This window comes from Bombina bombina, chromosome 8 (genome assembly GCF_027579735.1).
Source record: "Bombina bombina isolate aBomBom1 chromosome 8, aBomBom1.pri, whole genome shotgun sequence".
In the NCBI taxonomy this organism is placed as follows: Eukaryota; Metazoa; Chordata; class Amphibia; order Anura; family Bombinatoridae; genus Bombina; species Bombina bombina.
The window spans coordinates 245,737,160-245,881,338 of record NC_069506.1 but is presented as its reverse complement, the minus strand read 5'-3'; the positions used below and the strand labels follow the sequence as shown (position 1 = coordinate 245,881,338).

General features: G+C 36.9%; 4 protein-coding genes and 1 long non-coding RNA gene across 5 annotated transcripts; 3 read left to right on the top strand and 2 right to left on the bottom strand.

Moving 5' to 3' along the window:
• The first annotated feature begins 14,864 nt into the window (after window positions 1-14,864).
• LOC128638157 (hepcidin-2) lies at window positions 14,865-17,634 on the top strand. Its single transcript, XM_053690020.1, has 3 exons — window positions 14,865-15,006; window positions 16,225-16,287; window positions 17,232-17,634. Exons 1-3 carry the CDS (start codon window positions 14,929-14,931, stop codon window positions 17,331-17,333), a joined length of 243 nt encoding a protein of 80 aa, XP_053545995.1. The 5' UTR covers window positions 14,865-14,928; the 3' UTR covers window positions 17,334-17,634.
• Window positions 17,635-37,161: 19,527 nt separating this feature from the next.
• LOC128639085 (hepcidin-1) lies at window positions 37,162-42,065 on the top strand. The gene is made up of 3 exons (XM_053691234.1): window positions 37,162-37,674; window positions 39,101-39,163; window positions 41,409-42,065. Exons 1-3 carry the CDS (start codon window positions 37,597-37,599, stop codon window positions 41,499-41,501), a joined length of 234 nt encoding a protein of 77 aa, XP_053547209.1. The 5' UTR covers window positions 37,162-37,596; the 3' UTR covers window positions 41,502-42,065.
• Window positions 42,066-45,469: 3,404 nt separating this feature from the next.
• LOC128639086 (hyaluronan synthase 1-like) lies at window positions 45,470-64,652 on the bottom strand. Its single transcript, XM_053691235.1, has 5 exons — window positions 64,539-64,652; window positions 48,259-48,942; window positions 47,625-47,850; window positions 46,635-46,767; window positions 45,470-46,529 (listed from the first exon to the last, which is right to left on the bottom strand). Exons 2-5 carry the CDS (start codon window positions 48,934-48,936, stop codon window positions 45,800-45,802), a joined length of 1,767 nt encoding a protein of 588 aa, XP_053547210.1. The 5' UTR covers window positions 48,937-48,942; window positions 64,539-64,652; the 3' UTR covers window positions 45,470-45,799.
• A 2,813-nt stretch (window positions 64,653-67,465) lies between these two features.
• LOC128638968 (hyaluronan synthase 1-like) lies at window positions 67,466-90,044 on the bottom strand. The gene is made up of 6 exons (XM_053691111.1): window positions 90,003-90,044; window positions 74,582-75,265; window positions 73,932-74,157; window positions 72,778-72,910; window positions 71,993-72,682; window positions 67,466-68,225 (listed from the first exon to the last, which is right to left on the bottom strand). Exons 1-6 carry the CDS (start codon window positions 90,042-90,044, stop codon window positions 67,466-67,468), a joined length of 2,535 nt encoding a protein of 844 aa, XP_053547086.1.
• A 29,403-nt stretch (window positions 90,045-119,447) lies between these two features.
• LOC128638156 (uncharacterized) lies at window positions 119,448-138,737 on the top strand. The gene is made up of 3 exons (XR_008399052.1): window positions 119,448-119,500; window positions 136,804-137,134; window positions 138,653-138,737. It is a non-coding gene; the product is annotated as an uncharacterized LOC128638156 (long non-coding RNA).
• The last annotated feature ends 5,442 nt before the right edge of the window (window positions 138,738-144,179 follow it).

The following is a 144,179-nucleotide window of genomic DNA, read 5'->3' as shown; positions in this document are numbered from 1 at the left end:
GGAATCCAGTAGTTTGGTGAATAATTTGGCGAAGAATGGTTTGGGAGTGGTATTTGGTGCATATATGGTAACCAGGGTTATAGGCTGGCCATATAGGAGACCTATTAAGCCCAGGAGTCTGCCCTCCGTGTCAGATATCCTATTTAGAAGTGTAAAGGGTAGTGATTTTTTAAGCAAAATGCTTACGCCACATTTTTTGGTGGGGCCTGTGTTGTGATAGTGTTGAGTGTATGTACGGCCTAGATATTTTGGGTAGCTCTTTTTTTTAAAATGTGTCTCCTGGAGATAGATAATATTTGCCTCTCTTTGCTAAATCTGAAAGTGCCTTGGAGCGTTTGCATGGAGAGTTCAGCCCTTTTGCATTTTGGGATAGAATCAATAAAGGGTGTGGTTCCTTGTTATTTCTATGAGCCATAAATCTGGTGTATGTAAATGTGTAAGGAAACGAGTGTAATATATATTAGGTTAGTGCTGCGGTGGAGATGTTGGCAGGCCACTTTCGTACAGAGAGTACACACCTTACCATAGTCTTCATAACTTATTGAAGAAACATTACATAAATATTAAGAACATATTCTGAAAACATTAACAAAAAAAACATCAACAAGATAAACAATACAAACACGTCTCTAAGTCTAATCATAGACATAAATTAGAGTGCAAGTTCTTTGGGGGGGACAAAATCAAAGACGGGACTCTTAATATTATATTATCATTATTCCAGCACATCACCACGTTAAGGCTGGAGGGACGTCTGTCAAAACCTGGGAAGTGGTGGCTGGGTATATGAGGGTGACCTGGGGTGACTTTATACTATGGATAATCACCAAAAAGGTAAAGGGGGAGAAGGGAGGAAAAAAGATCCCCTATCAATGTCACAAGTGTCTTTAGTATTACCTTACATGGGTATCTCTCACCTTCCCAGCTCCATTCGGTCAATAGAAATGTCCACATAGGTCAACCACAAATGTGAGTGACCCTTGCCAGAGTAGGGATCAATGTTAATCTTCATCAGAGTCAGGATGGAAAGGAGGTTTCTGAGGAGATGTATCCCTGTGACCCTTTCCTTGCTTTGGGTCAGATGCTTTGCGTGGCATTTTTGTGTGCCATCGCGTCGAATTGGATTTTATCCTTTTGGGTAACGCTTGAGCAGGGGGTTGGTCAGAAGGTTCTGTCAAGGGTTGATCTATACTCAGGTCCTTGCAAAAGGATGGTATCTTCAGGTGAATGACAGGTGTATCGTTGATCGTTCTGGATCACTATACGTGGACAGGGAAACCCCATCTGTAGGGGATCTTCTTGTTCCTGAGTAAAGATGTGAGCGGGGAAAATTCTTTTCTTATCTGTAAAGTTCTTGTAGAGAGGTCTTGAAAAAATTGTATCACGTTACCTCTAAACTTGACAGGTTGGTGTCTGCGAGATTGGTTGAGCAGCATCTCCTTTTCAAGGAAATTTTTAAATCTAATAATAACATCCCTGGGAGGGGCATTATCAGGAGGTTTAGGCCTGAGGGCCCTGTGGGCTCTTACCCAAAGTATGTCATTCGGGTAAGCAGATTCTTTGATAGAGGTAAAAAGAGATTGTAAATATTCATGGAAATCTTTCGGCAGGATAGACTCTGGAATACCTCTCAGCCTTAGATTTTTCCTCCTGCTCCTATTCTCAAGGTCGACAATCTTGTCCATTAATGTGGTGATTGTTTCTTGATGTGTTGTAGTTTTATCCTCAATTCTGTGGATATCTTCTCTCACTTCCTCGGTCTCTGCTTCCAGCATGTCTACTCTTGAACCTAAATTGTGTAGGTCTTGTTTCATTTCTAGTAGTTCTTCGTGTAGACATGTTCGAAAAATCGTAGATATCTCTTGTTTCGTTGCAAATTGAGATAAGAGCGTTGCAGGAATACTATCGGGTATTTTATGAGGGTGAGGATTCCGCCCCAGGATCTTCCTGGCTTGGCGTAGAAGAGTGCTTATTTTGAGAGAGAATGGGAGATGTTGGGTGTTCTGGAGCAAAAAAGGATGATACAGTATGAGATTTTGCTGATGTGTGTTTCAAGGCTTTTTCAGATTTGGTATGTCTTTTAGCCGCCATCATTGTAATGCTGGTAGTGTGGAGCAATATAGCCTCTATAGAAGCAGGGAATATCTAGCTCTTTGAGAATAAGAGATACTGGAGAGTGTTGGTATGTTTTCCAGCAGTCTGCGTGCAGCACCTTTTGGAGATCTTGTGTGCCAATTAGGTTTTATATGTGCACTGTGTGCAACAAAGGTATATGAGCACGGGGTAAGAAATAACACTATGTCAGAGTTCATCAGCCTTGCAATTCTTACTACTGTAGCTTGAGAACGCCCTGCTTTTTGTTATTTGTTAGTTATATGTTTTAAACAGTTATAGAAGCCTATAATCAGACAGTTGGAGGGTATATCTCTTTGTCAGCAGTTTCTGTCAGAAAAGGAGCAGGTTTCCTTTGTTACAGGTGGGCCCTATATGCACTTTATATATTGCCTGTATAAACACTCTAGAAGAAATTAGGAATGCTTCCTGAGCTCTATAATTTCTTTATTCCTTTCCTGTGGTTTGTAGCATGGGAACAGAGGGGCACCTATCATATATAAAGCTATCTGTTTAGTGTGATAGGTCTTATGTGGATTGATTATTGGTAGCTCTCTTATTGTCAATTCTAATGGCAGTCCCTGTACAGGAATCTCCCCCTTATACTATAGGGCCGGCTCTTCCCTCTGAGTGACTCAGGCCGCAACTATGGCGGGCAGTGTGGTGCCGATGTTGTTTCACTGTAAGTGTGTAGCAGCCCCTGTTACAGACGGTCTGGTAGCTCTACTGCAGTGACCGGGTATTAGGGTGGATCGCCGATTGCGTGTTAGCAGCTAATGGAGAAGGGAGATCTTTACCCTTGTTGCAGAAGCAGTGCTGTTGGAATGGCGCCGTCACTCTGATAGCTCCGATAAGGGAGTTTCCGGTCACACTGAATAGCGATCTCGTTAGGCTGTCCTCAGGGACCGGGTAGTTGTGTCCGGTAAGTAGAGATCAGGAGGGTTGTACCGGTGTAGTTTGTTTAATTAATTGACGCCGGTCAGATGCATCTCAGACAGTTGTAATGGGGTGAAGAAGTGACATGGTGCCCCACGTTCTCTGCAGAATTTCCTATTTTCACAAATGAAGAGGTATAAGGTGATATTGAATGATCAGTCGATGCCTCTTGTATGGAGGCTACTTTTGATCATGTAGTGATATTATTTGGCTCAGCATAACACCTCCAGGTCAGTGGTTTAAGAGCCCTTCTTTGCAGAGCACCGGAGTTACACAGCCATGTTAGCTGCAGCCAGGCTCCGCCCCTATTTAATTGTATTTTTAGATAGATATTTGTAGTTTATTTAATTTATTGATAGTGTAGGTGTATTTGTAACTTAGGTTAGGATTTATTTTACAGGTAATTGGGTAATTATTTTAACTAGGTAGCTATTAAATAGTTAATAACTTATTATACCTAGTTAAAATAATTAACAATTTATCTGTAAAATAAATATAAACCATAACATAGCTACAATGTAATTATTAATTATATTGTAGCTATCTTAGGGTTTATTTTATAGGTAAGTATTTAGTTTTAAATAGGAATATTTTAATGAATAATATTAATATTAGATTTATTTTAATAAGAGTTTAGTTAGGATGTTAGATTTAGATAGGGTATTATACTTAATGTATATATATATATAATAACGATATTAACTATATTAACCCTAATATAATTAGGGTTAATATAGTTATATTATAATATAATAACTATATTAACTATATTAACCCTAATATAATTAGGGTTAATATAGTTAATATAGCTGGCGGCGGTGTAGGGGGATTAGATTAGGGGTTAATACATTTATTATAGGTGGCCGCGGTGTAGGGGGATGTAGATATTAGGCAAAAGAGCAGTTTACTTTGTGACAAAGCCCCGCCAAAAGCCCTTTTAAGGGCTGGCAAAAGAGCTGAATTCTTTGGGGCATGCCCCGCAAAAAGCCCTTTTAAGGGCTGGCAGAAGAGCTGTTACTTTGGGGCAATGCCACACAAAAAGCCCTTTTCAGGGCTATTTGTAGGGTTAGACTTAGGTTTAGTGGTAGGGATAGTTTAGTATTTTAGGGGTTAAATAATTTAATATAGATTGCGGCGGGGTAGGGGGATTAGATTAGGGGTTAATAATTTTAAAATAGATAGCGGCGGGGTAGGGGCTCACTTTAGGGGGTAGGTAAGGTAGATGGCGGCGGTGTTAGTTGCTCACTTTAGGGGGTTATAGATTTAATATAGCTGGCGGCGGTTTAGGGGTTAATAACTTTATTAGGTAGCGGCGGGCTCCGGGAGCGGCGGTTTAGGGGTTAATACATTTTTTATTGTTAGGATAGTGAGGGGGATAGCGGATAGAGGGTTAGACGTGTCGGGCTATGTTAGGGAGGCGTGTTAGACAGTGCGGGTGATTTAGACTTTAGTCAGGTTTTGTAGGCGCCGGCAGTTTCTAACGTGCCGTAAGTCACTGGCGACGCCAGAAATTTGTACTTGCGCAGATTTCTGGACATCGCTGGTTTATCCGACTTACGGCACTTTAGCAACTGACGGCGCCTATATGGGATAGCTCGAGTTGTGAGCTGAAACAGCGGGCGACGCGGGTTCCCTCGCTTGCACCGCAAACTACGCCGTTTATCGGATCGCGCCCCTAGTATATGTGTCTGTTTTATTTAATTAACTTTACCAAGGGGTCCCAGAAAGTATTAAATAAAATTACCCCAAATGTATTGTTCATGAATAATGGTGGCTGCATATCATAGATGTTCTTTGCAATTTCATATTTTATAGTTAATATTCTCTTGAAGGGACATTTAAAGCTTGGGGCATTAAAAAAAGGTATTTAAAAATGATCATAGGTTTCTAGCAAACATAGGATCCTGTGCTCATTAAATGTACACTTTTCCAGGCTCATTTAGGCTGTACATTTACAGCACTAGCTCAGGGAATTGTACATTTCTGCCAATAAAAATAAATACAGCAATAAGCACTATGGGCTCCATGTACTATGCCGTCAATTAATCCGACATTGTAGACACGGATAAACTCGCTGTTACTCGCCGCGGGCGAAATGGTGTCCTCTGTCACTATGTGCTAAAAATCCACCCAGAAATAGAGACATCTAGCCCACCATGAACAGTGGCGGATTATTGATAAATTTGACGCCGAGACTAAGTTAATGTACTTAAATGGCAGTAGAATTGTATGGACAATTATTAACACGTGACATGCATTTTTACATGAGTAGCTAATAGGACATAAAAAATATAAATATTAAAATAGTCAGAATGATTGATAACTAATATGATACTAATTAAAAATATACAACACATTACAGTTTAATTACAGTGGATACATTTGGCGCAATTTATGTACATGGAAATTAAAAAAGACAAATTAGAGGCCACTTATTCTTACCTAGAAGTCATCCTTCGGACATATCTCCGTCCTCGAACTTCCAGTATAAGCCAGTCTGCCTTAAGATGTAAGAATCATGACATGAGCCTGGGTAGTTTGAACGGACACTGATTATCCTCATGTTGGGGTCACAGACCATCTGAACATTCAAGGAATGGAAATGCTTTCTATTCCTATAGATCTCCTCACGAGCTTGAAGTGGTCTTACTGCAACATGGTTGCCGTTGATGGCCCCTAGGACATTGGGCATCCCAGCCATCTTATAGAAATTTGACTTTATAGATTGCCATTCTTCTGGGGTAGATGACAAGCAAACATAGGCCTAGATTTGGAGTTTGGCGGTAGCCGTGAAAACCAGCATTATAGGCTCCTAACGCTGGTTTTAGGCTACCGCCGGTATTTGGAGTCACTCAAAAAAGGGTCTAACGCTCACTTTTCAGCCGCGACTTTTCCATACCGCAGATCCCCTTACGTAATTTGCGTATCCTATCTTTTCAATGGGATCTTTCTAACTCCGGTATTTAGAGTCGTGTCTGAAGTGAGCGTTAGAATTCTAACGACAAAACTCCAGCCGCAGAAAAAAGTCAGTAGTTAAGAGCTTTCTGGGCTAACGCCGGTTCATAAAGCTCTTAACTACTGTACTCTAAAGTACACTAACACCCATAAACTACCTATGTACCCCTAAACCGAGGCCCCCCCACATCGCCGACACTCGAATACATTTTTTTAACCCCTAATCTGCCGACCGCCACCTACGTTATACTTATGTACCCCTAATCTGCTGCCCTAACACCGCCGACCCCTATATTATATTTATTAACCCCTAACCTGCCCCCCACAATGTCGCAGCCAGCTACCTACAATAATTAACCCCTAATCTGCCGACCGCAAAGAGCCGCCACCTACATTATAGCTATGTACCCCTAATCTGCTGCCCCTAACACCGCCGACCCCTATATTATATTTATTAACCCCTAATCTGCCCCCCACAACGTCGCCTCCACCTGCCTACACTTATTAACCCCTAATCTGCCGAGCGGACCGCACCGCTACTATAATAAAGTTATTAACCCCTAATCCGCCTCACTAACCCTATAATAAATAGTATTAACCCCTAATCTGCCCTCCCTAACATCGCCGACACCTAACTTCAATTATTAACCCCTAATCTGCCGACTGGAGCTCACCGCTATTCTAATAAATGTATTAACCCCTAAAGCTAAGTCTAACCCTAACACTAACACCCCCCTAAATTAAATATAATTTTAATCTAACGAAATTAATTAACTCTTATTAAATAAATTATTCCTATTTAAAGCTAAATACTTACCTGTAAAATAAATCCTAATATAGCTACAATATAAATTATAATTATATTATAGCTATTTTAGGATTAATATTTATTTTACAGGTAACTTTGTATTTATTTTAACCAGGTACAATAGCTATTAAATAGTTAAGAACTATTTAATAGCTAAAATAGTTAAAATAATTACAAATTTACCTGTAAAATAAATCCTAACCTAAGTTACAATTAAACCTAACACTACACTATCAATAAATTAATTAAATAAAATACCTACAATTATCTACAATTAAACCTAACACTACACTATCAATAAATAAATTAAATACAATTCTACAAATAAATACAATGAAATAAACTAACTAAAGTACAAAAAATAAAAAAGAACTAAGTTACAAAAAATAAAAAAATATTTACAAACATTAGAAATATATTACAACAATTTTAAACTAATTACACCTACTCTAAGCCCCCTAATAAAATAACAAAGCCCCCCAAAATAAAAAAATGCCCTACCCTATTCTAAATTACTAAAGTTCAAAGCTCTTTTACCTTACCAGCCCTGAACAGGGCCCTTTGCGGGGCATGCCCCAAGAAGTTCAGCTCTTTTGCCTGTAAAAAAAAACATACAATACCCCCCCCAACATTACAACCCACCACCCACATACCCCTAATCTAACCCAAACCCCCCTTAAATAAACCTAACACTAAGCCCCTGAAGATCTCCCTACCTTGAGTCGTCTTCACCCAGCCGAGCCAAATTCTTCATCCAAGCGGGCAGAAGAGGTCTTCCATCCGATTGAAGTCTTCATCCAAGAGGCATCTTCTATCGTCATCCATCCGATGACGATAGAAGATCCTCTTGGATGAAGACTTCAATAGAATCCTATCAGCCAATCGGAATTCGAGGGACGCCATCTTGGATGACGTCATTTAAAGGAACCGTCATTCGTCGTTCAGTCGTCGGCCAGGATGGATGTTCCGCGTCGGAGGTCTTCAGGATGCTGCCGCTCCTCCGGATGGATGACGATAGAAGATGCCTCTTGGATGAAGACTTCAATCGGATGGAAGACCTCTTCTGCCCCGCTTGGATGAAGACTTCTACCGGATGGAGGACCTCTTCTTGCTCCGCTTGGATGAAGAATTTGGCTCGGCTGGGTGAAGACGACTCAAGGTAGGGAGATCTTCAGGGGCTTAGTGTTAGGTTTATTTAAGGGGGGTTTGGGTTAGATTAGGGGTATGTGGGTGGTGGGTTGTAATGTTGGGGGGGGTATTGTATGTTTTTTTTTACAGGCAAAAGAGCTGAACTTCTTGGGGCATGCCCCGCAAAGGGCCCTGTTCAGGGCTGGTAAGGTAAAAGAGCTTTGAACTTTAGTAATTTAGAATAGGGTAGGGCATTTTTTTATTTTGGGGGGCTTTGTTATTTTATTAGGGGGCTTAGAGTAGGTGTAATTAGTTTAAAATTGTTGTAATATATTTCTAATGTTTGTAAATATTTTTTTATTTTTTGTAACTTAGTTCTTTTTTATTTTTTGTACTTTAGTTAGTTTATTTCATTGTATTTATTTGTAGAATTGTATTTAATTTATTTATTGATAGTGTAGTGTTAGGTTTAATTGTAGATAATTATAGGTATTTTATTTAATTAATTTATTGATAGTGTAGTGTTAGGTTTAATTGTAACTTAGGTTAGGATTTATTTTACAGGTAAATTTGTAATTATTTTAACTATTTTAGCTATTAAATAGTTCTTAACTATTTAATAGCTATTGTACCTGGTTAAAATAAATACAAAGTTACCTGTAAAATAAATATTAATCCTAAAATAGCTATAATATAATTATAATTTATATTGTAGCTATATTAGGATTTATTTTACAGGTAAGTATTTAGCTTTAAATAGGAATAATTTATTTAATAAGAGTTAATTAATTTCGTTAGATTAAAATTATATTTAATTTAGGGGGGTGTTAGTGTTAGGGTTAGACTTAGCTTTAGGGGTTAATACATTTATTAGAATAGCGGTGAGCTCCAGTCGGCAGATTAGGGGTTAATAATTGAAGTTAGGTGTCGGCGATGTTAGGGAGGGCAGATTAGGGGTTAATACTATTTATTATAGGGTTAGTGAGGCGGATTAGGGGTTAATAACTTTATAATAATAGCGGTGCGGTCCGCTCGGCAGATTAGGGGTTAATAAGTGTAGGCAGGTGGAGGCGACGTTGTGGGGGGCAGATTAGGGGTTAATAAATATAATATAGGGGTCGGCGGTGTTAGGGGCAGCAGATTAGGGGTACATAGGGATAATGTAAGTAGCGGCGGTTTACGGAGCGGCAGATTAGGGGTTAAAAATAATATGCAGGGGTCAGCGATAGCGGGGGCGGCAGAATAGGGGTTAATAAGTGTAAGGTTAGGGGTGTTTAGACTCGGGGTACATGTTAGAGTGTTAGGTGCAGACGTAGGAAGTGTTTCCCCATAGCAAACAATGGGGCTGCGTTAGGAGCTGAACGCGGCTTTTTTGCAGGTGTTAGGTTTTTTTTCAGCTCAAACAGCCCAATTGTTTCCTATGGGGGAATCGTGCACAAGCACGTTTTTGAGGCTGGCCGCGTCCGTAAGCAACTCTGGTATCGAGAGTTGAAGCTGCGTTAAATATGCTCTACGCTCCTTTTTTGGAGCCTAACGCAGCCATTCTGTGGACTCTCAATACCAGAGTTATTTTAAAGGTGCGGCCAGAAAAAGCCAGCGTTAGCTTTTCGGGTCGTTACCGACAAAACTCCAAATCTAGCTGATAGTGAGGAAAAATAATCATCATAGCCTCTATGACTTTTGTTAAGTGACGTGAAAATGCTGATTGACTTATTCCAATAATGACGCTAGAAACCACCTGAAAGGAGCCTGTTGCCATAAAATGCAATGCAGCTAATAGTTTCAATAGTCCCGGAATAGCTCGTGAACGCACCGTCATCGCCTCAAAATAATCTCCTATTTCTCGATACAGGTGTAATATGGATTCACGATCAAGCCGGAATCTTTGTATGATCTCTCGGTCAGAAAGGCCGTGCAAACCAACCCGTGGAAGGAATACACAGGGGAAACGAACGCTCCTTCTTTTAACTAATCGATTTGCGACATTTCTTCTAGACCGGATTTGCATCACACGGAGAAGAAACAAATAGAGAAGTGTCTCCATAGCTGCTGAAATCAACAATGTAAGTACAATGATGATATTACTGGCTTTCATATATGTCTAGACTGGCGTCTACATTGACTTTCCTATTGTTTTGTACCTTGCCTGCCACCTAAAAGGTGGCGAGACAAAAATAACGAGGTGGGAGAGGAAAATGTAGCAAGTGGATAAATAGATTTTTTAGTACATTCGTTTATTGCGAGTTGGTGGTCAAATCTGTCTATTTACAGTGAAAATTGGAGAGGTAGCAAGGTTTGGCGGATAAGTAAGTTTTTTAAAAATGCGGGTTTTGAACATAGTTGACGGCTTTGTACATATCAGTGTGCGAGTTTTGATGCGAGCCCTATGTGTAAATATGCATCTTCTTGTAGTTTTGGTGGGGAAAAATGAATCATTGGTGTGGAGCACACAACTATTTGTATATTGTTAAAATGTCTATCAGTCTAAATCTGATTTTCTCAGCAGTCAAATAAAGTCAGAAATACCAATTTGCTGAGTATTTTGGATTCATGCTTCTCTGATTCTATTGACTCTTTTTCTATCAACAAAATTGAAACAAATGTGCCAAACAGAGTCACCTGTGAGGGTAAAATTTCCGTCACACGACCTTGCTCGTTTTTCGGATACATAGCCATATGGCGACAGAAGTGAGTTCAAGAGAAGGAACTACTTCCTCCTTGGTCAGATGTGTGTACAGACTATTGGTCTGCAATATGCAATTGTATTTTGTTCATCTTTACCAAGCATAGATGTTTTGCTTTATTATACAGAGATTACGGTTACAAAAAAAGTTTGCTGGGTCAAATACATGATGACAAAACATGAATATTATGGGTGTATGGTACTGGTGGGGGTACTGGTGGTGGTACTGGTAGGGGTACTGGTGGGGGTACTGGTGCTGGTACTGGGGGGTACTGGTGGTGGCACTGGTAGGGTTACTGGTGGGGGTACTGGTAGGGGTACTGGTGGTGGTACTGGTGGGGTTACTGGTGGTGGTACTGGGGAGGTACTGGTGGGGGTACTGGTAGTGGTACTGGTGGGGGTACTGGTGGGGTTACTGGTGGTGGTACTGGGGAGGTACTGGTGGGGGTACTGGTAGTGGTACTGGTGGGGGTACTGGTGGGGTTACTGGTAGTGGTACTGGGGAGGTACTGGTGGTGGCACTGGTAGGGGTACTGGTGGGGGTACTGGTGGGGGTACTGGTGGGGGTACTGGTAGTGTTACTGGGGAGGTACTGGTGGTGGCACTGGTAGGGGTACTGGTGGGGGTACTGGTGGGGTTACTGGTGGGGTTACTGGTGGGGGTACTGGTGGGGTTACTGGTGGTGGTACTGGTGGGGGTACTGTTAGGGGTACTGGTAGTGGTACTGGTGGTGGTACTGGTGGTGGTAATGGTAGGTGTACTGGTGGTGGTACTGGTGGGGGTACTGGTGGGAGTACTGGTGGGGTTACTGGTGGGGTACTGGTGGGGGTACTGGTAGGGGTACTGGTGAGGTTACTGGTGGGGGTACTGGGGGGGTAATGGTGGGGGTACTGGTGGGGGTACTGGTGGGGGTACTGGTGGGGGTACTGGTGGGGGTACTGGTGGTGGTACTGGTAGGGGTACTGGTGGTGGTACTGGTAGGGGTACTGGTGGTGGTACTTGTAGGGGTAATGATAGGGGTACTGGTGGGGTACTGGTAGGGTTACTGGTGGGGGTACTGGTAGGGTACTGGTGGGGGTACTGGTAAGGGTACTGGTGGGTTACTGGTGGGGGTACTGTGGGGTACTGGTGGGGGTACTAGTGGTGGTACTGGCGGGGTACTGTTGGGGGTACTGGTGGTGGTACTGGTGGGGGTACTGGTGGGGGTACTGGTGGGGGTACTGGTGGGGGTACTGGTAGGGGTACTGGTGGTGGTACTGGGGGGGGTACTGGTGGGGTACTGGGGGGGGTACTGGTGGTGGTACTGGTAGGGGTACTGGTAGGGGTACTGGTGGTGGTACTGGTAGGGGTACCACCACCAGTTTTTTGTTGTTGTTTTTTTTTAATATAATTTTTATTGAGGTAATAATTTGGCATACAAACACAAAATTGCAGCAGTATACAGTAGAAATCCAAATTTGCTTATTGACAGGATACAATATGTAGGTTACAGATTAATAGACATTACATGTGATCTCCGTTGCACTAAGTAAAATGAAAAACATAATCACCTGCTGCAAGAATAAAAGAAGTACAATAACAGTTCAAGGAAATGCCAATAAAAGTTTTAAACCTTCTTATTTACCTAAGAGGCCGCTCTTGGACCTCATAACAAAAAATATTAAACAACTATAGCGGAAGGTTACCCCAAAGATAAGAGGCCTCTTATGAACCTCATAATATAAGCCTCAAATTTTAATTGTATTGCTAATAAAGATAATAATAATTGTAGTAATGGGCTGGCAGAGTTGAAACTGCTTTAGTAATAGTATATAATAATATAATATAAATCCCTTACATACTGTATTGGGCCTCTGAGGACCCCTGTATACTTTAATTGACTCTAAAGGGGATATAAGAAACAGTCTTGCTTATAAATAATATTTATAATTAATCTTGCTATACTAGGCGAGGAATGAAAATAATATCAGCAGTTACTATGTATTGCAAGGGTTACTATATAGAGAACAGTGAGGGTGCGGCTTAGGCAAGATAAGCAGCCTATTTAGCCCTCCTAGACTAGGAGGCTTATTATAGGGGGGAGGGGTTATATAATTGTGACATATAGATTGCATGCTTGATTAATGCTGTGTTTAACCTTAATAACTAAGCCTAGAAATTTGACTTTATCCATATAACCTATTTAGAGTGGTATTAGTGTGGGACCAGCCCGCCCTAAAAGCATATCGTAGACTGTAGGGTTAGGTTGCCCGGTCAAATATAGCGGTTGCCATAATAACAGATTATGAGTATTGCACACATTAAACCCTATATTCAGCCTGTCCCTCCTCTATAATGTTAGAACATTTGTAATAACAGATTAAGTTTTAGTAATACACACGCAACTGGAGTTGTTTTGTATATGCATAAACGTATACCAAACCTCATATATTGATATTCCCCGAATGTCTCTGCTGTCCCTGATCTGTATGTAGTCTAGATTATAATTATAAATAAGAGTGCGAGTAAACGCAGATGTCCCGGCCGCAGACATCCAAGCTCCCACATACATTCCTAGCATGAGCCTGGTAAGGTTTTAATGGTATACAACAGACAGGTACATATAGAAAAGTGTTAAGCGGGTGAGCCAGAGGGGATACTTCAAAACAAAAACAAAAAAATCCTTCACATAGTCAGCCAGGGTAGCGTTTGGGCAGTGAGGCTCCAAAGTGTGGTCCCACATATCCCCCTTCATAGCAGGCATAAGTTGTACCTCTGGCTGAGAAATGTGGGTATCCGTTTGTCTAGCCGGCTGAATAAGTAGCTTCTCAAAAGCGGAGTGATGTTCCATAAGCATGCAGCGCATGTCCGCAATAAAACTAATAGCTTCCGCCATACTGGTCCCGGATTTCAATCAACTAGGTTGCCATAAGAAAAATTGGTCTCAATGTTCAATACAGGCTCATGAAGTTTGCTTGCTCTCACAGTCACAGGCAAATAAAAACAAAAATGGCCACCGTACATGCGATGAGAGACCAGGTCTCCGCTGTAAGTTTGTTATTACCATTCCAATGAATAAATTTAGCACCCCCCAGTCATGGGATGAGGGTCTATAAGTACATCCAGAAATTCTGTAAGGCTAGTATAGGTTTAAATGTCCTCCAGGAGCAATCATATTATTGTTAGCATCGGAGCAGCACGAACATGCAACCGCTCCTGAATGCTGCTGGCTCCGCCCCCCCACCACCAGTTTTTTAAATCCCCCATGCTCTCCTTTAACCCTCTCCTCCTGAACAGACCGCTGGGCATGTAAAAAAAAGTGACTGCTTCAAAACTCCATGGTATAAACCAGCTGTGTGTTTTGGGGTCTACAATAATACACTACAGTGTTTTGCAATCACTCAGCACCCAATAGAACCATTACTTTTATTAAAGGGACAGTTTACTCAAAAATTTCTCCCCTTTAATTTGTTCCCAACGCACCACTTTACCTGCTGGAGTGTATTAAATTGTTTACAAGTATTTCCATTAACCTTATATTGGCATTTGAATTAGTTTATTTAGCTTGTGGTGTCCCCACCCATCCTGAAAGTTTTTGGCCACGAGGCCCAGCTGTGTTAACACAGCCAGTAAAAGAAATTACACTCCCAGGGGGTTATAGAAGAGATAAGGTTATAAAATGTTAATTTTCCATTGTTCTCTCCAAGTATTGGTGATTGGTTAATGGACAGATATAAGATAAAGGAGCAGGTATATTTACACAATGTGATAAAGTAATGAGATCTGATTATACCTACAAGCTCAACCCATTTTTTTAGGTTGTGACTTCAAAACACAAAATCAGCTAATTCTTATACACAAATAAGCCTTAAAAAAGCAAATTTCATACATTTTATACTCTGCAGCGGGTAAGAAAAGTAATTGGAAATACATTAAGGGAAAAACAATTTTATAGTATACTGTCCCTTTAAGTAGTAAAATAAATACATTTACTATGATCAATTGTTGAGATTCATGAAAGAAAATGTTCCCTTTCCATGTGTCTATAAGCATTGTATAAGCTATTTAAATGTGTTTGTATAAGTAGATTACACTAAATGATTAGACTTGTAAGTAAATGTATGTTTAAGAATTCTCATCACCAGTAAATAAAAAACAAATAAATCAGGTAATCAGGAGTCAAAGACTGATAACCCCTATCATATGGCATTACCGGAAAGGTGACACAGTGTGAGACCTGCCTATAAATACAGCTCTGTCCCTTCAAATTGTCACAGTTAGCCCAGAAGTCAGAAACTGGACACACCTGCAAGATACATAAGAGACAATGAAATCTGCAGTTCTCTGCTCACTTGTGATCCTCACAATTATCTGCCATCTAAGCTTCTCTGTCTCAGTGATGGGGGTAAGTAACTCATAGTTCCATTTACTGTTTGATTTATGTCTAAAGAAGGGAGGCTATTCAGCATATTAACTGTTGCCCTATAATTTTTCTATGTCTATGAAAACTACTTTAAATGGACATCAAAGTATTTTTTCTTAGATGTTTTTAAAATGCAGCATTTTTAAATGTATATTCATTTTGTCTTGCAATGAGAAAATAAGAATAGTGAGAGTATTGCTTATCTGCCAGTAAACAACCAGTCCTTAAGGCCCAGTTGTAGACACAACCTTCTTCTTAGCTTCAAATTCAGAATATACATATTTAACCTTTCTTTCATGCAAATATATATATATATATATATATATATATATATACAGGTGGCCCTCGTTTTACAACGGTTCAATTTACACCGTTTCAGAATAACAACCTTTTTTTCCCAGTCATGTGACTGCTATTGAAAAGCATTGAGAAGCAGTGGATTTATTACAATAGCGAGTAGGTGGAGCTGTCCGCTGGTGTTGCAGTAAAGCCAAGCAAGCTGAAATTAATCAGTTTAACCAGACCGGAGCTATAGAGCAGATTTCAAAGGAACAAGATCTTCCTGTCTATAACTCAGTCCAGATTGGAATGCATAGAAAGAACTGTTTGCAGAGAAATGCAAGTGAAGTCTGTGTTGTGTGATTATTTTATTAGGTTTATAATGCTGTTTAGCAAATGTTTTTGTTCATTTAACTTAGTTTAATTATATATTCTGAGTTGTGTGATTATTTTATTAGGTTTATAATGCTGTCTAGCATTTAAAGTCTTCATTTCAAAGCTTTTAAAATAATGTATTAGGTGTTACTTATGGCCATATTGAGAGGAGCCTGGAACCTATCTCCCTCACTTCCTATTGACTTACATTATAAACTGGGTTTCAATTTACAACGGTTTCGATTTACAACCATTCCTTCTGGAACCTAACCCCGGCGTAAACTGAGGGCTACCTGTATATATATATTTTTTATTTTTTTTTAAAGATTAAATTGTACTCTTACATGTATGATGGACATAGATACATGTATCCCTTTAATCACGAGTCAGTTTAGTGTTATTGTGGTCCTAACCCCTAGATGTAGTTGGGTATTATAGTCTTTATCAGTGATGTGTTTAGCCTATATACCTAAATCTTTGGTTATCAATAAACACTATTGATACATATAATTCCTAATAGCTTTATTTATTTATTTATTCTTACAGAATGAAATGAAATATCCTGCAGACCAACTTACAAAATCTGAGATGGATGAGTCAAATTTGCTGGTGAGATCTCCTTTCTTGTGTTGCATTTATATTCTTTAGAGTAAATAACTTAAGTAAAGGAACAGAAAAGTATATAAAGCATTTTAAAACATGGGAAGATGTCTTTATGGTGACATTTGAATAGTAGAATCAATGTGAAGGTCAAATTAATTTAAGTGTCCTGAAAGTACAAATGAAGATATCATTAAATAACAAATAAAATTTAGTCTGTCAAATGTAAAAAAAAGCAATATTTTAGATAGTCTATCATACAATAAATGTAGTAGTTTAAATAGAAAGAACAGATACAATGATCTTAATTCAACCAGGTAGAAAAAAAGTGCATTAAAGGGACATGAAACCCAAACTATTTTTTTCATGATTCAGGTAGAGAATACAATTTTAAACAACATTCCAATGTACTTCTATTATCTAGTTTGCTTCATTCTTTAGATATCCTTTGTTAAAGAAATAGCAATGCACATAAGTGAGCCAATCACATGAGGCATCTATGTGCAGCCACCAATCAGTAGCTATTGGGCATATTTAGATAATCTTTTCAACAAATGATATCAAAAGAATGAAGCAAATCATATAATAGAAGTAAAATAGAAAGTTGTTAAAAATTGCATGCTCTATCTGAATCATGAAAGAAAAAATGTGGGTGTCATGTCCCTTTAAGAAAAAATTACATTGCATTGATATTCTCTCTGGGAGCCAAGGAGTTAAACTTGAATTAACTACTATAATTGACCTCCATTGTGGAAACCTTCTAGTTCAAAGCTTGGAGAGAAAAAATCACAGAAGCCATATTATCTAGAAGTTTACTTTTGGCTCCTTTTATCTTCTTTTGTTGTGTTTAAATAATAATTATTCACATATTTATTTTAGATTTTATTTTTTAACCCCTTGACTAGAGTGGACAATGGATGTATTTTGTCTTATAATATTTCTTTTTATTTTAGACCACTCTTCTCAGAACCAAACGTCAGTCCCACTTGTCTATCTGTCGGTACTGCTGTAACTGTTGCAAGAACAAAGGCTGTGGCCTCTGCTGTCGCACATAAGTCACCAGTACATAGTTATAAACCCTTGGTGCCATCATCTCAATGAAGAATTTATAACTGACACGTAGCATCACAGAGCTCTGGACACACAAACTGCACAGTCCAAATCCAGTGACATGGATGAAGTGGGACTGTAATAAAGGAAACCAGGACTGGATTAATTAGTGCTTAATACAATCTGATCTAAGCAATCTAGTCACCCAGATAAAAATGGTTTATCTGTAAATACTGAACTTTATTTATTTCTCACACCTACATGATTTTACTGCTTCTGTCTATTTATGGTTTTTTTTCCACTTCATTGTAAAATATTTATCTTATTGTATAAATAAATAACTGTATACAAAGATGAGTAATTTGTTTCCATTTTTTATGTATAATTTATTTTAGGCATGCTGTGAAAATAATGTAGCTTTAGCTACAGAGTGTTTTACCTAATGCATAAAGTATCTTTATGTAAATACTTATTGACACACACCTGACATATTCATAAGACAACTTTGTGTATATATATATATATATATATATATATATATATATATTAATATACAGTATATATATATATATATATATATATATATATATATATATAGAGAGAGAGAGAGAGAGAGAGAGAGAGAGAGAGAGAGAGAGAGAGAGGGGGAGAGGAAGAGAGAGAGAGGGGGGGGGGACAGAGAGAGCGAGAGAGAGAGAGAGAGAGAGAGAGAGAGGGAGCGAGAGAGAGAGAGAGAGAGGGGGGAACAGAGAGAGCGAGAGAGAGAGAGAGGGGGGAAGAGAGAAGCAGAGAGAGGGAGAGAAAGATAGAGAAAGAGAGCGAGAGGAAGAGAGAGGAGAGAGAGGAGAGAGAGAGAGAGAGAGAGAGAGAGAGAGAGAGAGAGAGAGAGAGAGGAGAAAGAAAGAGAGAGGATAGAGGAAGAGGAGCGAGAGAGAGAGAGGAGGAGAGGAGAGAGAGAGAGAGGAGGGGGGGGGGAACAGAGAGAGGAGAGAGAGAGAGAGATGATCGAAAGAATAGAGGGGGGAGAGGAGGGGAGAGAGGAGAGTGAGAGAGAGAGAGAGAGAGAGAGAGAGGAGAGAGAGAGAGGGGGGAACAGGAGAGCGAGAGAGAGAGAGGGGGGGGAAGAGAGAAGCGAGAGAGGGAGAGAAAGATAGAGAAAGAGAGCGAGAGGAAGAGAGAGAGAGAGAGAGAGAGAGCAAATTATCAATAATGGATACAAAAGAAAGGTACATTTGATAATACAAATAAATAAAAAAGTATATATTTTTAATTGTGCGTGAGTCTGAAGCATAACAGTTTATTTTTCACTTCAACATCCTTTTAAAATAAATCATAATATTTAATAACGGGACAGTAACCACTTAGTAATTACAAAACATTTCTGATGTTTTTCTCTAGAATAACATATCAGCCAAGTCAAAAACATTTTTAAAACAAGTTAACACCTTGTTTGTTGCATTTGCTTTTTATCAACAGCCAAACTCCTCCCACCATTTGTCTTATTTGGAGGAGCAAATATGGGCTTGAGTTTGCAGACAACAAGCCTAGTCATGGTCATTAAAGGGCCATGATACCCAAATGTTAAAGCACATGAAAGTGATACAGCATAGCTGTAAAAAGCTGATTAGAAAATATCACCTGAACATCTCTATGTAAAAAAGAAAGATATTTTACCTAAAAATGTCCTCAGTAGCGTAGCCACATCCCATTGTAAAGGAATTTTCAGCAGCCAAAAATGATGCTAACCAGGGACTTGCAAGGGAGCGTGCATAAGGCATGTGCATGCACAGTCATGTTATTTACCTCCGCACTTTAAGGAAGTTTACTATGAAGTCTCACAATGAAATCTCATGTGATCACAGTAAAGCAAAGTAAGATTTAAGCACTGATGAAACTGATTGGCTGTTGTTTTTTTAACATGCAGCTGACAAAAGGTACAGCATATCTGTTCACTTATTATTTACTATTGTGAGTTGAAGAAATTTTGAGCTAAAATATCTTGCTTTTTTATATAGAGATGTTTAGGTGATATTTTCTCATCTTTTTACGGTTACACTGCATTACTTTCAAGTGATTTTACATTTGGGTATTATTCCCTTTAAGTTAACTGTTTTGCAGTTGTTATCTGTTAAAGCCAATTAGGAAAATATACAGTGCCCTCCACTAATGTTTGCAACCTTAGTAAATATGAGCAAAGAAGGCTGTTAAAAGTTGTCTTTATTGTTTAACCTTTTGATTTTTTGTTCAAAAAATACACAAAAATACTCTGCTCTCATGGATATCAAATATTTGTCTACACAACACAGGTTTATCCAAAAAATGTTTGGGATAAACCTGTGTGTTGTGTATACAAATATTTGATATCCATGAGAGCAGAGTATTTTTGTGTATTTTTTGAACAAAAGGTTAAACAATAAAGACAACTCTTCACAGCCTTCTTTGCTCATATTTACTAAGGGTGCCAATATTAGTGGAGGGCACTATAAGTAGCAGGGTTCGCCTTAAGGAGTAACCAGGGTGCATTTACAACTCTGATAATTAAAAAATAAATAATTAAAGTATATTACAAAGATGTTTTAAAAAGCATAACTAAACATTTCCTTATAAAATGTTTAGATTTTATACAATTGTCTCAAGGTGGTTACTGTCTCTTTAACCTTTGAGTGCTAATGACGGCTCTGAGCCGTCACAGAGTTTCCCACTCTGGTGCTAATGACGGCTCAGAGCCGTCACTAGCACTCTCCCACCTTGAGGGAGATCTGGGGGCTCCACCCGCTCCTACCCGGTGATCGTACCTGTAGAGTGACAAGCATTGCCAGGGTATCACGTTTTGCGTGGTGACATGCAATGATGAGGACGTCACCGTGCAACTTTATTAACAATTTGTCATTACAAAGTATAGGGAAAGGGGGCATGCTGCGTAGAAGCCTGTATCTAAGCTATACCGAATAACATGGGATAGATTCACTAACAGCCCTCTCCAGCTTCTCGGAATGCCAACAAGATGTCTTATTTTTTTACTTGAGAAATGTTATACAATTTTCAAATGTTTACAACATATGTGGCAACCTGACTCATCAAAAAGGTGAATTGAAATGTAAACCCCTATATTGATCTCAAAGCAAATATTTTAAATCCACTTTCTCTGTGTGAGAGGATGGTTGGGCTGGTAATATTTTGTTGCAAAAGAGGATATATGAATGGGGTACACAAATTGGATGTTTCCTGCTTCTGATAATGAGACTGCAGGAAATCTTCTGATGATTGCATCTAACCCCAGGACATCAAATAGCCCACCACTTATTAACACCACCAATATTATTAGAAAGTAAAAATTCATTTTTAAAGATTCAGATAAAGCACACAATTTTAAACAACTTTACAATTCATTTCCAATACCTAAATATTCACTATTTTTTCACATGCACACTTTCTGAGGCACCAGCTACTACTGAGCATGTGCAAGAATTCACAGACTATAAGTATATGTATTTTGTGATTGGCTGATTGCTATCACATGATGCATTGGGAAGGAAAATATAACTAACTTACATTTGTCAGAAAAATCTACTACTCATTTGAAATGCAAACTAACTGCTTTTGCGTTGTCTTTTCATTATGCGTTTACTGATTATGCAATTCTACTGTCTGTATCTAGTGGTCCTTTAAGGGTAACCCACGCTTTGTTCTTTAGAGAATATCAATTATATTCATGATATTTGTATATGTAATAAAAATAATATATTCCCTTCTAATGTGCTCATGAATAACTAATAATAAATACTTAAAAAGATTGATCATGACCTTGAAATCAATTAGTATGAGAAAGCATACTGAATTTATATACTATATGAAGGTTTTTTCATATGAAATACTAATTTTCACACTTTAAATACATGATCCTAGAATCTTTTAAGAAATAAAATTCTACTGTCTGTATCTAGTGGTCCTTTAAGGGTAACCCACGCTTTGTTCTTTAGAGAATATCAATTATATTCATGATATTTGTATATGTAATAAAAATAATATTTTCCCCCTCTAATGTGCTCATGAATAACTAATAATAAATACTTAAAAAGATTGATCATGACCTTGAAATCAATTAGCATGAGAAAGCATACTGAATTTATATACTATATGAAGGTTTTTTCATATGAAATACTAATTTTCACACTTTAAATACATGATCCTAGAATGTGTTAAGAAATAAAAATATACAAATGTGCTGCTAAAATAAAAGCATGCCATCCTAAATGAATCTGTTCACTGCAAAGCCTTTTTTACACCCCTGCGCTAAGCCAATTTTATTTTTGCTGCATATATTTTAAACACTATATTTAGAATATAACATTATTGGGTCAGATTATGTGGAGCACTATTAGTGGATTAGTGGAGCACTATTTAATGCTCTCGCTTGAGCATTTACTGCACTAAATTTAAGCTTTGTGCGCTCGTCGGGTTGTGCTCGTATTATAAATAGAAAGTAAACTATTTTCGCTCTTGCACTAACTCGATGAGTGCAAAAGCTAAAGTTAGAATATTGCGTGCGCATTCATGTATTCCCTCATAGAATTCAATGGAGCAAAAAAAAAATGAGAAAAAAACACACTACTTGTGCGTAAAACCTGATCGCATATTCACATGTGCGCTAACCAGACACATTCAAATGTTCTTCACCTAGAAGAATATGTTCTATTTATTCTTAAATACTTATTTCTACATATATTGATGGTATTTTGGCACAATATATATCTATACCTATATATATATATATACACATGATTATATATAGGTATAGATATATACAGATATATAGGAATATCTATTTCAAAATACTTAGAACATATTCTGCTATGTGCAGAACATTACAAGTAATGGAATGTGAAATATTTACAGGAACTTCACAGTATAACACTTTATTAAAAATTATTATTTTATTGTTATTATCAGTTATTTGTAGAGCGCCAACAAATTCTGCAGCTCTATAAACATAGGAGTGGGTATGCAAGGTAACATTATAGGGATCAAGTGGGTAGAGGGCCCTGCCGAGAGTTGCCCTGTTGTAGTCAGCTCTTAAGAAGGTGATCTGCGAAAAAGCTGGGCTCATAGGCTTACATTCTAAAAATGAAAATGGCATAAATATGCTTTTTCTAGACATGTGCACAGCGGAAAAAATTTGTTTCGGAACGATTCAGATTTTTTCATAATTTAATTTCGGATTTGAATCGAATTTGGATACATTTGAATGTATATGGTTTCGGATTCAAATAATTCGGATGTTTTCGTTTTCAAGATTCGATTCGTAAATTCGGAAGTTCTGTAGTGTTATTTTGTTTCTGATGGTTCCAAGTTACACAAACGGAATTATTTCCCTGTTCAATCTCACTAAATCTCACTACATTTAATTTTATACTGAATTGGTGATTAGTCCATGGCCATTTGAATATAACAAATAAATCCAAACTAATTTAGATGTATTCGTTACAAATGCATTCAGATTAGTTTAATTCCGTTGCTAGGGTAATTCGGGAATTCGAAGGTCATTGTATATCCATGCTCATAGCTTTACTAGTGTTAGTCCTGGGGATTTATCAGTGAATTATTTTGTATTGCTTTATTATACAATCACTTATATTGTATGCACTTAGCAGGTGTTCTGTCGATAACTCCAATTCATCGAGAACTCCAATATGATGTCACTTCCGGCTGCAGATTACACTAATTGCCTCCATTGCACATGCAAGCGTGCACCCGAGATTATTCATCTGTAAAGAGGCATACCCTTGGGAGAACTCATCGAATTCTCCAATAAAATCCATTGTGCATGCGTATTTTTTTATGACGCAAAAAATAACAGACCCTTGAGAAGAAGAACTTATCGAGTGCTACAAGAACTGCTGTTGCGCATGCGCGCATTACGTGTAAAAACCGGGCCCGTCTGTTGCTCAATAGCTTTACCCTCAGGCCAAGTTTTCACTTGTCACAATATTCAGCTTTGAAACTGCTGAGCACACATAAGGAGCTTAGAGAAATAAATTATAATAAATATTATGCATGCTCAGCCGCTTTCAAAGCTGAATATAGTGACAAGCAAAAACTTATCTCGGCCTGAGGGTAAAGCTATTGAGCAACAGACGGACCCAGTGTTTTACACATAATGCACACATGCGCAACAGCAGTTCTTGTAGCACTCGATAAGTTTATTCTCAAGGGTCGCATGCGCAATGGCTTTTATTGAGAATTTGATGAGTTCTCCCCAAGGATACGTCCTCTTTTCAGATGAATAATCCGGGTGCGTGTTTGCATGCACAATGGAGGCAATTTAGTGTAATCTGCAGCTGAAGGTGGCGTCATATTGGGAGTCTTCTCGATGAATTGGAGTTATCGACATAACACAGGCTCTAAACGTGAGGTGGTTACATGTGATTAGTTGAAACATATATAAACAAATGTACAGACTTTATACTCATATAGGAAATCAACTCAAGACTGAGCTAGGGTTTAATGACATCCAGATCTCTCTGCCCAATATCCATAGCTTCGTATGCATGTCACTGGCACTGCCAGGCAGCCATGACTACGGCACAGAGCTGAAAGCCACGTAAGCTTTTCAGTGGACAGAGGGACATCCTCTATTTTGTGGCATGGATTACAGTATGTGAATACTTGAATAAAAGTTAAGTTTTATCCACTTTCAGCGGTGCTCCTCATGGAGACTTTTTATTTGTTACTCTTTCAATGAGAGGTAGTGGCTAGTTAGGGAGCTGAGATCAAGGGGTTTGTACAACCTCCCCCATACAGGCTCTCATTACTACCTGCCACTTCAAGGCCCACCTAGTTTGTGATGTCACCATTGCTTGTTTTTGTGACATGACCAGCATTCCCTTGTAGCCTTAGGAGTGCCAGTTGCTATACCCACCATAGATCATGGCCTGCAGTGAGGGGGATCGCCAACAGCATTGGGTTGGGTGAAACCCTGCATGACGAGAACAGGTCATCATGAGCGCACAGGAAGAGATTTGCATGACGACCCATTCTTGTCATGCACATGGAACTAGTATGAACTACAAATTCAGTACAAAAGTTAGTTGGTCTGGTAATCAAAGGTATCTGATTTTAGCTGTTTTTCTAAAGAGAATCCACAAGTAATATCAAAATAATTGAAACATGTTTATCTTTTCATCATATAAAACTCTCTACAGAAATGTGTGTGCATATGTGTAGTATATGTGTGTAGTGTGTGTTTGTGTGTATATATGTGTAACATAGTAACATAGTAGATAAGGTTGAAAAACACTGAAGTCCATCGAGTTCAACCTATACAAATCTAAAAATACTTACAAAAAGCTCCAGTTAAGCTTAAATAACCCCACTAAAAGGTGACCCATTTAATACTAGCAATCATATCCTTGAATTTTGTTTATATACAGAAATGTATCCAGACTATTTTTAAATGTATCTAGGGTATTGGCATTCACTACCTCCTTTGGTAATGAGTTCCACAATTTATTGCTCTTGCAGTGAAAAAAACGTTTCCGTTGCAGAAGATTAAATTTCCTTTCCTCCAACCTTAAATTGTGACATCTTGTCAGAAACAATTTTCTTGAAATAAACAGAGCTTCTGCCATCTCTGTATATGGGGCCTTGAATATATTTATATAAAGTAATCATGTCACCTCACAAGTGTGCCTTTTTCTAAAGAAAACAGACCCAGTTTGGCTAGCCTCTCCTCATAGGTTACTTTCTCTAATCCCCTTATTAGCTTGTGGCCCTTCTCTGAACTTTTTCTAGTTCTGCAATATTTTTTTTTGCGATCGCGTCCTCAGAACTGCACTCCATACTCAAGGTGAGGTCTTAGCAGGGCTTTATATAGTGACAGAATTATGCTTTACCCCCTTGAATCAATGCCTCTTTTAATACATGTTAGTATCTTATTAGCCTTTGAAGCCACTGCCCTGCATTGTGCACCCCATTTTTAGCTTGTTATCTATTACTACTTCCCAAATCCTTTCCTCCTCTGTTGGCTAAGTCTTGTCCCATTTTAAAAAAATACGTTGCCTGTTTATTTTTACTTCCAAAAATGTAGAACCTTGCATTTTTCCGTATTAAATCCTCATTTTCCATTTACCTGCCCATAGCTTCTAATTTTTGCAAATCCCTTTGTAATGAAGTTCATCCTGCTCTGACCTAATGACCTTACTTAAAGGGCCACTGTATGTAAATATTTTCTATGCCTGTTACTAACTAACTACCCCAAATACGCTTTTTATCAATAGCATTTCATTAACATATCTCTACCGTATATCAGAAATCTTGTCTGCAAATTTAATTGTTTTCCAAACCCACTCGGTGGGTATCCTTTGCTCTGTACCAATCAGTTTACAATACCTAGGTTTCAAAATGGCGCCTTTAAACACAAAGTTATTGGTTTAAGTATTCGAACATTCAGTGCTGAAAATAGTGGGCAGGATAACATGACATCATCCGCGAATAAAAGATATAACTTTTACAACGTTATGAAACTTCGTTTTGGAGAAAATATAGGTCAGTAGGTTTTAATTAATGTTTATTAACTTTAATATGTTAGTTGTTTAGCTTAAAATTTATAACAGAAAGTAATCCTTTAACTTAGTATCATCTGCAAAAATAGAGATGTTGCTATTTAATCCTTGCTCCAAGTCATTTATAAAAATATTAAAAAGAACAGTACTGATCCCTGGAGGACTCCACTGATTACCTTTGTCCCAATCTGAGTATGATCCATTTACTACTACTCGTTGCTCCCTATCTTTTATCCAGTTATTTATCCAGGAGCTAACATTTTCAGATATTCCCAGTCCCTTAATTTTGTGCAATAATCTCTCATGTGGCACTGTAATCAAATGCCTTTGCAAAATCTAAGTATATCACATCAACTGATTCCCCCTTTATCTATATTTTTACTTACTTCCTCGTAGAATCTAATTAGATTAGTTTGACATGATCTATTTCTCCTAAAACCATGCTGATTAGGAACTCATAATCTTGTTTACACGAATATGCTCATCAATATAATCCTTTATAATCCCTTCAAATATCTTCCCACTATTGATGTCAGACTAACTGGTCTATAGCTTCCTGGATCATCCTGCTTCCCCCTTTGAAGAGTGGCACCACATCAGCTTTACGCCAATCCTGGGGTACCATGCCTGAGGATAATGAGTCTTGAAAAAATTAAGTGTAGAGGTTTGTCTATAACAGTGCTAAATTCCCTTAACACCCTTGGGTGTATTCCATCTGGGCCTGTGAGTTTTATTTACCTTAATAGTTATCCAGTTTTTTTCACTGATATCCTCTAAACATAACCCAGTTAATGGTATGGACTGGCATGTTCTATTTTGTTACAAAATATCACCCAATGGTTCCTCTCGTTTAGTACCTCAGCCTTCTCCCAGTCCTTGTCATTATTTATCATGATACCCTCCACGCATTTTAATGTACCTATATTATCCTTCTTAGATTTTTTGCTATTTATGTACTTAAAGAACTTGATGTATAGTGATACGTGTGTGCCTATATGTGTGTGTAGTGTGCGTGTGTTTGTGGTGTGTGCATATGTGTGTGTAGTGTGTGTTTGTGTCTATGTATGTGTGTGCATTTATGTGTGTGTGGTGTATGCAGTCTGTGTAGTGTGTGTGTGTAGTGTGTGCAATGTTTGTGTGTTCGTCCAAGAGTATATTACGCATGTGAATGTCTGGCTTTGCTACAGGAAAAACTAGGCACTGAATTGTGAACAAAATGAAGTACATTAAGTCAAACCATAAATAGGAGTGTATAGCAATTACTTTATAGACTCTCATACATTTTGGTCTGGTGCATCACTATAATATAGGGGGATGCTCCAACCAACTTATGATATAGGCTACTAGAGTAGTAAGTTAAACATTTCCAGGTAAAGTAATTATAAATGGACATATTCACTCAGGTGTTAAGAATTCTATTGATATTTGGGGATTTATTTAAAACATATGTGTGCTCTTATTAGACCACTGTGTAAATCACTATGTAAATCTAAGTTTGAATCTCTACATAACAACACACCTTTATATAAAAAAAAAAAGAATAAAACCAACACTGTTCATTTTGTTTTATCTAACAAAAAACTGTAGTATTTAGTGTTCTCCCCCACTGGTCTTACTCAAGGTAATGATAACAGAAAACAACTTGAAAACAAATATTACTACAAATTCATAGACAATGCAGAGACAGTAAGCGCATATCACATTCCCTGGGAGCTGGGGGTCAGTGACTGTCCTCACTTCTGACGCCCTTCTGGTCTGAATCTGGCCGACTAACAGGAGCCATTACCTTCTGACCTTTAGCCCAGCACACAGTGAGGGAGGGGACCCAACAACTTTTCTAGTAAACCCAACCCAGTGATACATCCTTCTTGTGCTCTGAATAAACCGTTTCTCAGTCTACACAGTGCTGTACATCTACATTGTTCAGAACTAAATGGGAATAGGTTTGTTTTTTGAAGTAAAACATTGGGGTTGTGAACAAATAAATGAACAAATATAAGGTATACAACTAAACCAATCTTTATTAAATATTATTTTTAAAAATCTATTAAAGGGACATGCCAGCAAAATGGGAATCCAAGCAGATGCATTTCAGTTTTTTGTAATATGCATGTATCAGCAAAAATGTTTTTTATAAAAGCTATAGCTGTTTCAAATGTGTATTTAAGTATGCACCGTGCACCAGCATTTTAAACACAGCAATTGCTCAAAGAGCCTAAGGTGCTTGTACCATCTGGTAATGACTCAATTTGTTAATTGATGACATGATGCAATCCCCATTGGCGCTCTGAGCAGCTGCAGTATTTAAAATGTGGTGCACTGAGAATATTTAGCTATGCTTCACATGCACTTGCAGAGAAAAATGTTAACAATTAAACAGTGATAACTTTTACTAGAAGCATTTTTTGTCAATACAAATATATTCTAAATATGTTTTTATTCAAAGATGTGCATTTCAATTTTGACCAGAAAGTCCCTTTAAGCTATATAACAACAAAAGCATTAAAGGGAGATAGAGCATGCAATTTTAAGCAACTTTTTAATTTACTCTTATTATCAATTTTGCATTAGTCTCTTGCTATCTTTATTTGAAAAGCAAGATTGTAAAGCTTAGAAGCCAGCCCATTTTTGGTTGAGAACCTGAGTTATGCATGCTTATTGGTTTGCTAAATGTAGCCACAAATAAGCAAGTGCTATCCAGGGTTAGAACCTACAATGGGATGGTTCCTAAACTTTAAATTCCTGACTTTTAAATAAAGATAGCATGAGAACAAAGAAAAATTGATAGTAGGAGTAAATTAGAAAGTTGCTTAAAATTACATGCTCTATCTGAATCATTAAAAAAAATGGGTTTAGTAACTCTTTAAGAGGAACAATTTCAGAGAAAGCATGACTGTTACCAATTCAGTATTGATACAGTCCTCTTCATGTGTCATTTTATTAAAAACCAAACATTCTGTTGCAATCATAAATTAACATTTTTCTAGTATTTTAATACAAATTTGATAACTTGTGCTTTATGCAATATTAATTTTTATTAAGCCAAAAATTATAAACATTTTATTAAATGAATATTTGAAGAATAAGAATAAAAAAAAATGCATGCTCTAATTGGTTTAGTAGTGTGTCATTTTTTATATTACTGATCCCTAGTTTATTATGGTGTTTGACCCCAGAAATGCAGTTAAACACATAGCTAAAGTACCATCCAGGAACACCAAACATTGCAGCTTCTGCGCAGAACATCGCTGGTGAGCCATTCAGAAGCACCAGTCACACAGTTGCTAATCACTGGCCATGCTCTTCTCAGCAGCTGCAATACTTGAGTTTTAGGCATCTGACTTGTTGCTTTTGTTATTTGCATTAAACACATGGTAAGATAGGGTCAGTAATGCAAACATTACATATTGTAAGGAATTGGAGCAGTGTATGTTTGCTTTAGAATGTCCAGACTTTCTTTTCTTTCTTGGATTGAACATATTTCCATATCTTCATTCGACAATGTTTGTCTAAAAACAAGTGATAAATGCTTAGAAATGCTAATACAGTACACAATCTAACACAGGTATTAAAAATCATTTTTTATTAACTATATCAGTGAAAAGGAAAATAATAAATTGGATAGGATTCTAAGGCACTTGACAAATGATGGTAGATTTGTAGAAGAATATAAGGAGATAGCAGACTGCCTATTGTATTACTTCTGTTCTGGATTAACAATAGTCCGTAGAGGTAGAAGAATACATTAAGGGGACAAGAAACCCTTTTTTATATATAATTCAGATAAAGTATACAATTTAAAACATACAAAGTTTACCATTTCACTTGTATTATCACATTTTCATTTAAAGAAATATGGAAGTAAAAGTAATCTTTTATGATTCACATAAAAGCGTAAAATAAAAAAAAATAAAAAAAAATAAATGTACCTCTTTCTCTTGGTGTCCTTTAATATGTTAGCTCCTTTTTTTAGGCACAGGAACATGGGAAGGTCTTAAGTACTATATGACAAAGTATTTAATAATGACTGTAACTATGCTAATCACACAGTGCACAAGATATGTGCACACTCACGGGCCTTTCTAGATATGCTATCATGGAAAGCAGACATATTTAAACGACGGATACCATGAAAAAGAAAAAAAACAATGTACACTCTGTCTGAATCATTGATGTTTAATTTTGTCTTCCATGTCCCTTTAAAGGGACAGTCAACCATAGAATTGTTATTGTTTTAAAAGATAGATAATCCCTTTTTCTTTCATGTAATTAGCAAGAGTCCATGAGCTAGTGACGTATGGGATATACATTCCTACCAGGAGGGCAAAGTTTTCCCAAACCTTAAAATGCCTATAAATACACCCCTCGCCACACCCACAATTCAGTTTTACAAACTTTGCCTCCTATGGAGGTGGTGAAGTAAGTTTGTGCTAGATTCTACGTTGATATGCGCTCCGCAGCAAGTTGGAGCCCGGTTTTCCTCTCAGCGTGCAGTGAATGTCAGAGGGATGTGAGGAGAGTATTGCCTATTTGAATGCAGTGATCTCCTTCTACGGGGTCTATTTCATAGGTTCTCTGTTATCGGTCGTAGAGATTCATCTCTTACCTCCCTTTTCAGATCGACCGATATACTCTTATATATACCATTACCTCTGCTGATTCTCGTTTCAGTACTGGTTTGGCTTTCTACAAACATGTAGATGAGTGTCCTGGGGTAAGTAAATCTTATTTTCTGTGACACTCTAAGCTATGGTTGGGCACTTTTGTTTATAAAGTTCTAAATATATGTATTCAAACATTTATTTGCCTTGACTCAGAATGTTCAACATTCCTTATTTTCAGACAGTCAGTTTCATATTTGGGATAATGCATTTGAATCTTTCTTTTTTTTCTTACCTTAAAAAATTTGACTCTTTTTTCCCTGTGGGCTGTTAGGCTCGCGGGGGCTGAAAATGCTTCATTTTATTGCGTCATTCTTGGCGCGGACTTTTTTGGCGCAAAAAATCTTTTCCGTTTCCGGCGTCATACGTGTCGCCGGAAGTTGCGTCATTTTTTTGACGTTCTTTTGCGCCAAAAATGGCGGCGTTCCGGATGTGGCGTCATTTTTGGCGCCAAAAGCATTTAGGCGCCAAATAATGTGGGCGTCTTATTTGGCGCTAAAAAAATATGGGCGTCGCTTTTGTCTCCACATTATTTGTCTCATTTTTCATTGCTTCTGGTTGCTAGAAGCTTGTTCACTGGCATTTTTTTCCCATTCCTGAAACTGTCATTTAAGGAATTTGATCGATTTTGCTTTATATGTTGTTTTTTCTATTACATATTGCAAGATGTTCCACGTTGCAACTGAGTCAGAAGATACTTCAGGAAAATCACTGCCCGGTGCTGGAGCTACCAAGCTAAGTGTATCTGCTATAATTTTTGGTATCTGTTTCTCCAGCTGTTGTTTGTATTGCATGTCATGACAAACTTATTAATGCAGATAAAATGTCCTTTAGTACTGTTACATTACCTGTTGCTGTTCCGTCAACATCTAATTTTCAGAGTGTTCCTGATAAACATAAGAGATTTTATTTTTTAAATCCATTAAGAAGGCTATGTCTGTTATTTCTCCTTTAGTTTATATAAAAGTATTTTAAAACTTCTCTTTTTTCAGATGAATTTTTAAATGAACATCATCATTCTGATACTGATAATGGTTCTTCTGGTTCAGAGGTTTCTGTCTCAGAGGTTGATGCTGATAAATCTTTGTATTTGTTCAAGATGGAATTTATTCATTCTTTATTTAAAGAAGTATTAATTGCATTAGAAATAGAGGATTCTGGTCCTCTTGATACTAAAATCTAAACGTTTAAATAAGGTTTTTAAATCTCCTGTAGTTATTCCAGAAGTGTTTAATCTCCCTGATGCTATTTCTGAAGTAATTTCCAGGGAATGGATTAATTTGGGTAATTCTTTTACTCCTTCTAAACGTTTAAGCAATTATATCCTGTGCCATCTGACAGATTAGAGTTTTTTGGGACAAAATCCCTAAGGTTATGGGGCTGTCTCTACTCCTGCTAAATGTACTACTATTTCTACGGCAGATAGTACTTCATTTAAGGATCCTTTTAGATAGGAAAATTGAATCCTTTCTAAGAAAAGCTTACTTATGTTAAGGTAATCTTCTTAGACCTGCTATATTTTTAGCGGATGTTGCTGCAGCTTCAACTTTTTGGTTAGAAGCTTTAGCGCAACAAGTAACAGATCATAATTTTATAGCATTATTATTATTCTATAACATGCTAATAATTTTATTGGTGATACCATCTTTTGATATCATTAGAGTTGATGTCAGGTATATGTCTCTAGCTATTTTAGCTAGAAAAGCTTTATGGATTAAACTTGGAATGCTGATATGTCTTCTAAGTCAACTTTGCTTTCCCTTTCTTTCCAGGGTAATAAATTATTATCTCAACTGTTTCTGGAAGGAAGGGGAACTTTTTTACCAAAGGATAAAAAATCTAAGGTAAATTTAGGTCTAATAATCATTTTCGTTCCTTTCCTCACAACAAGGAACAAAAGCCTGATCTTCATCCTCAGGAGCAGTATCAGTTTGGAAACTATTTCCAGTTTGGAATATATCCAAGCCTTATAGAAACCTATAGCCAGCTCCTAAGTACCCATGAAGGTGCGGCCCTTATTCCAGCTCAGCTGGTATGGGGCAGATTACGTTTTCTTCAAAGAAATTTGGATCAATTCCGTTCTCAATCTCTGGTTTTCAGAACATTGTTTCAGAAAGGTACAGAATTGGCTTCAAGTTAAGGCCTCCTGCTAAGAGATTTTTTTCTTTCCCGTGTCCCAGTTAACACAGCAAAGGCTCAGCATTTCTGAAGTGTGTTTCAGATCTAGAGTTGGCTGGAGTAATTATGCCAGTTCCAGTTCTGGAACAGGGGCTGGGGTTTTATTTTATCTCTTCATTGTACCAAAGAAGGTCAATTCCTTCAGACCAGTTCCGGATCTATCAATATTGAATCGTTATGTAAGGATACCAACATTCAAGATGGTTACTGTAGGACTATCCTGCCTTTTGTTTAGCAAGGGCATTATATGTCTACAATAGATTTTCAGGATGTGTATCTGCATATTCCGATTCATCCAGATCACTTTTAGTGTCTGAGATTCTCTTTTTAGACAAGCATTACCAGTTTTGTGGCTCTACCGTTTGGCCTAGCCTCAGTTCCAAGAATTTTTTTCAAAGGTTCTCGATGCCCTTCTTTCTGTAATCAGAGAACAGGGTTTTGGTATTTCCTTATTTGGACGATATCTTGGTACTTGCTCAGTCTTCTCATTTTCGAAGAATCTCATACGAATCGACTTGTGTTGTTTCTTCAAGTTCATGGTTGGAGGATCAATTTACCAATCAGTTCATTGATTCCTCAGACAAGGGTAACCTTTTTAGGTTTCTAGATAAATTCAGTGTCTATGACTCTGTCCTTGTCAGACAAGAGAAGTTTAACATTGATATCAGCTTGTCAAAACCTTCAGTCACAATCATTCCCTTTGGTAGCCTTATGCATGGAAATTTTAGGTCTTAGGACTGCCGCATCAGATGCAATCTCCTTTGCTCGTTTTCACATGCGACCTCTTCAGCTCTGTATGCTGAACCAATGGTGCAGGGATTACTCAAAGATATCTCAATTAATATCTTTAAATCGATTATACGACACTCTCTGACATGGTGGACAGATCACCATCGTTTAGTTCAGGGGGCTTCTTTGTTCTTCCGACCTGGACTATAATCTCAACAGATGCAAGTCTTACAGGTTGGGGAGCTGTGTGGGGGTATCTGACGGCACAAGGGGTTTGGGAATCTCAGGAGGTGAGATTTCCGATCAATATTTTGGAACTCCGTGCAATTTTCAGAGCTCTTCAGTCTTGGCCTCTTCTGAAGAGAGAGTTGTTCATTTGTTTTCAGATAGACAATGTCACAACTGTGGCATACATCAATCATTAAGGAGGGACTCACAGTCCTCTGGCTATGAAAGAAGTATCTCGAATTTTGGTTTGGGCGGAATCCAGCTCCTGTCTAATCTCTGCGGTTCATATCCCAGGTATGGACAATTGGAAAGCGGATTATCTCCGTCGCCAAACGTTGCACCTGGGCGAATGGTCTTCACCCAGAGGTATTTCCTCAGATTGTTCAAATGTGGGAACTCCCAGAAATAGATCTGATGGCTTCTCATCTAAACAAGAATCTTCCCTGGTATCTGTCCGGATCCCGGGATCCTCGGGCGGAGGCAGTGGATGCATTATCTCTTTCCTTACAAGTGTCATCCTGCCTATATCTTTCCGCCTCTAGTTCTTCTTCCAAGGGTATTCTCCAATATTCTAAAAGAAATGCTCGTTTGTCCTGCTGGTAGCTCCAGCATGGTCTCACAGGTTTTGGTATGCGGATCTTGTCCGGATGGCCTCTTGCCAGCTGTGGACTCTTCCGTTAAGACCAGTCTTTCTGTCTCAAGGTTCTTTTTTCCATCAGGATCTCAAAACCTTAATTTTAAGGTATGGAGTTTGAACGCTTGATTCAAAGAGGTTTCTCTGACTCTGCGATTGATACTATGTGACAGGCTCGTAAATCTGTATCTAGAGAGATATATTATAGAGTCTGGAAGACTTATATTTCTTCAGGATGGTTTAGATAAAGGTTTGTCCGCAAGTTCCTTGAAAGACAAATCTCTGCTCTTTCTGTTCTTTTTCACAGAAGGATTGCTAATCTTCCTGATATTCATTGTTTTGTACAACCTTTGGTTCGTATAAAACCTGTCATTAAGTCAATTTCTCCTCCTTGGAGTTTGAATTTGGTTCTGGGGGCTCTTCAAGCTCCTCCTTTTGAATCCATGCATTCTTTGGTCGTTATATTACTTTCTTGGAAAGTTTTGTTTCTTTTGGCCATCTCTTCTGCCAGAAGAGTCTCTGAATAATCTACTCTTTTTTGTGAGTCTCCTTTTCTGATTTTGCATCAGGATAAGGCGGTGCTGCGAACTTCTTTTGAATTTTTTACCTAAGGTTGTGAATTCTAACAACATTAGTAGAGAAATTGTGGTTCCTTCATTATGTCCTAATCCTATGAATTCTAAGGAGAAATCATGGCATTCTTTGGATGCTGTTAGAGCTTTGTAATATTATGTTGAAGCTACTAAGTCTTTCCGAAAGACTTCTAGTCTATTTGTCATCTTTTCCGGTTCTAGAAAGACCAGAAAGCTTCTGCCATTTCTTTGGCATCTTGGTTGAAATCTTTATTTCATCATGCCTATGTTGAGTCGGGTAACACTCCGCCTCAAAGGATTACAGCTCATTCTACTAGGTCAGTTTCTACTTCCTGGGCGTTTAGGAATGAAGCTTCGGTTGATCAGATTTGCAAAGCAGCAACTTGGTCCTCTTTGCATATTTTTACTAAATTCTACCATTTTGATGTGTTTTCTTCTTCTGAAGCAGTTTTTGGTAGAAACGTACTTCAGGCAGTGGTTTCAGTTTGAATCTTCTGCTTATGTTTTTTCATTAAAATTTTATTCTGGGTGTGGATTATTTTCAGCAGGAATTGGCTGTCTTTATTTTATCCCTCCCTCTCTAGTGACTCTTGCGTGGAAAGATCCACATCTTGGGTAATCATTATCCCATACGTCACTAGCTCATGGACTCTTGCTAATTACATGAAAGAAAACATAATTTATGTAAGAACTTACCTGATAAATTCATTTCTTTCATATTAGCAAGAGTCCATGAGGCCCGCCCTTTTTTGTGGTGGTTTTGATTTTTTTTGTATAAAGCACAATTATTCCAATTCCTTATTTTATATGCTTTCGCACTTTTTTCTTATCACCCCACTTCTTGGCTATTCGTTAAACTGAATTGTGGGTGTGGTGAGGGGTGTATTTATAGGCATTTTAAGGTTTGGGAAACTTTGCCCCTCCTGGTAGGAATGTATATCCCATACGTCACTAGCTCATGGACTCTTGCTAATATGAAAGAAATGAATTTATCAGGTAAGTTCTTACATAAATTATGTTATTAGTCATTCCCCAGTTTTGCATAACCAACACAGTTATATTAATGTACTTTTTACCTTTGTGATTACCTTGTATCTAGGAACCTTCTTCCAGCCCCCTGATCACATGACTGTGACTGTTTATTATCTATTGTCTTAAATTTAGCATTGTTTTGTGCTAGATCTTAAATAACCCCCTGTGCCTGAACACAGTGTTATCTATATGACCCACGTGTACTTTCTGTCTCTTTGTGTTGAAAAGAGATTTAAAAAGCATGTGATAAGAGGCAGCCCTCAAAGGCTTAGAAATTAGCATATGAGCCTACCTATGTTTAGTTTAAACTAAGAATACCAAGAGAAAAAAGCAAATTTGATGATAAAAGTAAATTGGAAAGTCAATTAAAATTAAAAGTCCTATCTGAATAATGAAAGTTTAATTTATACTTGACTGTCCCTTTAAGTAGGGTATATGGGCTAACCTAATGGACATTCTGGTTCTTATATTCTATGTCTCTTTAATTAGGATATTTGGACTAACCTGATGGACCTTCTAGTTCTTATCTGCTGCCACAATTTGTTTTTATGAATCATACCTCTTATACCCTTTAAAGACATACTGACAAATATACTTTATAGTCAGTAGGTAGGGGGGCCCTAGTGGAGCAAATTGTACTTACCAAGAATTTACCCCTTGTCGCTCCTCATAAAGCAAAACAACACTACACTATGCAGACACATGTAAAACCCAAATAATTTTAGTAGAATAAAAGAAAACACTCAGTATATTAACTCAAAACATTCTATCACATATAAAATAAAATACTATTAAAAAAAAACATGAAGTGTATGTTTATGCACAACTTTCTTTAGGGACATACTGCTGTCTGATTAGGATAAAACAGATCTATCTGTGGGCAGTAACGCACCCCACAAACATAAAAACTATTATTTTTTTCAGTACAAAAATAACTGCTGTTACTTTTTAAAATTCAGAGCTTTAATCCACCTGACTTTTTTCAGAATGACTTACTAATGTTCATTTTTTCATTTGCAGAATTTACAGTAATATTGGTGTAATATTCCATAATAAATAAATGAAACACATGCCAGGAACACAGATTGCAATGTAAATACAAAATAAACATAAAAGACAATCAGGAGACAAGAACTGATAACCCCTGACACATGGCATAATCTGATAGGTGTCACAATGTTTGATCATAGGCAGCCTGCCTATAAATGCAGCTCTGTGCCATCAGTCAGAGCACACCTGCAGCAAAAGCTAAAGATCAGCCCAGCAGTCAGAGCCTGAACACATCTGCAGCAGAAGCTAACGTTCAGCCCAGCACTTAGAGCCTGAATACACCTGCAGCACAAGCTAACGATCAGCCCAGCACTCAGAGCCTGAATACACCTGCAGCACAAGCTAACGATCAGCCCAGCACTCAGGTCCTTAACACACCTGCAGCACAAGCTAACGATCAGCCCAGCACTTAGAGCCTGAATACACCTGCAGCACAAGCTAACGATTAGAGCAGCACTCTGAACCTGAATACACCTGCAGCACAAGCTAACGATCAGCCCAGCACTCAGAGCCTGAATACACCTGCAGCACAAGCTAACGATCAGCGCAGCACTCTGAACCTGAATACACCTGCAGCACAAGCTAACAATCAGTCAGACACTATGAAATCTGCAGCTCTCTGTGTACTTCTCATCCTCTCACTGCTCTGCCATACAAGTTACTCTGCCTCAGTGATGGGGGTAAGTAAGCACAATATGCTTGGTTCCTGATTCATGTCCAACAGGGTTGGTCGGAGGTTCATATCCACCAATTACTAGCTAGTTTCCAGTAGTGCATTGCCACTCCTGAGCCTACCTAGGTATGCTTTACAACAACAATTTGATAACAGAAGTAAATTAAAACATTTTAAAATTGCATGTGCTATCCATTAAAGTTCAATGTTGACTTTTATTTCTCTTCAAGCTGTTGCCCAGCTGTTCCAGTGTATGTAACCCAACCCCCACCTTAGCCTTAATGACTAGTGAAGTTAACCCCATGAATGTCAGAGAGAGCAGTAATATTCTGACATTCAAGTGACTGGCCATAAATGTAACAATAAAAGCAACCATTTAGATTGTCTACAAAAAAGAAGGTGGCACCATTTCATCACCAACATTTTAAAGTTCAGTATATCATGTCATGCCTATGCTGCTGTTACAGGGATGGTGCTGGGATCATGGAACAGTTTGCCAGTTTGAGTGGTAGAAAATAATAGAATATGGATTTCAAACAGATTTGAAGTAGATATGACTACTCACAGTAGGAACTCCCAAACGTGTTTCCTTCTGAAATACCCATAATATGCCCCCAACAAATCTATTAATATGTACCCACAGAAGTACAGGCCAATATATATCAGACAATGTATACTTGTTCTACTCTTGGCTTTTTTAAATGATTATTATTTATTTTTAAAAATAAGAGAAAAAGAAAAGAAGCCATTTGGTTTCATGAACATTGCTTATATTTCAATATGGGTGTAAAGATGATTACAAATCTATAAATGACAACTTAAATATCCTTCATTCCATTTAGTATTGAAATTATTTTATTGGAAAGAACTTTATTTCCAGAGAACTCCCTTATTTACCCAAACCTTTTTGTAGTCTCCCAGACACCCTTATTTATCTGCTCTAAGAAAATTTTGCTCCCCTTTTTTTTCAGCATATAAAATCTTAATTTCAAACATTTAATATTGTATTTTCATTTAGTTAATCATTTTGATGTATCTGTCAGTTTAATGTCTTTACTACCACTGTGCCTTAAATTAGAAATAGAATTCTCGGATTTGCAGAAAGCTGTTGAATGTATTAAACTAGATTATGTAAATGAAGATGATTTGTATGAAAAAAAAAAAAAATTGTTGTACCAAACTGCATCAAATTGTAAAATAAAGTGTAGTTTTTTTGTCAGTAACTACTGTATAATTTGTCAATTTCCTACATGACATTTGTCAATTCCTTAGTCTCCTTTATTTTCTTGGGAAAATTTTTTTTTTTGGCAACTCTGGATAGAACATTCTTAAAAACGTAACTCAGATCAGAATGGTTTAAAACAAACAATGTGAATAGCAAAATCCTATCACTACTCTGTTACTCATAAAACGTGTTTATTTTTATATTACAGAAAGAAATGACTAATTCTGCAGACCATCTCATACAATCTCAGATGGAAGAATCAAATATACTGGTGAGTCAAATTGCTTTGAAAGTTCTGATTAGTCCATGAGAAGTGATTTAAATATGTTACAAGTAAAGCCAAAATCTGGGTAATCATAGGATTACCCAGTGGCTGTGGGCAAAGCCCAATCTAAGATCATACCTTGGGCTTTACCCGGGTAATCCTAGAATTACCCAATTTCTGGCTTTACCGTAACATATGCACTAATATTGACTGTACTAGTAACTTGTGCTTTCTGGGCTAGTAACTTTTAACCCCAAAGAACTTTTATCATATAAATTCCCAAAATCAATTATTGTGTTGTGTATATACACACCCAGACCTTCCTACAAAATTGCCAGCTCTAGTAAATGCCTTCATAAAAAAGCATAGGAACTGTTGAGTTGAGGAAGGCTGGAATGGCCATTATCAAATACATTCTACTATATATACATTATTTGTAAACTGTTTGTACTTGAGTGACAAATCTCACCATCCTATTAAGCATTTTACTAAGACAAAGGGGTAGATTTATCAAGCAGCGGATGCTGCAATCTTCACCCGAAGTTTCAGGTCCGCCTGAAACATAAGTTAGAAAGCAGCGGTCGTAAGATTGCTGCTCCTTAACTCATCCCCCACCTCTGAGGTTGCGGACAGCAATCATCCCGATTGGATACGATTGGAATGATTGACATCCCCTGCTTTGGCCGCAAATATGCAGGGGCGGCATTGCACAAGCATTTCAACAGAAATGCTTGTGCAATGATAAATGCTGACATTGTATACTGTTGGCATTTATCGATGTCGGAAGGACATGATCAGTTACAACGGATCATGTCCGCCCGACATTTGATAAATCTACCCCAAAGTAGGAGCACTTGTAAATTTTGAAAATTTAGTAGGGATGGGTGAATGTGGCTAAAGTGCAAATTGATTGGTAGCATGAATAGTTCTGTGGACATTCGTTATGGACAATCGAATGTTGATAAGAAGAAAAATTCATTAAAATTTGGTTATTGAATGTTGTTTTTATTTTTCGAATGTTCATCATAATTAGATCAAATATCCACATTCAAAATTTCAAATGTACCATTCGATTTAACAATTACTATTAAGAAGTTCAATAGTTCATGTGGTAGAGAATTTAGTAAATTGATACATAATCAATACAAATATATTGATTCACATTTTTCTATTTAAAATATTACATAATTTGAATATTATATTTAAAGAGTGCATTAGATATATTACAAATATATCGATTACATTTTTTCTAATTTGAATATTGCATAATTTGAATATTATATTTAAAGAGTGCATTAGATATACTATTACAAATATATTGATTACATTTTTTCTAATTTGAATATTACATAATTTGAATATTATATTTAAAGAGAGCATTAGATATATTACAAATATATTGATTACATTTTTTCTAATTCGAATATTGCATAATTTTATTCAAATTATGCAATATTTGAATTAGAAACATTTGAATTGAAGTTAATTTAAAGATGGCATTAGAAATACTATTAGAATGTTGTACAAACATTTGAAATTCTAAACGAACGAACAAATGTGTTAAAATCTGTTTAATCTTGCAAAACATTTGCCCATCCTTAAAATTAAAGGGACAGGAAAGTCAAATTTAAACTTGCATGATTCAGATAGAGCATGCTATTTTAAGAAACTTTTAAATTCACTTCCATTTTCAAATGTGCTTCGTTCTCTTGGTATCCCTTCTTGAAAATGAATATACACATATCATACACCAGTGGGAGCTAGCTGCTGATTGGTGCCTACACACATTTGTCTTGTGATTGGCTAACTAGATATGTTCAGCTAGCTTCCAGTAAGGTAATGATGTTCCTTCTGCAAAGGATAACAAGAGAATGAAGCAAATTTCATAATAGAAGTAAATTGGAAAGTTATATGTTCTACCCAAATCATGAAAGAAAATTTTGGAGTTTCCTGTCCCTTTACGGTAATGTCTAATCACTGGTAGCAAAAATGAATGCTTTGCTAGGCAAACAACAAAACCCTGTTCAGAGTACGTGGACAATGCAAAAGACAGCTCTAAAATAGTTTATAATAGTGACATTATTATTATTTATTATAATGCATACAGAACAGATTATAAATATAATTTTTGTAAATGTTTTGGGGGGATTTTTGCATATAATTTCAGGTTGTAGTATCAACTTTAAACACTGTAGGTTTTTCAAGATAGTACGATTGTTTCTTTCTATAATAAGCCTCTTTTGTGTTTTAGGCCCCACTTCTCAGGACCAAACGTCAGTCACACTTGTCCATCTGTACCTTCTGTTGCAAAAACAAAGGATGTAAGTTCTGCTGTCGAACATAGGACATTCTGAGACAAACGGTTGTCAAAAGTTCCACTATTAAAAAAAAAAAAACCTAGGAGATCCCTGTGTCTCCCAATTTTCTGCTATAACGTTTTAAAGCTGTAATGTTATTAGAACCTCTGGTATTGATTGAAGTATTGTTATACATAACAAGTGAATCTCTTTAGTTACTGGTGTAAGAATTTGCCTTTCTGATTACAGCACAGAAAAAAAAACTACACATCACAGCTTGCAAATGTTTTAAAAACTACCTAGTCTATATGCTTTCTATTGTGGAAAAGCTGATATTTATTTTTCTTATTTCTAAGACTGAGCATTGTATTTATAACACATTTTACTTTATTGTTAACATTGTTTAATGTTTGTAGACTTAATGTATATATCTAGATTTGTATATCAGAAATATTAAAAACAAAAAACAACAACTTTGGTGTAACTTAATTTGATTTAATTTAAAGTTCTCTGAAGCACAACCATCATTTCATTTTGTAATCATGGAATACTTTTGTAAAGATCTATTGGATATATACTTTATCAATAAAATGCAAATTAAAGGGACAGTATACACCAATTTCCATATAACTGCATGTAATAGACACTACTACTAAGACAAATATGCACAGATTCTGATATAAAATCCAGTATAAAACCTTTTAGGCTAGGGCAACCACTGTAATGGGCTGAGAAAGCAGGAAAAGCAGACTCTCCCTCCTCCCCCGTCCTCTGCATATGAAAAGACCCAATAGACAAACAGGAGCACACAGTTATATGTATACATCAGTATACATCTGTAACATTGGGGCTTGGGTAGGAGTCTAAAAATCAGCACAATGTTATTTAAAAATAAGCATAACTATACATTGTTATAAAAACACATGATAATGCGCCTTCATATTTGAGAGGAAGGTTGCGATGAATATTGCAGCTTTATTCTGTCTAATAAGTATATTGTTTTATCTTTGTTTTCATTGATTTCCTTGTCCTCCAATACAAAAGGACCCTTGCTCAGCAATCACATGTATATAGGATCTCAGCATGAATTGTTCTTTGCACATGTGCAGGTATAGAAACAGATTGAGGTAGCTCTGCCCTCTTTCCTTCCCTTAAAGGGATAGAAAAGTAAAAATTAAATGTGCATGATTCCGATAGAGCATGACATTTTAGGACACTTTTAAATGTACTTTGTTGTCTTGGTATCAATTGCGTAAAAATATGTACATATCTTGCACTACTGGGTGCTAGCTGGTGATTGGTGCCTACACACATTTGTCTCTTGTGATTGGCTAACTAGATGTGTTCATCCAGCTCCCCATAGTACTTTGCTGCTCCTTCTTAAAAGGATACCAAGAGAATGAAGCAAATATGATAATAGAAATAAATTGGAATGTTGTTAAAAATTATGTTCTATCTCAGTCATAAAAGAAAATATTAGGGTTTCATGTCCCTTTGAGGTGGTTTAGATCAGATTCAGCCTAGTTAATTAAACAATTTATGAAACAAGTAATTAAACAGCCATATATTTTCTAATCACAATCTAATAGCTATATATATATATATATATATATATATATATATATATATATACAAACAAAAACACTCACCTGAACTACCTATTATACTTACTACAATTGCAAAGAATGCTTTTTCTATCATGATTGTTGATGAAAATTAATTCACCTTAAAGGGACAGTGTACTGTAAAATTGGTTTTCCCCTTAATGTGTTTCCAGTTACTTGTTATACCAGCAGCAAAGTATAAGATGTATGAGGAATTGCTCATTTAGATTTATCTTGGTGTATGAAATAATTGCTTTTTATCTTTGACACCACAACCCATTAAAATGGTCAGAGCTTTCAGGGAAATCAGTCTTTGGTCACCTTAAAAACATCTCCAAAATTTGCCACTTCTTCACACAATACTCAAATAAGACCACTCTCTAATTATTTCCCACCTTGACTACTGCAACTCCATCCTATCCAGCCTCCCTAGCTGCCGTCTATCTCCCTTACAATCCATAATAAATGCTTCTTCCTTACACGTAACTCATCTGCTGCACCTCTCTGGCTTCCTCTAACCTCCAGAATAAAACAAAATCCTGACTTTAACTTTTAAAGCTCTCAATAACACTGCTCCACCCTCTATCTCCGACCTGGGGCGCGATCCGATAAAGATCGTAGTTTGCGGCACAAGCGAGGGAACCCCCGCTGCCCGTAGTTTCAGCTCGCAACTCGAGCTATCCTATATACGGCTCCGTCAGATGCTAAAGTGCCATAAGTCTGATAAACCAGTGATGTCCAGAAATCTGCTTATTATGTAAATTAAGTAAATTTCTGGAGTCGCCAGTGACAGCACTTTAGAAACTGCCGGCGCCTACAAAACCTGACTAAATTATTAAATCTCCCATACTGTAACACGCCTCCCAAACATAGCCCGACACGTCTAACCCTCTATCCCCCCTCACTATCCTAACAATAAAAAAAATGTATTAACCCCTAAACAGCCGCTCCCGGACCCCGCCACCACCTACATTATCTATATTACCCCCTAATGTGAGCTCCTACCCCGCCGCCATCTACATTAATTACCCCCTAATGAGAGCCCCTAACACCACCGCCAGCTATATTAAAACTATTAACCCCTAATTTAATCCCCCTACACCGCCACCAGCTATATTAACCCTAATTATACTAGGGTTAATATAGTTATTATATATTAACCCTAATTATATTAGGGTTAATATCGTTATTCTATTATATATAGAAAGTATAATAACTCTAACATCCCTAACTAAATTCTTATTAAAATAAATCTAATATTAATTAAAATATTCCTATTTAAATCTAAATACTTACCTATAAAATAAACCCTAAGATAGCTACAATATAATTAATAATTAAATTGTAGCTATTTTAGGGTTTTTATTTTACAGGTAACTTGGTATTTATTTTAACTAGGTACAATAGCTATTAAATAGTTAATATTGAACTTGAATCTGATTGGCTGACTGAATCAGCCAGATTTTTCTACCTTAATTCCGATTGGCTGATAGAATTTGAATCAGCTATTTCAAATGTCAAAATAAAGGTAAAGGGTTTATTTGTAAACAATTTCATATGCTCCAAAAGGTAAAATGAATAACTGAACACATTAAAGGGGAGAGTATTTTAACAGTACACTGTCACTTTAAAGGCAAAGTTTACTGTAAAAGTGGTTCCCTTAATGTGTTTCTAATGGCTTGTTATATCAGCTACAGAGTATAAAATGTATGAGAAATTACTTATTTAGGTTTATTTGTGTATATGAGATTGCCGTTTTGTTCTTTAAATCCACACCCATTAAAATGGGTTGAGCTTGCAGGGAAACCAGATTCTTAATTTATCAATCAAATCCTTATTTTATTTATGTCTACATACACACATGATTCTTTATATTGTCTCTGTATACCAAATTCAAATAATTAGGCTTGATATGCAAAATCCCTCCGCTCAGGTGAGATATTCCAAAATGATCCTCCAGCACTGAGATCCCTAGTGAAATATTCGAAATACAGATTTTGCTTTGCTTCTCCAAAGGGCGTTCCCTACATTTCTGTATGTGAAGGACGGTCATAGTCAATTTTCATATATACATACAATATTTTTTCCATACCGGACTTTATTCTTCTATCTATGCCTAGGTTCCCATTATATGTGCTAGGTCATATTTTTGCAGTTATAGCTGAAAATATTTACTGCACAAAACCACTCTTACTATACACTGTTAACACTGGGAATTTCTCCAAGTTTATAAGCTGACATTCCTCTCCGTAGATTTCTGGTACTCTCACTATGTTTAGGAAGACAATCTAGCAAATTATATAATTTACTAGTCTCTCTCTCCCCCCCCCAACTGGGATTATAGTGATAAAAATGTTTAACTCCAAGAACATGTCACGTATGAAAGTTAAATTTCCAATAACATACAAGAATTGATGTTATAAAGGACTTTAATGCTTTGCAAATTAGACAATATTGCACAATGACAAGCAATACAATAGCCCTGAAAACGGACAATACAAAATACATATATTTACAAGAAGCAATAAAATATACCACGCTCAAAACTATGACTGAGCCTGAAATTTTTGGTCACATAAAACTAGGTTACAATAATTACACAGGGAGTGTTTGCTTATTTGGATGTTTTAGGACATCCAACATTGTACACCTTAAAAATAAAACAAATTCTAAAATGCGTTAAAAAACCCTTGAGTGACTCTCAATATGAGAAGTTACCACTGTTAATATACAAGACATCCCTATACGGTCTCCTGGGTGTGCATTTGGTCAGGCATGTGCATTGGGTCAGGTATATCATAAATGAGTGTAACTTTCTGAGACCTCTTTCTGCAGCACCGTTTGACCCAGACCCAATAAATTAGAGCCATGAGAGCCCAGTAGCTTGCATATATCAGTGCACCATACATTAGGTAAAACATCTCTTCTTGCTGCTGTGGGGTGTTCCAGTCCTTAACAGAGTCTCTATAAACACTTAAGGAGACTCCACCAAGCAGAATGAGTGCCCATATTGACAGAGGTAGGAGAGGAATGTAATTACCAACAATCTTCTTACGCCCAGATGTTCCCCAGCTGGACTTGTTCATGGTCACAATGGCAAAATATTTGCTAGGGAGAAGGCCACACAAGTAAAGCATGGAGTAAAGAGACATAAGAATCATGATCATATTTCCACGGAGCCAGCAGGCATATAGGGATTTGCAGACTGCTATGAACTGGATGCAGAGAAGGAGCCACACAATATTCCACAAGCTTCCAGCATAGAAGAGTCGGATGATAGTTACAGTGACAAAGAAAGGGAAAACGCCAGTTACCACCGATTCATAGGTCATCCACAGGCTATGCTTGTGCCACCACTTAGCGTTATATAGCCATTCCCGAAAATAAGACTTGGTCCAGCGGGTCTGCTGATTCAACCACCTTAAGAACTGAGAAGGGCTCTCAGAGAATGCTCGAGATTTGGGTGTATACCTAGATTTGAGAGGGAAAATAAAAAAAAAAAAAAAAAAAAATTAGTCAACCTAAAACAATCTCGACTTTGTCTACTGGACTTAATCTACCACACACAGTACTTACTTTGTGCCATATCCCAGACTGAGCATCCTGTTAGTTAAATGTCTATCATCACCCAGTGTGCAGTAGGTTCCCAGAAACTTCTGACTGTGCCAGGCATCCAAAAAGGTTTGAAGCAAGTCATTCCGATACATACCTGGGAAAAATAATAAAATTGGTATTACTAGCAGGACTGCCAGACCCTTCCAGATTTAAGGCACAGTACATATTATATAATTGCTTTACCCATATGAAAAAGTGCACTTTTGTATATGAAATTTCTGGTTTTGTGCTTTGAAGCCACAGCCTATTACAAGGAGTTGAGCTTGCAGGTAAAAATTCTCTCATTATGTTATCAATTTCTGTACACACACTTTATTCCTTTTGTTTATAATACAAGGCCCAATACCTAGAGAGAACAATTGCACCATGAGTTATTTCTTATGCTGGCTGCATTTCCATTGCTTGTTTTTAAAAAGGGACTTGAAATCCAATTTTATACCCCTCAGGGATTTAGAAACAGCATGCAATTTTAAACATTACACATCTCTCATCTAATATGCTTAATTCCCTTAATATCCTTTATTGAAAAACTGTTCATGTAAAATATGCTGTAGATAGAAGTATGGAGAAAATGTAATAAAAGTAAACTGGAATGTTTAAAATTGTAATCTCCGATCCAAAAAAAAAAAAAAAAAAAAAAAAAGAAAAAAAAAAAAAGTGGGTTTTATGTCCCTTTAAGACCAGAAGGTTTCAGTACAGATGGGTATACCACATGCTAAATCATCTATTTTTATAGGCAAAAGGAATTACTTGTTAACAAATTACTACACTCCAGCAGCCAAAATGGATCATTTAGAACAAATTAAAGAGGAAAACATTTTTTGTAAACAGTCCCTTTAAGTTGATTATCCATGAACTGTCTCTACTGCACTTACGGATGTAGTTACAGCATACATAGGTCATAATATAGTGCTTTATAGCTAGAGCACATTTGAAACTCTCATTCCTTACCTAGAGGCCCACTGATGCAGGATACACAGTCAAAATACGATTGTGAGGCTCTTTCAACATTAAATGCCATCCAGTATCTCAGATTGCTCATGAAGCTGATAAAGGAATCATAGGGATTTAGAATCCTGACATCTCCTCCCACAGCCCCATACAGCTCATTGGACTCCAGGACCTTTACCATTTCAACAGTGGCCAATTCATCCATCTTTGTGTCAGAATCGCAAACCTAAAATAAAATATTATATGCAATACAACGTATAATGCTGAAAGCTTAACACTATTGTTTTATGCAGAATCGTGTGCGGTGCGTTTCAAAAGCAAATTATCTATAAATTGCACTAAGCGTAAATGGATGATTTTGCATTTTTCACCTAGGAATCAGTTGCCCATTTGCTGAAATTTCAGACCCTATATTCAGAGGTTTTAGAATACAACTTGAGAACATGAGTCAACAACATATTGGTTTTGTTTAAACTAAAAGAGGGTGGATAAATGTGCTGTAAAGGGAACAGGTGCAGGACTGTATATTGCCTGTATGGCTACTAGTTAGCCTATTAGAACTCGTATTATGTAGCACACAGAGGCAAATCAAAACAGATGGAGTTACCCAGTGGGGTTGATAACCTTCACTTACCTGAATATAGTCCACAGTGTCCCCAAGCGCTCTGAAAGCAGTGTACATCACCTCTCTTTTTCCACCCCACTGCTGCATGATGCACACACAGCGTTTTGTCTGGACCAGCTCTTCCACCATTTTCCCCCCAGGGTCCTCCTTCAGAAGTTCTGTTTCTTGCCCGGGTTCCTGTGGCTGTGTAGCTGTGTGATAATTCCTTTCCCAGACATAGGTTCCAACATCTTCTCCATGGAAGACATCCTTGAACATTTCCATCATGTATGCATCATCTTCTGAGTTCCCATCTATGACAAAGATGATCTTTAGTTTGTCCTTTGGATATTTGACATACCTACAGGATTCTAGACATTGTCTCAGGTACTCTGGGTCCTCCTGATAGCCAGCAATGGTTAGGGCCACGGTCTTCTGAAAGCTGCATTCCCGGTTACTTCTCTTTATTTTCCATAATTCCAGAGTGGCAAAAAAACTCTGGAGAAGAAGGTGGAGTACCATCAACACTCCATAAAGCCCAATAGAGATTAATAGGGTGTGGTCCTGGACTAGCTGGTATTCCACCACATATGCTGTAGTGATAACAGCAAGAAGTACTACAGCAAAGCAGTAGACGAATATTTGTCTGCCCAAGGAGAATTTAAGTTGTACGTTTTTGGGATTTTCAGGACCTGTAGGGTTCTCCATGGCTTCCTGCACACAAGAAATACATTTGTTATTAAATACAAACATATTGCATATTTCACTTGCAAGCCATTAGAATGTTAACCGTTTACTGGGACACTTAAGGGACATGAAACACATTTTTTCTTTCATGGCTCAGAATAAAAAAAAATAAAAATAAAAAAAAACCACCCTTTCTAATTGACTTCTATTTCTAATGTGTTTCATTCTCTTGGTATTTGTTGAAGGAGCAGCAATGTACTAATGTTTTCTAACTGAACACATTGGTGAGCCAATCACAATTGATAGATATGCAGCCACCAATTAACAGCTAGAACCTAGGTTCTCTGCTGGGCCTGCCTAGATAAACCCTTCAGCAAAGGATAAGAGAAGAAAGCAAATAAGTAATAGAAGTAAATTGGAAAGTTGTATTCTCTATCTGAATCATGAAATAATTTTTTGGAGTTTCATGTCCCTTTAATTTGTTGAGATAGACACGCAGGAAAGGCTCGTTTGAAAAGAACATAACCTTGTAACTGTCTGAACTTAAACTAATAGGGTTTTACTAAAGGGACATAAAAAAAAATATATATATTTTTCATTATCTAGAACTATCACGGGATTTTATAAAATTCCCATTGCATTAAATTTGCTGAAAGGTTTATCTAGGAAAGCTCAGAAGAAGCAAAGAACCTAGGTTCTAGCTGCGTAAAGGTGGAGATAAATATATATATATATATATATATATATATATATATATATATATATATATATATATATATATATATATATATATATATATATATATATATATATATATATATATATATATATATATATAGCCACCTTTACGCAGCTAGAACCTAGGTTCTTTGCTTCTTCTGAGCTTTCCTAGATAAACCTTTCAGCAAATTTACATACACATGTTTTATGTCCCCTTAAAGGGATACTAACATACACATGTTTTATGTCCCTTTAAAGGGATACTAACCCCACATGTTTTCTTTCATGATTCAGATAGAAAGTTGCTTAAAATTCCATGCTCTAATTTACTCCTATTATCAATTTTTCTTTGTTCTCGTGTTATCTTGATTTGAAAAAGCAGTAATAAAAGGTTAGGAGCCGGCCCATTTTTTAGTTCAGCACCTTGGTAGAGCTGCTGATTGGTTTGCTACATTTAGCCACAAATCAGCAAGTGCTACCCATGTGCTGAACAAAAAATGGTCTGGCTCTAAAGCTTACAGTACTGCTTTTTCAAATCAAGAAAGCATGAGAACAAAGAAAAATTTATAATAGGAGTAAATTAGAAAGGTGCTTAAAATCTCATGCTCTATCTGAATTATGAAAGAAAAAAAATGGGTTTAGTATCCCTTTAAGCTTGAGGGGATATAAAACTCAAGAAGTGTCACGATTCAGATATCACATACAATTTTGCGGTTTACATCTATTATCAAACTCTTAGTTTTCTTATCCTTTGTTGAAAAGCATGTGTCTTCAGTCTTACATGGCAGCAGTTTCACATTAGCAAAAGCACTAGGGCAGAACAATTTCCTGTCATGTACAGCTATCTTTAACAAAGAAGAACATGAGAATGAAGCAATTTTAGAGTAACAGTTTACTTGAATTGTTAATTACCATTCCCCAGTTTTGCTTAACGATCACCGTTATAACTGATTACTTGGTCTTATTTTACACTTTAGTTAGTCAGTGCTAACTCCACAGGAGCACACTTATCTGTATGATGCATGAACTAGCAATGTCGGTGGAAAAAAAAAAAAAAAAACCCTTTCAAAATGCACTGAGATAAGAGGCAACCTTCAACATCTTAAATCAGTTTAGGAGCCTACCTAGATTTAGCTTTCAACATTATCAAGATAAGGCAAATTGGAAAGTTGTTTAAAATAACAGGCCCTATCTGAATCATGAAAGTTTAATTTTGACCTGGCTGTCCCTTTAAATTCATAGTAACAACTTTTTAAAATATAGTTATTTTACAAAACTTTAGAACAAATGTAAGCTTCCGCAGAGATCTCAGCAATACAAATTATTTTTTTTAAATCAAAATTGAAACAACCTACCAAAATAAATATAGCAGATGCTTTTCTATAATTCCAGATATGTAGCTGGAATTAAACGGATAAGGATGGAAAACTATCAGACTAACGACCGTAATATGTAAAAAGTTAAGAGAAAGAAAGTTACCAGTCCTCTGAATTTTAAATACAGATAAATGGCTAAACCTTTACTGACCCCTATACCAATAAACAGAGCCTAGATGTAATTTCCAGCATTCAGTATTAATGTACACTCACCAAACCAGGAACCATCCTGCAAGTTCTTCAGATGCCTATGGAAGGGAATAAGGAATGGGTTTGTGTAGTTTACCTGGCCTTTTAATTATTTGTGCTCACATAAGCCACGCCCCTAATTAACTACCCCCATCTGGAGTAAAGGGGTGGCTGCCAAAGGCTGGTCCAGTCATTGAATTCAGCAATGAAAATAACCTGTGCTATACTCTATTATTATTATCATTTATTTGTATAGCACCGCCAAATTCTGTGTGTGTGTGTATATGTATATATATATATATATATATATATATATATATATATATATATATATATATATATATATATATATATATATATATATATATGTATATATATATATATATATATATATATATATATATATGTATATATATATATATATATATATATATATATATATATATATATATATATATATACACAGTATATATACACACACACACAAATGTGGTGTATGAGCAAAAAATTTCCATAGTATATATATTTATAAATATTGCTAAATCAAAGTAGATGAAACAACAAATGGACTAAAAGATAATTTGGTAATGTTTATTCACTTCCCCAATATAACATACAGTTGGTACATTACTAACAATCCCTAAAGTTAATGGGACAGTCTAGTCAAAATTAAGCTATTTCATGATTCAGATAGGGCATGCAATTTTAAACAACTTTCCAATTTTCTTTACTCATCAAATTTGCTTTGTTCTCTTGGTTTTCGTTTTTGAACGCTAAACCTATGCAGGCTCAAACTGATTTGTAAACTGTTGAAAACCGCCTCTTATCTCAGTACATTTGGACAGTTTTTGACAGTTAGACTGCGCTAGTTCATGTGTGTCATTTAGATAACATAGCTAAAATAAAAGTCTTTTTAAAAGCACTGAGATAAGGGGGCAGTCTGCAGAGGCTTATATACAAGCTAATCAGAGGTAAAAAGTAAATTAATATAACTGTTTTGGAGATGCAAAACTTGTTAAACAATAAAAATGTTCAAGTAGACTGTCCCTTTAAGCATATTACTATTACTTGTGTATGTTGTGTGAGTCTCTTGCGTTGATTACTTGTTTAACCCTTTGTTGTCAGTAATAATTGAAAAGCATTGAAAAGCACCTTTAAATAAAACACCGCACAAGATATTCTTTAATTTGAAAAGCTGCATTAAATATATATTAGTTATTAACTTTATTGCAGGTAAAATATGTTTTTAAATGTATTACATTGGTTTTGTGGGGTTGTCATTTTCAGCCAATGAGCAATCTCTCTCTAGATCATGGGGGGAGCACTTCCTGGTAGTTTAAAATAAATGTAAGCAATTTTAAAATGTTCTGTATCACAACAATAGCACATTGTATATTCATGATAATACTTTTCTGGATTTAATATCTGTGTATAGTTAAAAACAAATTATAAGAAATAAATACAAGAACGAAATAATAAACAATAATTACAAGAAACAAATTTCAAGAAGAAAATGTTACATTGAATGAATACTCAATATAAAAATAAGCTCACAATCTAGTGTGGCTATATAATATTGAGTGTAATAATCTGCACTAAGAAGAAGAATACAATTATATTTCTTATAGAAAGTTTTGTTGGCAGAGAAGCAAATAAGGTATCTTTATTCTGCCCATTGCTTGAAGTAGTTTCTAATATTTGGGTATACATCATATCTGCCCATGAGAGCTCATTAAAACTATCAGAATTGTATATTAGAATATTTTACTGTAGTCTCCTATTTCTAAACCCATCTTTTATAAACACTTTTAGATTCATTACATATATAGAAACATGTATTTAACTACATGTGAGCCATTCTATTAATATAAAATACAAGTTCATTATACTAGGAAATAGCGATCATATTAAATCAGATCCCCAAAATACTAAATTCATTATTTTTAAATTAATTTATAAAAAATAGCTATTGTGAATGTTTGCCTGTTACTAAAGTCATTTACATGACAACATCAGGAGCTTTGGGGAATACATACATATGTTGACACAAGCGTTGTTTTGCATATGAATCTCTTTATAAATGTCTTTGGTCTGGCACAGGGGGGTCCACGTAGGCAGAGAGGTGAGGCTCCAGAGCTGATGTTAATGAAGGGTGGGTGTGATGTGTCTGCTGGGAGGTGTCACTTATGGGTGCTGTAATAATGAAAGTGTATTTGTGTGGGACACAAGACAATAGAAAAACTCACTGAGACGTGCACCTGAACTTTATTTATTAGACAACAAAACTCCTGACTCCAAACCAGAACAAAAGCCTCTAATGTGATTAAATGATTTGTCCACTAGTGACAGAATTTATAGCAGACCGATTGCCAGTCAAGTTGTTTAAATAAATAGCTATTTAAAAAAAATAAAATATATATATATAGTGGTGTTTTCGCAAACAATGTAATATAATTTGATGCCTGCAACTAAATGCGATTAGCTACATTTGGAAAGAGAAGCCATTGTTTCTTGTAACAAAGTTGACAGTTTAAAGCTTTACAGGCAATGATTAAAAGACAAATATTTATAAACAACATGACACATGTAACAGTAGAGCAATGTCTCATATTTTCTTTCAAATCTGAGAAACGTTTTGATATTTTGTGTCATATGTGTAAGATCTATTTAAAGATACACTTATGTGATTAAGGTTCTCACAGGACAACTCCACTCTGTTATATATATATATATATATAAAACATAAACAGATTATGGTAAACAACTTACTTGTTTTATTGTTGCCAAATGAGCACAAACATTCTCAATTTAGCCACTGTCTGCAGCTAGATAAGGGAGCAAACTTGTCCAACTTTCTGTGGATGGGCACAGGGGCTTCTTGTTTCTCAAGCATTCTAAAAATAGTAAATCTGCTCATCTTACTCTAGAAGATTTATAACATCACGCTAGATATGTCTTCCTGTAGACTCCAGTCCCCTTGTCGAGCTGTGCCAGCAGCAGCACTGCACAAATTAATTAAAATTAAATAAATAAAAGGTAAAATCTTTAAAATTTATATTAAAAGGACACTGAACCCAATTTTTTTCTTTTGTAATTCAGAAAGAGCATGCAATTTTAACCAACTTTCTAATTTACTCCTATTATCAATTTTTCTTTGTTCTCTTGCTATCATTATTTGAATAAGAAGGCATCTATGCTTTTTTTTTGTTTCAGTACTCTGGACAGCACTTTTTAATTGGTGGATGAATTTATCCACGAATCATCAAGGACAACCCAGGTTGTTCATCAAAAATGGGCAGGCATCTAAACTTACATTCTTGCATTTCAAATAAAGATACCAAGAGAATGAAGAAAATTTGATAATAGGAGTAAATTAGAAAGTTGCTTAAAATTTCATGCTCAATCTGAATCACGAAAGAAAAATGTTGGGTACAGTGTCCCTTTAAATTTAAGCCACTGCTTAGTGTTTCTGTTTTTTTATTATTATTACAACAATGAAACAGACTATTTTATATCCCTTTAATTAAAATTGTAATTCCATGCTTACGCAAACTGCAGAATAGAATCCAGCACGTTCTGCAATTTGCACACAGCCTGCAACACATTTGGGCAGTAAAATATTCCCTTATCCTTATTTTACTCTTTACAATGACATGAAGTAGCCTATTAGACTGTTTTGATTGACTCCTGAAGCCATGGTATCCAATTACCCATCAGACTAATGCTGTGACACTTACACAAAGGAAGAATGGTATAAAGGATACCAGACTGCCCAAAGTATGCACTTGCAGCACTCTAGGTCTGAACTAAAGATTGGGATTCCGTAGCAGGATATTAATATCCTGCTACGGAATCCCAATCTTTAGTTCAGACCTAGAGTGCTGCAAGTGCATACTTTGGGCAGTCTGGTATCCTTTATAACATTCTTCCTTTGTGTATATATTTATATTTGTGCACAAGCACCATTTCCTCTAACATACTGTAGAATTAATCTAACTCTTACCTCTGATTTTGACTCATTACAAGAGGAAAAGTCTAAGTAGTGCCACTGTTCATCTTTGTGTGTTTATAATGCTGTGACACAACACCCCATTATGCCATATATTCCTAATCTGTGTCCAATTGGTTTATCAAGCAATGCTCATACAAAATTATGTGTCCATAGAAAAACATGTGCTTTAGAGTCAAAATCATCTTTCAGATCTATGATGTGAGGTATGATGTTTAGGCAGTTACAACTTAAAGGGACAGTCAACACCAGAATTGTTGTTGTTTTAAAAGATAGATAATCCCTTTATTACCCATTCCCCAGTTTTGCATAACCAACACAGTTATAATAATACACTTTTTAGCTCTGTGATTACTTTGTATCTAAGCATTTCCTGTCAGCCCCCTGATCACATGACATTTTATTTATTATCTATTGACTTGCATTTTAGCCAATTAGTGCAGTGTCTGCCACAATCCACGGGCGTGCTCACAATGTTATCTATAGGGTTTACCTGAACTAGCTCTCCCCTGTTGTGAAAAGCAAATACAAAAGCATGTGATTAGAGGCAGCCTTCAAGGGCTTAGAAATTATCATATGAGCCTTCCTAGATTTCAACTAAGAATACCAAGAGAACAAAGAAAAATTGGTGATAAAAGTAAATTGGAAAGTTGTTTAAAATTACATGCCCTATTTGAAACATGAAAGTTTTTTTGGGACTTGACTGTCCCTTTAACGCTCAGGAGAATGCTGTGACCGCACTCTTCCACATGGTAGTTAAAGTTAATTGTATATTGTCATTCTCGCTCATGCTACCTGGGGAGGAGCCTTTAAACAAACCCACACAAACAGTGAAGATTTAAAAGAGAAATATTTAGAACTGCTTTGTTATACTAATACAGCTAACATACTACTTTATCATACCATCCTATATCCCCTCTATCTTTTTCTAAGCTTCTACATTATACTTACCCTGTGTTTCTTTGTAGCTGAAAGATGATAACATTTCTGACTAAATATGAGTGACTGGAGAGATTGGCCAGTGCATTTGTACTCTGCAGTACTGTGTATGAACAAAAGTGTATGTAAAAGAAGATATGGCTAATTTGTAAGATATTAATAAGGTTGTCAAAAGTAAAACTGGCCAATATCACAGATGAAGCCTTCTTATGCCATTACTTATAAGTACTACTATTAAAGGACATGCAACTCAAATTTTTTCTTCCATGATTCAGACAGATACAGTTTTAAAATGTTGTAATTTCTATATCTAATTTGCTTTGTACTCATGGTATCCTTTGTTGAAAGGGATGCCTAGATAGGCTCAAGAGCAGCACTGTGCTAGATAGTTGCTGATTGGTGGCTGCACATATATACCTGTTATCATTGGCTCACTATGTATGGTCAGCTAGTTTCCAGTAGTGCACTGATGCTCTTTCAACAAAGAATAACAAAATAATGAAGCACAATTCATAATAGAAGTAAATTGAAAAGTTGTTTAAAAGAGTTTGATGTCCCTTTTTTGTCATCCATATGCTAATTTAGGCAGTCTGTGCTCCTCTCTTGTGTGACAAAGCCTCATTACTGTTCTGTTGTAGAAATGAGTTAGAATAGTTCTATTTATTGTTCATTTTGCACAACATTAAGATTTTACATTGAACTTTTCAATAACATATACATTGTATATATTTAAAGAGATGTTAAACTCTCGCCTTTATAAAATCAAATCTGGAACGTTAGTGATAATTTAGATGGAGTTAAATTCCTCAGTTTTATTGAAGTTGCGCTATAACCTACTTTATAATTTAGATATGAAATTCAAATACACGCTCCACCGCCCACTTCAACAGTCAATTTCTCTGTGAGTTAAAGGTATAACCCCTTAACGACCGAGGACGTGCAGGGTACGTCCTCAAAAAAAAGGCAGTTAACGCCTGAGGACGTACCCTGCACGTCCTCGGTGTGGAAAGCAGCTGGAAGCGATCCTGCTCGCTTCCAGCTGCTTTCCGGTTATTGCAGTGATGCCTCGATATGGAGGCATCCTGCAATAACGCTAGATGGCCATCCGATGCAGAGAGAGCCATTCCGTGGCCCTCTCTGCACCGGACATCGATGGCCGGTATCGTTGGTGGGTGGGAGCCGACTTTGGAGGCGGGTGGGCGGCCATCGATGGGCCGGGTAATGTAGAGGGGGGCGGGATCGGGGGCAGGGCCGATGGGGGCGCGCACGGGCGCGCGCGCGTGCACGGGGGGGGCGGCGGGCGGGCGCGTGCACGGGGCGGGAGCGGGAGGGAACGCTACACTACAGAAAATCAAAGTTTGAAAAGTTTGAGACAGGGGTATCTGAATTAAAAAATATGTAAATCGAATGTATCTAGGAGGGGGTGGGGGGTTGGTCTTTGGTGGGGCAGGGAGCTACACTACAGAAAAGGGGAAAAATGAAAAAAATATAAGCAATTTTATTCTAAACTGGGTACTGGCAGACAGCTGCCAGTACCCAAGATGGCGGCCATTAAGACAGAGGGGGAGAGTTAGAGAGCTGTTTGGTGGGGGATCAGTCAGGTTGGGGGCTAAAGGGGGGTCCTACAGAGCAGCATATGTAAATATGCCTTTTCTTTTAAAAAAAAAAAGCCCAAATATAGCTTTTATTTTAGTACTGGCAGAGTTTCTGCCAGTACTTAAGATGGCGGGGACAATTGTGGGGTGGGGGAGGGAAGAGAGCTGTTTGGGAGGGATCAGGGGGTCTGATGTTTCAGGTGGGAGGCTAAGCTCTACACTAAAGCTAAAATTAACCCTGCAAGCTCCCTACAAGCTACCTAATTTACCCCTTCACTGCTAGCCATAATACGTGTGATGCGCATTTAGCGGCCTAAGTACCAAAAAGCAACGCCAAAGCCATATGTGTCTGCTATTTCTGAACAAAGGGGATCACAGAGAAAAATTTACAACCATTTATGCCATAATTGCACAAGCTGTTTGTAAATAATTTCAGTGAGAAACAAAAAGTTTGTGAAAAAGGGAACTTTTTTTTTTATTTGATCGCATTTGGCGGTGAAATGGTGGCATGTAATATACCAAAATGGGCCTAGATCAATAATTTGGGTTGTCTGCTACACTAGACTAAAGCTAAAATTAACCCTACAAGCTCCCTACAAGCTCCCTAATTAACCCCTGCACTGCTGGGCATAATACACGTGTGGTGCGCAGCGGTATTTAGCGGCCTTCTAATTACCAAAAAGCAATGCCAAAGCCATATATGTCTGCTATTTTTGAACAAAGGGGATCCCAGAGAAAATTTTACAGCCATTTATGCCATAATTGCACAAGCTGTTTGTAAATAATTTCAGTGAGAAACCGAAAGTTTGTGAAAAAGTGAACGATTTTTTGTATTTGATCGCATTTGGCGGTGAAATGGTGGCATGAAATATACCAAAATTGGCCTAGATCAATACTTTGGGATGTCTTCTAAAAAAAAATATATACATGTCAATGGATATTCAGAGATTCCTGAAAGATATCAGTGTCCCAATGTAACTAGCGCTAATCTTGAATAAAATGGTTTGGAAATAGCAAAGTGCTACTTGTATTTATGGCCCTATAACTTGTAAAAAAAGCAAAGAACATGTAAATATTGGGTATTTCTAAACTCAGGACAAAATTTAGAAAATATTTAGCATGGGTGTTTTTTGGTGGTTGTAGATGTGTAACAGATTTTGGGGGTCAAAGTTAGAAAAAGTGTATTTTTTCCACTTTTTTCTCATATTTTATAATTTTTTTTTATAATAAATTATAAGATATGATGAAAATAATGGTATCTTTGGAAAGTCCATTTAATGGCGAGAAAAACGGTATATAATATGTGTGGGTACAGTAAATGAGCAAGAGGAAAATTACAGCTAAACACAAACACCGCAAAAATGTAAAAATAGCCTTGGTCCCAAACGGACAGAAAATGGAAAAGTGCTCTGGTCACTACGGGGTTAAAATGTTCTCCAGTCAACGTTATAGCTACAACAAATTGCCATATGTGGAAGCTCTGATTGAAGAACAACTCAAACCATTTTGAAGTAGGCAGCAGAGCACAGGGTATTTTAATTTCATATATATTAAAATGTAAGATATAGCGCATCTTCATTACAACTAATGAATTAAACGCCATCTAAATTATCACCAACATTCCAGATCTGTTTTTAAAAAGGGGAGAGTTTACCATCACTTGAAGTAACTGATGTGGCAATGTAACTAGTACATGTAAACTTGCTTACAAGTAAAATTCAGGAAGGAAACGAAGAACCACAGAACTCCATGCCAAAGTGGATTTATTCAAAGAAAAGGTATGTAGCACAATCACAGTGTGCAAGGGGTGCTAGATCTGACGCGTTTCGCGCATGCTCACATGCGCTTACAAGTAACCCTACAAAAATGAATGAAAATATGTTTTAACCTATTAAAAGGCTAGAAATTATATATATATATATATATTATATGTATATATATATATTATATGTATATATATATTATATGTATATATATATATATATATATATATATATATATATATATATATATATATATATATATATATATATATATATAGCATAGAAAACCCGACAATGTTCTTTTGTGATTCAGTTAAACCACACCATTCTAAAAAAAAATTCAATTTACTTCTATTATCAAATTTGCTTAATTCCCATGAAATTCTGTTTTGAAAATATACCTAGGTAGGCACCGGGAACACTACACATGGGGTAGGAAATAGTGCTGCAATCTAGTGCTCTTGCAAATCGATAACTGCTGCTGCCATATAGTTCTCCAGAAATGGTCAGGCTCCTAAGCATACATCCCTGCTTTTCAACAAAAGATGCCAAGAGAATGAAGACACATTTATAGACATAAAAAAAAGGGTTTCATATCCCTTTAAAGTGGGCAAATGAGAACGTTATTTTAATTATACTTTTCCACAGCTAGTATATATTAAGAAATAAGGAAACACAACACAGCTCACCAGAACAATAATAGGTTCATTAATATGCTTTTCAAGAAGAAATATATGTTTTGTTTTTTAATATTTATTTTTCAAGTTTTCAGACCACACACAAACCACAAAACAAAAAAAGACCCCAAGAAAACACCCAAAAAATAAATAAATAGCGAAATAGACATATATTGTGAAGACGCAGCTCCAATTCGTTCTATCATTTTCATGGAGACACAGCTACCGCTATAACCAGGCATAAAACATAAACATTAAAGGTAGAAGAGAGAGAGAAAAAGAAAAAAGAGGAAAAAGGACAACCCCTCTCCCCTGAACTCCCGCTCCCCAGCGACCCCTCCTGCAATACACCACTTAACAATTATGCTTCTCCCCCGTTCCCTCTCTCTTTCTCCCTCCACTGTTGCGACAATTCTCCTCCTAATAAGAGGAGCGAAAATTCTGTCGATTTCTGTAAAGGGGTTATGAATTGGATTTGAGTTACCAGCAGCCAAAATAAAATAACTTTTAGCCATTTGTGGAAATATAGTCTGAGGTATTTTTCTTGCAGTAGTTTGTTATCTTGCATTTCTAGTATCATTTGTAGTTTCATGCTCTCAACAAACTCTGCAATACTTTGGGCCCTAGTAGACTTCCATTCTCTGAATATCAGGTTGCGTGCAGCCAAAATGGCCATATTTATAAACTGTTGATATGGGATTGGAGAGTAAAAAGAATATGTAAAATGGGGTGAGCTCGAAGCTGCGCTTGGTTATGTTATTCAGCCAGAAGTTTACCTTATACCAATACTGTCTAATTTTTGGGCAGTGCCACAAGCAATGTACTATATCCACCTTAGCAGCATTACATTTATAACATCTATTTTTTTTACTATTCTGAGTCCATTTATTTAATCTATCTAGAGTATAGTAATATGTATTAATCACTTTCAGTTGTGACTCCCTCTTGTTATGGCCTTTTCCTTAAGAGTAAGACTTTTCATTAAAGGATTACTTTCTGTTATAATTTTTAAGCTAAACAACTAACATATTAAAGTTAATAAACATTAATTAAAACATACTGACCTATATTTTCTCCAAAACGAAGTTTTATAACGTTCTAAAAGTTAAATCTTTTATTCGCCGATGATGTCACGTTATCCTGCCCACTATTTTAAGCACTGAGTGTTCAAAATACTTAAACCAATAATTTTGTGTTTAAAGCGCCATTTTGAAACCTAGGTATTGTAAACGGATTGGTACAGAACAAAGGATACCCACGGAGTGGGTTTGGAAAACAATTAAATTTGCAGACAAGATTTCTGAAATACGGTAGAGATATGTTAATGAAATGCTATTGATAAAAAGTGTATTTGGGGTAGTTAGTTAGTAACAGGCATAGAAAATATTTACTTACAGTGGCCCTTTAAGTCCTGTGGGGTTAAATTCGGAAAATATTTATCGAGTCCCTGTTTCAACTTGTTCACATATTCCTGGCCCTCTTTGGTTAATAGTAGTTTGTACCAGAATGCAATAGAGCGCTTCCCCATTCTAAATATATTAATCCCAGCTTCTATATCCTTCATACTCCAATCCCATCCTTTAATCTGTACTATTTTCATGATGTAGCTCCTACTTTGTAAATATGCATAAAAAGATTTTGCTGGAAGTTGATATTCTGTGGCTAGTTCTTCGAAGGTCTGAATAGCAGATTTGTCCTCATTAATTAATTGTACGAAAGTGTTTAATCTTCTCCTGTTCCAATCACTAAAGATTGGATTATATATGCCAGGAGTAAAATCTGGTGTCCCTCTTATTGGTAAGAAGTATGAGTATTTATAATCTACCCCTATTGCTTTACAATATTTCTGCCAAGCCAAGATGATATTTGCAAATGTGCTCATGTTGCTAATATTGCTAGGTAATTGCCTATATGGACAATGGAGTAAGGCTTTTAAGTTGAAGGGCGCAATTAAATTTGATTCGGTTTCATAATAGGTGGTGTATTGGCCTTCTGTCAACCGATCTGTTGCAAATTTAACCATAGTTACCCAGTTGTAATATCTGATATTTGGTAAGGAGAATCCCCCATAAGATTGTAGTTAAGTTAATCTATTTATCGCTAGTCAGGGTTTCTTTTTATCCCATATGAATTGTGCACAGACCCTATTATACCTGCAGATGTCTTGATTTGATATAAAGATAGCTAGATTTTGTAACAAAAATAAAATGCGTGGAAAAATAATTGTTTTAATTATCATTACCCTAGCAGAGAGATATAGAAAATACATATTCCATTTATTGAATTCCTTATCTCGATTTTTAAATATTTTAACATAATTAAGCTTATACCATTCATTTGGGTTTCTTCCAAGGTTTATTCCTAGATAGTTTATATATGTCCTCACTTGGAATGGACAATTACAGCAACTATGAGGCGTCTTATGTATCCATAAAATCTCTTTTTTGTTGGGTTTATATTATATCCAGAAAATTTACTATAACCAGCAATGATTTTTAAAACCTTTGGTATACTACTACTTGTATCACTAAGAAATAGCATAATATCGTCTGCATATAATAATGTAACCATCTTTTTCCCACCTATATTGATCTCTTTAATTTCTTTCCTTAAATATACAGCTAACGGTTCTAGCGCTATATTGAACAGGAGGGGAGAAAAGGGACATCCCTGCCGTGTACCTCTTTGTAGTAGTATATATTGCAATAGTTCATCATTTACCAGCAACTGAGACCTAGGCAGGGCCGGTGCTAGGATTTTTGGCTACACAGGCAAAGACACATTTTGCCGCCCCCCCCCCCCAAAGAAAAAATTAAAATATATATATATATATATATATATATGATATACCCTGCTACTTAACATAATGTTCTAGTAATGTGTGTTTAACATAGCAGATAACAAAATTTACCTACACACAAAATACATATTCATACAATTTCACATATGCATACATACTTACACATACATATTTACACACACTCATATTTACACATACACACACACAAACACATATTTACATATACATACACATATTTACACATACACACACAAACACACATATTTACACATACACACACACACAAACACACACATATTTACACATACACACAAACACACACATTTACCTATACATATTTACACATACACACACAAACACACATATTTACCTATACATATTTATACACACAAACACACATATTTACACATACACATTTACACACACACACACAAACACACACATATTTACACATACACACACACACACACACACATATTTACACACACATATTTACACATACACACACACACACACACATATTTACACACACATATTTACACATACACACACACACACACACACACACACACACACACACACATATTTACACACATATTTACACATACACACACATATTTACACACACACACATATTTACACATACACACACATACAAACACATATTTACACATACACACACATTTACACATACACACACATTTACACATACATACTTACACATACACACACATATTTACACATACATACTTACACATACACACACATATTTACACATACACACACATATTTACACATACATATTTACACATACATACACACACAAACATATTTACACATACACACACATATTTTAATGTTTAATATCTGCCATCACCCATAGTTTTGTAATATTATTAATTTACAACATGCCACAACTCAACTGCCTAAAGCAAGTAGCATACTTCTGGTTCAGGCAAATAGGAGTTGTTGCAGATATCCAGTGCAGCATAAGTGTCTGTGTCTTGCAAGTTGTCACTCAATTAAAAGTCCCTCTTCACATCTTATATCCCCAAGTAAGTTGAGCAGCCTGAACTAGCAAAAACTTCAGTGAAAACTGAACAGACACAACACACAGCCTAGCAAAACTCTCTGCCTAACCATCCCCCTCTCCTGTCTGCCTCCCCTCTGCTTTACTGCTTACCATGAGGGGCTTGTGTTCCCAGTTGTTACATGATCGTAATCTCCCTCTGCATAAACAGCTCCCTTGGTTTAATAGTGCACAGTATCTCTCTGCACGGGGCTCGGGCTGCATTAAGCAGATACTCCCACAAATGGCACTAAGGTTAAAATGCAGCCATACATCAGAAAAAAACGAAGCCTCTTTAAATGAAAGTCTTTATTGAAGCAACAGTTGAGAACGTGCAGCATGTAAAATAGCTCAGACAGTGAAGTAAAAGTAAACTATTTTCCATGGTGCAGGTTCTGAGCTGTTTGCTTAAATAAAGATTTGCTTTTAAAGGACAGGCTTTGTTTTTTCTATAGTAACAGCTTTTTATCAATGTACAGGCTTTACCTGTGACTGTCTGCTGCCGGCATCAGGACTGAGATACACACACTGGCAATGGCAAATTCATTCCACTTCAAGCCAGGACAGCGTAGCTCCTTCATAACTGCTCCACCTTTCCCTACAGAAGCCCGCGCGCACTGAACAGAGAACTGTTACAGCCTGTGCGCGTGGGAAACATTTTCAAACAATATATTGTAATTATAAGAATTAAAGCTACATATGGAAATGCAAGAGTCAGTATTAGCACAATCTGCACCCCAATTTCCCAAGTACCCTAAAGGAAATTCAATGTTGTCTGGGGGCGGATCGCAAGTAGTACTGACTGTGACTCTGACTTAAAAAAAAAAGTTGCTGCTGCAGATTTACCACCGGCAGTTTGCGCCCTCATGCTGAGGCGCCCTTAAGCGTTTGCCTTGCTTGCCTATATGCAAGCGCCGGCCCTGGACCTAGGTTTATTATATATTAAATTAATTAGTCCTACAATATTTCAAGAAAACCCAAATTTTAACAATGCTGTATTCATATGGTCCCAAATGATGGAATCAAATGCTTTCTCTGCATCGATAGTTATCAATGCAAAATCATTTTTATGATCTCTATCTCTCTCTGCCATGCCATAACAATAATCTAGTGTGAGGAGGACCTTGTGCATATTCCTAACGGGGTTTCTTCCAGTCATAAATTCAGTCTGGTCCTCATTTATCAATACACCAATTACTTTATTAGATCTAGCTGCCATAATCAACATAAATCTCTTATCTTATAATCTACATTTAACAAGGATATGGTTCTGTATGACCCCATATTCTCTGGATCCTTGCCTTTTTTATGGATAAGGGATATTATTGAATCTGTAAAATAGCATGACTGCATTGTGTTTTCCACAAAATATCTGTTATATAATCTTCCTCATGCTTCTGCAATATCAATGTTGCTTATCTTATAAAATTCTGCTGTTATTCCATCAGGCCCTGGTGCTTTTCCGGATTTCATTTTATCTGTGGCTTTCATAATTTATTCTAGCAAAATTACTTGATTGACTTGTTTTAAATCTTGTTGCGTTATCTTGGGTAGGTTTATATTTTGGGTTGGATGAAAATTTGTTAGAGGAGAGATAAGATTTTCTGAACATGTGGAATTCATAGAGTGCCTGAAGCTGTAAAGAACATTAGCAGCGTGTGAGAAGTCTTGGAGGCAAGAAAGATGAATAAGGTCAGAAGCATTTGTAGATGAGTGAGGAAAATATATTTGAGTCAGACCATTTAGGTTAGGGTTAATATTTTTTTTTTTTTTTTTAAATAATTTTTATTGAGGTTTAAATACAGTACAACAAACAAATGATAGTCATTAAAAACAAAATAGAAGAGTTACAATAATCGCCACATTTTCATATAAAGTACAGTTTGCTGCAAATCGAAAATAGTAAATACAGATGAAAAAGAGACCTAAAATTTTCTATTTTATGTTACTAATTAACTTGAACATTATCAAATATTATTATGAGTGAAAATAATTGGAACGATATGAACTCATTGAACACGGTGCATAGTTAACATCAATATTGCTTCTGATTGTGCGTTTCGCCTACAGTCATATCATACTGCACACCTCACATATCTCTCATAATAAATTCTCCGTTTAACTTTTGAGTGAAGACTAGTGGAATAGACATATGAACTTGTAACGAGTATTATACAAGCCAAGGTTAACCACAATGCATATTTTGTAGTCTGTTTTGTGTTAAAACTTAAGAGTATAAAGTAAATTGCTAATAAATGCGGTCATTTTTGAGGGAAACCGCGAAGACTTATAAACTTGTAAAGAGTATTGTGCAAACCAAGATTGATCACAGTGCATAGTCTGCATTCTGATTTGTATTAGAATTTAAGAATATAGTATGTTATTAATAAATGCGGTTATTTTCGAGGGAAACCGCGAAATAAGTGTCTGGTCTAAATCATAACGACCAGAGCACTATATAGAGATAGGGGGGGGAAACCAACCACTATATACAACATAACCACTCTAGTAGGTTCATGAGCAAAGAGGGAACTGGCGAGATTATAATAGTATATCTTGCTAGACACTGGTACACACAAAACAATGTTTAAACAGGAGGTGATCTCTGAGATTAGTATACAGCTAAGATGGCTTCCAAATCTAGGGTGATTATCTTTAAATATACCATCTCAAGGTAAAAGTTTAAGTGTAAATCCTGCCCTCCGAGTGCGGGCCCTACACTCAGCGACAGGAAGACGTTGTATAAGTGTAATCTTATAGATGGCATCTACCCAGAGATTCAAATGTATAATAACCATGTGCATCCCAACTTATAAACAGAAAAGCTGACATATATAGCAATAAAGGGATACATGTCATAGTATGCCAAGTATAGTGTGTAGAAGGCATAATATTCACAGTGGAGGGGAAAGAAAAAAAACATTTGAAACATATATCAATAAATAGCTTTTTCATAGAATAATAGGAGTCTAGGTAACTCATGAAGGCTTGCATATATTGAAAATAAATAAAATAGCAGGGCTATCCATTTCCCCTATCACACAAAAATATTAATGGGCTAAGATTGAGTATTGACTCCCCACTAGTGGTAAGAAGTAGTAACGATATCTTCTATGTAATTATATTCATTTTACTCAGGTGATATAAAATTATAGGGCATGAAGAGGCCACTCAGCTAAGTAATTAAGAGAAATGAAATGTTAAACAGCCTCTTAGTGAATAACAGAGGCCTAGGTGGGAATTTGTCATAGAAGGGCAACAGAAAATTTTAGGCTAACACAAAGAAAAAACATAGTATACCCAATACGTCTACAGCATTATAATTGTCCCAGAGTTTATAGGCCAGCTTGAGACCAAGTTGTAATGTCATTTAAAGGGACCATAATGCGCTATGGGCATAGAGTACACTCAGCTCACCCGATTCCAAGCTTAACCAGAGTCCAATGTTGTGCAATGGAGGAGTATCCATATTGCTGGAAGTTCCTTTGGGCAGTAACAAAACTCTCAGATTGGGAATCCTTGCGGTGATGAATCTCCCAATCGTACTTCAGTCTCTCAGAAACTAAATATGTCACACCCTGAGGGCGCCTTCCCAGGGTCCGACTCGCTGTATCTTTCACTTTAGCAGAGACCAATGTATCAGGTGTTCCAGAGGGTCCCAATGTTGACCTTTCACTTTCAGCAGGGAATCGATCATATATGCAGTTGCTTCTAGTGCGGACAAACCCAGTCCGTATCTGTTGCACTCCGCTTTGCTCCGTTGCACGGAGAGCCGGTGCGAACTGCTGAGGTCCTGAATCAGTAGCATGGCTATGGGAGCTCGCATCCGGTCTGTTATAGGCATCAATAGCTGGTACTGGGCGGATTGACTCGTCTGCCGCACTCTGTAGATCATCGGGTGCGGGCTGTGAGACCCCATGTAGCTGCAGAAGTTGCTGGGTTTCCTCGGGGGGTATGCTGTGGCTTGCAGATGACAGTGCTAATGCCAGTGCCCCCTCCAATTTCCGGAAATGGTTACAAAGCAAGTGCTGTAAATTTTCCTCCCAACTAGAAGCCACAATCTTTATAACTTCAGCTTGTATTGGGGCTTTATCGTGTCTCTTGCATCCAGTATGCAAAACCCTGATCCTTATGCAATAAACACTCTCTAAATCGGCTTCTGCACCATATGGCCTCCACGTGGGAGAAAAAAAAAATGGCTACTCCTAAATGTTCTGTGTATCAGGCGGCCCACAAAACAACTACCTTCTCCTTTATGTTGCTGTTATTCAATGTCCCAATTGTTCCTAGTCGTCTCTTAAGACCCAGGGATGTTTATAAAGTGGATCTATGCTGGGCTGAACGGTCAAATATATAAAATTATAATCTGTTTCAGCAGAGCTGAAGTGAAGAGCGACCGTTCAGTTCTCAGGCTAGCTCTGCCCCCCCAGGGTTAATATTTTGATTTGTATTCTATAGTGTATGGGGAGAGTGTAGGGACTGGCAGAGCAGCTGATATATGGCAATTCAGGAGGATAAGTCTAGCTGAATCATTTATGATAAATTGAAGGGGGAGAGGCAGTGTTTGGAAAGGCCATTAAGGAGTAGGTTGCTGTAGTCAATATATGACAAAATTAGTATTTGTGTAGTTCCCTGGGTAAGGAAAGGGTAATTCTGGAAGTGTTGTGTAGGTGAGCACAGCAGGGTATGGCAAACGCTTGTATGTGTTGAGTGAATGTGATTTCAGAGTTAAAGGGACAGTCTACCATACAATTGTTATTGTTTTAAAAGATAGATAATCCCTTTATTACCCATTCCCCAGTTTTGCATAACCAACACAATTATATTAATATGTTTACCTCTGTGATTACCTTGTATCTAGGAACCTTCTTCCAGCCCCCTGATCACATGACTGACTGTTTATTAACTATTGTCTTGCAGTTAGCATTGTGTTGGTCTTATTCTTAAAGGGACAGTAAACCCCAGAATTGTTGTTAAAAAAAGGTAGATAATCCCTTTATTACCCATTCCCCAATTTTGCATAACCAACAGTTATAATAATATACTTTGTACTTCTGTGATTACCCTGTATCTATACCTCTGCAAACTGCCCCCTTATTTCAGTTCTTTTGACAGATTTGCATTTTTAGCCTATCAGTGCTGGCTCCTAGGAACTTCACGTGCCTGAGCTCAATGTTATCTATATGAAACACATGAACTAACGCCCTCTAGTGGGGAAAAACTGTCAAAATGCTTTCAAATTAGAGGCAGCCTTCAAGGTCTCAGAAATTAGCACATAAACCTCCTAAATTTAGCTTTAAACTAAGAATACCAAGAGACCAAAGCAAAATTCATAATAAAAGTAAATTGGAAAGTTGTTTAAAATTACATGCCCTATTTAAATCATGAAAGTGTTTTTTTTTTTACTTTACTGTCCCTTTAAATAACTCCCTGTGCCTGTACACAGTGTTATCTATATGGCCCATGTGTACTTTGTCTCTTTGTGTTGAAAAGGAATTTAAAAAGCATGTGATAAGAGGCAGCCCTCAAGGATTTAGAAATTAGCACACAAGTCCGCCTAGGTTTAGTTTTAACTAATACTAAGAGAAAAGCAAATTTGATGATAAAAGTAAATTAGAAAATTGATTAAAATTACATGTCATATCTGAATAATGATAGTTTAATTTTGACTAGACTGTCCCTTTAAAGGGACTGTATACACTCATTTTCATATAACTGCATGTAATAGACACTACTATAAAGAATAAGATGCAGATACTGATATAAAAATCCAGTATAAAATTGTTTAAAAACTTACTTAGAAGCTTTCAGTTTGGCTCTGTTGAAAAGGTAGCTGGAAAGCCCACTGCAAGTGGGAAATAAGACACTCCCCCCTTCCCCCTTCTTTTGCATATGAAAAGACCCTTTATACAAACAGGAGCAAGCTGGAGTAGGTATACGTCAGTATTCTCATAAAACTTTGGGGCTTGGTTAGGAGTTTGAAAATCAGAGCAATGTTATTTAAAAATAAGCAAAACTATACATTTAAAAAAAAAACACTTTATGGGCTATATAAATAGATCTACAAAACATTTATGCAAAGAAAAAATGAGTGTATAATGTCCCTTTAAGTGCGACACCAAGACAGCACACCTGGGATGAAGTGGTGAAAAAAAGTGTTTTAACTGTTAAAGAAAAGTTGTGTGTGATGTCTAAGAGACAATTGAGTTGAGGTAGTGTGACGACATCCAAGAAAAAAAGTGCAGAGATAGTTGGTAAACAGGTTGAGTAAAGAGGAAAAAGATATCGGGAGAGGACAAAAATAAGGAATAAAATATGGGTATCAGTATTTAAGTGGTACGAGAACCCAAGAGAAGGATATGTTCTCCCGTGAAAATGTAACCCAAGACAGTCATAATGTGGTATTCCTGAGACAGGCAAAGCATCAGAACTGTAAACAAATGTGTGAGAAGATAGGAAATATACCAGGAGAGGGCTGTGTCTTGGATGCCAAAATAGGCAGGTTTTTTTTAAGGGAAAAAAATTAAATATAAAGAATGGTCACCTGTGTCAAAAAGCAGCAGATAGATTCAGACTAGCTAGTAAGTAGTGGTGGTCTACATTAGAGAAGAGCAGAATGTGTGTTACTTTTATGAGAGCAGTTTGTGCTTAGGACCAAAATTTGAGGAATTCTGGTAGAGTAAATTGAGATAGGGGCTTTTTAGCATTAGTGGTATTTCAACATGTTGAGGAAATACCAGTGGTGAGACTTATTAAAGAAATCAGAAGCAGAGAAGGAAGGAATGGCATTGAATGAAAAGGTGAGATAAGATAGAATAATTATCCCTCTGTTACAGGAGAAAGTTTCACAACAACAACTGGGTAGAAGGGGTGAGGGAGAGATAGTTTCTCATTGTCAGCTATATTACAAGTGATATGCAATAATCTGATTTTTTTTTAGCAGGTGGTCATAGCCAAATTAGTCTTCTGGGTTGATTTTATTGCAACGTTATATTATGAAGCCCACATGGTCTGGGCAAGAGAAGGATGAAAGGAGGTGGTTGTTTCATCTTAGAAGTCTAGAGATCTAAGTCTTTCCAAGTTCCTTTAAAAGGTATCAGGGGGGCTAACAAGGAGCAAGAATGAATAATATTTCAAAAAGATGAAACTAATACAGTGGAAGCTACAGAAAACCTATCCCTTCCTTGTCTATCTTGTGCCTTGGGAGTGAAACGGAATTGCAGGCCACCATATGACAAGAAGCTGCAGCAGATTTGTTGGCGGAGGGCTAAGAGGCTAAACAGTCTACTCCAAAATGGTTATTTAAAAAAAAAAAAAAAAAGTTAAATTCCTTTATTACCCATCCCCCACCCAACATGTTATATTAATATACTTTTTACCTTTAAGCCTCTGCAGACAGCTCCTTCTCTCAGGGCTATTATATATCGACTTGCATTTTAGCCAATTCATGCTGTGTCCTGGAAAACTCTACAGGAGCGAGCACAATGTTATGTTAGTCTTAGCCTTTGGGCTACATTATATTGTAATCTGGGGTTATAGCAATAAAATGTGTAACTCCAAGAACACGTCACGTATTAACTTCCAATAACATACACAAGAATCGATGTTATGAAGGACTTTAATGCTTTGTCATATTTACAAGAATAAAACAGTCAATGCTTGAGCATGAAGCTAATTTACAAGAATTACACAGGGAAGGTGTGTATGTAAAATATATATAACACACCACACAATCAACTTGTTTGTTGGCTCCAACATCCTTATTTGGATGTTTTAGGACTGATTTACCAACATTGTACACCTTAAAAATAAAACTCTAAAACAAATTCTAAAATGTGTTAAAAAAAACCCTTGAGTGACTCTCAATATGAGAAGTTACCACTTAATATACAAGACATCCCTATACGGTCTCCTGTGTGTGCATTGGGTCAGGCATGTACATTGGGTCAGGTATATCATGGATGAGTGTAACTTTCTGAGACCTCTTTCTGCAGCACCGTTTGACCCAGACCCAATACATTAGAGCCATGAGAGCCCAGTAGCTTGCATATATCACTGCACCATACATTAGGTAAAACAGCTCTTCTTGCTGCTGTGGGGTGTTCCAGTCCTTAACAGAGTCTTTGTAAACACTTAAGGAGACTCCACCAAGCAGAATGAGTGCCCATATTGACAGAGGTAGGAGAGGAATGTAATTACCAACAATCTTCTTACGCCCAGATGTTCCCCAGCTGGACTTGTTCATGGTCACAATGGCAAAATATTTGCTAGGGAGAAGGCCACACAAGTAAAGCATGGAGTAAAGAGACATAAGAATCATGATCATATTTCCACGGAGCCAGCAGGCATATAGGGATTTGCAGACTGCTATGAACTGGATGCAGAGAAGGAGCCACACAATATTCCACAAACTTCCAGCATAGAAGAGTCGGATGATAGTTACAGTGACAAAGAAAGGGAAGGCACCAGTTACCACAGATTCATAGGTCATCCACAGGCTATGCTTGTGCCACCACTGAGCGTTAAATAGCCATTCCCGATAATAAGACTTGGTCCAGCGGGTCTGCTGATTCAACCACCTTAAGAACTGAGAAGGGCTCTCAGAGAATGCTCGAGATTTGGGTGTATACCTAGATTTGAGAGGAAAAAAATTGTTTTTTAAATTAGTCAACCTAAAACAATCTGGACTTTGTCTACCACACACACACACACACACAGTACTTACTTTGTGCCATATCCCAGACTGAGCATCCTGTTAGTTAAATGTCTATCATCACCCAGTGTGCAGTAGGTTCCCAGAAACTTCTGACTGTGCCAGGGATCCAAAAAGGTTTGAAGCACGTCATTCCGATACATACCTGGGGAAAGAAATTAAAAACAACTTTGTATCATTACTAGCAGAACTGCCAGACTCTTCCAGATTTAAAGGGACAGTACATAGTGTAATTGCTTTACCCTTAATATGAAACAAACTTTTTTGTATATGAAATTGCTAGGTTTGTGCTTGGAAGCCACAGTCTATTACAATGAGTTAGGCTTGCAGGTAAAATTCTGTCATTATGTTATCACTTTCTGTACACACTTTATTCCTTATGTTTATAATACAAAGCTCAATACCTAGAGAGAACAATTGGGGGGGGGGAGAAGAGATATCTATATAATTAGTTCTTATGCACCATTGCTCTGATTTTCAGACTCCTAACCAAGCCCCAAAGTTTATGTGAATACCGTCAGCTATCTTCTCCAGATTGCTCCCGTTTGTGTAAAGGGTCTTTTCATATGCAAATAAAGGGGGGGGGTGTCTTATTTCCCACTTGCAGTGTGCTTTCCAGCTGACTTTTCAACAGAGCTAAACTGAGAGCTTCTAAGTTTTTTTAAACAGTTTTATACTGGATTTTTATATCAGTATCTGTGCATCTTATTCTTTATAGTAGTGTCTATTACATGCAGTTATATGAAAATGAGTGTACACTGTCCCTTTAAAGGGGACTTCAAATCCAAATGTTATACCCCTCAAGGATTTAGAAACAGCATGCAATTTTAAACAATACACACTTCTATCATCAATATGCTTTATTCTCTTTGTATCCTTTGTTGAAAAACGTATCTAAATAGGCTGTACCTTTAGTACAGGTGGGTATACCACAGGCTAAATCATTTATTTCAAATGCCAAAATAAGGGTAAAGGAATTACTTGTAAACAATTTACAAAACTCCAGCAGACAAAATGGATCACTGGAAACAAATTAAAGGGGAGAACATTTTTTTGTAAACTGTCCATGAATGGTCTGTACTGCACTTACGAATGTAGTTACAGCATAAAGATGTCATAATATAGTGTTTTATAGCTAGAACACATTTGAAGCTTCCATGCCTTACCTAAAGGCCCACTGATGCAGGATACACAGTCAAAATACGATTGTGAGGCTCTTTCAACATTAAATGCCATCCAGTATCTCAGATTGCTCATGAAGCTGATAAAGGAATCATAGGGATTTAGAATCCTGACATCTCCTCCCACAGCCCCATACAGCTCATTGGACTCCAGGACCTTTACCATTTCAACAGTGGCCAATTCATCCATCTTTGTGTCAGAATCGCAAACCTAAAATAAAATATATTATATGCAATACAACGTATAATGCTGAAAGCTTAACACTATTGTTTTATGCAGAATCGTGTGCGGTGCGTTTCAAAAGCAAATTATTTTAAATTGCACTAAGCGTAAAAGGATGATTTTGCATTTTTCACCTAGGAATCAGTTGATTATTTGCTGAAATTGCAGACACTATATTCAGAGGTTTTAGAATACAACTTGGGAACACGAGTCAACACCGAATTGGTTTTGTTTAAACTACTGTTTGGTCTAATAAGAGGGTGGATAAATGTGCTGTAAAGGGAACTGGTGCAGGACTGTATATTGCCTGTATGGCTACTAGTTAGCCTATTAGAACTCGTGTTATGTAGCACACAGAGAGGCAAATCATAGCAGATGGAGTTACCCAGTGGGGTTGATAACCTTCACTTACCTGAATATAGTCCACAGTGTCCCCAAGGGCTCTGAAAGCAGTGTACATCACCTCTCTTTTTCCACCCCACTGCTGCATGATGCACACACAGCGTTTTGTCTGGACCAGCTCTTCCACCATTTTCCCCCCAGGGTCCTCCTTCAGAAGTTCTGTTTCTTGCCCGGGTTCCTGTGGCTGTGTAGTCGTGTGATAGTTCCTTTCCCAGACATATGTTCCAACATCTTCTCCATGGAAGACATCCTTGAACATTTCCATCATGTATGCATCATCTTCTGAGTTCCCATCTATGACAAAGATGATCTTTAGTTTGTCCTTTGGATATTTGACATTCCTACAGGATTCTAGACATTGTCTCAGGTAATCTGGGTCTTCCTGATAGCCAGCAATGGTTAGGGCCACGGTCTTCTGAAAGCTGCATTCCAGGTTACTTCTCTTTATTTTCCATAATTCCAGAGTGGCAAAAAAACTCTCGAGAAGGAGGTGGAGTACCATTAACGCTCCATAAAGCCCAATAGAGATTAATAGGGTGTGGTCCTGGACTAGCTGGTATTCCATCACATATGCTGTAGTGATAACAGCAAGAAGTACTACAGCAAAGCAGTAGACGAATATTTGTCTGCCCAAGGAGAATTTAGGTTGTATGTTTTTGGAATTCCCGGGACCTGTAGGGTTCTCCATGTCTTCCTGTGCACAAGAAATACATTTATTATTATTATTAAATACAAACATATTGCATATTTCTCTTGCAAGCAATTAGAAGTTAACTGTTTTCAGGGACACTTAATTTGTTGATTATATAGACACAGAAAAGGCTCGTTTTTAAAGCACATAACTTTAGATAAACTGTCTGAACTTAAATATTAGGGTTTTATAATTGGTTTTATTAAAGGGACAAACCCTAATTTTTTCCTTTCATGATTCAAAAAGAGCACATGATTTTATACAACTTGCCAATTTGCTTCTATTTCATGTGCTTCCTTCTCTGAAAGATTTATCTAGGAAAGCTCAAAAGCAGCAAAGAACCTAGGTTTTAGCTGCTGATTGGTGGCTGCATATATATACATATAAACCAGTTGTGCATTGCTGGTCCATCAACAAATGATACCAAGAAAATTAAGCAAGTTTGATAATAGAAGTAAACTGGAAAGTTGTATGTTCTACCAAAATTATGAAAGAGATTTTGGGTTTTATGTACCTTTAAGCTTAAATGGATATAAAACCTAAAATATTTTTCTTATCCTTTGTTGAAAAGCGGGAATGTAAGCTCAATAATGTGCAAGTGCCTGCAGCCCTACATGGCAGCAGTCTCGCTAAAGCACTTTAAGGCAGAACTATTTCCTGTCAGCTACCTACCTATGTATCTTTAACAAGGAAGAACATGAGAATGAAGCAAATTTAAGTTACAAGATAAGGCACATTGGAAAGTTATTTAAAATTCAAGGCCCCATCTGAATCATGAGAGTTTAATTTTGACCTGGCTGTCCCTTTAAATTTATAACAACAACTTGTTAAAATTCGGTTATTTTACACAACATTAGCAAATGTAGGCTTCCTGCAGAGATCTCAGCAATACAAATTATTTGTATCAAAACTGAAACAAAACAACCCACCAAAATAAATATAGCAGATGCTTTTCTATAATTCCAGATATGTAGACGGAATTAAACGGTTAAGGATGGTTAAACTATCAGACTAATGTCCTTAAAATATAAAAGTTAAGACAAAGAAAGTTATCAGTACTCTGAATTTTAAATACAGGTAAATGGCTAAACCTTTACTGACCCCTATACCAATAAACAGAGCCTAGGTGTAATATCCAGCATTCAGTATTAATGTACACTCACCAAACCAGGAACCATCCTGCAAGTTCTTCAGATGCCTATGGAAGGGAATAAGGAATGGATTTGTGTAGTTTACCTGGCCTTTTAATTATTTGTGCTCACATAAGCCACGCCCCTAATTAACTACCCCCATCTGGAGTATATGTATATATATATATATATATATATATATATATATATATATATATATATATATATATATATATATATATATATATATATATATATATATATATATATGTATATATACAAATGTGTGTGCGCAAAAAATCGTTATAGTATATATATTTATAAATATTGCTACATCAAAGTAGATGAAACAACAAATGGACACTCAAATTTAAAAATAGATTTAAAAGTAATACAAATCCCTACACCACTCCTTTAATATACATCAGTTAAAAAATCATTTATCAAGCTCTTTATAAGGAACAATCTACCCATATATATATATATATATATATATATATATATATATATATATATATATATATATATATATATATATATACACACATATATAAATACACACACATATATAAATACACACACATATATAAATACACACACTTAGGTTACTATAAATTATTAAAATCAAGACCTGACTAAAAGATAATTTAGTAATGTTTATTACATTCCCCAAAATACAGTTTGGTACATTACTAACAATCCTTAAAGTTAAAGGGACAGTCTAGTCAAAATTAAGCTATTTCGTGATTCTGATAGGGCATGCAATTTTAAACAACTTTCCAATTTACTTTACTCATCAAATTTGCTTTGTTCTCTTGGTTTTCGTTTTTGAAGGCTAATCCTATGCAGACTCAAACGGATTTCTAAACTGTTGAAAACCGCCTCTTATCTCAGTGCATTTGGACAGTTTTTGACAGTTAGACTCCGCTAGTTCATGTGTGTCATTTAGATAAGATAGCTAAAATAAAAGTCTTTTTAAAAGCACTGAGATAAGGGGGCAGTCTGCAGAGGCTTATATACAAGCTAATCAGAGGTAAAAAGTAAATTAATATAATTGTTTTGGAGATGCAAAACTTTTTAAACAATAAAAATAGTAGGCTGTCCCTTTAAGTATATTACTATTACTCTATAAAATAAAAACGTATGCCTAGAGCATGTGAGCTATTTAACAAAGGAATTGTGAAATAAAAAAAAAGTATGTTGTGTGAGTCTCTTGCGTTGATTACTTGTTTAACCCTTTGTTGTCAGTAATAATTTAAAAGCATTGAAAAGCACCTTTAAATAAAACACCGCACAAGATATTCTTTAATTTGAAAAGCTGCATTAAATATATATTAGTTATTAACTTTATCGCAGGTAAAATATGTTTTTAAATGTATTACATTGGTTTTGTGGGGTTGTCATTTTCAGCCAATGAGCAATCTCTCTCTAGATCATGGGGGGGGGCACTTCCTAGTAGTTTAAAATAAATGTAATCCATTTTAAAATGTTCTGTATTACAACAATAGCACATTGTATATTCATGATAATACTTTTCTGGATTTAATATCTTTGTGTAGTTAAAAAACAAATTATAAGAATTAAATACAAGAACAAAATAATAAACAATAATTACAAGAAACAAATTTCAAGAAGAAAATGTTACATTGAATGAATACTCAATATAAAAATAAGCTCACAATCTAGTGTGGCTATATAATATTGGGTGTAATAATCTGCACTAAGAAGAAGAATACAATTATATTTCTTATAGAAAGTTTTGTTGGCAGAGAAGCAAATAAGGTATCTTTATTCTGCCCATTGCTTGATGTAGTTTCTAATATTTGGGTATACATCATATCTGCCCATGAGAGCTCATTAAAACTATCAGAATTGTATATTAGAATATTTTACTGTAGTCTCCTATTTCTAAACCCATCTTTTATAAACACTTTTAGATTCATTACATATATAGAAACATGTATTTAACTACATGTGAGCCATTCTATTAATATAAAATACAAGTTCATTATACTAGGATACTAGGAAATAGTGAACATATTAAATCAGTGCCCCAAAATACTAAATTCCTGATTTTCACATTAATTAATTAAAAAAAGACAGTTATTGTGAATGTTTGTCAGTTAATAAATTGCTCTGTTTTACATGAACTGTTAATAAATTCATACATACATATGTTGACACAAGTGTTGTTTTGCATATTAATCTCTTTATAAATGTCTTTGGTCTGGCACAGGGTGGGGGGTCCACGTAGGCAGAGAGGTGAGGCTCCAGAGCTGATGTTAATGAAGGGTGGGTGTGATGTGTCTGCTGGGAGGTGTCACTGATGGGTGCTGTAATAATGAAAGTGTATTTGTGTGGGACACAAGACAATAGAAAAACTCACTGAGACGTGCACCTGAACTTTATTTATTAGACAACAAAACTCCTGACTCCAAACCAGAACAAAAGCCTCTAATGTGATTAAATGATTTGTCTACTAGTGACAGAATTTATAGCAGACCGATTACCAGTCAAGCTGTTTTAATAAATAGCTATTTTAAAAAAAAGAATATATATATATATATATATATATATATATATATATATATATATATATATATATATATATATATATATATATATATATATATATATATATATATATAGTGGTGTTTTCGCAAACAATGTCATATAATTTGATGCCTGCAACTAAATGCGATTAGCTACATTTGGAAAGAGAAGCCATTGCTTCTTGTGACAAAGTTGACAGCTTAAAACTTTACAGGCAATGATAAAAAGACAAATATTTATAAAAAACATGAAACATGTAACAGTAGAGCAATGTCTCATATTTTCTTTCAAATCTGAGAAACATTTTGACATTTTGTGTCATATGTGTAAGACCTATTTAAAGATACACTGGTGTTATTAAAGGGACATATATTGTAATATAAAATGTTTAATTCAGTGTAATATTGTTTATATTATTGTTATATATATATATATATATATATATATATATATGTGTGTGTGTGTGTGTGTGTGTTTAAATCATTCCACAGGATAAACACATAATTAAAATCCGCTCCAGAGCAGCAATTCACTGTTGGAACCTAGCTGAACACATCTGCTGAGACAATGACAAGAGGCATATGTGTGCAGCAACCAATAACCACATGCTATCTCTCAGGAATGCGTTGCTGCTCCCCATACCTATCTAGGTATGGCTTCAAAAGGATACAAAGAGAAATATGCACATTTAATAACAAAGAAATGTGGAATCTGTTGGTGATCTATAAATACATAATAATTAATAATATAATACAGCAAGTGTTAATGTTAAACATGCAGCAAGAATACAAAATATCTCGTAATTGTGAGATTAGTGTTTCTTAAAGATGGTCCTGATATTGTGTATGTCCTAAAGTTCCTCAGATGTGCCCTATGGTATCATTTAGCTGGAAAACCTGGTCAAACATGTTTTATACCTGTTGCAAGAACCACAGAATAATATCTGAAATATATTATTTGTTGAAGGGTGATATAAAGGGAGTGTGCTGTGTGGATATTTAGTTAAAAAAAAAAATTCTGCTAACGTGATGTGCTGTTGAGAAGAGGCATGATGAGTTGTACTAAAGCATGGGGCAGAGATTTAGACTGGCAGAACCACTACTACTCACTGTAGCAATTACTGCTGATGCACATTCAGACTTCCCAGTTATAGTTAGTGCTATTAGTTTTCTTTTATTTCTTATTTGTTTATTCTTTATTGTCATTGTAACTACATTGCCACATAAATAGTCATATCTCATATAGTAGTCAGGTTTATATAATCTATAATGATCTCAGAACAACACAGAATGAAATCTGCAGCTCACAAGCAGAACTCACATGTAAAATATAATTAGTTTATGTATTGTGTATACAGTATAAGAAAAGAGGTCAATCAAATGCTTTACATATTTGCCTTAGAGCATATAAGGCTACGTGCAAAGCACAACTAACCCTCTCCCTTTATTCTTTTAATGATTTCCTTGTGTAATTAAGCTGGAGGCGTCTGAATCAGTTGTGGTACCTCAATGTCTCCCTAACATACATTTACAGCACTCTGGTCATTGCATATAAAAAGACAGGCACAAAATCCCATTACTGATAAACCAAATAATCTATCAGCTATTGTTAAATGTATCAATAAGGTTTAGATAAAGTTGTTTGCTATTGACATTGTGTTATAAAACAGTTTGTAACAAAAGTTTGCACCCCTCACTGCTCCATTTAATTTACTGTATCACTTTTTTTTTTATTGCTGGGACAGTTTATTCTGTATCACGACTAAACAATACACATTGTGCCAATCTCAAGATATTCAGATCCACTGGATTTGTCATTATTGATTATCTGCGTTTGTCTGTAGTATCTAGTTACAAGTTAGACACTACTATAAAGAATAAGATGCACAGATACTGATATAAAAATCCAGTATAAAACTGTTTAAAAACTCACTTAGAAGCTCTCAGTTTAGATCTGTTGAAAAGGTAGCTGGAAAGCCCACTGCAAGTGGGAAATAAGACCCCCCCCCCTTCTTTTGCATAGGAAAACCCCCTTTACACAAACAGGAGTATGTATCTGTCCATATTACCCTAAAACTTTGGGGCTTGGTTAGGAGTCTGAAAATCATAGCAATGTTATTTTAAAATAAGCAAAACTATACATTAAAAACAAAAACAAAAACGTTATGGGCTATATAAATAGATAATCTATAAAACATCTATGCACAGAAAAAATAAGCATATAATGCCCCTTTACCATATTTATTGCTCATTCTATAAATTGTGCTTTATGACATCACTTTTAAATCTTCTGCACAAACTTCAAGGTATGACCTTGTTATGTCTATAAAGAATGGGTAATAGATAAACTTTTTTTTTATCTATGTTATTTTTATTCCACTTATTTGGTAAAGTTCAAGAACAATATGGAAAAGAACTTAAATGTTGCATCAACAAGCTATTGTGTTGCCGTTGTGTACAAGATTGGGGTCAAGTGAGGGCATATAGGTCATTAGCATAACAATTCTATAGAAGCTAAAGGTCTAGATAAATACTATGTGTAGAACTGTATATGTTTTCTGAGTGTTTGAAAGTGGCTCAGGACTAGAGAGTTAAAGGGACATTAAACCCCCCAAAATATTTCATGATTCAGATAGAAAATACAATTTCAAAAAAAGCTCTTCAGTTTATTCCTATTATCAAATTTGATTTGTTTTCTTGCTGTTCTATGTTGAAGAGATATCTAGATATAATGCTGCTATCTAGTGCTCTTGCTAATGTATAACATTGTTGCAAATCTGCTGCCAAATAGAGCTGCAGACACGTGCACGCTTATGAAATTACCTTCCTGCTTTTCAACAAAGGATAACAAGAAAATGAAGAAAAATATATAATAGAAGTAAATTGGAATGTTATTTAAAATTGCATGTTCTCTCTGATTCATGAAATAATAAATGGGGGTTATGTCCCTTTAACTATGGCATCTTTGTGAGTTTATCACTCAGGTTAATGGGACAGTAAATACAAATTGACACTTTCCTAGTTACGATCAAGCATGCAATATTTAAAAACTTCCCAGTTTACTTTTATTATCAAAACTGCTTTGGTTTCTTGGTATCCTTTTTTGAAGAGTTACCCTACCAGCATCAGGAGTGTGCATGTGTTTTAGCACTTTACTGTCCTACAATTCTAAAGGCACCTACAGGCTCCCGAGCTGCTATGAGCTGATCTAGGTTTACTCTTCAACAAAGGGTGCAAAGAGAATGGTGCAAATTTGATAATAAAAGATAATTAGACATTTTTTGAAAGTTTAAAGGAATATGAAACCCATTTTTCTTTTCATGATTCAGATAGAGCATGTGAGTTTAAATAACTTTATAATTTACTTCTATTATCAATTTTTTTCTTGGTATCTTTTATTGAAAAGCAGGGACGTTAGCTTAGAAGCCGGCCCATTTTTGTAGCACTATATGGCAGCAGTTCTGCAAGAATGTTATCCATTTACAAGAGCACTAGATGGCAGCACTATTTCCTGGCATGTAGGGCTCCAGACGCCTACCTAGGTTTCTCTTCAACACAGAATATCCTGGGAACTAAGCAAATTGGATATAAGATAGAAAAAAATCTATTTATTTTTTTACTTTAAAGGGACACTGTACCCAAATTTTTTCTTTTGTAATTCAGAAAGAGCATGCAATTTTAAGCAACTTTCTAATTTACTCCTATTATCAATTTTTCTTTGTTCTCTTGCTATCATTATTTGAAAAAGAAGGCATCTAAACTTTTTTTTGGTTTCAGTACTCTGGACAGCACTTTTTTTATTGGTGGATGGATTTATCCACCAATCAGCAAGGACAACCCAGGTTGTTCACCAAAAATGGGCCGGCATCTAAACTTACATTCTTGCATTTCAAATAAAGATACAAAGAGAATGAAGAAAATTTGATAATAGGAGTAAATTAGAAAGTTGCTTAAAATTTCATGCTCAATCTGAATCATGAAAGAAAATTTTTGGGTACAGTGTCCCTTTAAGTTACTGTTTCTTTAATACAGTGCAATAACTGTTTTCAGATTCAGAGCCCTATTAACCCATTAGATTATGTTTTCCGAAATCCAGTTTTCAGGTAACAGGCAACATGTTTTCATTTTTTATATAAATATGCATACAATTATCTAATCTATTCATTATGTTTAAATATCTTTCTGTTTTTCTGTGTAATTCTGAAAATCAGGTTCCTCTTGCGGATCCTAACTACTAAGGTTTGCAAACCCAGTGTTTGATAAATTGTATTTTGACCAGTTTTTCAAATAACTTTTTATTGCATTAAGCCACCAGATACTTAAAAATATATGGACATATTTCATAATTGTACTTTTGTATTAAGCATAATACAACAACTGAAATATATTTTCAATATTTATTATTATTGAACCCTTTTCCTTTAATTGAAACAATTGGTTTTGCAAATCTTAGAACTGAAATTAATTAAACGGTAAGATGGCGCTAATAGCTTTGGGTTAAATATGGTTCTATTATGATCACCAAATGTCCCTTTGATTATCTATATTCAATAGGGTTTGAAACTTTTAAAGGTAGCCTTAAGGTATGTTGTTTTCAAATAAAATATTTTATAACAATTTCCAATCAGTGCACCTCACACTTATCTAATGTGACCAATAAGTTAGACTAGACTTGATTCTTAGGTTTAAATAAACATATACTTTATTCTCCACCAGTAAAAACAAACAGTAAGTTGTCAGACGATCAAAATCTACTAAAGAACAAAATTCATTCATACACACATACAACCTCAGTTCCCTATCAGACTTCGTGTAGTGTCTATAAGTATCTAATTGAAATAGCAGCGAATCAAATCCTTCTACTGTGATATATAAAAAAGATATACAATAATGTGCAAAATACATAAAATTGTGCAAAAATACAAAAAAAGGGGGGATGAACCAAACAATAATGTTATACTTTTAGCCACTTTTGGAACCGGTTCCTATTACACCCAAATACTCCTTCTTAATGTTTGTGTAAACAATGGAAATGTTAATGGTCTTTTTGTAGAAATCTTCAATAGGTCAAACAGTCTTTCTCATAGGCACCTTTTCAATAAATAATTGCGGATCCAATCTCAATTAATAGCTGGGTTAAAATTTCAAGTTAACAGCTGGGTTAAAAAGTTCAAATTTCACCTCATACAGGTTTTCAGTTCGAGTTCAACTTGGTAATTTTTCTTAAAAAAGCAATGATTAATCAGCAGGTCAGCTACTTGTTAGCTGGCTCTTACCTGCTTCCTCCTCCGGCGGTGTTTGTGTTATTGTCAGACCGGGAGTCCTCGCGCTCTTCCACTTCAAATGCGCCTCTGACGTCACCGGCTTCTGACAGCTGTTCAAAGGAATGAAAAAATACTTGCGCAAGTATGCCTTTGTGTCCATTCACCGTTGATATCTCTGCACTTGAGTACTTATCGTACGCAGAGGTCTTTGGTTTTTCAGCTTGGCAGCTCTTTACTCCCTCCGGATCGTAAGTGTATATTCTTTTGCAGGTATCGCTCACAGCACTTTCTACGCGTTTCACCCCTGTTATCCGGGGCTTTCTCAAGATCGGTGAACAGACACAAAGGCATACTTGCGCAAGTATTTTTTCATTCCTTTGAACAGCTGTCAGAAGCCGGTGACGTCAGAGGCGCATTTGAAGTGGAAGAGCGCGAGGACTCCCAGTCTGACAATAACACAAACACCGCCGGAGTAGGAAGCAAGTAAGAGCCAGCTAACAAGTAGCTGACCTGCTGATTAATCATTGCTTTTTTAAGAAATATTACCAAGTTGAACTCGAACTGAAAACCTGTATGAGGTGAAATTTGAAATTTTTAACCCAGCTGTTAACTTGAAATTTTAACCCAGCTATTAATTGAGATTGGATCCGCAATTATTTATTGAAAAGGTGCCTATGAGAAAGACTGTTTGACCTATTGAAGATTTCTACAAAAAGACCATTAACATTTCCATTGTTTACACAAACATTAAGAAGGAGTATTTGGGTGTAATAGGAACCGGTTCCAAAAGTGGCTAAAAGTATAACATTATTGTTTGGTTCATCCCCCCTTTTTTTGTATTTTTGCACAATTTTATGTATTTTGCACATTATTGTATATCTTTTTTATATATCACAGTAGAAGGATTTGATTCGCTGCTATTTCAATTAGATACTTATAGACACTACACAAAGTCTGATAGGGAACTGAGGTTGTATGTGTGTATGAATGAATTTTGTTCTTTAGTAGATTTTGATCGTCTGACAACTTACTGTTTGTTTTTACTGGTGGAGAATAAAGTATATGTTTATTTAAACCTAAGAATCAAGTCTAGTCTAACTTATTGGTCACATTAGATAAGTGTGAGGTGCACTGATTGGAAATTGTTATAAAATATTTTATTTGAAAACAACATACCTTAAGGCTACCTTTAAAAGTTTCAAACCCTATTGAATATAGATAATCAAAGGGACATTTGGTGATCATAATAGAACCATATTTAACCCAAAGCTATTAGCGCCATCTTACCGTTTAATTAATTTTTGTCTAAATTAACTGTCTAGGAAGGAGACAGTATCACAAGACAGGCATATTTGGGTCTTTGTCTAGCGCTACACACATCATCTTTATACACATAAATCTTAGAACTGGAAATGCACATCACAGCTCTCACAAGCCTAACCTAGCCACATATACATTATTCATGGGGTGCAACAAAAGTTGCTCAGATGCTGCGTTTACAAAATGACAATAGCTAGTTTTGCTTACAACTCTGGATAAGCTCCTTAAATATTAAGGAAATTCGGGCATTTGGCATTTTAATTTATTGTAAGACTGGCTACAGTACAGTCTTGTAACTACAAAGTATTTTATGTCTTTTTATTACAGAAATCATAAAGAAAAACATATTGTTAGAATATGAATTTTCAACACTGCACTGCTGATAATACACTGCATTGTATGGGAAATGTATTTTGGCTTCAAATCTCACGCAAACTAATTTCAGCTAACACAATCAATTCATACAGAACATTTATCGAGCTACAAGAGGACAAGTTCTCAAGTAGAAAACATGTCTAGCTGCAATGGCCACTTATAATGCAGCATTGCTTGGTGACATTTAGGATTGCACAAAAGCTCTCAAGCAACCAACCACATGAGAGAAGGGCCTGTCAATCACCCAATCTCTCTTTATTCTATATAAATGTAAAATGTAACACTAGAATGTTTGCTTATGAGATTAAGTAAATGGATTAGGACTTCAAAATTAAACTTTCATATTTCAGATAGAGTATGCAATTATAAAAATACTTTCCAAATTACTTATTCTGTCAAATCAACTTTTTGTCTTTATATCATTTGTTGAAAAGTAGGTCCTTTCCATGAGATCATATTGAGGTAGGCTCAAGAGTGTGCACATACCTTGCACCCAATACTAATATAGAAGGAGTTGAAGTCCAGCACGGGTTATGATGTTTGTCAGCTGGTAGGTGATATTCACCTGATTGTGCTTCATCAGTATAGTGCCAGGTCATATTTAGATTCTATATCATTAACCTAAGCAAGATTCCTCCATGGCTTTAGAATCAGGGACATATAATGATGACACAAAACATTTCCAAGGACTCTAAAGACAGAATTCCAGTACACACCAAAAGCTCTCTGATTATCATAGGGTCCATGTTTTACCCATAAAGGTAAGTGTCTAGAAACATCTCTTTTCTAGGCAGCTTTAAGTAGACTTCCCTTCAGAAGATGCAGCAACTCTCCAGCAACCGATGAGTAAAAAAAGACAGTGAAAATATAGCATTTTTATTTATTTTTTATTTCACTGGTACAAGCTATAAATATGCATACATTAAAGGGACAGTAAATGTTGTGTGATGTTGCATACAGGTTGCATAATTCTGCAGTATGTGGCATAAGGATAGCCTTTTGTTTGAAATGTTTTTTTGTTTTTTTAAATACCTCATTTGGCAGCTAAAACTATCCTTACCAAGTACTTATTAATTAGCACATAATGGGCTTACTGTCTAATCACAGTGAACCCAATCACAACGTTCAACTACATGTAGTGCATTCTTGTGGTAGGTAAAGCTGTTAAAAAAAACATACAAATGTTTGGAATAAAATTACAGAAACAAGGACAGAATAAGTATTGAAGTTGTATTGCAAATTTGTTGTTTACCATGTGCCAGATTTATCAACGGTTCAGCCACAGACTCCCATTAGCGAACTTGCAGCCTTATTGGGAGCCATCTTTGGTACTGGCAGCTGTCTGCCAGTACCCAGTTTGCAAAAAAAATGTGTTTTTTTTTTATTTTTATTTTTTTTTCTGTAGTGTAGCTTCCCCCCCCCCCCCCCCCACAGATCAGTAGTCAGAGGTACGCTCGCCACTATTCCGGCCCAGCGTTCCTGGATTTCAATCCGCCGCCCTGAAGGCGGCGGATCCCATAGGAATCAATGGGAGTCTGACAGCAGCGAGAGCTCATGTTCGCTGCTGCCCAATATCCCATTGATTCCTTTTTTTTTTTTTTTTTTTAATAATCTTTATTAATATCCAAAAAGAAAAAAAAACAGATACACCAGAAAAAGAAAAAACAAAACAATAATCAGCAAAACAAATTTCCCCAAAATAGCAACAATTCTAGATAAGACAGATAACACATTTCCAAATTAATCCTTTTCCCTCTCCCTGTCCCCCTATCCTGCCTTATCTACTTTCAACCATAATAACTATCCATGTGGTTAAAAAAAAAAAAAAAAAAGCCCCCCGCGACTCTCCCGCCCTCCACTCCCCTCTCCCCCCCGGCACCCCAGTATCTCCTATCCTACCTCCTCAGGTTATCTTTAAATTAATAATTTGTTCTATATAGAGTATAATGCCTTCACTTTGACAACAAGCAAATTCTCTCCAGATCCTGAGGAAGCAATTTCCTCTTACCCCGTTTATCTTAGACTCAAAAGTTGCCTTGATCATTGAGTCAAGCAAAAGATTTTTCACTTCCGTCATGGAGGGGATTTTAGAAGTGATCCAATGTTTGAAAATAAGTGTCCTAACAATTATTATTACCGTACGTATAAAATTTTCTATTTTTCCCCAAGAGTTATGGCCTGCCAAAAAGAGAATGGAGTCCTTTTCCAAGTAGACCCTCAGTTTCCCTATTGAAGAAAGATAATACTCTAACCTCCCCCAAAATTGTTTAAGCTTGGGACAATCCCATAACAGATGGCCCAAATTGGGATCTTGGAAAGAACATTTAGGACAAACATTGGTCACTTTTTTATTCCATTTAGCCACCCTGCGTGGGGTTAGATAATCCCTCTGAATTAGCCTAAATTGTGATTCTCTATAGTAAGAAGCCGAAAAAAGTCTTTGAGTAAATTTAAGACTGTTCATAAGTGATCTATCTAAGTCTTCTGAGTCAGTTATTCTATTCCACTGTTTAGCTAGCTCCTGTATCGCACCCTTTTCTTCTAAGGATAGAAGGAATCTATATATAGCTGACAGTAACCTTTTCTCTGGTGATTTAACATTAATAAGAAGATGATCCTCCCACATTTGGGGAAAGATCTTAACAAGACCAAGAATATAGCTTTTGATTTGTAAAAAGTAAAAAATGTGGTTTCTATGGATTCCTGGAAATTTTTTTTGGAGATTTTCAAATGTATATAATTTGTGATGATTATAATCATAAAAATCACTAACAATCAAAGGGTTAACTGGTGACCATTTTTCATAAATAGCTGTCATATTACCCAACGGGAATCGAGCATTACCCTTTATCGGTAGCCATTTAGAAATATTCTGCGCTAATCCCAAATGTTTAGATAGCTTCCTCCAGCACCACAGTATATCCGTAAATAGAGAATGGTCATAAATAGCCCTACTCAATTCCTTATTAGTAGCAAATAGAACAAAATTCAGGGAAAGGGAAGAACAGACCTGTCTTTCTAAAGATTCTTCTGAATATATAAAAGACAGTTTTAGCCAATCTACCGGAAAACGCAGAATAGCAGCCTGATTGTACCCTTCTAAGTTTGATAGCGCTAGTCCTCCTTTACAGTAAGGTTGGTATAACTTTACTAACTTGAGTCTTGGTTTCCTTCCGCTCCAAAGATAGTATCTTAATGCTTGATTAAAGCACCAAAGATCAATCTTCTTGATCAAAAAAGGGAGCATCCTCAGGCCTAGATTTAGAGTTTGGCGTTAGCCGTGAAAACCAGCGTTAGAGGCTCCTAACGCTGGTTTTAGGCTACCGCCGGTATTTGGAGTCACTCAAAATAGGGTCTAACGCTCACTTTTCAGCCGCGACTTTTCCATACCGCAGATCCCCTTACGTCAATTGCGTATCCTATCTTTTCAATGGGATCTTTCTAACTCCGGTATTTAGAGTCGTGTCTGAAGTGAGCGTTAGACATCTAACGACGGGGGACTTCCGGCTGGGGGCGGAGTGAACAGGTAGCCGACAGGTAGCTGCCGCCTCGCTACGTCTCTCCAAACATAGGAGGAATAATATACTCCAGCCTGCCGTAGGGTGCCTTGTCTCAGCAGTAAGACACTAAGACCGGCACAAGATTCCACGGAATACGGAGGAGAAGTCCCTTATTCGGCATAGCAATGCTCTTTTCGCTAAAGCGCACTGCCTGGAAAAGCCTTGTAAAAACAATAAAACCCTGAGAATCGGACTTAAAAAACAACTGAAATAATCCTCGCTGGGATACTCCTGATAGGTATACCTTGGTGCAGGAACAGAGACATTGTAAGCAGATATCTAACGACATAGCTCCATGTGCGGAACTTTCCCATTAGCCGATCTGCCGGTAAAAGAGAGGTGTGCTGTGAACACCTGTGGAGGGAGCCAATCCGGGAGAGACCTAGAGACACACCTGCATTGCAAGTGAATCCGAGTTGTGTTGCACGCCTGGAAGTGGTGTTTGGTCCCCTGAGCAATTTTCTCCCCCACCTGAAGTGTCTGCTGGGAACAAACACAGAGTGTGCGGTGGGCTACTGTAGAGAAGCGGGCTTAAATACCTGAAACAATCCTCGCTTGCTTATTTCAGATACTGGTACCATGCTGTAAGAACAGAGGCATTGTGAGTAGACATCCCGCGATATAGCTCAGTGAGCAGGACTTTCCCAGTAGTCGTTGTGCCGGTGAAAGAGGGGTTTGCGGTGAACATCTGTGGAGAGACCCAATCCGGGAGAAACCTGGAGACACACCCCCATCGCAAGTGAGCTCGATCGGCGATGTACGCCTAGAGGCAGTGTCGGGTCTCCTGGGCAATATTCCTCCCCACCTGAAGTGTCCGCTGGGATCGAACAAACGCAGAGTGAACGGTGGGCTGCTGTAGAGGCTGAGAGAGCAACGTCCCTTACCACGGACGGGCAAGCGCTGAAAGGGAGGCGCTGTCACTGGCTCCTTATTAACCCATCAGGGTATGTGTCAGCTCACCGGCAGCGGGAGCGTTGATAGTGAGCTCTGACCTTGGTGAGCGGAGGAGGGGAAATTCAACCCGGAAAGATCGCCCGCTGTTAGGGTGAACAATTCCTGCCTGAGGAGGTAGAGGTAAAGGTAGAGCGATAAGAGGGAGTAAGGTGTGACACCAAAGCAGCAGGATTTTAAGGTTCCAGCCCGGGAGCAAGCCATGTCTGCATAGTGCTTTATAAGGACAGAAGGGCAGATATAAGGAACGCTATAAATACTGCTGGATTATAAGAAACCCTGCGAAAGGAGTTTTCCTCTTTTTTCCTTTTTTTTTCTTTTTTTCCCTCCATTAGATCGAATGTGGAGGAGAGGGAAAGTAGAAGCCTCCAGGTTGCAGTATCAAGGGTGGTGAGCCTTCAAAAAGACATTTTCCTTTTTTTGTGTTTACTGGGACTGTTTGTGGAAATGGGGGAGTATTTTTATCTCCGCAAGTAAAGAATCTTATTTACTTAATTTCCAAATAGAGATAAAGGTATAAGCATAAGTATAGCCATAATTTCATAAGTTGTTTAGGAGAAAAATCTACTAGTATTGGTATTATCTTTAAGGTATAGATATCTTGAACGAGTTAGGTTGACATTTTTTTATTTTTTTTCTGGTTGCACAGTTAAAGTATAAGGTCTAAGTGAGACCCTTCCATTTTTTGATAAGCACTGTTTTCTTTTTCTTTTTTTTTTTTTCTTTTCTTTTTTTGTGTTGCACTTTTTGCTAAATATAATTAGTTTGATTACACTATTGTAGAAGAAAAAGAAGTACCCCTTAGGGGCTTAAGTATATAGAGCTATATTGCTTAAAACACACATTTGTATCTATATATACACAAAGGTGAATGGATAGATTTGTATCCTCTCAGAAAGGTATTTCACCAAAAATGCCACCTAAAACAAAAGATAAGAAAGGTAATACCAAAAACATTGACATGTCGCTTGATACCTCTGAAGAAGGGGGATTAACTAACGTAATGGTTAATAATATGACAGAACTGGCAACAGAAGTAGTTAAAATGATGACACCCCACCTTGAAATAATTAAGAAAGAAATTAAAATAGAGATATCTAATTTAGCTGAGGAGGTGAGACAATTTACACTTAGATTAGCCGAGGTGGAATCGAGGATGTCTGACGTTGAAGACAAAGTAAACAATCATGAGTCAATTATCACGGTTCAGGGTAAGTCCATCACCCAGCTACAAGCCCGACTAGAGGATCTGGAGGACAGATCAAGGCGGAATAATCTGCGGGTGATTGGCCTCCCTGAAGCTGTGGAGTTTCAGGATTTAATACTGTTTGCTTCTGTCACTCTGCCTCAGGCACTTCTGATCCCACCTCCACCTACTCCGTTTTTAATTGAAAGAGCCCACAGGATAGGAAGCCCCAGAGAGAATAAATCATTGCCCAAACCTAGACCAGTCATCTTTAAGTTTGTGAACTACCAGGATAAAATGCTGTATTTGAAATACTATAGGAAACTTAATGTATTAAATATCCAGTCTCATAAATTATTGATTTTTCAGGACTATTCAGCTGAGACTACAGCTAAAAGAAGAGAAATGTCTCCCTTTTTTGAAAGATTCTTAAAAGCTGAATGTAATGTCAGGCTGGTATATCCAGCAAAGCTCTTAGTGACAAAAGATGGTCATACATATACTTTAAATGACAATAAAGAAGCAATATCTCTGTGTAAGGAAATGGGAGTTTGACAAGGCTGTAACAGTGAGATTACAAGGTTACGAAACTTAAGTTGAGTGTTAATAGAATTATGGTGGTTTTTGTTTTCTTTTATTGTTGTTTTTTTTTATCTTACTGGTATTTGTGCAATATTTTTATTTATAGGTTGTATTTTTTGTTTTTGGTGTGTTTATATATATTATTTTTATTTCCAAGATGTATCTAATGGAATAGGTAAAGAATTTACCTCTCTAGTGGTCCCCCCTTTTTTTTTTTTTTTTTCTTCTCTCTCTTTCCTTCCTCAGTGGCTTTCTGGTTTGCTCGCCATCCCTGTCCGATCCCCCCCAGAAACAATCATGGCTTCTCTTAAATGGTTATGTGGGTACCACTTAAAATAACATCGTGGAATATCGGGGGAATAACCTCCCCAATAAAGAGAAAAGCAATAATTAATCATTTAGCAAAGCAAAAATCTGATATTGCTTTTCTTCAAGAGCTACATCTGAAAGAGGTGGAGATACCGAAATTACGCACTAAATGGGTTGGGGAAGTAATAGCTGCACCGTATAATGGTGCCCGTAAAAGAGGTGTTGCAATCCTCTTTAATAAGATACTTGAATATAAAATAGAATCTACACATATTGACCAGGAAGACCGATTTATAATTATTGAGATAACACATAAAAATACCCATTATGTACTGTGTAACATATATGGACCAAACATAGTCGATAAAGAATTCTGGAATAAAATGGTACAATACTTGCAAAGATTTATGGGCCAAAATTTGATAATAGCGGGGGATTTCAATTTAATATCAGACCAGATGTTGGACAGGGACAATAATGCCCCCAGATATATACGAGATAGGAAAACACATATTTTAAAGAAAAAATGTTGACAACTGGGCTTGATAGATATCTGGCGCCTTCAGCATCCTGACTTGAGAGCTTTTACATGTTTATCAAAAGGCCAACAGTCTTTGTCACGGATAGATTTTTTTCTAGTCCCTGTAGCATTGAGTGGTTTGGAGTGGGAATCAGAGATAGGGGATATAGTAATCTCTGATCATGCAGTAATATCTCTGACATTAAATTCATCCGGATTAAGTAGGTCTACTAACCATGCTATATTTTTTCCTAAATATTTGGTTAATGATACTCATTTCCAAAACTGGCTTTGTAGACAGTGGCAGGAATATCATGGGCTGAATAGTGCTTTTAAGGATAAACCGGAACTTTTTTGGGAAGCAGCTAAAGCTGTTTTGCGAGGGGAAATCAAGAATTATATGTGTAAACGTAAAAGAAAGGCTAACCAGCAGGAATTGCAATTATCTAACCGGGTTAAGAATGCATATAAAATATATTTAGAATCCCGATCAAATAGTAATTGGCAGAAATACTTGGAGGCTAAATCAGCCTATGATATTCATGTTAAACAAAAAGCCGCGTTGGAATCACAAAGACAGAAAAGTATTTATAGTGGTTTTGCAGGGAGATCAGCAAAATTTATGGCAAGGTTAACTAAGGATACCCGCAGAAATAATATTACGGCTATCAGATCTAATAAAGATAGATTTACCAATAATCAGGATATAACTAAAGTATTCTATGATTATTTCACCAAGCTGTATAGTGCTGAAGATCATGACATAGATAGTAGGAAAAGTTTTTGGGATAAAGTTAAGATACCTAAAATTCCAACTGAAATATTATTAGAAATTAACAGTTTAATAACGGTAGAAGAGATCAGTCTGGCCATTAAGTCAGCCAAAACTAATAAAGCAGCAGGGCCAGACTGTTTGCCTATAGAATTTTATAGGATCCTTCATCAGCAGATAGTACCCTCACTGGCAGAGTTATTCAACTATTATTTTTTTAAGAATAATAAATGTTCTACAAATTTTGCAGCAGCGACAGTATCTTTAATTCCAAAAAAAAACAAAGATCCTGAACTTCTTGATGCGTATAGGCCTATTTCTCTCTTAAATACAGATTATAAACTACTCGCAACGATTCTAGCGAAGAGATTGAGCCCGCATTTAGAACTATTAATTCATGAGAACCAGGCAGGGTTTATGATTAGGAGAAATCCGGCTAAAAATATAAGAAAAATCATGACCCTATTAGATTATTTCTGGAACAAATTTAGAACATCTGGGCATAAAGATATGGTTGATCTAGCTCTACTAACGGTAGACGCCGAAAAGGCGTTCGACCGGATATCATGGAAACATCTATTCTTTTCACTAGAACAATTTGGACTGACTGGACAAGTGTATGAATTCGTACGCATAATTTATTCAGCACCTAATTCATCGTTGCTTGTTAACGGCGAATTGTCACAACGATTAGTATTACATAGGGGCACACGTCAAGGTTGCCCTTTATCCCCATTACTTTTTAACTTGTCGTTAGAACCATTAGCGATCTGGTTCCGTCAACAACTGGATGGAATCCAGATAGGCGATCAGAAATTGAGAGTATTAATGTATGCTGACGATATATTGTTATGTTTAAGTAATACTAAAAAGTCCTTGCCTCTTGTGTTGGATATGTTTGAAACTTTTGGTGCCATTTCTGGTTACAAAATTAATGTATCTAAATCCGAACTGTTATGGATCAATAAGAGGGAGCAAGATAATAAATTTCCTTTCAGAGAAACCTCTCAAATAACATATTTAGGAATTAAACTCAGTATCAATCCGGAGGAATGGTATCAGCTGAATTTTGCTAAAAGTTTTTTGGATTGTAAAAAGAAATTGGAAGATTGGTTGAATTTACCTATTTCATTAACAGCAAGAGTTACGCTAATAAAAACCATTATCTTTCCAAAACTGTTTTATCTAATTCAAAACATTCCAATTCCTATACATAAGGCGGATATAATAAAATATAATAAGGTCTGTGCCAAATTTATTTGGAGAGGAGCAAAGGTTCGTATTGCAGTTGCCAGATTAATGAATAATAGTGAAGCAGCAGGCCTTAAACTTCTGAATATACAGTTATATAGTCTGGCATCCAGAGCTAAAATTGCGGTAGACTGGTTAACAGAACAAGACCAAGTGGCGGCGGCTGCATGGGAAACTGCGGTGATAGCCCCTTTTAGTTTAGGCGCTACCTTGCATTCCCCAATTACTATGTTGCCCTCAACAATTTTCTCATTAATTACATTTAGAAATGTAATTTTAGCATGGCAAGATCTCTGTGGGTTACTAGACCGGTCTCCCTACGTCTCTGGTTTTTTACCAATTATTGGTAATCCGTCTTTCCCACCAGGGTTGTCCAATAGAGTCTTTAGGGACTGAGCCATAAAGGGACTTGTCCATGTTAGACAAATAGTAGATATGGACCTTAACCCAATTCCATTTCAGGAACTAAGTAACCAATATGGCCTCGTGAATAAAGACTTTTACGCTTACTTACAAGTAAGACATTTGATATCCGAATTAAAACATAAGTATGGGTCAGAATGGGTATTGGGTGAGTTACAAGCCAGGATTAATATGTATAAGATAGGGTTCTATTCAATTAGACCGTTTTATTCATTATTCAATCAAAAAGCTTCAGATGACCAAGTAGGATATATTGTGGGAAGATGGAGTAAGATATTTCCAGAGATAGATAGAGAAATTATAGAGAACTCTTTCAAAATATTAGATAAAAGTTGGGTCCTGACCTCTTGGAAAGAATCCCAGATTAAATTATCATTAATGATTTTTCATACTCCGGAGAGATTATCTCGATGGTATAAAACTAGGAAACTTTGCACACGATGTTGTGCTTCTAACGCGGATTTATTACACTGTTTCTGGGCTTGCCCGAAGATTGGTCAGTTTTGGGCAAAAATTTGTTATTGGATGAAGGTAATTTTAAAATTGGACTATGACATCCAACCAGTGGAAATTTTTTTTTTGGTAAAACTACAGAATGTCCAATATCAAGCTAAATTAATTAATACGATTATTCTGGTGGGACGTAACTTTATTTTAAGATCCTGGAAGGCTAAATCCGCTCCCAGCCTGAAAGAATTAAAGAGAGCATTAGTCTCTCAATATACTTTCGAACAATATAACTTATCAGATCCAACAGATGAACGACTTGCAGTGTTTTTGAGTCAGAGGAGGATGTTTATATTATCTTGTCCTCCTGCAATACAAGTTACCTTAGTAAAACCATTTAGGAAATCACCTTATCTACAGGTTCAAGTTCTGGCTGGTCATCTTCCAAGGGCTTGGTTGGGGGAGGAAGGGGGGGAGGAGGTCGGGAGGGAGTGAAATCAGAGGATATATAAAAAAATAATATTTTTTCTTATTATTTTTTTTTTTTTTCTCTTTCCCCCCCACTAGAGATAGGATATTTTTATAAGTTATTTCAATTGTTGTTTTTTTTTGGTAATAAGAATCCTAGCATGACTATATGTAATTGGTATATGTGGGAAATGGATTCTGATCTAATGTGAATTTTAAGTTGTATTTTCCTTTTTTCTTTTTATTTGTGTTGTTGATTATATATGTTGAAATAAAATAAAAAAAAAAAAAAAAAAAAAAAGACATCTAACGACAAAACTCCAGCCGCAGGGAAAAAAGTCAGTAGTTAAGAGCTTTCTGGGCTAACGCCGGTTTATAAAGCTCTTAACTACTGTACTCTAAAGTACACTAACACCCATAAACTACTTATGTACCCCTAAACCGAGGTCCCCCCACATCGCCGACACTCGAATAAATTTTTTTAACCCCTAATCTGCCGACCGCCACCTACGTTATCCTTATGTACCCCTAATCTGCTGCCCCTAACACCGCCGACCCCTATATTATATTTATTAACCCCTAATCTGCCCCCCACAATGTCGCCTCCACCTGCCTACACTTATTAACCCCTAATCTGCCGACCGCAAAGCGCCGCCACCTACGTTATCCTTATGTACCCCTAATCTGCTGCCCCTAACACCGCCGACCCCTATATTATATTTATTAACCCCTAATCTGCCCCCCACAACGTCGCCTCCACCTGCCTACACTTATTAACCCCTAATCTGCCGAGCGGACCTGAGCGCTACTATAATAAAGTTATTAACCCCTAATCCGCCTCACTAACCCTATAATAAATAGTATTAACCCCTAATCTGCCCTCCCTAACATCGCCAACACCTAACTTCAATTATTAACCCCTAATCTGCCGACCGGTGATCACCGCTATTCTAATAAATGGATTAACCCCTAAAGCTAAGTCTAACCCTAACACTAACACCCCCCTAAATTAAATATAATTTAAATCTAACGAAATAAATTAACTCTTATTAAATAAATTATTCCTATTTAAAGCTAAATACTTACCTGTAAAATAAATCCTAATATAGCTACAATATAAATTATAATTATATTGTAGCTATTTTAGGATTAATATTTATTTTACAGGTAACTTTGTATTTATTTTAACCAGGTACAATAGCTATTAAATAGTTAAGAACTATTTAATAGCTAAAATAATTAAAATAATTACAAATTTACCTGTAAAATAAATCCTAACCTAAGTTACAATTAAAACTAACACTATACTATCAATAAATTAATTAAATAAAATACCTACAATTACCTACAATTAACCTAACACTACACTATCAATAAATTAATTAAATAAACTACCTACAATTAACCTAACACTACACTATCAATAAATTATTTAAATACAATTCCTACAAATAAATACAAATAAATAAACTTGCTAAAGTACAAAAAATAAAAAAGAACTAAGTTACAAAAAATAAAAAAATATCTACAAACATAAGAAAAATATTACAACAATTTTAAACTAATTACACCTACTCTAAGCCCCCTAATAAAACAACAAAGCCCCCCAAAATAAAAAATGCCCTACCCTATTCTAAATTACTAAAGTTAAAAGCTCTTTTACCTTACCAGCCCTGAACAGGGCCCTTTGCGGGGCATGCCCCAAGAAGTTCAGCTCTTTTGCCTGTAAAAAAAAAACATACAATACCCCCCCCCCAACATTACAACCCACCACCCACATACCCCTAATCTAACCCAAACCCCCCTTAAATAAACCTAACACTAAGCCCCTGAAGATCATCCTACCTTGTCTTCACCTCACCAGGTATCACCGATCCGTCCTGGCTCCAAAATCTTCATCCAACCCAAGCGGGGGTTGGCGATCCATCATCCGGTGCCTGAAGAGGTCCAGAAGAGGCTCCAAAGTCTTCATCCTATCCGGGAAGAAGAGGCGATCCGGACCGGCAACCATCTTGATCCAAGCGGCATCTTCTATCTTCATCCGATGACGACCGGCTCCATCCTGAAGACCTCCACCGCGGACCCATCTTCTTCCGGCGACGTCCAACTGCAGAATGACAGTTCCTTTAAGGACCGTCATCCAAGATGGCGTCCCTCGAATTCCGATTGGCTGATAGGATTCTATCAGCCAATCGGAATTAAGGTAGGAATATTCTGATTGGCTGATGGAATCAGCCAATCAGAATCAAGTTCAATCCGATTGGCTGATCCAATCAGCCAATCAGATTGAGCTCGCATTCTATTGGCTGTTCCGATCAGCCAATAGAATGCGAGCTCAATCTGATTGGCTGATTGGATCAGCCAATCGGATTGAACTTGATTCTGATTGGCTGATTCCATCAGCCAATCAGAATATTCCTACCTTAATTCCAATTGGCTGATAGAATCCTATCAGCCAATCGGAATTCGAGGGACGCCATCTTGGATGACGTCCCTTAAAGGAACCGTCATTCTGCAGTTGGACGTCGCCGGAAGAAGATGGGTCCGCGGTGGAGGTCTTCAGGATGGAGCCGGTCGTCATCGGATGAAGATAGAAGATGCCGCTTGGATCAAGATGGTTGCCGGTCCGGATCGCCTCTTCTTCCCGGATAGGATGAAGACTTTGGAGCCTCTTCTGGACCTCTTCAGGCACCGGATGATGGATCGCCAACCCCCGCTTGGGTTGGATGAAGATTTTGGAGCCAGGACGGATCGGTGATACCTGGTGAGGTGAAGACAAGGTAGGATGATCTTCAGGGGCTTAGTGTTAGGTTTATTTAAGGGGGGTTTGGGTTAGATTAGGGGTATGTGGGTGGTGGGTTGTAATGTTGGGGGGGGGGTATTGTATGGTTTTTTTTTACAGGCAAAAGAGCTGAACTTCTTGGGGCATGCCCCGCAAAGGGCCCTGTTCAGGGCTGGTAAGGTAAAAGAGCTTTTAACTTTAGTAATTTAGAATAGGGTAGGGCATTTTTTATTTTGGGGGGCTTTGTTGTTTTATTAGGGGGCTTAGAGTAGGTGTAATTAGTTTAAAATTGTTGTAATATTTTTCTTATGTTTGTAGATATTTTTTAATTTTTTGTAACTTAGTTCTTTTTTATTTTTTGTACTTTAGCAAGTTTATTTATTTGTATTTATTTGTAGGAATTGTATTTGATTAATTTCTTGATAGTGTAGTGTTAGTTTAATTGTAGGTAGTTTATTTAATTAATTTATTGATAGTGTAGTGTTAGGTTAATTGTAGGTAATTGTAGGTATTTTATTTAATTAATTTATTGATAGTATAGTGTTAGTTTTAATTGTATCTTAGGTTAGGATTTATTTTACAGGTAAATTTGTAATTATTTTAACTATTTTAGCAATTAAATAGTTCTTAACTATTTAATAGCTATTGTACCTGGTTAAAATAAATACAAAGTTACCTGTAAAATAAATATTAATCCTAAAATAGCTACAATATAATTATAATTTATATTGTAGCTATATTAGGATTTATTTTACAGGTAAGTATTTAGCTTTAAATAGGAATAATTTATTTAATAAGAGTTAATTTATTTCGTTAGATTTAAATTATATTTAATTTAGGGGGGTGTTAGTGTTAGGGTTAGATTTAGCTTTAGGGGTTAATCCATTTATTAGAATAGCGGTGAGCTCCGGTCGGCAGATTAGGGGTTAATAATTGAAGTTAGGTGTCGGCGATGTTAGGGAGGGCAGATTAGGGGTTAATACTATTTAATATAGGGTTAGTGAGGCGGATTAGGGGTTAATAACTTTATTATAGTAGCGCTCAGGTCCGGTCGGCAGATTAGGGGTTAATTATTGTAGGTAGGTGGAGGCGACATTGTGGGGGGCAGATTAGGGGTTAATAAATATAATATAGGGGTCGGCGATGTTAGGGAACCAGATTAGGGGTACATAGGGATAATGTAAGTAGCGGCGGTTTACGGAGCGGCAGATTAGGGGTTAAAAATAATATGCAGGGGTCAGCGATAGCGGGGGCGGCAGATTAGGGGTTAATAAGTGTAAGGTTAGGGGTGTTTAGACTCGGGGTACATGTTAGAGTGTTAAGTGCAGACGTAGGAAGGGTTACCGCATAGCAAACAATGGGGCTGCGTTAGGAGCTGAACGCGGCTTTTTTGCAGGTGTTAGGTTTTTTTTCAGCTCAAACAGCCCCATTGTTTCCTATGGGAGAATCGTGCACGAGCACGTTTTTGAGGCTGGCCGCGTCCGTAAGCAACTCTGGTATCGAGAGTTGAAGCTGCGTTAAAAATGCTCTACGCTCCTTTTTTGGAGCCTAACGCAGCCTTTATGTGGACTCTCGATACCAGAGTTATTTTTATGGTGTGGCCAGAAAAAAGCCGGCGTTAGTTTTTCGGGTCGTTACCGACAAAACTCCAAATCTAGGCCTCAGTGTATAAAGAATTTTAGGAATAATAAACATCTTAAACAAGGCCACTTTACCAGTCAAAGAAACTGGAAGTGTCGCCCAAGATTTCATCTTCTCTTCAGTATCTCTCAAAGCCGTACAAATATTCTCCGTATACCAATTCGCCGAATTGGCAGAAATCTTCAACCCCAAATAACTCAGAGTTTTAGTTTCCATAAATTGATAGAGTTGGGGTTCTTCTATATTCTGTTTCAACCATAGGATTTTAGATTTTGCAAGATTGATCTTATAACCCAACACTTACTATACTGATCCAATAGATTCACAATCTCCTCAGTCTGCTTTTTTGGGTTAACTACATACAATAAAAGATCATCCGCAAATAAAGCAGTCTTAAATATCTCTTTTCCTATGTTGACTCCAGTCAGAAGATTCCTTAATCTAATAGCTAAGGGCTCAATTATAAGATCAAACAATAGAGGCGACATAGGACATCCCTGTCTAGTACCGCTTGTCAAGGAGAAAACCTCTGAGATCCCATTATTAATCAAAATGGAGGCTTTGATATCTGAATAGATATTAGTCACAAAATCCCTGAACTGCCCCACACTCCAAAACCTGCCCAAAACCTGTAAAAAGAAGGGCCACTCCACTCTGTCAAAGGCCTTCTCTGCATCCAAAGATAGCAGGAAGGCCTCCGGCAGAGCCGAGCAGCCCCCCTCGTAATGGCAGATTACATGTAAAATTTTCCTTATATTAAACTCCGAAGCCCTGCCCATAATAAAACCCGCCTGATCCTGATGGATTACCTTAGGGAGTATTATCTTCAACCTATCGGCCAGAATTTTCATTAAAATGTTATAATCCAAGCCAAGCAGGGAGATGGGTCTATACGAGGCAATTTCTGAAGGATCCTTGTTATTTTTAGGAATTAAAATAATATTCGCTCTTTTGAAATTTTCTGATGTTTTGAGATTTGATCCAAAATAAGCATTATAAAGATCCACCAAAACCGGGCCAATCTCAGCCCGTAGCATCTGATAGAACTCAAGAGGTAGATTATCTGGCCCTGGGGTTTTCCCCCTAGCCATCAAACTAATTGTTTTCTGAATCTCATTTTCAGATATCGGTTGATTCAGACACTCGCAATCAGCTTCTGAGATTTGAGGGATATCGGTTTTATCCAGAAATTCCATAATTTTTTCTAAAACAGGGCCCTGTGACGTATAGAGCTCTTTATAGAAACTCTGAAATAATTGGGCAATTTTCTCTTGCCCAGTATAAGTTATACCCTTTACTTTCAGGGCTGCAACTGGTTTCCTCCTAGTTTGTCTCTTAAAAGTTGCGGCCAACAATTTACCGGCTTTGTTACCAAATTTTGAAAATCTAGCAGCGCTTTTATAAAGGATCTCCTGTGCCTCTCCCATAAGAAAAGTCTCTCTATCTTTCCTAATGGAAAAATAAGTGTCTGTGTTGACTTTGTTAGGATTTTTTAAATACAAAGTATATGCCTCCCTTACCTTCTCAGATAACTCCTTCTCTTTCCTTACCTTCTCCTTCTTTAACCTTGCTACATAAGTATTGATTTCCGATTTTATGTAGACTTTAGCAGTCTCCCAAAACAATTGGATATTTTCTCTGCAATGACTATTAAATGTCTTAAATTCTTCCCATGTACAGGTATACCTCACTTTACAGCGCTTCACTTTACAGCGATTCGCTAATACAGCGCTTTGTGGAGCTGAAGTTCAACCTCCAAGGATTATGAAACAGTGCTGTAATCATTGTGAGTTTGCGAGAAAAGTGACTGGCACCATTTTGTTATGCGCAGTTCACTCTGTTTACAGCTTTACGGTGCAATCTGTGTCTTGGTGCTATAGTTTGGCAAATTTTACTACAGTAATTGTCACTATTTTACAAGTACAGTATTTATTGAATACTGTGCTGTGCTAGTGTTAAACTAAACTTAGCCCTATTGCACCCCTAATATATGCTAGTTCAAACATGTTTTCAAGTTTTTAAACACACTGGCAAGTGGAAAGAAAGCTAAAACTGCCTTGTTTCACTTTAAGGCGGTTTTCACTTTACAGCGGGGCTCCGGTCCCTAACCCGCTGTATGAGCGGGGTATACCTGTAGTTGAAAGATTTTTTTTTTAATTTAACCAAATCCCTTAGATATGTAGGGAAGAAGAAGCAATTGTAGGTGAAGTTTAGCTTTGTTTTAAGAGATAAAATTACTGGGGCATGATCTGATAACACAAAATCGTATATATTGCATTTCTCGACTTTAGTAACTAAAGATTCAGAAATGAGGAACAAGTCCAGTCTTGAGAGGGTATTATGTGATTTTGAACAACAAGTGTATTCCAAATTACTAGGGTTCAAGAGTCTCCATATGTCCACCACATTTAAAGCCTCAAACAATAATTTGAAAATCTTTTTCTCAAATTTAATCTGAGAAGATTTATATTTACCCTTAGTACTGTCGGAGCCCATTTTCCTTCTATCCATATAAGAATTAGGAGTCAAATTAAAGTCTCCTGATAATAACAACTTAGCCTTAGAAAATTTACATACAATTTTAATTAATGACTTCCAAAACCTTTCGTCTAAATTATTAAGACCATAGATATTAACCAGTAAGTATTCCTCCTTCTGTATCATGAGCCTAATAATTAAATACCTCCCTTCCTTATCTTTTACGACCCTGAGAATTTTGTAATCAAGTTTCGTATGAAACAAAATCATTACCCCTCTAGATGGTTTGGTATAGGATGAGAAAAAAGACTCTCCCAACCATTTTGCTTTAATCTTATTATGCTCTTTATCTGACAAGTGGGTTTCCTGAAGGCAGGCTATATCAAAATTACTTCTACCTAAGTGGTTTAAGATTGCTTTCCTTTTAACTGGAGAGTGGATCCCCCCTATGTTCCAGGTTAGTATCTTTACCATACTTCAACTACCTTAAAGCAAAGGAGGAAAAGCTGAGTACCGGAAAGGAGAGAAGAGAGGAAAAAGGAGAAGAGAGAAAGGGAGAGAAAAAAATAAAAATAAATAAGCTTATAACAGTGACTATCTCTTGATAATTGTACATAAACAATGCAGTATATATTAGAAACCCCCAAACTTATAGTTAATAACCTTATGTGATATTTAACTAATGTTGACCAAGTTTTTAAACTTATAAATAATATCAAACTCTTCAATAAATACATATAATTCACAGAATACAATCTAGTGACAGCGTCTACCTCCTCAATAATTAATATAATTAATATAGTCCACTCAGTGCAATTGTATTTAACCCAGGCATCCAAGAGAAAAAAAAAAAAAAAAAAAGCATTTCACAAAGTACAAAAAGAAGTACATTTGTAATACTATCTATCTCTCAAATATTTGTGTATATTTACTGCAATAAAATTTGCATTTACAAAACCCACCCTTATGTTTAACAACCGTGTGGTATTTAACCATTGTTGACCAAAAATAAAAACTTATACATAGTGTCCATCTGTTCAGTAAATGTGCATCATTCAAACAATAAAATCATAACAGTGGCTATCTGCTCTATACTTAAACACATAATACACAAAATACACTTATATTTAACTAAAGCACCAAAAGAAAAAAAAAAAAAAAAAGGAAATACATGAATAGATGTGTATATACTTTCTTACTTTTTACCTTTACCATTCCTCTAAAGGAATACATCTTAATACCTATAGATTCTTCTACAGTTAAGCATAAAAAATATAAACAATACTTTTTTCAAAAGAAATTAGACCTAAGGGGAAACTTAGCTTAAGAAAGGACAGAGGACTCTCATTAAACATATTAACTTTTTGATTCATTTTCTAAAAATTTATGAGCAGCATCAGGGGAATCAAAAAAGAAAAAGTCAGACCCAGATTTAATCTTCAGTTTGGCTGGGTAAAAGAGTGAAAAAACTATTTTCAGACACTAAACGAGTACACACTGATGAAAACTACTTCCTCTTCAGCGATGTTTCCATAGAAAAGTCCTGGAAAAGTAGAATTTTTGCACCTTGAAATTGTAAAGACTTCTTTTTCCTATAGGCCCTTAGGATTTCATTTTTCCCTTGAAAGTTCAGGAACTTCGCAATCACAGGCCTTGGTTTCCTCTCCTTCAGCATATTCTCCTCTCTCTCTCTTCCCAGCCTATGTACTCTTTCAATTATAAAAATATTGCTCTCAGGATTTAGGCCTAGTGATTCAGGAAGTTAGTGCTCCACAAATTTCTTGAGGTCTTGGTATTTCAAGGCTTCTGGTACTCCAATGAGCCGCAAATTGCTTCTCCTTGACCTGTTTTCCATATCATCCAATTTATTGGTAAGCACTGCATTCTGTTTTTGGAGTGCTTCTATTTGTAGTTGTATAGTATTTTGAATGTCTTCACAATTGGAGATTCTCTGTTCAGCCTCTCTTAACCTTTCTGCTTGAGATTTTAATTCTTCCAAAATTGTATCCACTCTTTTATAGAATTCCTCTATTTTAGGACTAATTAAGTCCGCCACCAGAGCTGCAATTTTGCCAGCATTTAAAACATTAGTGGCCTCAGAATTCATTTCTTCCACCATAGATCTATTTGGGGAAATAGCAGGAGTGATTTTATTATTTTTCCTCTCCAGTTGCTTTAATTTAGGTGACATTTTAGGTTGAGTAAGAAATGTATCCATGTATAGCAACTTTCAGCTCTGTACAAAGCTTGAGCCTTATTTTTACTGTTATAGTACAGCTTGCACCTGAGGTGTAGAGAAGTTTTCCAACTGAATACCCATATAGGAGAGAAATATAAAAGCAAGATAGAAGGTTTATAAAATAAACTTATGTGCACCCTGCTGAGGTATATTAGTGGCAAGAGGCAAGATTTGCAAGATGTACCCACTACTTCCTCAGTTCTTTCAAAGGCCCCTCCATAGCATCAATCAATATCCCAGACTTTATATGACTCAAATTTTATATGTCTCAGTCCTGAGCCAATATACCAATCAGTCAGGATATTCCAGGAAGCTAAACAGCAGCTATGGAGGACACCTTAGTTCGTGTGTATACCATCCATAAAAATAATTACAGTCCCAATCAACATTGCGGTAAAAAATGCAGTGCAAAGTCAGCAAAATTGAAGTGCAAAAATTGACAGTTTCCTACCTTCTCTTGTTGTTTACAGTTTTTTCTTCCTTGTGGGGGATGAAGACCTCTATTAAGGTACAGCTCATTCCATCTATTGGAATATCTCACATAATATATCTATACACGGTGGCATAGCTATTGTTCTATTGGTCTAAACTTTATTGTGTTTTTAAATGTTATGTTGTGTTTGTTTTGCAATTTTAATAAAACCAATAAAGGTTAAATTTTAAATATATCACTTCACCACAACCTTCGATTATGGTGTTACTTTGAACAACCTAAGGGAGAGTGAAGTGCTATATAGATGCATACTTTTGCCCAACTTCTTTGTTGACAATTTTCCAAAGCCAGTTCATGCATAAGCACTCAAGCTCAGGACAATACACTGTTCCTCTTATTAAAGCAACTCCCAAATCTTAGTGTAGTGCTGTTGCACGCCTTTTTCTTTTCTCTTAGTTCGTGTGTATACCATCCATAAATATAATTACAGCCCCAATCAACATTGCGGTAAAAAATGCAGTGCAAAGTCAGCAAAATTGAAGTGCAAAAATTGGCAGTTTCCTACCTTCTCTTGTTGTTTACAGTTTTTTCTTCTTTGTGGGGGATGAAGACCTCTATTAAGGTACAGCTATGACACAGGGCATACACCTCCAACCTCCAGATACCCCAGCGTCCCAACAGTGGTCGGTAGCTTCCTTACCCAGAAGTAGCTCCTAGACCCTTCTTGTGTTGCTGCTCCTGCAGCCCGCACAATATCTCGTGCTATAGCGCAAACCTTCTCCTGCTTCCTCCGGTCCGGCGGTGCTGATCGAGCTGCACCTATCACCCTGTAATACAGGGGTTCTCCTTCCGCTAAGCAAGCTGGAACCGGCTCCTTGGAATTCAGCCGTGGCAGACGCGATCACCTCTGTGCCGCTTCAGCTGTCTCCCCTTGGACTGAATTTGCGCCTCTCTTGCTGCGCGGTGACGTAGCAGCCGCCACTCCCCCCTCATCACTACTGCTGAGATCCCATTGATTCCTATGGGAGATGTCGGCACCTAACACCCTAACATGTACCCCGAGTCTAAACACCCCTAATCTGCCCCCCTAAAACCGCCGCCAACCTACTTATACATATTAACCCTAAACCGCCGCTATCCCGGACCCCGCCGCAACTAAATAAATGTACTAACCCCTAAACCGCCGCTCCTGGACCCCGCCGCAACTATAATAAATGTATTAACCCCTTACCCGCAACTCCCGGACCCCGCTGCAACTATAATAAATATATTAACCCCTAAACCACTGCTCCCAGACCCCGACACCACCTACATAATACCTATTAACCCCTAATCTGCCGTCCCCTATACCGCCGCAACCTATATTAAATTTATTAACCTCTATCCTGCCCCCCCCCCATACCGCCGCCACCTATATTAAACTTATTAACCCCTAAACCTAAGTCTAACACTAACACCCCCCTAACTTTAATATTATTTTAATAAATCTAAATACATATTACAATTATTAACTAAATTATTCCTATTTAAAACTAAATACTTACCTGTAAAATAAACCCTAAGATACCTACAATATAACTAATAATTACATTGTAGCTATTTTAGGATTTATTTTTTATTTTACAGGCAACTTTGTATTATTTTAACCAGGTACAATAGTTATTAAATAGTTATTAACTATTTAATAACTACCTAGCTAAAATACTTACAAAATTACCTGTAAAATAAATCTTAACCTAAGTTACAATTACACCTAACACTACACTATCATTAAAATAATTAAATAAATTAACTACAATTACCTAAAATTAAATTCAATTAAATAAACTAAACTATAGTACAAAAAAAACAAACACTACATTCCAAAAAATAAAAAAAATACAAGACGTTTAAACTTATTATACCTAATCTAAGCCCCCTAATAAAATAATAAAGCCCCCCAAAATGCCCTACCCTATTCTAAATTACAAAGTAATCAGCTCTTTTACCAGCCCTTAAAAGGGCTTTTTGCAGGGCATTGCCCCCAATTAATCAGCTCTTTTACCTGTAAAAAAAAATACAACCCCCCCAACGTTAAAACCCACCACCCACATACCCCTACTCTGACCCACCCAAACCCCCCTTAAAAAAAACCTAACACTAACCCCCTGAAGATCTCCCTACCTTGAGTCGTCTTCACTCAACCAAGCCGATTTCTTCATCCAAGCGGGGCAGAGAAGAGGTCCTCCATCCGGCCGAAGTCTTCATCCATGCGGGGCAGAAGAGGTCCTCCATCCGGGTAGAAGTATTCATCCAAGCGGCGTCTTCTATCTTCATCCATCCGGAGCGGAGCGGAGCCATCTTCCATCCAGCCGACGCAGAGCCATCCTCTTCAACCGACGGACTAACGACGAATGACGGTTTCCTTTAAGGGACATAATCCAATATGGCGTCCCTCGAATTCCGATTGGGCTGATAGGATTCTATCAGCCAATCGGAATTAAGGTAGGAAAAATCCGAATGGCTGAATCAATCAGCCAATCGGATTGAAGCTCAATCCGATTGGCTGATCCAATCAGCCAATCGGCTTGACCTCGCATTCTATTGGTTGTTCCGATCAGCCAATAGAATGTGAGGTTAATCCGATTGTCTGATTGAATCAGCCAATCGGATTAACCTACCTTAATTCCGATTGGCTGATAGAATCCTATCAGCCAATCGGAATTTGAGGGACGCCATCTTGCATGACGTCCCTTAAAGGAACCATCATTCGTCGTTAGTCCATCGGTTGAAGAGGATTGCTCCGCGACGGCTGGATGGAAGATGGCTCCGCTCCGCTCCGGATGAATGAAGATAGAAGACGCCGCTTGGATGAATACTTCTACCGGATGGAGGACCTCTTCTTGCCCTGCTTGGATGAAGAATTCGGCTCGGCTGAGTGAAGACGACTCAAGGTAGGGAGATCTTCAGGGGGTTAGTGTTAGGTTTTTTTAAGGGGGGTTTGGGGTGGGGTTAGAGTAGGGTATGTGGGTGGTGGGTTTTAATGTTGGGGGGGGTTGTATTTTATTTAACAGGTAAAGGAACTGATTACTTTGGGGCAATGCCCCGCAAAAAGCCCTTTAAGGGCTGGTAAAAGAGCTGATACTTGTAATTTAGAATAGGGTAGGGCATTTTTTTATTTGGGGGGGCTTTATTTTTTTATTAGAGGGCTTAGATTAGATATAATAGTTTAAACGTCTTGTATTTTTTTTCTGTAATTTAGTGTTTATTTTTTCGTACTATAGTTTAGTTTATTTATTTGAATTTAATTTTAGGTAATTGTAGTTAATTTATTTAATTAATTTAATGATAGTGTAGTGTTAGGTTTAATTGTAACTTAGGTTAGGATTTATTTTACAGGTAATTTTGTAAGTATTTTAGCTAGGTAGTTATTAAATAGTTAATAACTATTTAATAACTATTGTACCTGGTTAAAATAAATACAAAGTTGCCTGTAAAATAAAAATAAACCCTACGCTAGCTACAATGTAATTATTAGTTATATTGTAGCTATCTTAGGGTTTATTTTACAGGTAAGTATTTATTTTTAAATAGGAATAATTTAGTTAATAATAGTAAGTTGTATTTAGATTTATTAAAATAATATTAAAGTTAGGGGGTGTTAGTGTTAGTGTTAGACTTAGGTTTAGGGGGTTAATAAGTTTAATATAGGTGGCAGCGGTATAGGGGGGACAGGATAGGGGTTAATAATTTTAATATAGGCGGCGGCGGTATAGGGGACGGCAGATTAGGGGTTAATAGGTATAATGTAGGTGGCGGCAGGGTCCGGGAGCGGCGGTTTAGGGGTTAATACATTTATTAGAGTTGCAGCGGGGTCCGGGAGCGGCGGTTTAGGGGTAATACATTTATTAGAGTTGGCGGCGGGGTCCAGGAGCGGCGGTTTAGGGGTTATACATTTATTAGAGTTGCGGCAGGGCCTGGGAGCGGCGGTTTAGGGGTTAATACATTTATTAGAGTTGCGGCGGGGTCCAGGGGCGGCGGTTTAGGGGGTAATAACTTTATTTAGGTGCGGGGGGCTCCGGGAGTGGTGGTTTAGGGGTTAATACATATAATGTAGGTGGCGGCGGGGGTCCAGGGAGAGGCGGTTTAGGGGGGTAATAACTTTATTTATGTGGCGGGGGGCTCCGGGGAGCGGCGGTTTTAGGGGGGTAAAACAGTGTAGTTTAGTGTGGGTGCTTAGTGACAGGCTAGCAAGAAATCTGCGAAGAAGCCGATGAGCAGAGAGATCGATGACTGTCAGTCCGCTGCTCATCGCTCCGTACTTGGTGCGCAGCCTCTTGACAGCTTTCTTGATAACTTTTGGTGAACGTATTCAGGGTCTGCGGCGGCGATGGTAGGCGAGATTAGGCAAGCGTATTGGGCCGGCGAATGCAGGAAAGTAGACGGCTTCATAACTAGAGGCCATTATATTTAGATAAAACTCCAGGACCAGATCTACTCCCTAATGAATTTTATAAATTGTTGAAACCTAATATTATTCCTTATCTTATCACTATGTTCGATGCCTTCTCTGCAGTCCTGGACTACTTGATCTTAAAGAAAGGTAAAAACCCTATGGAATGGGTTCCTATAGACCGATAGCCTTATTAAACTCTGATTATAAAATTTTAACTACTATTCTTGCGAATAGATTGCAGAGGACCTTTATGTCAAATATGCACTCTGATCAGGTTGGTGGTTTTCTTAAAGGCAGTAATGCTTCTGCTAAGATTAGAGAATTGTTTCTCAATAGATTATTGTCTGTCAAAAGAAAATATGTCTACTGCTTCAATTAAAAGTTATGAGGATATGGCTGATGTTACTGGATGCAGAGAAGGTGTTCGACTCGATGCAACATGATCATATTATTTTTTTCTTTGCGAAATTTGGTCTACAAGGGCTCTTTTCCTATTTTGTAAAGAATAATTTATAATACTTCTAAAACAGCTTTATTAATTGATGACCAGCTGACAGAGAATTAACTCTTAAAGCAAGGGACCAACAGGTCTGTCTGCTTTCACACCTATTTTATTTCTTATAGCCATATAATCTTAGCCATAGCTATTTGTTAGAGAGTCAAAGGCATTAAAATCTGCAAAAAAGAAGTTAAGGTTGCCCTCTATGCTGATGATCTTTTAGTCTATATTTCTAACCTTTCAACAAACATTCTGCAACTTTTACGTGAGGTGGAATTGTTTAGTTCTTTCTCTGGTTATAAAGTAAACACATTAAAATCAGATTTTTTTTTGGCTCAAGGAACATCAGCCCTCCAGTGTAGCTATAATACCATTTAAAGTTGTTACATCACTCATTTTCATACCTTGGTATTAAGATTTCACGAGATCCGGGTACTTGTACACTTTAAACATTAGAAGAAATACTTTAGAAGGGTTAAAGAAGATCTGTTTTTGCTGGCACCAATTTGCCACTAAATATCTCAGGAAGGGTTGCTTTGTTTAAAATGGTTTCCTTACCTAAAATTCTCTATATAATTCAGAATATCCCTATAATTCATAAAAAAAAAAGGTCTCCATAATTTTACTCATCATTATCATACATACACCTAGATTTAAAGTTTTGCATTAGAAGGGGTGCGTTAGCTACGCGTGTTTTTTTCCCCCCGCACCTTTTAAACAATGCTGGTATTTTAGAGTTCTCTGAAGGGCTGCGTTAGGCTCCAAAAAGGGAGCGTAGAGCATAATTTACCGCCACTTCAACTCTAAATACCAGCGTTGCTTACGGACGCGGCCAGCTTCAAAAATGTGCTCGTGCACAATATCCCCATAGGAAACAATGGGGCAGTTTGAGCTGAAAAAAAAATCTAACACCTGCAAAAAAGCAGCGTTCAGCTCCTAACGCAGCCCCATTGTTTCCTATGGGGAAACACTTCCTATGTCTGCACCTAACACCCTAACATGTACCCCGAGTCTAAACACCCCTAACCTTACACTTATTAACCCCTAATCTGCCACCCCCCGCTATCGCTGACCCCTGCATTTTATTATTAACCCCTAATCTGCCGCTCCGTACACCACCGCAACCTACATTATAGCTATGAACCCCTAATCTGCTGCCCCTAACATTGCCGACCCCTATATTATATTTATTAACCCCTAATCTGCCCCCCCCCAATGTCGTCGCTACCTAACTACACTTATTAACCTCTAATCTGCCGACCGGACCTCACTGCCACTATAATAAATATATTAACCCCTAAACCGCCTCACTCCCGCCTCAAAAACCCTATAATAAATAGTATTAACCCCTAATCTGCCCTCCCTAACATCGCCGACACCTAACTTCAAGTATTAACCCCTAATCTGCCGACCGGACCTCGCCGCTACTCTAATAAATGTATTAACCCCTAAAGCTAAGTCTAACCCTAACACTAACACCCCCCTAAATTAAATTTAATTTAAATCTAACGAAATAAAATAAATCTTATTAAATAAATTAATCCTATTTAAAGCTAAATACTTACCTGTAAAATAAACCCTAATATAGCTACAATATAACGAATAATTATATTGTAGCTATTTTAGCATTTATATTTATTTTACAGGCAACTTTGTATTTATTTTAACTAGGTACAATTGCTATTAAATAGTTAATAACTATTTAATAGCTACCTAGTTAAAATAAGTACAAAATTAGCTGTAAAATAAATCCTAACCTAAGTTACAATTAAACCTAACACTACACCAATTAAACCTACACTACACTAATTAACTAAACTATCTACAATTATCTACAATTAAATCAACTAAACTAAATTACAAAAAAAACAAACACTAAATAACAAAAAATAAAAAAAGATTACAAGAATTTTAAACTAATTACACCTACTCTAAGCCCCCTAAAAAAATAACAAAACCCCCCAAAATAAAAAAATGCCCTACCCTATTCTAAAATAAAAAAGTTAACAGCTCTTTTACCTTACCAGCCCTTAAAAGGGCCTTTTGCGGGGCATGCCCCAAAGAAAACAGCTCTTTTGCATTTAAAAAAAACACAATACCACCCCCAACATTACAACCCACCACCCACATACCCCTAATCTAACCAAACCCCCCTTAAAAAACCCTAAGCCCCTGAAGCTCTCCCTACCTTATCTTCACCACGCCGGGTATCACTGATCCGTCCAGAAGAGGGTCCGAAGTCTTCATCCTATCCGGCAAGAAGAGGTCCAGAAGAGGGTCCGAAGTCTTCATCCTATCCGGCAGGAAGAGGACATCCGGACCGGTAGACATGTTCATCCAGACGGCGTCTTCTATCTTCATCCATCCGGCGTGGAGCGGGACCATCTTGAAGCAGCCAACGCAGATCCATCCTCTTCCTATCAGCCAATAGAATGCGAGCTCAATCTGATTGGCTGATCCAATCAGCCAATCGGATTGAACTTGAATCTGATTGGCTGATTCAATCAGCCAATCAGATTTTTCCTACCTTAATTCCGATTGGCTGATAGAATCCTATCAGCCAATCGGAATTCGAGGGACGCCACCTTCGATGACGTCACTTAAAGGAACCTTCATTCGTTGGGAGTCGCCGGAAGAAGAGGATGGATCCGCGTTGGCTGCTTCAAGATGGACCCGCTCCACGCCGGATGGATGAAGATAGAAGATGCCGCCTGGATGAACATGTCTACCGGTCCGGATGTCCTCTTCCTGCCGGATAGGATGAAGATTTCGGACCCTCTTCTGGACCTCTTCTTGCCGGATAGGATGAAGACTTTGGACCCTCTTCTGGACGGATCGGTGATACCCGGCGTGGTGAAGATAAGGTTCGGAGGTTTTTTAAGGGGTGTTTGGGTTAGATTAGGGGTTTTTTTACAGGCAAAAGAGCTGATCTCTTTGGGGCATGCCCCGCAAAAGGCCCTTTTAAGGGCTGGTAAGGTAATAGAGCTGTTAACTTTTTATTTTAGAATAGGGTAGGGCATTTTTTTATTTTGGGGGCTTTGTTATTTTTTTAGGGGGCTTAGAGTAGGTGTAATTAGTTTAAAATTCTTGTAATCTTTTTTTATTTTTTGTAATTTAGTGTTTGTTTTTTTTTGTAATTTAGTTTAGTTGATTTAATTGTAGATAATTGTAGATAGTTTAGTTAATTAATTTATTGATAATGTAGTGTTAGGTTTAATTGTAACTCAGGTTAGGATTTATTTTACAGGTAATTTTGTACTTATTTTAACTAGGTAGCTATTAAATAGTTATTAACTATTTAATAGCTATTGTACCGAGTTAAAATAAATACAAAGTTGCCTGTAAAATAAATATAAATGCTAAAATAGCTACAATATAATTATTCGTTATATTGTAGCTATATTAGGGTTTATTTTACAGGTTAGTATTTAGCTTTAAATAGGATTAATTTATTTAATAAGATTTATTTTATTTTGTTAGATTTAAATTATATTTAACTTAGGGGGGTGTTAGTGTTAGGGTTAGACTTAGCTTTACGGGTTAATACATTTATTAGAGTAGCGGCGAGGTCCGGTCGGCAGATTAGGGGTTAATAAGTGTAGTTAGGTAGCGGCGACGTTGGGGGGGCAGATTAGGGGTTAATAAATATTATGTAGGTGTCGGCGATGTTAGGGGCAGCAGATTAGGGGTACATAGGGATAATGTAGGTTGCGGCGGTGTGCGGTCGGCAGATTAGGGGTTAAAAAATGTTATTAGAGTGGCGGCGATGTGGGGGGACCTCGGTTTAGGGGTACATAGGTAAGTTTATGGGTGTTAGTGTACTTTAGAGCACAGTAGTTAAGAGCTTTATGAACCGGCGTTAGCCCATAAAGTTCTTAACTCCTGACTTTTTTCTGCGTCTGGAGTCTTGTCGTTAGAGTTCTAACGCTCACTTCAGCCAAGACTCTAAATACCGGCGTTAGAAAGATCCCATTGAAAAGATAGGATACGCAATTGACGTAAGGGGATCTGCGGTATGGAAAAGTCGCGGCTGGAAAGTGAGCGTTAGACCCTTTCCTGACTGACTCTAAATACCAGTGGGCGGCCAAAACCAGCGTAAGGACCCCTTAACGCTGGTTTGGACGGCTAACGTAGAACTCTAAATCTAGGCGTTTATATGGCAAGGGAAAAACTCTAGAATTGCTATGAAAAGATTATTTTTGGGAAAAGAATATGGTGGTTTGGCTCTGCCCAACCTGGAACTTTATAGTTTCATTTCTTTGGCAAACTTTGTCGCAGGTTGGCTTGGTGCTTCGAATTACTTCTCCCAGTTAGACCTTGAAGAAAATGTTCTATACCCATACTCACCTATAGCCCTTCTCCACTGTAATCTTAAAACCAGTCCCAGGTCAGTCAAAATTCTAGCCTCGATATATAATTTATTGCTTGCTTGGCAGAAGATAGTTGCAAAGTTGGGTCTTAATCAACCCTGAATTTACTCCAGGAATCCAAACGAAGATATTTGAAAAATGGGCCCGTTTAGGGCTTCTTCAGTTGGTACAATTTGTAGATCTCAATTTACATGTAGTTAAATCTTTTTCTGCTATGAAATAACAGTATCTTTTAGATAATATTTTTTTTTGCTTATCTTCAGATAAAACACGAACACCTAGATTACGAGTTTTGTGTTAGTGGCTATGCGGTGCTAACAAGCAGTTTTGTCTCATTGCTCACTTACCTACAGCGCTGGTATTACGGGTTTTTACAAACCTATCTTAGGGTTTATTTTTATTTTACAGGCAAGTTTGTATTTATTTTAACTAGGTACAATAGTTATTAAATAGTTATTAACTATTTAATAACTACCTAGCTAAAATAAATACAAAAGTGCCTGTAAAATAAAACCTAATTAACCTCTAAACCTAAGTCTAACCCTAACCCTAACACCCCCTAACTTAAATATAATTCAAATAAATCTAAATAAAAATTACTATCAATAACTAAATAATTCCTATTTAAAACTAAATACTTACCTATAAAATAAACCCTAAGCTAGCTACAATATAACTAATAGCTACATTGTATCTAGCTTAGGGTTTATTTTTATTTTACAGGCAAGTTTGTATTTATTTTAACTAGGTACAATAGTTATTAAATAGTTATTAACTATTTAATAACTACCTAGCTAAAATAAATACAAAAGTGCTTGTAAAATAAAACCTAACCTAAGTTATAATTACACCTAACACTACACTATAATTAAATAAATTAACTACATTAACAACAAATAAATAAATTAAATTAGCTAAAGTACAAAAAAAATGCTGAATTACAGAAAATAACAAACAAATTACAAGATATTTAAACTAATTACACCTAATCTAATAGCCCTATCAAAATAAAATAAGCCCCCCCAAAAATAAAAAAAAACCCTAGCCTAAACTAAACTACCAATAGCCCTTAAAAGGGCCTTTTGCGGGGCATTGCCCCAAAGAAATCAGCTCTTTTACCTGTAAAAAAAATACAAACAATCCCTCCAACAGTAAAACCCACCACCCACACATCCAACCCCCCAAATAAAATCCTAACTAAAAAAACCTAAGCTCCCCATTGCCCTGAAAAGGGTATTTAGCTCTTTTTCTGCCCAAAACCCTAACCTAAAAATAAAACCCACCCAATAAACCCTTAAAAAAAACTAACACTAACCTCCGAAGTTCCACTTACAGTTTTGAAGACCGGACATCCATCCTCAACGAAGCCGGGAGATGTCTTCATCCAAGCCGGCAGAAGTGGTCCTCCAGACGGGCAGAAGTCTTCATCCAGACGGCATCTTCTATCTTCATCCATCCAGAGAGGAGCGGGTCCATCTTCAAGACATCTGGCGCGGATCATCCTCTTCTGTTGACGGATAACGACGAATGAAGGTTCCTTTAAATGATGTCATCCAAGATGGCGTCCCTTGAATTCCAATTGGCTAATAGAATTCTATCAGCCAATCGTAATTAAAGGTGAAAAAATCCTATTGGGAACAGCCAATAGAATGCGACCTCAATCTTATTGGCTGATTGGATCAGCCAATAGGATTGAAGCTCAATCCTATTGGCTGATTGCATCAGCCAATAGGATTGTTTCACCTTTAATTCCGATTGGCTGATAGAATTCTATCAGCCAATCGGAATTCAAGGGACACCATCTTGGATGACGTCATTTAAAGGAACCTTCATTCGGGAAGAAGACTTTGATTGAAGAGGATGCTCCGCGCCTGATGTCTTGAAGATGGACCCGCTCCGCTCCGGATGGATGAAGACTTCTGCCTGTCTGGAGGACCACTTCTGCTGGCTTGGATGAAGACTTCTCCCGGCTTCGTTGAGGATTTCTTGCTGCTTTGATGAAGACTTCTCCCGGCTTCAGCAGATTAGGGGTTAGTAAATGTAGGTAGGTGGCGGTGACATTGGGGGCGGGAGATTAGGTCTTAATAAATATAATGTAGGTGTCGGTGATGTTGGGGGCAGCAGATTAGGGGTTAATAAGTATAATGTAGGTGTTGGCGATGTTGGGGGCAGTAGATTAGGGGTTAATAAATATAATGTAGGTGTCAGCGATGTCGGGGGCGGCAGATTAGGGGTTAATAAGTGTAAGATTAGGGGTGTTTAGACTCGGGGTTTATGTTAGGGTGTTAGGTGTAAACATAAATTTAGTTTCCCCATAGGAATCAATGGGGCTGCGTTATGGAGCTTTACGCTGCTTTATTGCAGGTGTTAGGCTTTTTTCAGCCGGCTCTGCCCATTGATGTCTATGGGGAAATTGTGCACGAGCACGTAAAACCAGCTCACCGCAGCTTTCAGCAGCGCTGGTATTGGAGTGCGGTATGGAGCTCAATTTTGCTCTACGCTCACTTCTTGCCTAATAACGCCGGGTTTATGAAAACCTCTAATACCAGCGCTGTAGGGAAGTGAGCAGTGACAATAACGTGCAAGTTAGAACCGCACCCCTCTTACCGCAAAACTCGTAATCTAGCCCAGTGATTTTTAACCTTTTTTTTGCCGTGGCACACTTTTTTACATTAAAAAATCCTGTGGCACACCACCATCCCAAAATTGAAAAAAAATCACACATTGTAGCCTAATACAGCATATATATATATACACATACACACAAACACACACATACTGTATGTATTGTGCTGTTATGCCATGCCTCCTACAAACTACTCCTGCACTGGGAGTAAAAAACAAGCAAAGTTTAAAAAATATGTCACACTGTTGTCAGTCTGCCGTGGCACACCTGAGGATCTCTCACGGCACACTAGTGTGCCACGGCACACTGGTTGAAAAACACTGATCTAGCCGTTAGTTAGCAAATCACAAAAGACAAATGTGTGCAGGCAACAAACAGCAGCTAGCTCCCACTAGTGTAAAATATGTGCATATTCTTTTTCTACAAGGAATACTAAGAGAACAAAGCACATTTGAAAATAGAAGTGAATTTAAAAGTGTCTTAAAATGACATGCTCTATTTAAATCATGCAAGTTTAACGTTCCTATCCCTTTAAGATGATACAATTTTGAAGACATCACATCACACTTCTACAGTAACATTTTCTGGAAGCCCAGCTCAGGTAATCAACAGTTGTTCTCACATTTGTGGAGGAAAACAACTGTAATTGTCCAATGCTCCTTAAAAAGTAAATTCAGTAACCAGGTTTTCAAAATGCAGCAAATCACCTAAACCAGCTGTCTGATTTTTGCATTTGCTTTAGGCATTTCTAAGGAGTGGGTAAAAACACACATTTCTACACAAAATGCCTTCAGTACTATCTGCGATCTAAGAACAACAGCCCCTAGACCACATCTGCATGTTAAATTCAAATAAACTAGCACAGACAAATCGTCCCTCTTCTTTATCTTGAAAGATTAGCTGATATCCCCATTTGCACTGGTCATTAAACTCATGTACGCATACTGCAAATACAATGCAAAACCTCTGCGTGCTAAATACTTTATTTAAGCTGAAATGTCTGAGAAATTTGCATTGTTTTGCAATTCAAGGACACACCCATTGACAAGTCGCCTTATTATCATTTATTTGTAGAGCACCAACAGATTCCGCAGCCTTACTTTGTTTACCTTTTTTTATTTGCAGTGGTCAGTTAGAGACAGATGTAAATCAGTGCCTATATAGATCAAACAATCACTGTGCAGCATGTATTATGGCTAGAGTTTTTAATTCGACAGGAGGCACTTTTTGAGGAAAAATGGAAAGAAGAATGCTATTATTTTTATAATTTATTATAAATGATAATAAAAGCGCACAAACTAAATAATGAAAGTCCATTAAATTCTGTACTAATCATAATAAAACATTTTATTCAGAATTAAATACTTACTTTAATGTCCCTTTAATTTAAAACATCATTTTGTGCATTAGACTTTCCTGGTTTACTAATCTGTATTGGCTGAAACAGATTGAAAGGAAAGAAGTAACAGCGAATGGGCTTTGTGCCTTCTGGCAATGCCAACAGTTAATCATTAAAGGAGCTGAGAAAGAACTCCGAATAGATCACTATTCTGAACACAGATCCGTTCAGAAGCTGAACACAGATCCATTCTTTTTCATGCCCCCATTAATGCTTCACAGACAAGGTAGGTGTAGACAAATGGCACTGAGAAACAAATAGTAATGCCACCTGGTAACTTCATCTATGGGACAGTACAGACCTGGTTATGGTCTCATTTTTGTTAAAGGGACATAAAAGTACAAGAAGAGAATACTTTATTGTGTCAGAGCTTTTATTATCATTATTATTATTATTACTATTATTTTATTATTATTATTTATTTGCACAGTCTGTAGTGCTTGGTACATAGGTAGGAGTACACATGTTAAAAACAATAGATATGTATAACAAAACAGAACAAACAAAACAAACTAATACAAGAGGAGAAAGGCCCAACTCTGAAGAGCTCACAATCTATTATTGCATTATTGATTGCATACAAGTATGTACTTAAACACTGCAAATTAATTAAACACATAGTTAAAGCCAGCTCCAGAGCAGCAATGCACTATTGGGAGCTAGCTGAACACATCTGTTGAGCCAAAGACAAGAGGCATATTTGTGTAGCCACAGTAGTGCATTGCTGCTCCTAAGCCTAACTAGGTGTGCTTTTTAACAAAGGATATGAGAACAAAGAAAATTTGATAACATAGGTAAATTAAGATATTTCTTAAAATTGTTTTATTCTGACTTTTATGTCCATTTAAATCTACGTTCATCTTGGTTATTCTGTCATGCTGGGATAGATGCACTAACAGCCTCTCCACCAGTCTCCCTAGGTCCTAAGTTATTCTATAATGATCCTTAGAGAATGGATGACTGAAAAAGAAGACTCTGTGAATTTAGTCATCTGTGATCACTAGCATTCATTTGCTATAGGTATATGATTAGATCTGAGCCCTAAAATTAGAACAAAGGTGAATTCAGTCATTTGTAGCAATTAAAGGGACATTACACACTAAATAAATGCTAGATAGAATGAAGCATTCAAAGAAAAGATTAGTCTGCGAATAATATGTAAATGCATTTTTTTTTAAAGTGTCATTAGCTGTTTAAATATTGACAAAATAAGTGTAAAGTTTTAGTGTCTATAAAACAATGAGAGCTGCCATGTTGTAACTTAGGTTATCTTCTCTGCCGTGGCCAATTAGGGAAGTTATAAATAGGTCACTAGAGTGTGCAGCCATTGGCTGTGCGGAATATAACAGTGTTCTGCACTTCTATTTCTAACAGGAACTGAAAAGCTCACAATTTAAGAATAGCATTACAGGAAAAGGGGGACAAAATAAATAATGAAACTGTATATTGCAGATTTGTTTTATATACACAATTTTTCATTTTATATTGCTATCTCAAACTGTTTAATGTCCATTTAATGTGTAAACATTGCAGACTCGTTCAAGTGAGCAGCAAGAAATCCATAAGGATTCCATATTTAAAAGTTCTCCAGCTTCATTATAGGATGCCATGTTTTACTACACAACTTTATCCTTATAATTTCTGTATACAAAAACTAAATTTCTTTCATGTAATTAGCAAGAGTCCATGAGCTAGTGACGTATGAGATATACATTCCTACCAGGAGGGGCAAAGTTTCCCAAACCTCAAAATGCCTATAAATACACCCCTCACCACACCCACAATTCAGTTTTACAAACTTTGCCTCCGATGGAGGTGGTGAAGTAAGTTTGTGCTAGATTCTACGTTGATATGCGCTCCGCAGCAAGTTGGAGCCCGGTTTTCCTCTCAGCGTGCAGTGAATGTCAGAGGGATGTGAGGAGAGTATTGCCTATTTGAATGCAGTGATCTCCTTCTACGGGGTCTATTTCATAGGTTCTCTGTTATCGGTCGTAGAGATTCATCTCTTACCTCCCTTTTCAGATCGACGATATACTCTTATATATACCATTACCTCTGCTGATTCTCGTTTCAGTACTGGTTTGGCTATCTGCTATATGTAGATGAGTGTCCTGGGGTAAGTAAATCTTATTTTCTGTGACACTCCAAGCTATGGTTGGGCACTTTGTTTATAAAGTTCTAAATATATGTATTCAAACATTTATTTGCCTTGACTCAGAATGTTCAACTTTCCTTATTTTCAGACAGTCAGTTTCATATTTGGGATAATGCATTTTAAATTCAACATTTTTCTTACCTTAAAATTTGACTTTTTCCCTGTGGGCTGTTAGGCTCGCGGGGGCTGAAAATGCTTCATTTTATTGCGTCATTCTTGGCGCGGACTTTTTTGGCGCAAAAATTCTATTTCCGTTTCCGGCGTCATACGTGTCGCCGGAAGTTGCGTCATTTTTTTGACGTTATTTTGCGCCAAAAATGTCGGCGTTCCGGATGTGGCGTCATTTTTGGCGCCAAAAAGCATTTAGGCGCCAAATAATGTGGGCGTCTTATTTGGCGCGAAAAAATATGGGCGTCGCTTTTGTCTCCACATTATTTAAGTCTCATTTTTTATTGCTTCTGGTTGCTAGAAGCCTGTTCTTTGGCATTTTTTCCCATTCCTGAAACTGTCATTTAAGGAATTTGATCAATTTTGCTTTATATATATGTTGTTTTTTCTCTTACATATTGCAAGATGTCTCACGTTGCATCTGAGTCAGAAGATACTACAGGAAAATCGCTGTCAAGTACTGAATCTACCAAAGCTAAGTGTATCTGCTGTAAACTTTTGGTAGCTATTCCTCCAGCTGTTGTTTGTATTGATTGTCATGACAAACTTGTTAAAGCAGATAATATTTCCTTTAGTAAAGTACCATTGCCTGTTGCAGTTCCTTCAACATCTAAGGTGCAGAATGTTCCTGATAATATAAGAGATTTTGTTTCTGAATCCATAAAGAAGGCTATGTCTGTTATTTCTCCTTCTAGTAAACGTAAAAAATCTTTTAAAACTTCTCTCCCTACAGATGAATTTTTAAATGAACATCATCATTCTGATTCTGATGATTCCTCTGGTTCAGAGGATTCTGTCTCAGAGGTTGATGCTGATAAATCTTCATATTTATTTTAAATGGAATTTATTCGTTCTTTACTTAAAGAAGTACTAATTGCTTTAGAAATAGAGGATTCTGGTCCTCTTGATACTAATTCTAAACGTTTAGATAAGGTATTTAAAGCTCCTGTGGTTATTCCAGAAGTTTTTCCTGTTCCTGATGCTATTTCTGCAGTAATTTCCAAAGAATGGGATAATTTGGGTAATTCATTTACTCCTTCTAAACGTTTTAAGCAATTATATCCTGTGCCGTCTGACAGATTAGAATTTTGGGACAAGATCCCTAAAGTTGATGGGGCTATTTCTACCCTTGCTAAACGTACTACTATTCCTACGTCAGATGGTACTTCGTTTAAGGATCCTCTAGATAGGAAAATTGAATCCTTTCTAAGAAAAGCTTATCTGTGTTCAGGTAATCTTCTTAGACCTGCTATATCTTTGGCTGATGTTGCTGCAGCTTCAACTTTTTGGTTGGAAACTTTAGCGCAACAAGTAACACATCGTGATTCTCATGATATTATTATTCTCCTTCAGCATGCTAATAATTTTATCTGTGATGCCATTTTTGATATTATCAGACTTGATGTCAGGTTTATGTCTCTAGCTATTTTAGCTAGAAGAGCTTTATGGCTTAAAACTTGGAATGCTGATATGGCTTCTAAATCAACTTTACTTTCCATTTCTTTCCAGGGTAACAAATTATTTGGTTCTCAGTTGGATTCCATTATTTCAACTGTTACTGGTGGGAAAGGAACTTTTTTACCACAGGATAAAAAATCTAAAGGTAAAAACAGGGCTAATAATCGTTTTCGTTCCTTTCGTTTCAACAAAGAACAAAAGCCTGATCCTTCATCCTCAGGAGCAGTTTCAGTTTGGAGACCATCTCCAGTCTGGAATAAATCCAAGCCAGCTAGAAAGGCAAAGCCTGCTTCTAAGTCCACATGAAGGTGCGGCCCTCATTCCAGCTCAGCTGGTAGGGGGCAGGTTACTTTTTTTCAAGGAAATTTGGATCAATTCTGTTCACAATCTTTGGATTCAGAGCATTGTTTCAGAAGGGTACAGAATTGGTTTCAAGTTGAGACCTCCTGCAAAGAGATTTTTTCTTTCCCGTGTCCCAGTAAATCCAGTAAAAGCTCAAGCATTTCTGAAATGTGTTTCAGATCTAGAGTTGACTGGAGTAATTATGCCAGTTCCAGTTCCGGAACAGGGGATGGGGTTTTATTCAAATCTCTTCATTGTACCAAAGAAGGAGAATTCTTTCAGACCAGTTCTGGATCTAAAAATATTGAATCGTTATGTAAGGATACCAACGTTCAAGATGGTAACTGTAAGGACTATCTTACCTTTTGTTCAGCAAGGGAATTATATGTCCACAATAGATTTACAGGATGCATATCTGCATATTCCGATTCATCCAGATCATTATCAGTTCCTGAGATTCTCGTTTCTGGACAAGCATTACCAATTTGTGGCTCTGCCGTTTGGCCTAGCTACAGCTCCAAGAATTTTTACAAAGGTTCTCGGTGCCCTGCTGTCTGTAATCAGAGAACAGGGTATTGTGGTATTTCCTTATTTGGACGATATCTTGGTACTTGCTCAGTCTTTACATTTAGCAGAATCTCATACGAATCGACTTGTGTTGTTTCTTCAAGATCATGGTTGGAGGATCAATTTACCAAAAAGTTCTTTGATTCCTCAGACAAGGGTAACTTTTCTGGGTTTCCAGATGGATTCAGTGTCCATGACTCTGTCTTTAACAGACAAGAGACGTCTAAAGTTGATTGCAGCTTGTCGAAACCTTCAGTCACAATCATTCCCTTCGGTAGCCTTATGCATGGAAATTCTAGGTCTTATGACTGCTGCATCGGACGCAATCCCCTTTGCTCGTTTTCACATGCGACCTCTTCAGCTCTGTATGCTGAAGCAATGGTGCAAGGATTACACGAAGATATCTCAATTAATATCTTTAAAACCGATTGTTCGACACTCTCTAACATGGTGGACAAATCACCATCGTTTAATTCAGGGGGCTTCTTTTGTGCTTCCGACCTGGACTGTAATTTCAACAGATGCAAGTCTCACAGGTTGGGGAGCTGTGTGGGGATCTCTGACGGCACAAGGAGTTTGGGAATCTCAGGAGGTGAGATTACCGATCAATATTTTGGAACTCCGTGCAATTTTCAGAGCTCTTCAGTTTTGGCCTCTTCTGAAGAGAGAATCGTTCATTTGTTTTTAGACAGACAATGTCACAACTGTGGCATACATCAATCATCAAGGAGGGACTCACAGTCCTCTGGCTATGAAAGAAGTATCTCGAATTTTGGTTTGGGCGGAATCCAGCTCCTGTCTAATCTCTGCGGTTCATATCCCAGGTGTAGACAATTGGGAAGCGGATTATCTCAGTCGCCAAACGTTGCATCCGGGCGAATGGTCTCTTCACCCAGAGGTATTTCTTCAGATTGTTCAAATGTGGGAGCTTCCAGAAATAGATCTGATGGCGTCCCATCTAAACAAGAAACTTCCCAGGTATCTGTCCAGATCCCGGGATCCTCAGGCGGAGGCAGTGGATGCATTATCACTTCCTTGGAAGTATCATCCTGCCTATATCTTTCCGCCTCTAGTTCTTCTTCCAAGAGTAATCTCCAAGATTCTGAAGGAATGCTCGTTTGTTCTGCTGGTAGCTCCGGCATGGCCTCACAGGTTTTGGTATGCGGATCTTGTCCGGATGGCCTCTTGCCAACCGTGGACTCTTCCGTTAAGACCAGACCTTCTGTCACAAGGTCCTTTTTTCCATCAGGATCTGAAATCCTTAAACTTAAAGGTATGGAGATTGAACGCTTGATTCTTGGTCAAAGAGGTTTCTCTGACTCTGTGATTAATACTATGTTACAGGCTCGTAAATCTGTATCTCGAGAGATATATTATAGAGTCTGGAAGACTTATATTTCTTGGTGTCTTTCTCATCATTTTTCCTGGCATTCTTTTAGAATACCGAGAATTTTACAGTTTCTTCAGGATGGTTTAGATAAGGGTTTGTCCGCAAGTTCTTTGAAAGGACAAATCTCTGCTCTTTCTGTTCTTTTTCACAGAAAGATTGCTATTCTTCCTGATATTCATTGTTTTGTACAAGCTTTGGTTCGTATAAAACCTGTCATTAAGTCAATTTCTCCTCCTTGGAGTTTGAATTTGGTTCTGGGAGCTCTTCAAGCTCCTCCGTTTGAACCTATGCATTCATTGGACATTAAATTACTTTCTTGGAAAGTTTTGTTCCTTTTGGCCATCTCTTCTGCCAGAAGAGTTTCTGAATTATCTGCTCTTTCTTGTGAGTCTCCTTTTCTGATTTTTCATCAGGATAAGGCGGTGTTGCGAACTTCTTTTGAATTTTTACCTAAAGTTGTGAATTCCAACAACATTAGTAGAGAAATTGTGGTTCCTTCATTATGTCCTACTCCTAAGAATTCTAAGGAGAAATCGTTGCATTCTTTGGATGTTGTTAGAGCTTTGAAATATTATGTTGAAGCTACGAAATTTTTTCGTAAGACTTCTAGTCTATTTGTTATCTTTTCCGGTTCTAGAAAAGGCCAGAAAGCTTCTGCCATTTCTTTGGCATCTTGGTTGAAATCTTTAATTCATCTTGCCTATGTTGAGTCGGGTAAAACTCCGCCTCAGAGAATTACAGCTCATTCTACTAGGTCAGTTTCTACTTCCTGGGCGTTTAGGAATGAAGCTTCGGTTGACCAGATCTGCAAAGCAGCAACTTGGTCCTCTTTGCATACTTTTACTAAATTCTACCATTTTGATGTATTTTCTTCTTCTGAAGCAGTTTTTGGTAGAAAAGTACTTCAGGCAGCGGTTTCAGTTTGAATCTTCTGCTTATGTTTTTCGTTAAACTTTATTTTGGGTGTGGATTATTTTCAGCAGGAATTGGCTGTCTTTATTTTATCCCTCCCTCTCTAGTGACTCTTGTGTGGAAAGATCCACATCTTGGGTAGTCATTATCCCATACGTCACTAGCTCATGGACTCTTGCTAATTACATGAAAGAAAACATAATTTATGTAAGAACCTGATAAATTCATTTCTTTCATATTAGCAAGAGTCCATGAGGCCCGCCCTTTTTTTGTGGTGGTTATGATTTTTTTGTATAAAGCACAATTATTCCAATTCCTTATTTTATATGCTTTCGCACTTTTTTATCACCCCACTTCTTGGCTATTCGTTAAACTGAATTGTGGGTGTGGTGAGGGGTGTATTTATAGGCATTTTGAGGTTTGGGAAACTTTGCCCCTCCTGGTAGGAATGTATATCTCATACGTCACTAGCTCATGGACTCTTGCTAATATGAAAGAAATGAATTTATCAGGTAAGTTCTTACATAAATTATGTTATTTGTGAACTGCTGTATTGTATTTATTTTTGCCATCTCTTTTATAAATATAGCATGATAGCAACTAGTGGTACCTCTATATGTTTAAAATAATGTAATGATGTAATACGTGTCTAAACTTAAAGGGACAGTCTATTCCAGAATTTTTATTGTTTCATAAAATAGATAATCCCTTTATTACCCATCCCTCAGTTTTGCATAACCAACATAGTTATATTAATATACTTTTTACCTCTGTTATTACCTTGTATCTAAGCATCTTCTGACAGCCCCCTGATCACATGACATTTTTATTTATTATCTATTGACTTGCATTTTAGCCAATTAGTGCTGTGTTGTGCTGGCTCTTAAAGGGACATAATACTCATATGCTAAATCACTTGAAACTGATGCAGTATAACTGTAAAAAGCTGACAGGAAAATATCACCTCTATGTAAAAAAGGAAGATATTTTACCTCCCAATTTCCTCAGCTCAGCAGAGTAAGTTCTGTGTAAAAAATATACTTCAGCTGTTGCTCAGCTGCAGGTAAAAAAAATAAAATAAATGAAGAAATGAACAGCAGCCAATCAGCATCAGCAGTGCTGAGGTTATTAACTCTTTTACTGTGATCTCATGAGATTTCCCTTAACTCTCATGAGATTTCATAGTAAACTTCCTTAAACTGAATAGGGAAATAAGATGAGTGTGCACGTAAGATCACTCCCTTAGCTGTCCCGAGACAGACATACTGATTTGCTGCTTAGAAGTCCTTTACAATGGGATGTGGCTACTGAGGAATTTTTGAGGTAAAATATCTTTCTTTTTTACATAGAGATGTTCAGGTGATATTTTCTAGTCAGCTTTTTACAGCTATGCTGCATCACTTTCAAGTGTTTCAGCATTTGGGTATCATGGCCCTTTAAATAACTCAACGGACAACCAGATGTGGACTCCTTGCTCAGTGTGCTTAGAGGAATATGGCTACATCTCACTGACGAGGCCCAATGAAGGCCGAAACGATCGTCTGGGGTTGCTGTGTTCCCTTTTCAGAGAGGAATTGCCTGGTATTTCGGCGCTGCACTGACCGTAATAGGCGGGATCAGACTGATATACTACAGGAAAGTTCTACTCTGTGAAAAAGCATTACTAGGCTAAAAAGAAGTTGCACCCAGGTGGTAAATCGCTATAGAACAGGTTAACAATGGTATTGAGCCAGTTGTTCGTTCCTGTGAGTGCACTTCTCTCTGTATGTATTTAGTCTCTCAACGAGCATGAGCACAATGTTATCTATATGGCCCACATGAACTAGCAGTCTCCTGTTGTGAAAAGCAAATAAAAAACCATGTGATAAGAGGCTGTCTGTAGTGGCTTAAAAACAGGCAGAAATTTAGAGATTTAAATGTTATAAAGTATATTAATATAACAATGTTGGTTGTGTTAAGCTGGGGAATGGCTAGTAAAGGTGTTGTCTATCTTTTTAAACCATAACAACGTTAGTGTTGATTGTCTCTTTAAAACTACACTATAATATAGGAGAATGAGGAAGAAAAAAAACTGATAGTGGTTGGAGTGATTAAACCCATAACATTGTAATCTATTTCTAGGCAAATTTTGGGTTAGTATTTTTGAAAAAAGAGGAAAACTATTCTGTAATATATCAATCCTGCCCCCAAATACCAGGAATTATACATCTGCTTCTTTAATTATTATTGTTATTATTATTGCTATAATTAGTATTGTTATTTTGTAAAACACCACAATATTCTACAGTGCTGAACACATGATTAATCTAGAGGTTATGGCTGAGTAGTACAAAAGGTGCAGGGGTTGCTTGACTGAGCTTGTAGAATGGTTAATAGATGGGGACAGTAATGAACAATAAGGGCGGATTTTTATAGAAATCCAAGGGTGTCTGTGTGTGTGTGGGGGGGGGGGGCAGGGAGGGCAAACTACAGTAAATAGGTAGATATGCTATAGTTTCTTCTAATTTTTACTCCTCTGCAACAGGAAAGTTATTTGTCATTAGTCATCAAGCCAACTGTAATATTTTTTAGAATATTCCTTTAAGGGGGGAGATCATGTTGAGAATTTGATAAACTTTCACAAGACAGAGTTGTTGTGCTTTTATCTATGAGACCTGAGGATCTCAGTGCAGAATGGGAGAGAGGCATATTTTGTGATTAATTTAATGCATATGTTGTACACTCACGCATTAAATGTAATATATCATTTTTTCAGTTACGTAAAGGGACACTTTACACCAATTTTCATATAACAGCATGTAATAGACACTACTATAAAAATGAATATGCACAGATATTGATCTAAACATCCAGTATAAAACCTTTTTTTAATAAAAAACTTCTTAGAAGCTCCCAGTTTAACCCTGTTGATGAGGTTAGGCTGGGACACCAAGTGAAAGGGGGCAGGGACAGATAGCAGCCAATCACAAATGCATATACTTATATTCTGTGAATTCTTACACATGCTCAGTTGGAAATGATGACTCAAAAAGTGTAACTATAAAAAGACTGTGCATATTTTGTTAATGGAAATAAATTGGAAAGTTGTTTAAAATGACACGCTCTATCTGAATCATGAAAGTACTACCCCCTCCAAATTGTCAATAAACTTGAGTATTATCATGCGGAAATTCCTGCAGTAAGTGCCTATCATTCTGTAGCAATATATATACAGGTATATATATATAGAAACACATACACTACAGGGAGTGCAGAATTATTAGGCAAGTTGTATTTTTGAGGATTAATTTTATTATTGAACAACAACCATGTTCTCAATGAACCCAAAAAACTCATTAATATCAAATAGTTGAATGAATGAATAGTTTTGAAAGTAGTTTTTAGTTTGTTTTTAGTTATAGCTATTTTAGGGGGATATCTGTGTGTGCAGGTGACTATTACTGTGCATAATTATTAGGCAACTTAACAAAAAACAAATATATACCCATTTCAATTATTTATTTTTACCAGTGAAACCAATATAACATCTCAACATTCACAAATATACATTTCTGACATTCAAAAACAAAACAAAAACAAATCAGTGACCAATATAGCCACCTTTCTTTGCAAGGACACTCAAAAGCCTGCCATCCATGGATTCTGTCAGTGTTTTGATCTGTTCACCATCAACATTGCGTGCAGCAGCAACCACAGCCTCCCAGACACTGTTCAGAGAGGTGTACTGTTTTCCCTCCTTGTAAATCTCACATTTGATGATGGACCACAGGTTCTCAATGGGGTTCAGATCAGGTGAACAAGGAGGCCATGTCATTAGATTTTCTTCTTTTATACCCTTTCTTGCCAGCCACGCTGTGGAGTACTTGGACGCGTGTGATGGAGCATTGTCCTACATGAAAATCATGTTTTTCTTGAAGGATGCAGACTTCTTCCTGTACCACTGCTTGAAGAAGGTGTCTTCCAGAAACTGGCAGTAGGACTGGGAGTTGAGCTTGACTCCATCCTCAACCCGAAAAGGCCCCACAAGCTCATCTTTGATGATACCAGCCCAAACCAGTACTCCACCTCCAACTTGCTGGCGTCTGAGTCGGACTGGAGCTCTCTGCCCTTTACCAATCCAGCCACGGGCCCATCCATCTGGCCCATCAAGACTCACTCTCATTTCATCAGTCCATAAAACCTTAGAAAAATCAGTCTTGAGATATTTCTTGGCCCTGTCTTGACGTTTCAGCTTGTGTGTCTTGTTCAGTGGTGGTCGTCTTTCAGCCTTTCTTACCTTGGCCATGTCTCTGAGTATTGCACACCTTGTGCTTTTGGGCACTCCAGTGATGTTGCAGCTCTGAAATATGGCCAAACTGGTGGCAAGTGGCATCTTGGCAGCTGCACGCTTGACTTTTCTCAGTTCATGGGCAGTTATTTTGCGCCTTGGTTTTTCCACACGCTTCTTGCGACCCTGTTGACTATTTTGAATGAAACGCTTGATTGTTCGATGATCACGCTTCAGAAGCTTTGCAATTTTAAGAGTGCTGCATCCCTCTGCAAGATATCTCACTATTTTTGACTTTTCTGAGCCTGTCAAGTCCTTCTTTTGACCCATTTTGCCAAAGGAAAGGAAGTTGCCTAATAATTATGCACAGGGTGTTGATGTAATTAGACCACACCCCTTCTCATTACAGAGATGCACATCACCTAATATGCTTTATTGGTAGTAGGCTTTCGAGCCTATACAGCTTGGAGTAAGACAACATGCATAAAGAGGATGATGTGGTCAAAATACTCATTTGCCTAATAATTCTGCACTCCCTGTATATAGCAAAAGAATGTGGACACCTGACCATTACACCTAGATGAGCTTGTTGGACATCCCATTCCAAAACCATGGGCATTAATATGGAGTGCCCCCCCCCCTTTTGTGGCTATAACAGCCGCAGGTATTCTGGGAAGGCTTTATATAAGGAGTGTGTATGTGGGAATTTGTGCCCATTCAGCCAAAAGAGCATTTGTGAGGTCAGGCACTGATGTTGGACAAGAAGGTTCTGCTCGCGATCAGCATTTTAATTCATCCCTAAAGTGTTCAGAGGGGTTGAGGTCAGGGCTCTGTGCAGATGACTCAAGCTCCTCCACAACAAACTTGTTAAACCATGTGCTTTGTGCACAGGGGACACAGTCATTGAGGGATAAGAAAGGAACTTGCCCAAATGATGCCTCAGAGTTGGAGGCACACAATTGTCTAAAATCTTTTTGTATCCTGTGGCATTAAAGGGCCATTATATTAAATAAATACATGCGCTAATCTGTGCTGATTTGTATGCACCTGTTAGCAATGAGTGAGGCTGAAACAACTGGACTCAATAATTAGATGAGGTGTTTTTGGCCATATAGTGTGTGTGTTTAAGTGCACAATCAGAACGGACAAGTTTAAAGTTTGTCGAGCATGTTTTAGAAGTTTTTCTTCTCTATTTTTACATTGTATATTAGCTGTTTTAGTTTTTTTTTCTTTAGTGAAAGTGATATTTTGCAATCCACTTGTAATCTGGCCCAAAATAATAATCAAACCATATATTGTCTATCTGTTTCAAGACAGATCCTAAATGCCTGATAACAAAACTTTAGGTCATTTTATTAACTAACTTTACTACAAAATATACAAATCCCATTTTATAATATTTTACAGACTCTATATCTCTCTCTCACCCAATTCATTTCTCTTTCTATTTTCATGTGTCCTTGTGTATGTGTGCATTACGTATGTGTGTGTCCTTGTATATGCATATGTGTGTGTCCATGTGTATATGTCTGTGTGTGTGTGTATTCATGTGTGTGTCCATGTGTATATGTCGGTGTGTGTGTGTCCATGTGTGTATGTCTGTGTTTGTGTTCATGTGTGTGTGTGTGTCCATGTGCATCTGTCTGTGTGTGTGTATTCATGTCTATGTGTGTGTGTCCATGTGTATATGTCTGTGTGTGTGTATTCATGTGTGTGTCCATGTGTATATGTCGATGTGTGTGTCCATGTGTGTATGTCTGTGTTTGTGTTCATGTGTGTGTGTGTCCATGTGCATCTGTCTGTGTGTGTGTGTGTATTCATGTCTATGTGTGTGTGTCCATGTGTATATGTCTGTGTGTGTGTATCCATGTGTATATGTCTATGTGTGTGTTCTTGTGTGTGTCCATGTGTATGTGTGTGTGTCCATGTGTATATGTCTCTCTGTGTGTGTGTCCATATGTATATGAATGTCTGTGTGTGTCCATGTGTATATGTCTGTGTGTGTATGTGTGTCCATGTGTATATGTCTGTGTGTGCATGGTAGTGTGTGTGTGTGTGTGTGTGTCCATGTGTATACGTCTGTGTATGTATTCATGTGTATGTGTGTGTCCATGTGTATATGTCTGTGTGTATGTGTGTGTGTGTTAATGTGTGTGTGTCCATGTGTATATTTATTTATTATTATTATAGTTTATTTATGAAGCGCTAACATATTCCGCAGTGCTGTCCATGGATACAATTCATTTAAATAAAACAATATAAGACTTGTAAGAGACAGGACAAAATTTACAAACACATACAGGAGGGACTGAGGGCCCTATTCCTGTGGGAATTTACAATCTAGATGGGTAGGAGGTTGAGAAACAGGAGTGTGTGTATTCATGTGTGTGTCCATGTGTATATGTGTGTGTATTCATGTGTGTGTGTCCATGTGTATATGTCTGTGTGTGTATTCATGTTTGTGTGTGTGTCCATGTGTATATGTCTGTGTGTATTCATGTGTGTGTGTCCATGTGTATATGTCTGTGTGTGTGTATTCATGTTTGTGTGTGTCCATGTGTACATGTCTGTGTGAATTCATGTGTGTGTGTGTGTCCATGTGTATATGTGTGTGTATTCATGTGTGTGTGTCCATGTGTATATGTCTGTGTGTGTGTATTCATGTTTGTGTGTGTGTCCATGTGTATATGTCTGTGTGTATTCATGTGTGTGTGTGTCCATGTGTATATGTGTGTGTATTCATGTGTGTGTGTGTGTCCATGTGTATATGTGTGTGTATTCATGTGTGTGTGTCCATGTGTATATGTCTGTGTGTGTGTATTCATGTTTGTGTGTGTGCCCATGTGTATATGTCTGTGTGTATTCATGTGTGTGTGTGTCTATGCTTATGTAAGTGTGTCCATGGATATGTATGTGTGTTCATGTGTATATGTGTGTGAGTTTGTCTATGGGCTCCATTTACAAAGCTATGATAGCAGCTTCAGAACCACAGTATTTTAGGTTTGAGTGAGTGGGCCTGTAATACTAGTTAAGTAGCAGCAGTCTTAAGACCCTGCTAATAAAAGGGACAGTCAAGTCCAAAAAAAACTTTCATGTTTCAAATAAGGCATGTAATTTTAAACAACTTTCCAATTTACTTTTATCGCCCATTTTGCTTTGTTCTCTTGGTATTGTTATTTGAAAGCTAAACCTAGGAAGGCTCATATGATAATTTCTAAGCCCTTGAAGGCCGTCTCTAATCACGTGCTTTTTTATTTGCTTTTCACAACAGGGGAGAGCTAGTTCCTGTAAGCCATATAGATAACATTGTGATCACCCCTGTGAATTGTGGCAGACACTGCACTAATTGACTAAAATAAAAGTCAATAGATAATAAATAAAATGTCATGTGATCAGGGGGCTGGAAGAAGGTTCTTAGATACAAGGTAATCACAGAGGTAAAAAGTATATTTGGTTATGCAAACTGGGAAATGGGTAATAAAGGGATTATCTATCTTTTTAAACAACAAAAATTCTGGTGTTGACTGTCCCTTTAACTTCTACGCCATCTAAAGTGTGGCAGATTTTAACCATCCTGATCAGATCTGCGTGCAAACAGGGGGCATCATTGCACAAGCAGTGGCTCTTAAAAGTGAAATGCAGCTGCGAGGCTGGCCATATAAGGTTCATGACATCATCTGCTAGTCTTTTATTAAATGGAGTCCATGTGTGTATGTGTGTGCTTTCTTACATGTGTGTGTGTGTGTGTATGTGTGCATCTCTATGTGTGTATGTGTGTGTGTGTGTATGTGTGCATCTCCATGTTTGTATGTGTGCATCTTCATGTGTGTATATGTGTATGTGTGCATCTTCATGACATCATCTGCTAGTCTTTTATTAAATGGAGTCCATGTGTGTATGTGTGTGCTTTCTTACATGTGTGTGTGTGTGTGTGTGTATGTGTGCATCTCTATGTGTGTATGTGTGTGTGTGCGTGTATGTGTGCATCTCCATGTTTGTATGTGTGCATCTTCATGTGTGTATATGTGTATGTGTGCATCTCCATGTTTGTATGTGTGCATCTTCATGTGTGTATATGTGTATGTGTGTATGTGTGCATCTCCATGTTTGTATGTGTGCATCTTCATGTGTGTATATGTGTATGTGTGTATGTGTGCATCTTCATGTGTGTATATGTGTATGTGTGTATGTGTGCATCTCCATGTTTGTATGTGTGCATCTTCATGTGTGTATATGTGTATGTGTGCATCTTCTTGTGTGTATATGTGTATGTGTGTATGTGTGCATCTCCATGTTTGTATGTGTGCATCTTCATGTGTGTATATGTGTATGTGTGCATCTTCATGTGTGTATATGTGTATATGTGTATGTGTGCATCTCCATGTTTGTATGTGGGCATCTTCATGTGTGTATATGTGTATGTGTGCATCTTCATGTGTGTATATGTGTATGTGTGCATCTTCATGTGTGTATATGTGTATGTGTGCATCTTCTTGTGTGTATATGTGTATGTGTGTATGTGTGCATCTCCATGTTTGTATGTGGGCATCTTCATGTGTGTATATGTGTATGTGTGCATCTTCATGTGTGTATATGTGTATATGTGTGTGTGCGTGTATGTGTGCATCTCTATGTGTGTATGTGTGTGTGTGTGTATGTGTGCATCTCCATGTTTGTATGTGTGCATCTTCATGTGTGTATATGTGTATGTGTGCATCTTCTTATGTGTATATGTGTATGTGTGCATCTTCATGTGTGTATATGTGTATGTGTGCATCTTCATGTGTGTATATGTGTATGTGTGTATATGTGTGTGTATGTGTGCATCTCTATGTGTGTATGTGTGTGTGTATGTGTGCATCTTCATGTGTGTATATGTTTATGTGTGTATATGTGTGTGTGTGTGTGTGTATGTGTGCATCTCTATGTGTGTATGTGTGTGTGTATGTGTGCATCTCTATGTGTGTATGTGTGCATCTTCATGTGTGTATATGTTTATGTGTGTATATGTGTGTGTGTATATGTGTGTGTGTATGTGTGCATCTCTATGTGTGTATGTGTGTGTGTATGTGTGCATCTCTATGTGTGTGTGTGTGTATGTGTGCATCTCTATGTGTGTATGTGTGTGTGTATGTGTGCATCTCTATGTGTGTGTGTGTGTGTGTGTGTATGTGTGCATCTCTATGTGTGTGTGTGTGTGTGTGTGTATGTGTGCATCTCTATGTGTATAAGTGTGTGTGTATGTGTGCATCTCTATGTGTGTGTGTGTGTATGTGTGCATCTCTATGTGTGTGTGTGTATGTGTGCATCTCTATGTGTATAAGTGTGTGTGTATGTGTGCATCTCCATGTGTGTGTATGTGTGCATTTTAATGTGTGTGTCCCGGGTTCGTGTCTATTCCTGTCTTTGTGTGAGTGCATTTCTGCTTTTGTGCGCATGTGTTTATGTATCCCTCTCTGTGTGCTTGTTAGTGCATCCTTGCTTATGTGGTTGTGTGTGTCTTTACTAGTAAATATCTGAACCGTATGTCATGCCTGCTGCCATTTAATCAGTATGTGCAGCCTCTGTCTGACGCCATCTGAAGAAAATCTTCTTATGTAAAATAATTCATTTTTATTAATATATCAGTGTGTAAATATAACAGTGTATAGCCGCTGCAAACATTTGGCATTGAACAAGTGGGCCAATAAGAGATACTTACTGAACCAGTGCGCGCGTGTTTAAATTCTCTCATATGGATAATAGATTTTTTTTAGCAAATTGTCCCTTTAAACACCGTTCTTTATATAAAGGGATATACCTGTAAATGTGCAAAAAGAAAATGCTGTGATGTGTTAGAACTTGTTATTGTACTGTTGCTTGCACATAACTAGGCATTTAACCCCGTACATGAGTTAAAAACACAATCTTTTAGAAAAGCTCATCAAATGATTTATCTACAATAAACCACACAAACTTTAATGGTAAATCTGGTAGAAAAATCATTAGGCCACAGCATTGTGGTCAACCCCATAGTCAAAATCAGCTCCAGAGTAGTGATGCATCATGCACTACTGGGAGCTATCTGGTAATTGGTAACTACACACATATTCCTCTTGTCATTGGCTCACTAGATGTGGCCCTAGTAGTACATGTCTGCTCTGAAAATGACTTTCATAACATGTTTAATCCCTTTGCAGTAAACCATTAGAGCATTGTATCTTTACACATACATGACCCTTTAACTACAAGCTCCTTTATAGTGTAATTCTGTGTCATCTCCCCCTGCAGATGTCTCAAGCAACAGATTACTTTCATAGGTCCAGTCTCATCGTTCATATTTATCCAAATGGTTAGAGAAGAACCCAGCGGTGATCATTCAGTGGCTGTATGAAGCAGATGTCTTGTCCCAGGACTCAGGAGCAATATTTTACTCTTCTAGAGCGCCGGCCCAGCAGCAACCAGATGATTTCTCTGCTAGAGCTGGTGACCAAGAATGAAGAGAGTTGCAGAATATTTGTGCAAGTCCTTTGGCAGGTGCAGGAACATTACTGCCCCGAGCTACAATCCTGGCTGATGGATACATTTACTTTATACTTCCAAGAGGCACCTGGTCCCAGTGGTAAGGACAAAACTTCATAAAAAATACCTTAAAGCAGACATCCTCAAACTTGGCCCTCCAGAGGTTTCGGAACTACATTTCCCATGATGCTCAGCCAGCATATCAGCTGGCTGAGCATCATGGGAAATGTAGTTCCAAAACCTCTGGAGGGCCAAGTTTGAGGATGTCTGCTTTAAAGGGACTTATAGCATTTTTCCAGCTTAAAGGGACACTCAAGTCAAAATAAACTTGTATGATTTAGAAAGAGCATGCAGTTTTTAAAACAGTTTCCAATTGACTTCCATTATCGAATTTTGCACAGTCTTTTTATATTCACACTTTTTGGGGAGCAAGATCCTACTGAGCATGTGCACAAGCTCACAGGGTATACGTATACTAGTATGTGATTGGCTGATGTCTGTCACATGATACAGGGAGCAGGAAAATGGGAGAAAAAAAATAAATTTGTCAGAAATAAATCTACCGCTTGTTTGAAATTCAGAGTAGGTGTTATTGCATTGTTTTTTTTGTTATGTGCTTGTTAACTGAAGTGTCCCTTGCTAGTGGCCCAAGTGACACCAGGGGTACACATACCACAGGTTGAAAAACTAGGCTTAACACAGTAGAATAGCATAATCAATACATTCAGAATAAGCAAACAATGCAAAAACACTTTGTTTCAAATTCAAATAAGTAATAGCTTTTTTCTGACACATGTCAAAGTTAGTTACATTTTCCTTCCTAATGCACAATGTGACAGCCATTAGCCAATCACAAAATGCATACACTTATATACTGTGAATCTTGCACATGCTCAGTAGGACCTGGTAACTCCATATAGATAGTTTGTTCAGATTTAGATAATTAAAAATGAATGGAAAATGTGTTTGCTCTATCTGAATCATGAAAGTTAATTTTTTACTTGACTGACCCTTTTATAATGCATTTCAGTTTTTTATATGCATGTTCATGTCCAGATCAATATTTCATTTTCAAACATACAGAGTAATGTCCTTCTTCACTAGTAGTTGTCTTTATCAGCCAGCAAGCACTTGCAGGAAATACAAAACTAATACTGCAGTATTGTTTTTTACATGTGCAGAGACAAAATAAATTTAGAATAAAATGTTTATCACGAAACAAAATTTTTATTCAGTAATAATTGTTCAGGATTCGCTTGCTAAGTTAAATTTGTTCTTCCAAGCAGCTGGACAGCAGTTTAAAGTTAAATAAAGTTAAAGTAGTAGCTAGTGCTACTTCTACAAGCCAGCAGCAGTATCATTTTTTTTTAATGAGATCAAGATTGTACAAGAATGAAATAGAAGATTACATACTATTGACACAGTAATTAATCAACTGAGAATGACATTGCTGGATCTTTATTGAATAGTGTACATTGGAAGCATTACATTTTCAATTTTAGCTGCATAAATGAATCAATGTTTTTTGTGGCATACACATACTATCCTTCTGATTAATGCAAATAAAGGTGAAGATGTGTTCATTTTAGCATTCATCTAAAAATAATTATCATTACAGAAACTGAGATAACAGACAAGAAGAGGAGATGGGGCTGGTTGAGACTAAAGTCAAGGAAAGAAAAGAAGTACAAACTGGACTCACCAGGCAAGCATTTTTTTTTAATAATTAATTTTAAAAATCCAAATATTTGCAACATTATGAGAATTCTGGTTCTTTATGTATATGTTGCAGACTGTAGGATACTGCTAACCTCTTAAAACAGGGGTCAGCAACCTTGGCACCCCATATGTTTTAGAACTATATTTCCCATGATGCTCAGATAGCCTAAAAAGTGTCTCAGCATCATGGGAAATGTAGTTCCAAAACATCTGTGGTGCCAAGGTCGCTGACCCCTGTCTTAAAGGGACCTTGTACAGTGTATTTTTTTTCTCTTCTATCCTTATGTTCCAAATGGTCAATTTACTGTCTGAAGTATATTAAACTTTTTACAAAAGCTCATTTACCTTTAATTTAATGTTAGCTGGTTTTGTCTGTTGTATCCCCACCTAATAAGTTATTGAAGAAATCATACTTCCCGTGGTGGTGGGAGAGGTACTAAAAGGTTAATTTTCTATTGTTCTCTATTAGTATTGGTCTCACTGTGGATACACTGAGAGATAGTATAACAAGGATTGTGTTTATATAGAGAAAGATAACATAATGAGGTCTGATCTCCCTGTAAGCTAAGCTCATTTGAGTAAATTGTATTTTGTAATGAGCAGAAACTGCTATTTTATATCTAAAAATATACCCCAAAAGGGGCTATTTTCCACACATTTTAAATTCAGCAGCTGGTTATTGGATACACATAAAGAGGAAAACAAATTTAAATCTGTTACATTAGCAAATGTGATATAGTTATAGTAACACAGTACAGAAAACTAAATGTGAGTATGTCTGCTTCTATGTATGGCGGGTAGATCAATTCTCCTGTATATGCCAAACAAGGCCATGTATATACTAAAGAAAATATGGTAGAACATGCAAAATAATAAACAACAATATAAGCAGTTTTCAGGTATTGACCCTAAAACCTATATATATATATATATATATATATATATATATATATATATATATATATATATATATATATATATATATATATATATATATATATATATATATATATATATATATATATATATATATATATATATATATATATATATATATATATATATACAGTATATAAAGAGATAGATGTGAGGGGTTCACAGATACATATGAGGTAAACTGTAGTAGTACCTTAACTTGTGGAGAAAAAAGCTGTCATCCTCAGCGCTGTAAAGCAAACACCCAGGGGAATGACGTTGCTACCTCCAGCGAGTCAGCAGTTGAACTGATTCACAGTAAAGAAGAAGGGATTCCCCAAACTCGAAAATATCACAATTAGTGTCCGCAAGGTACAGCAATCACTATGCATAAGCTGTAAATAAAACTTAGCAAAATTTATTCAGTATGCATTAAAATTGATAAAGACAAACTGACAGTGAAGCGGTAATGCAGCTGTTACGTCATCTGACGTGTTTCACGCCCAACTGGCGCTTTCTCAATTGTGACCTTCTCGACTTGGGGAATCCCTTCTTTTATATATATATATATATATATATATATATATATATATATATATATATATATATATATATAGTTTCAGTAGTAAATAAGCACTATCTGGACTTTGGCCGTCTGTGTAAACAAAAGTTTATTTGTGACGTTTCGGGACACCAAACAGTCCCTTCCTCTGACAAGCAACAATACAAAAATGGCAAACAGACCAACCAGTGGCCCGCCACTTCCTTGAATCTGGACATTCAGTAACTGACATGAGATTCAGAATAATTGATCATGTTCCAAAATTGAGAAGGGGAGGAGATAGAGCTACTATCCTTTTAAGAAAGGAAGCAAGATGGATCTTCGAATTGGGAACCTTACAACCCAGAGGTCTCAATGTCCACACAGGATGGCAGTGTTATCTTTAATAGAGAGTCCATGTATCCTTATGATGTAGAGTCCACGTACCCGATGAGAGTCCATGATCTATTCAGGGGAGCCATAAGATGAGCCCTCTTAGTATTAATCTATATGAATATATATATATGTTTATTTAGTCAACTAGCCACCATACAGTATTATATTTGGTTCTCTCTGTTGGGGGTATTTTATTTAATTTCCCTATGTTCCTCTATACACCAATTACCAGATTGACTCATATTTCTGTTTTTATCTATGTTTTTAACTTTCTTTCCCTTGGCCCGCTGGTGACTAGGTGGAGAGCAATTGAGCATGCAGGGTTGGTTAATATTTATTATGATTCTTTCGGTCATAGACACTGTTGAGCTGTTCATATTTACTTTGTTTTTTTCTTTTTCTTTTGATAAGGCTATATTTATTGGTGCGTTTGGGATAGTGATTAGACTGTAAGTAAGGAGGGGATCAATGCACACCTTATAAAACTTTATCCCAATGTTTTATAGAAATGAGCTGAGGTGAGGGTAGGTAGCGCAAACCAATGCTGATTCCCTGTAAATGATGTGTTATTACCTTAATGTTGGTTGGAAATATCTTTATTTTTCTTCGTTATGCGAGTGTCGTTATGCGAGTGTCGCTGTGAATGTGATATAGCCCAAATTAGTGGGTATTTTTGCTAAGCTTTAATTACTACAATTGCTACTAATTGTGAGTATTCCGTTTGCGTGACTATGTATTAATAATATACTCCTTAAATAAATAAAAAGCCAATGTGCTGGATATGTATAAAACAGTTTTATTGAATCATAAAATATATATATATGTATACGCTTTGCATACTATTGACACCGGTGTCTAATGATACTCTTAAATTCTTAAAAGAAAATTTCTTAAAAGAAAATAAAAAGATAATAAAAAGATGATAAAAAGATAGATAAAAACGTTAGGTAAATACGTTAAGAGTTGCTTGTTTTCACAGTGAAAGCCAATTTACATTGATATGTTACAATATTATTGACATTCAATCTGTATAGATTTTAGCAATGTACTTCATATAGTTCGGATTTTCTAAATTTTTTAAACTTACAGTTTTGGCCGGGTATACGTGATGGTTCACTGTATTATATTAGTGCTATAAAGTACCTTAAAGTCTATCCGTCTGATGACACTTTTTACGTTGGAGAATACTGCGGTTAAATAAATGCCGCTGTTTGATTCCCTTTAGTGACTGAGTTTGCTTGGTGAGTCGTGATGTTAGATCTCTCTGGCGGTTAAATATATGCCGCTATGAGGACTTTGCTGCAGTTGGAGATCAACCTGCTGTAGATAAGAATAGATGGTGTTGTTCTTCGTGGTAATTCACATTGACGTGAATGCTTTGTGCGGTTCCCGTGACCGCTTAGTGTGTTGTCGGTCAGTGACCGATCTAGCTCCTTAAAAGATGATGTTTCCTGATAATTTGTCCGTCAGGTGTGAAATCTTTGCCGCTTCAGATGTTTATTCTTCTGCCTTTGTTTAGTGTCAGTCAGTGACCGGTCAGGCTTTTGTTCTTTGATGTTTGGATAGAAGCGCTCTTCTTGTGTCTTGCAAATCCGTGTGAGGGTGCTCGGGTATCAACGCGTTTTGGCTTCAAAGCCTTTCTCAAGATACCTGATGGGTAGATTGGCCTGCTATTTATACCTGTTTCGGTTAACTGTTTGACTGCCAGTATGGTGTTGTTGTAATTTTCACTTATAGTTAGTTTGTGAATTTGAAGACTTTAACATTCATCAAGACTTGATTCTGGGTAAATTATCATACAGACATAATTTTCAGATGTTTATACTTTAGCGTATGTGAATATCCATTTCTTAATGTGCACAACTTTGCAACATGGCTATAAGGAGTATGTTATTTGACCCAAGTAAACTTGCTATTGTGGAGTAAGATTACGTTCCCCAAATATTTCTCGCTGTGCGCTGGTTTGCTGATTTTTACTAAATGTGTTTAGGGTTTATCTTAATTATACTCATTGTTGTTCTTTGGCATAAAATTCTTTATTGGCACAAACTTTGATTATAGGTAAAATTAAAATAAAATTGATAATACTAAAATCGATACTTAATACTGAAAATTGATTTAAGACTGTGGTAATGGATCATCAAATTAAATATTCTATGGTGTAGAGAGTTATTATATTATTTTATCCAGAATTTACAAAACCTAAAATTCTAAAATTTCAAAATTTTAAAACTCTAAAATTTTCTACTTCGTTGAGGGATTCTAACATATATATATCCCTTTCTAAAAACGTTTGTTCGATTGTTAAACTGGTACATCATTAACTTTAGGTTTGGAGTATTAGGACGTTTAACGATAAGCTGGTACACCTTTAACTTTGCGTTTGGACTATTAGGAAGTATGATGATATATTGTTTCTTATGGGCACGTGTGTCTAATGAATTGTTATTATTTTTGGATTTTGAATTTGATTTCTCCTTGATGTGTTTTATATATGACTATTGTGTGATACGGGTGTAATTAGAGTCCTAATTTCCATAGATATTATGGTTTGGGGTGTGCTATAGGATGGCGTTTAAGTCCATTTCACTATTTAGACCTTTTGGGTGTAGGGTTCCCATTTCGAATATTAATTTAGCTTCTTGGTGGAGAAGTTTTTTTCCTAGATTGCCTCCTCTGCTGTCTGGTTTAATCTTTCTAATACCCCAAAATAACATTTCATTTGGATTTCCTTTATGACATGTTTTGAAGTGTGCATATAATTTTGTGTTGTCTCTTTCTTTTTCAATACTTAGGATGTGTTCTCTCATCCTGTCCTTCAACTTTCTGCTCGTTTGGCCTAAGTATTGAAGTTTGCAAGTGCATTCTATCAGATATATGATATTGTTATCCGTGCATCTGATTATGTCATTTATTTTTACTTCTTTATTTGTCACAGTTGATCTGACTGATTTGGATTTGGTACTATGTTTACATGATTTGCACTCATGGCATGGGAAAAAAACAGATATAGTTTCATTATTAAGGTCTCGTTGGATAGTGTGATTTTTTTGTTGTTTGTACTCGCTAGGCGCTAGGATATTTTTCAAACTGGTGGCTTTTCGAAATATAATATCTGGATGTTGTTTTAATCTTTTTCCAAGAATGGGGTCACTTTTTGCAATATGCCAGTGTTTCTTTATAATGTTTTCTATCTGTTTGTATTGACTGGAATATGTGGTGATGAATGGAATGCGATAAGGGTCTCTTTCCTCATGTTTCGTGGTGCTGTTTTTATCCTCCAGAAGGACCTTTCTATCTATTAATCTGACTTGTTTTTTTGTGTCTAGTAGAATTTTAGGGTGATATCCCTTTTCAGCGAATCTTTTGTCTAAAATTTCAGCTTGTGTGTCGTAGTCTGTTACTTTGGTGCAATTCCTTCTTATCCTTGAGTACTGTCCTTTAGGTATATTATTCTTCCATTTTGCATGGTGGCAACTTTTATAGTCAATGTAGCTATTTGCATCTACTTTCTTAAAGAAAGTCGTTGTGGTAATGTTGTTATTTATTATGGCTATCTCTATGTCTAAAAAGC

Coding starts and splice junctions, on each gene's coding strand:
- LOC128639085 (XM_053691234.1), top strand. CDS start 37,597: ATGAAATCTGCAGCTCTCTGTGTACTTCTCATCCTCTCACTGCTCTGC. Junction 37,675..39,100: donor ACTCTGCCTCAGTGATGGGG/GTAAGTAAGCAC, acceptor TTTATATTACAG/AAAGAAATGACTAATTCTGC. Junction 39,164..41,408: donor TGGAAGAATCAAATATACTG/GTGAGTCAAATT, acceptor TTTGTGTTTTAG/GCCCCACTTCTCAGGACCAA.
- LOC128638157 (XM_053690020.1), top strand. CDS start 14,929: ATGAAATCTGCAGTTCTCTGCTCACTTGTGATCCTCACAATTATCTGC. Junction 15,007..16,224: donor TCTCTGTCTCAGTGATGGGG/GTAAGTAACTCA, acceptor TTATTCTTACAG/AATGAAATGAAATATCCTGC. Junction 16,288..17,231: donor TGGATGAGTCAAATTTGCTG/GTGAGATCTCCT, acceptor TTTTTATTTTAG/ACCACTCTTCTCAGAACCAA.
- LOC128638968 (XM_053691111.1), bottom strand. CDS start 90,044: ATGGTACCAGTATCTGAAATAAGCAAGCGAGGATTGTTTCAG. Junction 75,266..90,002: donor GCAAGCGAGGATTGTTTCAG/GTATTTAAGCCC, acceptor TCTTGTGCACAG/GAAGACATGGAGAACCCTAC. Junction 72,911..73,931: donor CTGCATCAGTGGGCCTTTAG/GTAAGGCATGGA, acceptor TTCTTTCCCCAG/GTATGTATCGGAATGACGTG.
- LOC128639086 (XM_053691235.1), bottom strand. CDS start 48,936: ATGGAGAACCCTACAGGTCCTGAAAATCCCAAAAACGTACAACTTAAA. Junction 46,768..47,624: donor CTGCATCAGTGGGCCTCTAG/GTAAGGAATGAG, acceptor TATTTTTCCCAG/GTATGTATCGGAATGACTTG. Junction 46,530..46,634: donor AGTCTGGGATATGGCACAAA/GTAAGTACTGTG, acceptor TCTCAAATCTAG/GTATACACCCAAATCTCGAG.